The sequence below is a fragment of the Oncorhynchus nerka genome, linkage group LG24, assembly GCF_034236695.1.
Source record: "Oncorhynchus nerka isolate Pitt River linkage group LG24, Oner_Uvic_2.0, whole genome shotgun sequence".
Lineage (NCBI taxonomy): Eukaryota > Metazoa > Chordata > Actinopteri > Salmoniformes > Salmonidae > Oncorhynchus > Oncorhynchus nerka.
In genome coordinates this window covers 90,336,754-90,458,649 of record NC_088419.1, presented here as the reverse complement: position 1 = coordinate 90,458,649, position 121,896 = coordinate 90,336,754, and the positions used below count along the sequence as shown (strand labels likewise).

The 121,896-nt window shown below is 43.3% G+C and overlaps 5 protein-coding genes across 10 annotated transcripts in view; 2 read left to right on the top strand and 3 right to left on the bottom strand.

Annotated features, from left to right (window-relative positions):
• Positions 1-558: 558 nt before the first annotated feature.
• On the top strand, positions 559-6,053 carry LOC135564357 (transmembrane 4 L6 family member 1-like). Its single transcript, XM_065009312.1, has 2 exons — positions 559-723; positions 4,684-6,053. Exons 1-2 carry the CDS (start codon positions 560-562, stop codon positions 4,880-4,882), a joined length of 363 nt encoding a protein of 120 aa, XP_064865384.1. The 5' UTR covers position 559; the 3' UTR covers positions 4,883-6,053.
• Positions 6,054-8,406: 2,353 nt separating this feature from the next.
• On the top strand, positions 8,407-38,162 carry cp (ceruloplasmin). Its single transcript, XM_065009311.1, has 20 exons — positions 8,407-8,593; positions 9,096-9,340; positions 10,846-11,058; positions 11,522-11,938; positions 12,063-12,317; positions 12,881-13,046; positions 13,230-13,369; positions 23,707-23,847; positions 24,012-24,056; positions 27,970-28,184; positions 28,333-28,483; positions 28,884-29,096; positions 29,753-29,960; positions 30,242-30,381; positions 31,465-31,593; positions 32,038-32,144; positions 36,328-36,547; positions 36,890-37,029; positions 37,574-37,736; positions 37,893-38,162. Exons 1-20 carry the CDS (start codon positions 8,436-8,438, stop codon positions 37,913-37,915), a joined length of 3,489 nt encoding a protein of 1,162 aa, XP_064865383.1. The 5' UTR covers positions 8,407-8,435; the 3' UTR covers positions 37,916-38,162.
• A 728-nt stretch (positions 38,163-38,890) lies between these two features.
• LOC115138049 (BLOC-2 complex member HPS3-like) lies at positions 38,891-68,545 on the bottom strand. Of its 6 annotated transcripts, none has more exons than XM_065009285.1 (19): positions 67,988-68,536; positions 63,077-63,444; positions 59,518-59,692; positions 59,220-59,397; positions 58,768-58,850; positions 55,628-55,817; positions 54,917-54,998; positions 53,916-54,070; positions 52,507-52,608; positions 50,951-51,059; positions 50,193-50,446; positions 49,467-49,644; positions 49,121-49,354; positions 48,655-48,840; positions 48,349-48,543; positions 43,123-43,221; positions 42,515-42,721; positions 42,024-42,114; positions 38,891-39,781 (listed from the first exon to the last, which is right to left on the bottom strand). In XM_065009285.1, exons 1-19 carry the CDS (start codon positions 68,202-68,204, stop codon positions 39,654-39,656), a joined length of 3,231 nt encoding a protein of 1,076 aa, XP_064865357.1. In that variant the 5' UTR covers positions 68,205-68,536; the 3' UTR covers positions 38,891-39,653. The 6 variants fall into 6 exon arrangements, with proteins under 6 accessions (XP_064865357.1, XP_064865358.1, XP_064865359.1 ...); XM_065009286.1 differs by having other exon boundaries at positions 63,089-63,444; positions 67,988-68,535; XM_065009287.1 differs by lacking the exon at positions 52,507-52,608 and having other exon boundaries at positions 67,988-68,534.
• Positions 68,546-91,772: 23,227 nt separating this feature from the next.
• fetub (fetuin B) lies at positions 91,773-96,627 on the bottom strand. The gene is made up of 7 exons (XM_029674438.2): positions 96,347-96,627; positions 95,790-95,903; positions 95,125-95,212; positions 94,527-94,693; positions 94,179-94,292; positions 93,828-93,914; positions 91,773-93,073 (listed from the first exon to the last, which is right to left on the bottom strand). The coding sequence occupies exons 1-7, from the start codon at positions 96,548-96,550 to the stop codon at positions 92,336-92,338; spliced, it is 1,512 nt and encodes a 503-aa protein (XP_029530298.1). The 5' UTR covers positions 96,551-96,627; the 3' UTR covers positions 91,773-92,335.
• A 23,642-nt stretch (positions 96,628-120,269) lies between these two features.
• Positions 120,270-121,896, bottom strand: part of ahsg1 (alpha-2-HS-glycoprotein 1) — a 17,857-nt gene continuing 16,230 nt past the window's right edge. The window contains 3 exon segments of the mRNA XM_065009284.1: positions 120,270-120,633; positions 120,636-120,912; positions 121,033-121,107. Of these exon segments, the coding sequence (XP_064865356.1) occupies positions 120,476-120,633; positions 120,636-120,912; positions 121,033-121,107 (510 nt within the window). The 3' untranslated portion in view covers positions 120,270-120,475.

The window sequence follows — 121,896 nt, the reverse complement described above, 5'->3', positions numbered from 1 at the left end:
CATGTGTATATGTGTATTATATGTGTATATTATGATCAGTATTTTATGTTTGTTTTACAAGAATATGTGTAATAACACATGTGCATTATAGATGTATATAATACACGTATATAATACACATGTATTATATACGTGTATATTATATGTGTGTATTATGTGTATATTATGATGTGTATTATAGATGTATATTGTATATTATATATGTGTATTTGTGTATTATATATGTGTATTATATATGTGCATTATATATATAAATATGAGTGTGTGTATTGTAGATTTGTATTATATATGTGTATTACAGATGTGTGTTATTATAGATGTGTGTGTGTGTGTGTGTGTGTGTGTGTGTGTGTGTATTATAGATGTGTGTGTGTGTGTGTATTATAGATGTGTGTGTGTGTGTGTGTGTGTGTATTCTAGATGTGTGTGTGTATTATAGATGTGTGTGTGTGTGTATTATAGATGTGTGTGTGTGTATTATAGATGTGTGTGTGTGTGTGTGTGTGTATTATAGTGTGTGTATGTGTGTGTGTATTATAGATGTGTGTGTGTATTATAGATGTGTGTGTGTTTATTCCAGATGTGTGGATCAGTCACGGCAGCGTTAGTTGGGTTGGCCGGGTCGGGGTACTGTTTTGTCATCTCTGCCATGGCCATGTTGGAGGGACCTCAGTGTGACACCGGTCTGGGATGGTCCTATCCCTTCGCCAACGAGGGAGGAAGGTTAGTGCTAATATATAATAATATATAACAATATATAATCATTTATAATAATATATAATAGTGTGTGGATCGAATCCCAGAGCTGACAAGGTAAAAATCTGTTCTTCTGCCCCTGAGCAAGGTAGTTAACCCACAGTTCCCCGGGTGTCGAAGACGTGGATGTTGATTAAGGCAGCCCCCCTCTGATTCAGAGGGGTTGGGTTAAATGCGGAAGACGCATTTCAGTTGAATAAATTCAGTTGGAATTTAGGTACTAGGTATCACCTTTCCCTCAATGAGGGTGGGTCCAGGGTGTCTACGAGTAACAATAACTTGACTACAGTGCATTTGGAAAGTATTCAGACCCCTTGACTTTTTCCACATTTTGTTAGGTCACAGCCATATTATAAAATGGATGAAATGAATATTAAAAATCCTCATCAATCTACACACAATCTTATTTCTCACTCCAAGTGGGCTGTCGTGTGCCTTTTACTGAGGAGTGGCTTGCGTCTGGCCACTCTACCATAAAGGCCTGATTGGTGGAGTGCTGCAGAGATGGTTGTTCTTCTGGAAGGTTCTTCCATCTCCACAGAAGAACTCTGGAGCTCTGTCAGAGTGACCAAGGCCCTTCTCCCCCGATTGTTCAGTTTGGCCGGGCAGCCAACTCTAGGAAGAGTCTTGGTGGTTCCAAACTTCTTCCATTTAAGTATGATGGAGGCCACTGTGTCCTTGGGGACCTTCAACGCTCCAGAAATTGGAGCACTACAGACAATTCCTTCGACCTCATGGCTTGGTTTTTGCTCTCACATGCACTGTCAACTGTGGGACCTTATATAGACTGGTGTGTGCCTTTCCAAATCATGTCCAATCAATTGAATTCACCACAGGTGGACTCCAATCAAGTTTCAGAAACATCTCAAGGATGATCAATGGAAACAGAATGCACCTGACCTCAATTTTGAGTCTCGTAGCAAATGGCTTACTAATGTAAATTGGGTATTTCTGTTTTTTTATTTTTATTTTAAACGTATACATTTGCAAAAATGCCTAAAAACCTGTTTTTGCTTTGTCTTCATGTGGTATTTTGTGTAGATCGATGAGGAACAAAAGGTCAATGGGTCTGAATACTTTCCGAATGCACTGTGTAGTGTATTTTACCATCTGTATGGCACAGCTGTCCATTTTTTATCCTTAAATGAAAGTGGTATACTTTTTTATTTATCACAATTTAACCAATTTTGGTCTTTAATGCAGGGTCAACAGACAAGTTCCTAATTTTCTCCCCATACCACTTGTCTCTTCCATTTTTGCGGTAATGCTGCAATTAGTTGGTTGTAATTTCGGATAGAGCAGATATTTCCATATACAGGTGTCCTGGCTAAATTCCCAATCTGGCCCTCAAACCATCACGGTCACCTAATAACCCCCAGTTTACAATTGGCTCATTCATCCCCCTCCTCTCCCCTGTAACTATTCCCCAGGTCGTTGCTGCAAATGAGAACGTGTTCTCAGTCAATTTACCTGGTAAAATAAATAAATGACCAACAAATACAGTGGGGAGAACAAGTATTTGATACACTGCCGATTTTGCAGGTTTTCCTACTTACAAAGCATGTAGAGGTCAGTAATTTTCTTTAGGTACACTTCAACTGTGAGAGACGGAATCTAAAACAAAAATCCAGAAAATCACATTGTATGCTGTTTACTTGTCAGCTCAGGGATTCGATCCAGCAACCTTTCGGTTACTGGCCCAACGCTCTAACCACTAGGCTACCTGCCACCCCACAATCAATTAGTATATTAATCAATCAATTAGTATATTAATCAATCAATTAGTATATTAATCAATCAATTAGTATATTCATCAATCAATTAGTATAGTAATCAATCAATTAGTATATTCACCAATCAATTAGTATATTAATCAATCAATTAGTATATTCATCAATCAATTAGTATATTCATCAATCAATTAGTATATTCATCAATCAATTAGTATATTCGAGTTTAACCATAATATTTGTTGTAATATTTGTTCGGTCTTTTCTGGTGGATTAAAATGCAATTGCAACCAACTTTCTATGGCTTGTTTTTAAAAATAGTGACATTTTGGAGATGATTTCATTTTCAAATAACTGAAAGTGAAAGATTGTAATCTGAATAAATGGGAAAATGCCATTCTTGAACATGAGTGAGCCATTCTTCCTAATCTGTTAGAGAACCAGTTCGGATTTAAGCGTATATATTTTGTATGACCTGAAGCCTTTAGTGAGCGGTCTAATGATATTAATATTAAATCATTTCTGCCCTCCAAATTCATATTCATTTTATAAATAGGCATGTTTAATTTTGTCTGGCTTGCCATTCCAAATAAAATGGAATAAAAACATCACTTTAGTAAATACTATCCACACAAAAAAAGCACTCTAGTAAATACTACAGTATTATCCACAAAAAAAGCGGTATTTGATTTACATATACCCTGTCTATTCACCTCCCACATATCGTAATTTGTGGCAACCATAAGTGAAAAACCTACATACCACGTATAGACCATATATTGTGTTCCCTGCAGGATGTAGAAAAGAACAGGATCTCTGAACTTCCTGTTCAGATCCCAGTCCTAACTCCCTACAGGTGGTAGAAAATAACAGGATCTCTGAACTACCTGTTCAGATCCCAGTCCTAACTCCCTGCAGGATGTAGAAAAGAACAGGATCTCTGAACTTCCTGTTCAGATCCCAGTCCTAACTCCCTGCAGGTGGTAGAAAATAACAGGATCTCTGAACTTCCTGTTCAGATCCCAGTCCTAACTCCCTGCAGGTGGTAGAAAATAACAGGATCTCTGAACTACCTGTTCAGATCCCAGTCCTAACTCCCTGCAGGTGGTAGAAAATAACAGGATCTCTGAACTTCCTGTTCAGATCCCAGTCCTAACTCCCTGCAGGTGGTAGAAAATAACAGGATCTCTGAACTTCCTGTTCAGATCCCAGTCCTAACTCCCTGCAGGTGGTAGAAAATGTGTTATTTTAGTATTTCTCCAGTATGTTTCCTGAAGGACAAAGACTTCTATTTCAAATATAATAAAACACAAACACGTTAGTAAATACTACAGTAATGTCTGTAAAAACACTACAGCAAATACAACAGTATACTACAATCCACAATTTTTTTATTTTTAAATTACTATAGTTTATACTACAGTTCTCTTTTTACTACGGTATTTATACTATAGTTAACTTTAAATACTACAGTATACTACAGTAACTACTACAGTATTCACTGTAGTGTCTCTACAGACTTTAGTCCACAAAAACACAACAGGAAATACTACAGTAAAGTCTGCAAAAACACTACAGGAAATAGTATAGTATTTCTACCATATTATACTATAGTATTTTTCATGTGGGTATTGTCTTTTCTTTTTGCAAACAAAAAGTAGTGTGTAGTGCCAATAGTTAGTGACAATGCTACATGGCAGAGAAGTATTTAACTACTGAAAACACTACGTAGGTTTAAATGTAGTTTAACTACCAGCAAGCTACTGCAAAATGGTGTTAAATGTTCAACTACATGTAGTTTACTACTCCAACACTGGTTGAAGTAGTATGAAATAACAGCCTGTTCTTAACACCTCGCAACTTCTAAACTTAATATCAACAATACTACCCAAATCAAATCAAATTTTATTTGTCACATACACATGGTTAGCAGATGTTAGTGCGAGTGTAGCGAAATGCTTGTGCTTCTAGTTCCGACAATGCAGTAATAACCAACAAGTAATCTAGCTAACAATTCCAAAACTACTACCTTATAGACACAAGTGTAAGGGGTAAAAGAATATGTACATAAAGATATATGAATGAGTGATACCCAATGCTACCCAATAGTATAGAATATATACACAACACTACAATTTACACAATACTACAGAATATATACACAAAATTACAAGTCTCCCCCTGTGTTTGTCTACAGGTACCTGTTTGAACAGGAGACGTGGTCTAACTGTTCATATCCCGTCAGCATTGTGGAGTGGAACGTGACTCTGCTGTCCATCCTGCTGGGTCTCAGTGGGTTGGAGTTTATCATCTGTTTCCTACAGGTCATCAACGGACTGGTGACAGCCGTCTGCAGACCCTGCTGCTACAAACAGGACTATACCCTCAACGCCTGAACACACACACACACACAAATGTGACACACACACACACAAATGTGCCACACACACACACACAAATGTGCCACACACACACACACAAATGTGCCACACACACACACACACACAAATGTGCCACACACACACACAAATGTGCCACACACACACACACAAATGTGCCACACACAACACACACACACACACACACACACACACACACACACACAGACACACACGTGTACATATAACATAAGATCCAGTGGCATACCCATGAAATGACACATAAAACAGGAGAGTGTAAATTACCAGCCGGGGGAACATTGCTCTCCTAGACACTCGTTGTTATCTCCTTATTGGTTTCTAATCAGGAAGTGTGATTCAGGAAGTGTGATTTTTTTCAAGCGAATGCTGCCTCATCTCTGTATGAGGGAGAGATACCTGTTTGAATGTTCAGTTAATTGATGGTATTCATTACAAAACACTGTATTATAAAAACACCAGATGAAGGTTTGTAGACTGCAACAATAGCCTTTTTTATGTCTGTATTTTTAATATTATGTTTAACACACTGGGCACAGATGTCAGTTCAACGTCTAGTTTTGATTTACATTTGGTTGAGTTGTCAACTAAGGTGAATTTGACATGAAATCAACAAAAAGTCATAATGGGTCATAATTAATAAACACTATTTAAAGAAGTGTTTCCCTGTCAAACAGTTTTGTTATATTTTAGTCTTCTGTGATATATCTAAAGTGTAGTATTGGGATGCAAACTCAAAATGTAATACATTTAAACTCTATATCTGACATGGTACAGGTGTCGTCTTAAACCCATAACCATGTGTTTGAGGTGTATACTTTTGTTTCAAAGTAGATTTGTTTAAGACTACCCAGAAACACCAACCTTGTGACCTTGATTTAGCCCACTGCAGTAAAATGTTCTAAGTTTGGTGGATAAAAATATTTTTTTGCAAATCCAAATCAGTTTTTCACGTAGATTTTTTGTTGTTGAAATGATGTCAATGTAGGAGAGTTTTGTCTTTTGTATTAATGTTTTCATTTGAAGTGTATTGTAAATGATTGTCTCACAGATTCTAGATGTTAAGATAAATCAATTTGATATATTTAGTGCATTTGTAATATTTTTATAACGTTTGTGCTGCCTTAAATAAAAGTATTTTTCATTTCAATTGTTCTGATTATTCCTGTTTTATAGTAAACATGCTATATTTGTCAAAGTTGTATACTTTGATATCTATTTGAGTATTTACCAAGGACAGCTATTAAAGTCATAGGCGTAATCCCAAATCAACCCCTAAATCCTTCACTCAACTTCTATTCAATATGTTGAAACTTCCACCTAGCCTATCAGAAGGAAAGGTGGAGCTGTTACAATATGCTAACCTTGTCAAATCCTCTCATATCTCCACAAGGTCATAGGGCATAGGGTTTAGGGGTCGATTTGGTATAGGACCATACTGTCACATCATTCCATAGGCTTCCATAGTTCTGATGTTATACTCCCACTATCTGGCTCAAATGTAGAACTACAATATTTTAACACCACTTGGAATACGCTGGGCTACAACCATTGGTCAAGAGCAAAAAGTAGATTTGGTTATTGTCATTGACTAGTTAGATTGCGCCGGACCCATTTTAGACTGGGGAAGTGGTTAGTCATTGACTAATTGGGATTTTTTGTTTGTTGCATGACCTTAGATTACTGAGAGGGGGGCATTGTTGTCCCCTCACGTCACTGGTTGACCCTCAGTAGCCCATGGTGAGGACATGTTGGATTTCCCATAGAGGAGATAAGTTGAGCCAAAAGGGTAAGTTGAGCCACCATTGTTCTAGGAAACACAAAATGAATCACGTGACCAAATATTTAGGAAGAGGTCATCATTTCATGGCGTCTGTGAAGGAAGAAGCCACATGGGGAAAAAGTAGTAAGCAAGTTAGGTCCAGAAAACACATTTTCACCAAGTCAAATTAATTTATTGTGTAAGAGGTTTCATGATGCTTGTATCCAAACCAAAGTAGATCATTTTAAGATTGTTCTATACATCAGTTGAGGTCTCTATAACCTTCAATATGAGGTCCTAAACCTAGCATGAAAGTGCATCCTTGTTTCCTGTGTTGGCAAATATAGTCAAATTGTTTGCCTTGGGGTAAGCTGAGCCAATGGCCTTGGGGTAAGCTGAGCCAATGGCCTTGGGGTAAGCTGAGCCAATGGCCTTGGGGTAAGCTGAGCCAATGGCCTTGGAGTAAGCTGAGCCAATGGCAAGTTAAGCAAATTGAAGTGTTTTCTTCCCAGGCAAAACACATTATTGCTGTGAAATGAGGTAACCCCAGGGCCTGTATTAAAAGTGTTTAAAAAGTACATAGTGTTTGTTAGGTGTTAAGCCTGTGTTAAAAGATGCTTCAAATTATTAAAAGACAAAAACAGCGATTGTGATTGTGTTGAACTGTGTTTGGGAAATAAAAGATAGACATGTTTTAAAAAGGAAGTGGTCAAATTAAATTTAGTACAGAAATTTGTAGGCGGCTTAACTCACCCTGTCCTCTAGCGTAACTCACCTCATACCCTATGTTAAAAAATATATATTTCCAGGGTTACTCAACATCCTAAAATATTTGTAGATATCTTTGTTAGAACGAATATTACATTTCCCTTGACTATTCCTGTAAACCACGTTGATTCTCCGAGTTAGGAAACCCCTTCGTCATGCTCTGTGCTCTTTGGGGTCTTATGTAAATAGTGTCTGTTTACCAGTGATTGACTGAAGCAACTCATTGTCCTACGATGTGATTGGCCATTGTTGTCAGAAATAAAGCTCTCTTTGTGGATTTGGTAGACAAAGTAACAATGGGTAGAATCATGTACACAGTGGCCAGTGTTTGTTGTCTAACTTTACTATCCTTTAAAGTTCCAAAAGTCCTCACAAGGATAGTAAAACAAGAAAAAACAAATAAATTAGGACATTTTGCCTGTCACCAAAAGGAAAAAATTATATTTTAGGCTCAGGGGTTCAGTTTAGGGTTAGTATTAGGGGTTCAGTTTTGGGTTAGGTTTAGGGTTAGTATTAGGGGTTCAGTTTAGGGTTAGGGGTTAGGTTTAGGGTTAGTATTAGGGGTTCAGTTTAGGGTTAGGGGTTTGGGGTTAAGGTTCAGTTAGGGAAAATAGGATTTTGAATGAGAATACGTTTATTTGGTTAGGTTTAGGGTTAGTATTAGGGGTTCAGTTTAGGGTTAGGGGTTTGGGGTTAAGGTTCGGTTAGGGAAAATAGGATTTTGAATGAGAATATGTTTATTTGGTCCCCACTTGGAGAGTAAAACCAATGTTTGTGTGTGTACGTGTTTGTAGCAGTCAGATATACATAAGGTACTACATACCATTTGGGGAAAATAAGCAATGGTCTTCTCCAGGTCAAAGGTCTGGAAAGTCTGCATCTGTGTGTGTTTGTGTGAGGTCACATTGCCTGTTTGTGATTGGCTGTGTGGACCCATCACCCCAGTATCTATAAAAGGCTGTGAATTCTGTAACAAAAGTCATCTGACTGTCTGGAGCCAAAATGGGGAGTTCTACAGCGAGCCTGTTCCTTCTACTGGGCTGCTTCGTCCCTGTGTTCTGTATCACACGGGAATATTTTATCGGGATTCGGGAGATTCAGTGGGATTACGCTCCCGCTGGGAAAAATATCATCCTCAACAAACTGCTGAAGGAAGATGAGTGAGTAATTCAGTACAACTGTCATGAAGAAGTAATAAAATATAATAGAATATATTTAGGGCCGACTGTATATATATACACACACACACACAGACTGTATATGTGGAAGTTTTGGGAAGTTATGATAGGAGGGTTTTAGGAATTAGTTGAACACAGTATTTCCTGTATAATATACTACAGTGAAATATACATTATACTGAGTCTTCAGTAAGTATTCACACCTCTTGACTAGTTCAACATTTTGTTGTGTGACAAAGTGAGATTAAAACTGATTTAATTGTAAAAAAAAAAATTGTCATCGATCTACACAAAATCCTGTCAACAGTGGAAGAATATTTAGATCATTATTTATACATATATATATTTTTAAGTAATATAGATTGTATACTATGTAGACTTTTTTGTTGTTGTGATGAATCCATTCAATAGTCCCTTGCGTGTGTATAAATGTTAATTATGTCTCTTCTCCTAACCCCCCCCCCCTCTCTCCACTCCACGACAGACACGCTGCTATGTTCCTGGAGCGCGGGCCCCAGAGAATCGGCAGTGTGTACAAGAAAGCAGTTTACCTGCAGTACACGGACGCCACCTACACAAAGGAGATAACCAAGCCCAAGTGGCTGGGCTTCCTGGGCCCTGTGATGTCGGCTGAGGAAGGGGACGTGATCATGGTCCACCTGAAGAACATGGCCACTAGGGCCTACTCCATCCACTCCCATGGAGTCATGTACAACAAGACCAGTGAGGGTGAGTGGATGTGGATAGGTGTCTAGAATAGTAGAATAGAGGAAAGACTATCCTATTTAAATATCAACGCAAAACCTCCAAGACAAAATGGACATTTGCCATTACTGCAGGCAACAGAGATTATGGATTGTGTTGCCCTATTCATTATGGAGTGGGGAATCGTCTGTAGATTATGGATTGTGTTGCCCTATTCATTATGGAGTGGGGAGCCGTCTGTAGATGATGGAATGTGAATCTTATGAATGCAGTGAGTGAAGTGACACCCTCTAATGTGAATCCTGTAGTGAGTGGGGGTGACACCCTCTAATGTGAATCCTGTAGTGAGTGTGAGTGACACCCTCTAATGTGAATCCTGTAGTGAGTGGGAGTGACACCCTCTAATGTGAATCCTGTAGTGAGTGGGGGTGACACCCTCTAATGTGAATCCTGCAGTGAGTGGGAGTGACACCCTCTAATGTGAATCCTGTAGTGAGTGGGGGTGACACCCTCTAATGTGAATCGTGCAGTGAGTGGGGGTGACACCCTCTAATGTGAATCCTGTAGTGAGTGTGAGTGACACCCTCTAATGTGAATCCTGTAGTGAGTGTGACTGACACCCTCTAATGTGAATCGTGCAGTGAGTGGGGGTGACACCCTCTAATGTGAATCCTGTAGTGAGTGGGAGTGACACCCTCTAATGTGAATCCTGTAGTGAGTGGGACTGACACCCTCTAATGTGAATCCTGTAGTGAGTGGGACTGACACCCTCTAATGTGAATCCTGTAGTGAGTGGGGGTGACACCCTCTAATGTGAATCCTGTAGTGAGTGTGACTGACACCCTCTAATGTGAATCCTGTAGTGAGTGGGAGTGACACCCTCTAATGTGAATCCTGTAGTGAGTGGGAGTGACACCCTCTAATGTGAATCCTGTAGTGAGTGTGAGTGACACCCTCTAATGTGAATCCTGTAGTGAGTGGGAGTGACACCCTCTAATGTGAATCCTGTAGTGAGTGGGGTGGGGTGGGTAATACTTCTGGCACAAGTCACATGATGGGGACCGGGATTCAATCCCTGCGTCCACTTTTCCCACCTGCCTGTATCCCCATCATATTTACATACTATCTCAATAAAGTGTGAAAATATATTGAAGTCAGTCACTGATCCAGATAACTCCCATATTGAAGTCAGTCACTGATCCAGATAACTCCCATATTGAAGTCAGTCACTGATCCAGATAACTCCCATAATGAAGTCAGTCACTGATCCAGATAACTCCCATATTGAAGTCAGTCACTGATCCAGATAACTCCCATATTGAAGTCAGTCACTGATCCAGATAACTCCCATAATGAAGTCAGTCACTGATCCAGATAACTCCCATATTGAAGTCAGTCACTGATCCAGATAACTCCCATAATGAAGTCAGTCACTGATCCAGATAACTCCCATATTGAAGTCAGTCACTGATCCAGATAACTCCCATAATGAAGTCAGTCACTGATCCAGATAACTCCCATATTGCCAGGTGCTCTGTACCCGGACGAGACGACGGATGCGGAGAAACATGACGACCGGGTGGATCCTGGGAAGAGCTACACTTACGTGTGGGTCCTGAGCGACACCCACGCCCCCACCAAGGATGACACCAACTGCCTGGCACGCACCTATCACTCCCACCTCCACGCACCTCAAGACATCGCCTCAGGACTTGTAGGACCCCTCATCATCTGTAAAAAAGGTACAGGCTTCTTATCGGGCACCTAAACGCTGGTTATGTACAGTAGGTCTGATCTGGTTTTGAACAACAACATGTTGCACCACTGGAGCCCCCGAGTGGCACAGCGATCTATGGCACTGTATCTCAGTGCTTGAGGCGTCACTACAGACACCCTGGTTAGATTCCAGGCTGTATCACAACCGGACGGGATTGGAAGTCCCATAGGCCCAGCGTCGTCCAGGTTTGGCCGGCGTAGGCCGTCATTGTAAATAAGAATTTGTTCTTAACTGACTTGCCTAGTTAAATAAAGGTTAAATAAATAAATAAAAATGTTTTAAAAAGAGTTTTATGTATAGTGTTATTAGCCCATTGTGGCGACAGTGATCCTGAGATTTACAGAAGAGAGAACACACACCATCTCCCTGTGTCATAAAGGCCATAGTATGTCATCATGTACATGGATGTTTATTTCTGAGATGCGCAGGTACCCTGGATGTCTATGGTGACAAGGCAGCAGACTACTCCTACGTCCTGATGTTCACTGTGTCGGACGAGAACATGAGCTGGTACCTGGACGACAACATCAAGACCTACTGCACTCAGCCATCAACAGCAGCCAACAGCCCACAACAGCCATCAACAGCAGCCAACAGCCCACAACAGCCATCAACAGCAGCCAACAGCCCACAACAGCCATCAACAGCAGTCAATAGCCCACAACAGCCATCAACAGCAGCCAATAGCCCACAACAGCCATCAACAGCAGCCAACAGCCCACAACAGCCATCAACAGCAGTCAATAGCCCACAACAGCCATCAACAGCAGCCAATAGCCCACAACAACCCACAACTAAAGTAGACAAAGATGATGAAGCCTTCCAGGAGAGCAACCTGATGCACTGTGAGATTATTAACGTAAATAACACTTACACACACACACACACACACACACACACACACGCTAAACAACGCACAAAGCCTATGAGATCATAGGCCACTAACACAGTGTGTCCACTGTTTTGCAGCGATCAATGGCTTTGTGTACGGCAACCTGCCTGACCTGAGCATGTGTGTCGGAAACAAGATCCACTGGCACCTGATCGGCATGGGCAATGAGGTGGACATCCATTCAGTGTTCTTTCATGGCCAGATCCTGACCAACCTTGGTCACCACACTGACGCGGTCAGCTTGTTCCCAGCCACATTCACCAATGTGGAGATGACTGCTGACAACCCTGGTCACTGGCTGCTGAGCTGCCAGGTCAACGACCACCTAATGGGTATGTATGTATTTCACAAGCCAGGGACTGTATCCAATAAGCATCTCAGAGAATAGGCTGCTGATCCATTGTAGGACCAGGTGTTCCCTTGCCATGTGCTATTAATAATAAAGATCTAGAAGGTTAAAATGAATCACCTACTCCGAGATTCTTAGGGCCCAGATAGACAGCCAATCAGAGGGTAGTAAACAACTCCCCAACAAGTTACAAGACATGCCACAGAGTGGACATTTTATTTGCCAGAGTCCGAGTTAATGTAACATCCCGCTGGACACAAACCGGTTGAATCAACGCCGTTTCCACATGACTTCAAACAAACAATTCAATGTGATGACGTTGAATCAACGAGGAAAACTGATTGGATTTGCAAAAAGTTCCTCAGTGTAAAGGAATATCCTTTCTTCGCCCAACTTTGAACCTAAATTCAATGACATGGTGACATTTTTGGTTGAATTCACATTAGTTGACAATTCAATCAAATGTAAATCAAAACTAGACGTTAAACTGACGTCTGTGTCCAATAGGATAAAGTGATTGTCTTCCTCTGATTTCCTCCACCTCAGCGGGCATGCAGGCCCTCTTCGAGGTCAAGAAGTGTTTCCCTGCCGTCCACAAGCCGCGGCCCAATGGGGAGGTGAGGGAGTACTTCATCGCTGCCGAGGAGGTGCTGTGGGACTATGCCCCCTCACAGGTCAACCACGGCACAGGGAAACCTCTGAACACAGACGGGTCAGTAACATCACTTGTTTTAAGTTGAAAAGGGATTTTTGAGTGCGTAACTATTGCCCATTACCAATTTAAACCTGGTCCAAAAAAATATATAGAAATGGACTGAAGGGGGTTGTTTTCTGGTCTTGTATTGGTGCTGATCTGACTAGTACCGTGTTCTTTGTCCCTCCTGAATGTCCTCAGTGATTCAGAGACGTTTTTCCAGAGAGGTAACGATCGTATTGGCGGGAAATATAAGAAGGTCCAGTACAAGGAGTACACAGACAACACCTTCACCGTGCAAAAGGAGAGAACACCTGAGGAGTTGCACCTAGGGATTCTGGGTAATGTACTACACACACCTTGCACTGTCTTCACATTATGCTGCCTTGAAATTAAATCTAAAAAGGGATTACATTTTAAAAAATTCCTATCGATCTACACAACCTACTCCACATTGACAAAGTGAAAGAAAAATTATATAAAACTGTCCAAATGAATAAAAAAATCAAAATAGGATGTATTGATTGATTAATCATTCAAATCGACGGGCTGAAGTTGAGCGGGTCGAGAGCTTCAGATTCCTCAGTGTTGAAATCACTAAGGATCTATCATGGTCGACACACACCGACACAGTCGTGAAGAAGGCACGGCAATGCCTCTTTCCCCTCAGGACGCTGGAAAGATTGAGAATGGGCCCTCAGATCCTCAAAGTTCTACAGCTGCACCATTGAGAGCATCTTGACTAGCTGCATCACCGCTTGGTATGGTGACTGCTTGGCAAGGCGCTACAGAGGGTAGTGCATACGGCCCAGTACATCACTGGGGCAGAGCTCCCTGCAATCCAGGATCTATATACCAGGCGGTGTCAGAGGAAGGCCCTAAAATGGTCAAATACTCCTGTCACCCAAGTCATAGAGTGTTCTCTCTGCAACCGCACGGCAAGTGGTACCAATGCAGGACCAACAGGATCCTGAACAGCTTCAAACCCCAAGCCATAAGCCTGCTAAATAGTTAGTTAAATAGTTAACCAAATAGCTAACCAGACATCTGCATTGACCGTTTTTGCACAAACTTTTTTTAAACTCATCACATCTGCTGCTGCTTATCATCTGTCATTTTACTCCTAGTTATATGTACATACAGTATTACTCCTAGTACATACAGTATTACTCCTAGTTATATGTACATACAGTATTACTCCTAGTACATACAGTATTACTCCTAGTACATACAGTATTACTCCTAGTTATATGTACATACAGTATTACTCCTAGTACATACAGTATTACTCCTAGTTATATGTACATACAGTATTACTCCTAGTACATACAGTATTACTCCTAGTTATATGTACATACAGTATTACTCCTAGTACATACAGTATTACTCCTAGTTATATGTACATACAGTATTACTCCTAGTACATACAGTATTACTCCTAGTTATATGTACATACAGTATTACTCCTAGTACATACAGTATTACTCCTAGTTATATGTACATACAGTATTACTCCTAGTTATATGTACATACAGTATTACTCCTAGTTATATGTACATACAGTATTACTCCTAGTACATACAGTATTACTCCTAGTTATATGTACATACAGTATTACTCCTAGTTATATGTACATACAGTATTACTCCTAGTTATATGTACATACAGTATTACTCCTAGTACATACAGTATTACTCCTAGTACATACAGTATTACTCCTAGTTATATGTACATACAGTATTACTCCTAGTTATATGTACATACAGTATTACTCCTAGTACATACAGTATTACTCCTAGTACATACAGTATTACTCCTAGTTATATGTACATACAGTATTACTCCTAGTACATACAGTATTACTCCTAGTACATACAGTATTACTCCTAGTTATATGTACATACAGTATTACTCCTAGTACATACAGTATTACTCCTAGTACATACAGTATTACTCCTAGTTATATGTACATACAGTATTACTCCTAGTACATACAGTATTACTCCTAGTTATATGTACATACAGTATTACTCCTAGTACATACAGTATTACTCCTAGTTATATGTACATACAGTATTACTCCTAGTTATATGTACATACAGTATTACTCCTAGTTATATGTACATACAGTATTACTCCTAGTTATGTGTACATACAGTATTACTCCTAGTTATATGTACATACAGTATTACTCCTAGTTATATGTACATACAGTATTACTCCTAGTTATATGTACATACAGTATTACTCCTAGTACATACAGTATTACTCCTAGTTATATGTACATACAGTATTACTCCTAGTACATACAGTATTACTCCTAGTTATATGTACATACAGTATTACTCCTAGTTATATGTACATACAGTATTACTCCTAGTACATACAGTATTACTCCTAGTACATACAGTATTACTCCTAGTTATATGTACATACAGTATTACTCCTAGTTATATGTACATACAGTATTACTCCTAGTACATACAGTATTACTCCTAGTACATACAGTATTACTCCTAGTTATATGTACATACAGTATTACTCCTAGTACATAGTATTACAGTATTACATACAGTATTACTAGTTATATGTACATACAGTATTACTCCTAGTTATATGTACATACAGTATTACTCCTAGTTATATGTACATACAGTATTACTCCTAGTTATATGTACATACAGTATTACTCCTAGTTATATGTACATACAGTATTACTCCTAGTTATATGTACATACAGTATTACTCCTAGTTATATGTACATACAGTATTACTCCTAGTACATACAGTATTACTCCTAGTACATACAGTATTACTCCTAGTACATACAGTATTACTCCTAGTTATATGTACATACAGTATTACTCCTAGTACATACAGTATTACTCCTAGTACATACAGTATTACTCCTAGTTATATGTACATACAGTATTACTCCTAGTTATATGTACATACAGTATTACTCCTAGTTATATGTACATACAGTATTACTCCTAGTTATATGTACATACAGTATTACTCCTAGTTATATGTACATACAGTATTACTCCTAGTACATACAGTATTACTCCTAGTTATATGTACATACAGTATTACTCCTAGTACATACAGTATTACTCCTAGTACATACAGTATTACTCCTAGTACATACAGTATTAATCCTAGTACATACAGTATTACTCCTAGTTATATGTACATACAGTATTACTCCTAGTACATACAGTATTACTCCTAGTTATATGTACATACAGTATTACTCCTAGTACATACAGTATTACTCCTAGTTATATGTACATACAGTATTACTCCTAGTACATACAGTATTACTCCTAGTTATATGTACATACAGTATTACTCCTAGTTATATGTACATACAGTATTACTCCTAGTTATATGTACATACAGTATTACTCCTAGTACATACAGTATTACTCCTAGTTATATGTACATACAGTATTACTCCTAGTACATACAGTATTACTCCTAGTTATATGTACATACAGTATTACTCCTAGTTATATGTACATACAGTATTACTCCTAGTACATACAGTATTACTCCTAGTACATACAGTATTACTCCTAGTTATATGTACATACAGTATTACTCCTAGTACATACAGTATTACTCCTAGTACATACAGTATTACTCCTAGTTATATGTACATACAGTATTACTCCTAGTTATATGTGCATACAGTATTACTCCTAGTACATACAGTATTACTCCTAGTTATATGTACATACAGTATTACTCCTAGTTATGTGTACAGTATTACTCCTAGTACATACAGTATTACTCTAGTACATACAGTATTACTCCTAGTTATATGTACATACAGTATTACTCCTAGTTATATGTACATACAGTATTACTCCTAGTACATACAGTATTACTCCTAGTACATACAGTATTACTCCTAGTACATACAGTATTACTCCTAGTTATATGTACATACAGTATTACTCCTAGTTATATGTACATACAGTATTACTCCTAGTTATATGTACATACAGTATTACTCCTAGTTATATGTACATACAGTATTACTCCTAGTACATACAGTATTACTCCTAGTTATATGTACATACAGTATTACTCCTAGTACATACAGTATTACTCCTAGTTATGTGTACATACAGTATTACTCCTAGTTACATACAGTATTACTCCTAGTTACATACAGTATTACTCCTAGTACATACAGTATTACTCCTAGTTATATGTACATACAGTATTACTCCTAGTTATATGTACATACAGTATTACTCCTAGTACATACAGTATTACTCCTAGTTATATGTACATACAGTATTACTCCTAGTTATATGTACATACAGTATTACTCCTAGTACATACAGTATTACTCCTAGTTATATGTACATACAGTATTACTCCTAGTACATACAGTATTACTCCTAGTTATATGTACATACAGTATTACTCCTAGTACATACAGTATTACTCCTAGTTATATGTACATACAGTATTACTCCTAGTTATATGTACATACAGTATTACTCCTAGTTATATGTACATACAGTATTACTCCTAGTTATATGTACATACAGTATTACTCCTAGTACATACAGTATTACTCCTAGTTATGTGTACATTCAGTATTACTCCTAGTTATGTGTACATACAGTATTACTCCTAGTTATGTGTACATACAGTATTACTCCTAGTTATGTGTACATACAGTATTACTCCTAGTTATGTGTACATACAGTATTACTCCTAGTTATGTGTACATACAGTATTACTCCTAGTTATATGTACATACAGTATTACTCCTAGTTATATGTACATACAGTATTACTCCTAGTTATATGTACATACAGTATTACTCCTAGTTATATGTACATACAGTATTACTCCTAGTTATGTGTACATACAGTATTACTCCTAGTTATGTGTACATACAGTATTACTCCTAGTTATATGTACATACAGTATTACTCCTAGTTATATGTACATACAGTATTACTCCTAGTTATATGTACATACAGTATTACTCCTAGTTATGTGTACATACAGTATTACTCCTAGTTATGTGTACATACAGTATTACTCCTAGTTATATGTACATACAGTATTACTCCTAGTTATGTGTACATACAGTATTACTCCTAGTTATATGTACATACAGTATTACTCCTAGTTATATGTACATACAGTATTACTCCTAGTACATACAGTATTACTCCTAGTTATATGTACATACAGTATTACTCCTAGTACATACAGTATTACTCCTAGTTATATGTACATACAGTATTACTCCTAGTACATACAGTATTACTCCTAGTACATACAGTATTACTCCTAGTACATACAGTATTACTCCTAGTACATACAGTATTACTCCTAGTACATACAGTATTACTCCTAGTTATATGTACATACAGTATTACTCCTAGTTATATGTACATACAGTATTACTCCTAGTACATACAGTATTACTCCTAGTTATATGTACATACAGTATTACTCCTAGTTATATGTACATACAGTATTACTCCTAGTTATATGTATTACAGTATTACTCTAGTTATATGTACATACAGTATTACTCCTTATATGTACATACAGTATTACTCCTAGTTATATGTACATACAGTATTACTCCTAGTACATACAGTATTACTCCTAGTTATATGTACATACAGTATTACTCCTAGTTATGTGTACATACAGTATTACTCCTAGTTATGTGTACATACAGTATTACTCCTAGTTATATGTACATACAGTATTACTCCTAGTTATGTGTACATACAGTATTACTCCTAGTTATATGTACATACAGTATTACTCCTAGTTATATGTACATACAGTATTACTCCTAGTACATACAGTATTACTCCTAGTTATATGTACATACAGTATTACTCCTAGTACATACAGTATTACTCCTAGTTATATGTACATACAGTATTACTCCTTATGTACATACAGTATTACTCCTAGTTACATACAGTATTACTTATATGTACATACAGTATTACTCCTAGTTATATGTACATACAGTATTACTCCTAGTACATACAGTATTACTCCTAGTTATATGTACATACAGTATTACTCCTAGTTATATGTACATACAGTATTACTCCTAGTTATATGTACATACAGTATTACTCCTAGTACATACAGTATTACTCCTAGTTATATGTACAGTATTACTCCTAGTACATACAGTATTACTCCTAGTATGTGTACATACAGTATTACTCCTAGTTATATGTACATACAGTATTACTCCTAGTTATATGTACATACAGTATTACTCCTAGTTATATGTACATACAGTATTACTCCTAGTTATATGTACATACAGTATTACTCCTAGTTATATGTACATACAGTATTACTCCTAGTTATGTACAGTATTACTCCTAGTTATATGTACATACAGTATTACTCCTAGTACATACAGTATTACTCCTAGTTATATGTACATACAGTATTACTCCTAGTACATACAGTATTACTCCTAGTTATATGTACATACAGTATTACTCCTAGTTATGTGTACATACAGTATTACTCCTAGTTATGTGTACATACAGTATTACTCCTAGTTATATGTACATACAGTATTACTCCTAGTTATATGTACATACAGATTTACTCTTAGTACATACAGTATTACTCCTAGTTATATGTACATACAGTATTACTCCTAGTTATGTGTACATACAGTATTACTCCTAGTTATATGTACATACAGTATTACTCCTAGTTATGTGTACATACAGTATTACTCCTAGTTATGTGTACATACAGTATTACTCCTAGTTATATGTACATACAGTATTACTCCTAGTTATATGTACATACAGTATTACTCCTAGTTATATGTACATACAGTATTACTCCTAGTTATATGTACATACAGTATTACTCCTAGTTATATGTACATACAGATTTACTCTTAGTACATACAGTATTACTCCTAGTTATATGTACATACAGTATTACTCCTAGTTATGTGTACATACAGTATTACTCCTAGTTATATGTACATACAGATTTACTCTTAGTACATACAGTATTACTCCTAGTTATATGTACATACAGTATTACTCCTAGTTATGTGTACATACAGTATTACTCCTAGTTATATGTACATACAGATTTACTCTTAGTACATACAGTATTACTCCTAGTTATATGTACATACAGTATTACTCCTAGTTATGTGTACATACAGTATTACTCCTAGTTATATGTACATACAGTATTACTCCTAGTTATGTGTACATAAAGTATTACTCCTAGTTATATGTACATACAGTACTACAGTATTACTCCTAGTTATATGTACATACAGATTTACTCTTAGTACATACAGTATTATTCCTAGTTATATGTACATACAGTATTACTCCTAGTTATATGTACATACAGTACTACAGTATTACTCCTAGTTATATGTACATACAGATTTACTCTTAGTACATACAGTATTACTCCTAGTTATATGTACATACAGTATTACTCCTAGTTATATGTACATACAGTATTACTCCTAGTTATATGTACATACAGTACTACAGTATTACTCCTAGTTATATGTACATACAGTATTACTCCTAGTTATATGTACATACAGTACTACAGTATTACTCCTAGTTATATGTACATACGGTGTCTACCTCAATCACCTCGTACCCCTGCACTTCGACTTTGTACTGGTACCCCATGTAATAGAGCCAAGTTATACTCATTGTGTATTTATTATTACGAGGTATTACTTTTCTTTTTCTATTTTCTTTCTCTCTGTATTGTTGGGAAAAGGCATGTAAGTCAACATTTCACTGTTAGTCTACACCTGTTGTTTACCAAACATGTGACAAATAACATTTTATTTGATGTCTCCACACCCCTGAGTTAATACTTGGGGGATGCACTGTTGACAGCCATTACGGCTGTGAATCATTGTGAATAATGTTAGAAAACCTCTTAGGGAAACATAAATTCATTGATTCTTTTCTAAATCAAAAGACTGAGGCGGGTGACAACAAAAAGACAACAGTCACACAGTGGCAGAATCAATTCAACTACACATACGTTTGTTTCATCACAAAACCGGAGAGCAACATCTGTGGTGAAGTCCACAAAGCAAATATTGCATGTAACAAACAGTTATATGACCTGCAGCGTGGTCACGCCAGTTAATATTTTCAACAGTTTACTGAACAACTACTGATTTACAACCTCAGAGTTACCCACAAGTCAGCACAAAGACAACAGGAGCCCTGACTCCACTATTTCGGCACCATTTCAACTTAAACATCATCAAATCAACAAAGTTTAGTTTAATACACTGAAAACAAACTTAAAGATACCAAAAACAATTTAGTCCAATCAATTATTATGCTCTTGTCAATTCTTATGCTCTTGTCAATTATTATGCTCTTGTTTAAGTCAGTCCTGACTTAAATCTGCTTGAAAATTTTAATATTTCTGTCCATCAATAATTCCCAACCAAATGTATTATTATTTTTAGCCCAATTTCATGGTATCCAATTGTTAGTAGTTACTATCTAGTGACTGGAACGAGCTGCAACAAAACACTCAACTGGACAGTTTTGTCTCAATCTCTTCATTCAAAGACTCAATCATGGACAATCTTACAGACAGTTGTGGCTGCTTTGTGTGATGTATTGTTGTCTCTACCTTCTTGCTCTTTGTGCTGTTGACTGTGCCCAACAATGTTTGTACCCTGTTTTGTGCTGCTACCATGTTGTGTTGCTACCATGTTGTTGTCATGTTGTGTTGCTACCATGTTGTGTTGCTACCATGTTGTTGTCATGTTGTGTTGCTACCATGCTGTGTTGTGATGTGTTGCTGCCTTGCTATGTTGTTGTCTTTAGGTCTCTCTTTAGGTAATGTTGTCTCTCTTGTTGTCATGTGTTGCTGCCTTGCTATTTTGTTGTCTTTAGTAGGTCTCTCTTTAGGTAATGTTGTCTCTCTTGTTGTGATGTGTTGCTGCCTTGCTATTTTGTTGTCTTTAGGTCTCTCTTTAGGTAATGTTGTCTCTCTTGTTGTAATGTGTTGCTGCCTTGCTATTTTGTTGTCTTTAGTAGGTCTCTCTTTAGGTAATGTTGTCTCTCTTGTTGTGATGTGTTGCTGCCTTGCTATTTTGTTGTCTTTAGGTCTCTCTTTAGGTAATGTTGTCTCTCTTGTTGTCATGTGTTGCTGCCTTGCTATTTTGTTGTCTTTAGTAGGTCTCTCTTTAGGTAATGTTGTCTCTCTTGTTGTGATGTGTTGCTGCCTTGCTATGTTGTTGTCTTTAGGTCTCTCTTTAGGTAATGTTGTCTCTCTTGTTGTCATGTGTTGCTGCCTTGCTATTTTGTTGTCTTTAGTAGGTCTCTCTTTAGGTAATGTTGTCTCTCTTGTTGTGATGTGTTGCTGCCTTGCTATTTTGTTGTCTTTAGGTCTCTCTTTAGGTAATGTTGTCTCTCTTGTTGTCATGTGTTGCTGCCTTGCTATTTTGTTGTCTTTAGGTCTCTCTTTAGGTAATGTTGTCTCTCTTGTTGTCATGTGTTGCTGCCTTGCTATTTTGTTGTCTTTAGTAGGTCTGTCTTTAGGTAATGTTGTCTCTCTTGTTGTGATGTGTGTTTTGTCCTATATTTATATTGTACTTTTTAAATATTTTTTAAATCCCAGGCCCCTGTCCCCATAGGAGGCCTTTTGCCTTTTGGTAGGCCATCATTGCAAATAAGCATTTGTTCTTAACTGACTTTATTTAACTAAGCGAGGTTCAATCCAAAAAAATAAAAAATAAAAATAGAAATTATTGGGTAATAATGAATTGTGTCATTTTGGAGTCACTTTTTATTGTAAATAAGAACAGAATATGTTTCTGAACGCTTTCACATTAATGTGGATGCCTCCCTGACTACAGATAATCACAAATTAATAATGAATAATGATGAGAGAGAAAGTTACAGAGGCACAAAGATCATGCCCCGAAAACATGCTAACCTCTGACCAATAACCAATGGGTGGTTAGCATTTTTGGTGATATTTATGCCTCTAACTCTGTAAATCCAATTGAATCTCTTTTTAGAGGTAATTTATAAAATGTGAAGACTATACAATGGATGTGTAGACTTCCACTAGTCACTGTAGTTCATTCATACTGCAGGTTGATTCTGTTGCTCCGGGACTAGGAGAACTATCCCCTTAGTCTTGTAGTGGGTCCTCTGTAGATTTAAGCAATGGCACCCCGGAGGTTTGTGGTATATGGCAAATATACCAGAGCTGTGGGCTGTTCTCAGCACGACGCAACGCGGAGTGCCTGGATACAGCCCTTAGCTGTGGTATATTGGCCATATACCACAAACCTCTGAGGTGCCTTACTGCTATTATAAAACTGGTTACCAATGTAATTAGAACAGTAAAAAAATATATGTTTTGTCATACCCGTGGTGTACAGTCTGATATACTATGGCTGTCAGCTAATCAGCATTCAGGGCTTGAACCACCCAGTTTATAATACATGGTAGATCATGGCAACACTTGGATAGTGGGTTCGATACCCGGGACCACCCAATTTCTTTTAATGCATGCATACTTTTTGTTACTTTGGATAAAAGCGACTGCTAAATTGCATCTTTCCACAAATGTATTAATGACTGAATGGCTGCCGTGTGTGTTGCAGGTCCTGTAATCAGGGCTGAGGAGGAAGACACCATCAAGGTGGTGTTTAAGAACAAGGCCAGCCGTCCTTTCTCCATGCAGCCACATGGAGTGCAGTACAGAGTCGAGCAGTCAGGGACTCTCTACTATAACGAACTGGAAGGTTAGAGGTTGTAATTAATAATCAGCTGAGCTCCCAGAGTGTACGACTCCCATTTTCTTTTTCAAGACAACACCGTTTAACATTATTTTTTTGTTGTAAAAAAAGTTTCCTTTCAGTGACAAACGTCTCATTACCATCAATTAACGCTCGTAATGCTTTCACAGAATCCCACACTGCCAAAAAACTCAGAGAAATCAAGAAGGAGACGAGTAAGTACGCTCATTTATGCCTTTTAAATGTTTTTTTTTATAGAACTACAGTATCCAGCAAGGGTCAATTTCATTTCAATGCCAGTCAATTGGAGTACCAACTTTATTTAATGCTTTTCAACAGGCCCGATTCAATCCGTAGCACTAATGATCGGCGCTACAGCGTGATATAAATTTAAAGGCAGTGTGCCATCGTTCGCGGAGACTGCATTTGAAATTTAAAGGTGATGTTACTGCTTTATAGTAGAGAATGCATTCATTGCAAACGCTGCATATGTCAGCTCAATCGAAAATTACCTTTAAATGGAAATTATGCTACAGCACAGATCTTCAGCACTACGGATTGAATCGAGCCCTTACTTTCTGAATTGACTGGAATTTAAATAGAATTGACCCCAAACCCTGGTATCCAGTTCCTGCAGGTGTTCAGCCACACTGAGGAAGAGGTGGGGACCCGGCCAGCTGGCCAGGGATGTTTTATGTTTGGTCACCAGGATCTTTCTCTCACCAAACTCGGTCCAAATAAAACTAAACAATGTCACTTCATTTGCTCTTGCTAGGTAGTGATGCTAGACATCCACAGTGTAAAGTCTAAGACAGTGGAACCTAGGACATTAGCTGCAGTAGTGGCTGGTTAGTTACTGAGTCCTGCTGGCAGTGTACACACATTTACACCTGCCCAGAATAAGCACAGAACATATTATGACCGTAGGCCCAATTTTACATTTACATGTTAGTCATTTAGCAGACACACTTATCCAGAGTGACTTACAGTAAGTGAAGTTAAGATACTGTAGCTGGGTTGGACAACCACATATCACAGTCATAGTAAGGACATTTTTCCTCAAAAAAGTAGATATCACCAAAGAGCTAGTAAGCCGAAAAACTAAAAAAGTAAAGCGTTAGTTCACGAAAGGTATTCCTCACCATGTGAAGATATGATAGGGCCCAGTTACTTGGTGTATAGAGGCAATAGGAGAGGGCCTAGAACCCGAGCCTTGGGACACGTGAGAGTACGTGGTGCAGACACAGATCCTCTCCACGTCATCTGCTAGGAGAGGTCTGCCAAGTAGGATGCAATCCAGGAGTGTGCAGAGCCTGAGACGTTCAGCCCTGAGAGGGTGGAGAGGAGGATCTGATGGTTCACGGTGTCAAAGGCAGCAGATAGATCTAGGAGGATGAGAACAGAGGAGAGAGAGTCAGCTTTGGCAGAGAGCCTCCCTGACACAGAAAAGGGCAGTCTTGACACACAGAAGGGCAGCCTCAGAGAAAGATACCCAGAAAACATGACCCCATTGGCCCCGTGTGGCTTTTTGGTGGGCAAGACGGGCACGGGCTAGCCCACACCAGCCCAACATTGGGCTAGCCCACAACAAGCTCAACACAGGCTAGCTTACACCAATCCCACATCAGCCCAACACGGGATCGCCTACACCAACCTTTCACACAGACTAGCCCACACCACCTCAACATGGGCCAGCCCAGCACATGCTAGCCCACACCAAGCCCAGCCCAGGCTAGCCCACACCAAGCCCAGCCCAGGCTAGCCCACACCAAACCCAGCCCAGGCTAGCCCCACCAAGCCCAGCCCAGCCTAGCCCAGCCCACACCAAGCCTAGCCCAGCCCACACCAAGCCCACACCAACCCAATAGGGGCTAGCCCACACCAACCCAATAGGGGCTAGCCCACACCAACCCAATAGGGGCTAGCCCACACCAACCCAATAGGGGCTAGCCCACACCAACCCAATAGGGGCTAGCCCACAACAGCCCAATAGGGGCTAGCCCACAACAGCCCAACACTGGGCTAGCCCACAACAGCCCAACACTGGGCTAGCCCACAACAAGCTCAACACTGGGCTAGCCCACAACAAGCTCAACACAGGGCTAGCCCACAACAAGCTCAACACAGGGCTAGCCCACAACAAGCTCAACACAGGCCTAGCCCACAACAAGCTCAACACAGGGCTAGCCCACAACAAGCTCAACACAGGCCTAGCCCACAACAAGCTCAACACAGGCCTAGCCCACAACAAGCTCAACACAGGGCTAGCCCACAACAAGCTCAACACAGGCTAGCCCACAACAAGCTCAACACAGGCTAGCCCACAACAAGCTCAACACAGGCTAGCCCACAACAAGCTCAACACAGGCTAGCCCACAACAAGCTCAACACAGGCTAGCCCACAACAAGCTCAACACAGGCTAGCCCACAACAAGCTCAACACAGGCTAGCCCACAACAAGCTCAACACAGGCTATCTTACACCAATCCCACATCAGCCCAACACGGGATCGCCTACACCAACCTTTCACACAGACTAGCCCACACCACCTCAACATGGGCCAGCCCAGCACAGGCTAGCCCACACCAAGCCCAGCACATGCTAGCCCACACCAAGCCCAGCCCAGGCTAGCCCCACCAAGCCCAGCCCAGGCTAGCCCCACCAAGCCCAGCCCACACCAAGCCCAGCCCATGCTAGCCCACACCAAGCTCAGCCCAGACTAGCCCACACCAAGCCCAGCCCAGACTAGCCCACACCAAGCCCAGCCCAGACTAGCCCACACCAAGCCCAGCCCAGACTAGCCCACACCAACCCAATAGGAGCTAGCCCACACCAAGTCCAGCTAAAGGCGGGGGCTCATTTTAATATTTTGGGGTGTGGTTTGCACACAATTCTCACACTCTTTATTTTACTGAGTGTCTGTGTTCTGTTGTGTGATGGCCAATGTTTTTCGATCTTGTACACTGTCAATGATGCAGTCTTTAAAAAGTTCCTAAAGGGGCAATCTGTAGTTACTACCTCAATGTTTGGACTTATAAATGAACGCTACTGTAGGTTCTCATTGATTCTTCAAGAACATAACTTATAAATGCCTCATGAGCTTAGTTCAACTTTCGTACCCCATCAGAACCCAAAATACAAGACTGACCAGGTGAATCCAGGTGAAAGCCATGATCCCTTATTGATGTCACTTGTTTAATCCACTTCAATCAGTGTATCTGAAGGGGAGGAGACAGGTTAAATCAATATTTTTAAGCCTTGAGACAATTGAGGCATGGATTGTGTATGTGTGCCATTCATTGGGTGAATGGGAGAGACAAAATATTGAAGTACCTTTGAACGGGGTATGGTAGTACAGTAGGTGCCAGGCACACACGGTTTGAGTCTGTCAAGAACTGCAACGCTGTGGGGTTTCAAAAGCTCAACAGATTCCCATTAGAAATAAATTCCTATTAAAATAGCAAAGCGCATCGGCCCAATGTAGACAGCCTAGATGGGGCCAATATTTTAGCCCGCATTGGGCCCACGTGGTGCCAATATTTTAGCCCGCATTGGGCCCACGTGGTGCCAATAGTTTAGCCCGCATTGGGCCCACGTGGTGCCAATGTTTTAGCCCGCATTGGGCCCACGTGGTGCCAATAGTTTAGCCCGCATTGGGCCCACGTGGTGCCAATGTTTTAGCCCGCATTGGGCCCACGTGGTGCCAATAGTTTAGCCCGCATTGGGCCCACGTGGTGCCAATGTTTTAGCCCGCAATGTTTTTTAGCCCGCATTGGGCCCACGTGGTGCCAATGTTTTAGCCCGCATTGGGCCCACGTGGTGCCAATGTTTTAGCCCGCATTGGGCCCACGTGGTGCCAATGTTTTAGCCCGCATTGGGCCCACGTGGTGCCAATGTTTTAGCCCGCATTGGGCCCAGGTGGTGCCAATGTTTTAGCCCGCATTGGGCCCACGTGGTGCTAATGTTTTAGCCCGCATTGGGCCCACGTGGTGCCAATGTTTTGGGCATGTTTTCTGGGACAGCTCTAATCCTGGTCCTTCTGTTTTTGCCGTAACACAGACCGTTTATTCAACTAATCTCCAAGCCATGGAATCTTTATCTTATTAACCTTTAACCCCTACCCTCCAGGAACTGTAACCCCTCCCCCGGCAGCGCTGGTCAAACCAGGCACCACCCACACCTATGAGTGGGTGGTCCCTAAGGGTGGCGGGCCGGTGGCGGACGATGCAGACTGCATTACATACTTATACTACTCAGCCGTGGACGCTGTGAAAGACACCAGCTCCGGCCTTGTTGGACCCCTCCTGGTCTGCAAAAAAAAGACCCTCAAAAAAGGGAAACAGGTAAAGAAATGGAATTGAATACCTTTATTGTCAGTGTGTTGAAATATTGAATCTGTAATGTGTTCATCAGCTGACTTGGCATTAGAAAAAGGTCAAATACAGACAAAGCACTCATATCAAATATTTTCACGTTTATTTCCCATTTCAGAAAAACGTCAACAAGGAGTTCCACATGCTGGCTACAGTGTTTGATGAGAACCTGAGCTGGTTCCTGGATGACAACATTAACCAGTTTACCAAGGCTCCCAAAACTGTCAACAAGGAGGACGAGGACTTCCAGGAATCTAACAAAATGCACTGTGAGTCTTTTAGGCTTTGTTTACACACGCAGCCCAGTTCTGGTCTTTTACTCAACTATTTGTTAAATAGCTGATCTGATTGGTCAAAAGACCAAATTAGTGGAAATAGATCAGAATTGGGCTGCTTGTGTAAACACAGCCTTAGAACACTGATCTATCATGGAAACTTGTTAAACTGTGATGCTAATTCAGCTACAAAACATATACATCTTTGGTAAAGTTGTAATTAAACTCCTTCCTTCTCAGTTACTTTCAAAAAGCCTATATTGTAATGGGATTTCCCTATGCATAAAAAAAAAGTAAACACCAAAACACAGAGCAGTTACCAACAACCTAACACGTTTCAACCTCTCACTGGTCTTCATTAGGGCACTAACTTTTCCATTTCCTGTTCCCACAGCGATCAATGGCTACATGTATGGGAACCTTCCAGGGCTGACCATGTGTAAGGGAGACAAGGTGTCTTGGCACCTGTCTGGCCTGGGCTCGGAGGCTGATATCCACGGCCTTTACTTTGAAGGGAATAGGTTCATCTACAGAGAGACACGCAGAGACGTCATGAACGTGTTCCCTCACATCTCCCACACTGTCATGATGGAGCCAGACAGCATGGGTAAGACACATTATGGATGGAGGGATGAGTGGATGGATGAATGGAAGGAAGGATGGATGGATGAGTGGATGGATGAATAGAGGGATGGGTGGATGGACTAATGGAGAGATGGATGGAAGGAGGGGCAGATGGACTAATGGAGAGATGGATGGAAGGAGGGGCAGATGGACTAATGGAGAGATGGATGGATGCATGGAGGAATGAATGGAAGGAAGGATGGATGGATGAGTGGGTGAGTGAGTGGATGGATGAATAGAGGGATGGGTGGATGGACTAATGGAGAGATGGATGGAGGGGCAGATGGACTAATGGAGAGATGGATGGATGCATGGAGGAATGAATGGAAGGAAGGATGGATGGATGAGTGGGTGAGTGAGTGGATGGATGAATAGAGGGATGGATGGAGGGGCAGAAGGACTAATGGAGAGATGGATGGATAGAGGGGCAGATGGACTAATGGAGAGATGGATGGATGGAGGGGCAGATGGACTAATGGAGAGATGGATGGATGGAGGGGCAGATGGACTAATGGAGAGATGGATGGATGGAGGGGCAGACAGAAAGACAGAATCGTAAATGTTTACTTCTGTTCTAATTGCAAATCAATTAAAACGAATTATAATGACAGACAATGCATTTGTTTCCCCCCCATCCAGGTCAGTTTGAGGTGGTGTGCAAGACGACGGACCATTACCAGGGAGGTATGAGGGCCAACTACACTGTGCAGAAGTGTAGTATGTTCAACAGGCAGTCAGAGATCATGCTCCACTCGAAGACCTACTACATTGCTGCCATGGAGATAGACTGGGACTACTCCCCCAACCGGACCTGGGAACAGGAGATGTACCATGGCCTCACACAGAGGTAATCTAACCGTAGCTTCATGTCCACAACCCCGGCTCAACCCTAACCCCGGCTCAACCCTAACCCCGGCTCAACCCTAACCCCAGCCATAACCCTAACCATAACCCTAACCCCAGCCATAACCCTAACCCCAGCTCAACCCTAACCCCAGCTCAACCCTAACCCCAGCTCAACCCTAACCCCAGCTCAACCCTAACCCCAGCTCAACCCTAACCGCAGCCATAACCCTAGAAACATGGATCTACAATACATCAGTATCAGTATGTTTTCTTTGTCTCCAGTCCAGGAAATGCTTTCATTGATAAACAGGGTAAGTTCATCGGCTCCATGTACAAGAAGGTTGTGTACAGGGAGTTCACCAACAATAAATTCACCAAACAGAAGGAGAGATCAGCAGACATGCAACACCTGGGGATCCTGGGTAAGTTGTAGTATAAAGGGTTTGGTTCTGGGTAAGTTGTAGAATAAAGGGTTTGGTTCTGGGTAAGTTGTAGAATAAAGGGTTTGGTTCTGGGTAAGTTGTAGAATAAAGGGTTTGGTTCTGGGTAAGTTGTAGAATAAAGGGTTTGGTTCTGGGTAAGTTGTAGAATAAAGGGTTTGGTTCTGGGTAAGTTGTAGAATAAAGGGTTTGGTTCTGGGTAAGTTGTAGAATAAAGGGGTTGGTTCTGGGTAAGTTGTAGAATAAAGGGGTTGGTTCTGGGTAAGTTGTAGAATAAGGGGTTTGGTTCTGGGTAAGTTGTAGTATAAAGGGTTTGGTTCTGGGTAAGTTGTAGAATAAAGGGTTTGGTTCTGGGGAAGTTGTAGAATAAAGGGTTTGGTTCTGGGTAAGTTGTAGAATAAAGGGTTTGGTTCTGGGTAAGTTGTAGAATAAAGGGTTTGGTTCTGGGTAAGTTGTAGTATAAATAAAGGGTTTGGTTCTGGGTAAGTTGTTTGGTTCTGGTATAAAGGGTTTGGTTCTGGGTAAGTTGTAGAATAAAGGGTTTGGTTCTGGGTAAGTTGTAGAATAAAGGGTTTGGTTCTGGGTAAGTTGTAGTATAAAGGGTTTGGTTCTGGGTAAGTTGTAGTATAAAGGGGTTTGGTTCTGGGTAAGTTGTAGTATAAAGGGTTTGGTTCTGGGTAAGTTGTGGTATAAAGGGTTTGGTTCTGGGTAAGTTGTAGAATAAAGGGTTTGGTTCTGGGTAAGTTGTAGAATAAAGGGTTTGGTTCTGGGTAATGTAGTATAAAGGGGTTGGTTCTGGGTAAGTTGTAGAATAAAGGGTTTGGTTCTGGGTAAGTTGTAGAATAAAGGGTTTGGTTCTGGGTAAGTTGTAGAATAAAGGGTTTGGTTCTGGGTAAGTTGTAGTATAAAGCGTTTGGCGGTACAGTAGGCTTATATGTACATAACATATGGAATTTAATTGCCATACTTTACTTCCCAGGGACCAAGCGATGACTTGACATTATTTTCATTATTAAACTGACCTGTTATGAATCCTGATTGATGACGCCTCGTTTCGTTCCCCAGGCCCTATGATCCACGCAGACATTGGTGACAAAGTCAATATAGTCTTCAAGAACATGGCCACAAGAACTTACTCTATTCACGCACACGGGGTGAAGACAGACGTTCCACAAGTCAAAGAAACTAAGCCAGGTAAAATAAACAGCACCCATAATCCATTGCATTTGACCAGCTAGTTTTATAGACATTGGATTTGACCAGCTAGTGATGTAGACATTGGATTTGACCAGCTAGTGTTATAGACATTGGATTTGACCAGTTAGTGATAAACATTGGATTTGACCAGCTAGTGTTTTAGACATTGGATTTGACCAGCTAGTGTTTTAGACATTGGATTTGACCAGCTAGTTTTATAGACATTGGATTTGATCAGCTAGTTTTATTGAGATTGGATTTGTGATAGTGATATGTAGTAGTTTCAATAGCAGAAAGTACTTTTGATCGCAACAAAAACCTATGTGTCATTGATCTTTTATTACTATGGTTACTCATATATATTTCATGACCCTGTTCTACATAATAACAACTTTGTAGTGAGTGAGAGTTAGTTTCTTAAAGAAGAGTTGTCCCATACAGGTGACACCCAGACATACACATGGTATGTCCCCAAGACAGCTGGGCCTACAGACAAACAGGAGACATGCAGTGTGGGAGCTTATTACTCCACAGTCGACGTCAACAAGGTAAATGAGAGAACACAAACGGAGCCACAAACTCAATCTCTAGATCAGGGTCTTGTTTGCCAAAGCCTTTAGTAGCGTTGAGATCATTGTTAGATCGTAAGAAGGTTCTGTCTTTAGTAGCCAAGGTGTTTCTCAGACTTACACACATAAAAACATCTACGAGTGATCCAGACCACACGTACAGTGGCTAAAGTTTTTTTTTTACCCATTCCGAGTCACTTTAGTCACAGAAGATCTCCGCTAAACATAGAATCAAGATGTCTGACTCGGCCCCCAGTGTCCGGTCTGGAGCGTGAAGTCATGAGCTCCGATGGTCGGCTACGGCAGAGCAACATAGCGTTGCCAAAAACCCTGGTCTGCCCTGGAAAGCCTATGTAAATTACGATTAGCAGAACTGTCAAACAAAAAACTTTCTAGTCACGGTCACCATGATCTTTAACTATTTCTTGGTGCCATTAAGCCCAAGGGGCCAGGGTCCCAGTCTAAAAACACAGTTTTGACCTGGTATTGCAGTTTAACTGATGCCCAGCCCAGAAAGACAATTTCAATAATTCCTAATAAGACAATTTAAGACAATTTAGTCATCACCTTTATGCACAAAACATCCAAATTATTGTCGCTGGGCCGATCTTTTTTCAAATCACTTACAGAGGAAGATATTAACATTTTATATTCATCAAATGTCATGTGTTTGGATGACATGACGACGTTGTCGCTGCTCGCGCTGCACATACTGCTAGCGCGCATGTGATGTTGGTTGCATAAATCGCATACAACCTGGATAGAGAATCGTGTATGTGAAAGTGAATAGATTACTTTGAAAACAACGGTCGTACATCTTGGATCCAGTTATTATCATCAGTAGTGGTTCATGGGTAAAGTCACTGGAGAAGCCAAAACATGGCAAAACAAAAAGCCAGACCCCTTCCCTTTTTCCACATTTCATTACGTTACAGCCATATTTTTTAAATTTAACCTTAATTTAACTAGGCAAGTCAGTTAAGAACAAATTCTTATTTACAATGACGGCCTACACCGGCCAAACCCGGACGACGCTGGGCCAATTGTGCGCTGCCCTATGGGACTCCCAATCCCGGCCGGAGGTGATACAGCCTGGATTTGAACCAGGGACTGTAGTAACGCCTCTTGCACTGAGATGAAGTGCCTTACACTGCTGTGCTACTCAGGAGCCTTATTATAAAATTGATTAAATTAATGTTTATCCTCATCAATCTACATACAATACCCCATAATGACATCACAATACCCCATAATGACATCACAATACCCCATAATGACATCACAATACCCCATAATGACAAAGCGAAAACAGGTTTTTAGATATGTTTGTAAATGTATTAAAAATAAAAGCAAAAAAAAACTACATATTAAAATAAGTATCAGCCCCTTTTCTATGAGACTCGAAATTGAGCTCCGGTGCATCCTGTTTCCATTGATCATCCTTGAAATGTTTCTACAACTTGGAGTCTACCTGTGGTAAATTCAATTGATTGGACATGATTTGGAAAGGCACACCTGTCTATATAAGGTCCCACAGTTGACAGTGAATGTCAAAAACCAAGCCATGAGGTCAAAGGAATTGTCCGTAGAGCTCCGAGACAGGTTTGTGTCAAGACATAGATCTGGGGAAGGGTTCGCATTGAAGGTCCCCAAGAACACAGTGGCCTCCATCATTCTTAAATGGAAGGAGCCACTCCTCAGTAAAAGGCACATGACAGCCTGCTTGGCGTTTTCCAAAAGGCACCTAAAGACTCTCAGACCATGAGACACAAGATTCTCTGTTCTGATGAAACCAAGATTGAACTCTTTGGCTTGAATACCAAGCGTCACATCTGGAGGAAACCTGGCACCATCCCTACAGTGAAGCATGGTGGTGGCAGCATCATGCTGTGGGGATGTTTTTCAGCGGCAGGGACTGGGAGACTAGTCACGATTGAGGGAAAGATTAACGGAGCAAAGTACAGAGACATCCTCGATGAAAACCTGCTCCAGAGTATTCAGAACCTCAGACTGGGGTGAAGGTTCACCTTCCAACAGGACAACGACCCTTAGCACACAGCCCAGAGAATGCAGGAGTGGCTTTGGGACATGTCTCCGAATGCCCTTGAATAGCCCAGCCAGAACCCGGACACTGATCTAACATCTCTGGAGAGACCTGAAAATAGCTGTGCAGCGATGCTCCCCATCGAACCTGACAGAGCTTGACAGGATATGCAGAGAAGAATGGGAGAAACTCCCCAAATACAGGTGTTCCAAGCTTGCAGCGTCATACCCAAGAAGACTTGAGTCTGTAATCGCTGCTAAAGAATCTTCAACAAAGTACTGAGTAAAGGGTCTGAATACTTATGTAAATGTTACATTTCAGATTTTTTCATTTAATACATTTGTAAAAGTGTTAATAAAAACAGTTTTTGCTTGTGGGTATTGTGCTGTCATTATGGGGTATTGTGCTGTCATTATTGGGTATTGTGATGTCATTATGGGGTATTGTGATGTCATCATGGGGTATTGTGATGTCATTATGGAGTATTGTGATGTCATCATGGGGTATTGTGATGTCATCATGGAGTATTGTGTGTAGATTGATTAAGGGAAAAACGAATCAATCCATTTCAGAATAAGGCTGTAACGTAACAAAATGTGTAAAAATGCAAGGGGTCTGAATACTTTCCCAATGCACTGTATGTGTTGTGATAAATTGCGTTTGCTCTATAACCTGTTAGTTCAGAATAAATTCAACCACACCTTTGTTTCATCACAAATCTGGACCTTAACCTCTGTTCAGTGAAGTTCACAAAGCATAATGCATGTAACAAACAGCTACATGACCTACAGCATGGTCAGGCAAGGTAATGTTTCTGACCTTTCCTAAAACTATTGATTTAGAACCACGAAGAGTTACCGCAGGTCTCAAAGAAAACAGGAGCTGCCTCCACTATTCCAGAACCATTTACACTTCAACATTATCAAATCACCTAGGAGTTGTCTCATACAGTGACAACTAAAAGATACCAAAAACAATTTAGTCCAATCAACGTAAGCTAAATATGATAGTATAGTTTTCAATAGTTCTGATTTCTCTCCCTCTCTCTCTGTGTGTCTGTGTCACAGGAGTTTGGTGGCACCTTAGTTGGTGAGGACAGGCTCGTGGTAAAGGCTGGATTGGAATCAGTGGAACGGTATCAAACACATGGTTTCTATGTGTCGCATGGTTTCTATGTGTCGCATGGTTTCTATGGTTTCCATGGTTTCTATGGTTTCCATGGTTTCTATGTGTCACATGGTTTCTACGTGTCACATGGTTTCTACGTGTCACATGGTTTCTACGTGTCACATGGTTTCTATGTGTCACATGGTTTCTATGTGTTTGGATGCCATTCCATTGGCTCTGTTCCATTATTATGAGCCTTTCTCCCCTCAGCAGCCTCCACTGGTGTGTGTGTGGATAGAAAATACATTTACTCACCCTACTTCTAGAGAAATGTCAATGCCATCCTCCTCTCTTTCATGTTCATGGTCTATGACTGTCATACAGTACATGCGTTTAGTGCTTGTTGTCCTAAGCTACCTGGCTAAAAAGCTTGCTCGCTAGCCTAACTGCCTTTCATGGGCAACGATGAGCCAGCTAGTTAACATTAGCCTACTATATCTAGCTACATATTGAACATCCATCTTCTCAGGCCAGGGAAACAATGTATTAATTTATGGTTGGATCAGAATCACCGTTATAATCATTGACCAGTACGGACAATTAAGTAAAACCCCAAGTTCAAATCCCTATCTCCATCCATGATTAACTTAGGAAGGGGCCAATTTTAGCTAGCTAGCCACCGGAAGACATCGACAACTAAATGCAACAATTCAAGTTATATTCTGTCAATAACGTTTTGCTTTTGACGTGAAGCCAAACCCAAACTGATTTCTCTTGACATGGCGTGGCATCCTATGACGGTGCCACGTTGAAAGTCACTGAGCTCATCAATAAGGCCATTCAACTGCCAATATTTGTCTATGGAGATTGCATGGCTGCATGCTCGATTTTATACACCGGGTAGCCGAATCCACTAATTTGAAGGGGTGTCCACATACTTTTGAATATATAGTGTACATATAAATACGTTAAAACACATATTTACATACATCATTGGTCTCTACCCCCCAGGACCTGTACAGCGGTCTAATTGGTCCCTTAGTGATATGTAGGCGGAGCTATGCGAGATCACTTGGACTGAAGAAGGAAGTGGAAGAGTTTGCTCTCCTTTTCATGGTGTTTGATGAGAACGAGTCCTGGTACCTGGACGACAACATCAAAAGAAACATCAAGACCCCCACCAGGAACATCAAAGAGGACGAGGACTTCATCGAGAGCAATAAAATGCATGGTGAGGCTGGGGAAAGAAAGGGTGTGTGTTCTTTATCCAGCGTTCATAGGAAAGCCTTTGCTTAATGATTTCTGAACCATTTATAAAATAAAGGCCTTATAAAAAGGGGATTTAGTAAGACTTCATTACTAGGCCTTATTAAAAAGCTATTGTTTGTTTAATGTGGGACCAGGGCCTATTCACAAAGCATGAAAAAAATATATTAAAAAAATAGGAGTGATCTAGGATCAGTTTTTGCCTTTTATAGATCAGCTCCTAGATCAGCACTCCTACTCTGAGACACTTGATAAATACTGCCCCGGGTAAATTGATGTTTTTGTCACTGACATGTCTCTGCTGTAGGCATCAACGGGCAGCTGTATGGAAACCTGCTGGGACTGAACATGAAAGTGGGGGACAAGGTGTACTGGTACCTGATGGGGATGGGCAACGAGATAGACATCCACACTGCCCACTTCCACGGGCACAGCTTTGACTATAAGGTAAGATCCCATTTGACCATGTTAAAAAAGTTTAAAAAACATTAGGTGTACATTTCCTCAAAACCTTTCCTGGAAACTTTCAAAGCAGCATAACTTTCCTCCAATTTAAGTGTATGAAGCTCTAAATCATTAGAACTTTTATTAAAAAACAAAAACAGAACAGAGAGGTCACATTGAAGACCACATTGAATTTTGGACCATAAGCCCAGATGTAGGCGGTCAGTCAAGTATGCACACACTTTATCTAAAATATTCTTCAAGGTTGTCTTGGGAACACACAGGATGTGGCTGCATTCAATCTGCGCTGCAGCCTTATAGAAATGTAAAGGCAAATGTTCTCGCATTAGCCGGAGACTGCATTCACAGTAAATGCTGCATAGGATGGCTCAAATCAGAAATGATCTTTAAATTCAAAATCACACTATTAAAAAAAAATAATAATAAAAAAAAACTCTTGAATCGAGCCCTTGATCTTCTAGCCTAGAACTAATACATCTGAATCAACTAAATGGTTACATACATTCTCTGGTCCTGTGTTCCACAGCTGAGTGGAGGGTCCCACCGTGCAGATGTGTTTGGCCTGTTCCCAGGCACCTTCCAGACGGTGAAGATGAGCCCGAAGTACCCTGGCTCCTGGCTGCTGCACTGCCACGTCGCAGACCACATCAAGGCCGGCATGGTAACAGTCTACAAAGTCACTGAGAAGGGTAAGGAGTGTGTAGGTTTGGTTCACTGTGTGTGAAGTGTGGGTTACCGTGTGTGTGTGTGTGTTGTGTGTGTGTGTTACACTCTATAATTTATCTGTTACTCCCCACTTGTGAATGTTTATACAACTAACCTCTCTTGTGTTTTTGTGTCTTCAGAAAAGAAGGGCTTTTTTGGATGAACGCGGAGCATTAACACAAACAGCGAATAAAAGCTACGTACATCTCTTCAGTAATTACACATTGACCTCGTATTCCACATAAGGAGCACAGTGACCACTGACAATGCATGAACTAACTAAACGGCTTTAATACAGGGTTTAAGCCTACCTGGTTAAAAAAGGTGAAATAAAAAAAGCAATGAGCAATGTCTAAATGTCTAATGTCAATGCTCTAAAATACATTTTGAATAAAGAAAATATAAAATCCTTCCTGATGTTGTTTCTGATGTTGTCCACCATTGGCATGAAAGACAGTGTCTTTAGAAGGTTTACAGAGAACGGCGCGACAAACTAAAAAAACATCCCGTCAGCGGCAGTCCTGTGGACGAGAGGTCGAAGGAGAATGGAAAGAATTGCGAAGGCGAACTGGCGGGCCAAGTGAACTGGCGGGCCAAGCGAACTGGCGGGCCAAACAGACAAAATAACGGCGCAGTACGACAGTAGTATGGAGAGCAGCATCTCGGTCCTTCTCACGGATGGGCTATTGCAGCAGACGACCACACTGGGTTCCACTCCTATTAGCTAAGAACAAGAAGAAGCGGCTCCAGTGAGCAACGCGATCACCAACACTGGACAACTGAGGAGTGGAAAAACATTGCCTTGTCCGACAAATCTCTGATGGCAGAGTCAGGATTTAACATAAGCAGCATGAGTCCATGGACCCGTCCTGCCTGGTGTCAACGGTACAGGCTGGAGGCGGTGGTGTACCTCCGTCCAATCTGCAGCAACTGCGTGATTCCATGGTGTCAGCATGGACCAACATCCCTGTGGAACATTTCCGACTTGTAGAATCAATTCCACAAATAATTCAGGCTGTTCCGGAAGCAAAGGGGAATCCGACCCGGTACTAGATGGGTTTAAATAATAAACTGGCCCGGTGGGTGTACACTTCAATATATTGCTAATGTGTTTGTGAAAGGAGCAGAACCAACATAATGTTTTTAGAGAGCGTTTATTAAACACAGCGAACCAAAAAAAAACAAAACGGATAAAAGCAAACATTGGGAATAGATTATATACGGGGTTTCATAGTGAGCTTATACCTCTCAGAGAAGCTTCCTTCCATGTTATTTAACCACCTTTTCTTATCTCTTCTTCCAATGAACACCAGAAAGACTAGTCCAGTGTATAACTCAACATCCAGTTCCTAATATTCAGTAATAAAAGGTCTCAGGGGTATCCACAAGTCCACACAGAAGAGGTACTGTACCACTGCAGGGCATGACTAGCGACATGACAATACTAAACAGTCAAAAAAATAAAAAATAAAAATCTGAAAATAGTCATATCTCTGCACAGTAAAATTCTCTGTTCATATTAATTTGACTAATAGGACTACAAACGGTGGTTTTGTATGGGTACCATTTCCATAAGGCTCTACAGTAGTAGCGTTTTGAGAGGCTCACTCCACACTAAGTGGTTGATTGTCCAGTGCCTTCTAGGTTTAGGATCCTCCATAGAAATAGAATCAGTAGAAGGGACATTTCCATTCAAACCAGCAGTCCGTTGCATCAGTTGCTGTACTGGGCGTACCACTTGGAATGTATGCTTAAAATGGACACTAACTAACCTGTTCTACTTAGGCAGAAATGTCAAATTCAACTAATCTGCCATATTGGATGGACCATGAAATAAAACAATGGCTTTCAGAGCTACTGTATGTCTGTTCTACTATTTGTAATTCTACGGCTCCTCCTCCTCACATCATGAGGTTTCTCTGGCTGCACTCCAGCAGGTGAGGCAGGAAGAAGTGGACCGTCCCGTCGTCAGGCAACAGGTCCAGGAACTCCAGGGGGTTCAGCTCCATGGCAACCACCACCAGCGTTTCTGTTGTCAGGGAAAATGCAGATGTTATGGCCCAACTCTGAATATGAAAAGGGGCAATCTGCAATTCATACATTTTTTTAACTTTTAAATGAATTATATTCATCCAATGATTCTTGAAGAATCTACACTGAACAAAAAACACAACATGTAACAATTTCAACGATTTTAGTGAGTTACAGTTTATATAAAGAAATCACTCAATTGAAATAAATTCATTAGGACCTAATATATGAGTTTCACATGACTGGGCAGGGACGCAGCTCTGGGTGGGTATATGCCCACCCCCCGGGAAGCCAGGCACAGCCAATCAGAATGAGTTTCTCCCCACAAAAGGACAGAAATACTCCTCAGTTTCATCAGCTGTTCGGTGTGACTGGTCTCAAACGATCCTACCGGTGAAGAAGCTAGATGTGAAGGTCCTGAGCTGGCGTGGTTACATGTGGTCTGCTGTTGTAAGGCCAGTTGGACAGACTGACAAATGAACATTAAAATTATCTGGCAACAACTCTGGTGGACATTCCTGCAGTCAGCATGCCAATTGCACACTCCCTCAAAACATGAGACATCTGTGGCATTGTGTTGTTTGACAAAACTTCACATTTTAGAGTGGCCTTTTATTGTCCCCAGCACAAGATGCACCTGTGTAATGATCATGCTGTTTAATCAGCTTCTTGATATGCCACACCTGTCAGGTAGGTGGATTATCTTGAGAATGCACACTAACAGGGATGTAAACAAATTTGTGTACAACATTTTAGAGATAGGCTTTTTGTGTGTATGTCACATTTCTGGGATCTTTCATTTCAGCTCATGAAATACATGTTGCAATTATATTTTTTGTTCGGTGTAAAACATCTATACGCCACATGATCTTACGTCAACTGTCGTAACCCATCAGAAACCAAAATAGAAGCACTCCACTGTTTGTAAACAATGTAATTGTTAACACACACACACACACACACACACACACACACACACACACACACTGTATACCCTCAAAACATGTTTAAAACTATACATTTTGATAGCATGGGTGGTCAGTCCTTGCATCCATAACTCCATAATCACTTGAGACTAAGTATAACCATCCAGCCCCATCCCTAAGCTGTTACCCAAAACATTGGTGGGGTGCCCTTTGTTATTGTTTAAACTGCAAATTGCCCCTTTAACCACAAAAAAGGTGGTGACATTCTGGAGTTAAACCCTATGCTTGAAAACACAGGCTAGTCTAAATGGTGAAACTATACTGACACCGTGACGAGAGTGCACCGTCATATCTCCCTCAACAGGGTTTTCATGGTGCTGCTCTGGGAGCGTGACGAGATGCGTGGCTACAAAATTAACTTCTTGTGATATGCAGATAGAATGGAAGCGCACCGCCTGCACGTCGGCCACGCTTCACAACGGGAGGATATTAGAGCACCGCCTGCACGTCGACCACGCTTCACAACGGGAGGATATTAGAGCACCGCCTGCACGTCGACCACGCTTCACAACGGGAGGATATTAGAGCACCGCCTGCACGTCGACCACGCTTCACAACGGGAGGATATTAGAGCACCGCCTGCACGTCGGCCACGCTTCACAACGGGAGGATATTAGAGCACCGCCTGCACGTCGGCCACGCTTCACAACGGGAGGATATTAGAGCACCGCCTGCACGTCGGCCACGCTTCACAACGGGAGGATATTAGAGCACCGCCTGCACGTTGGCCACGCTTCACAACGGGAGGATATTAGAGCACCGCCTGCACGTCGGCCACCCTTCACAACGGGAGGATATTAGAGCACCGCCTACACGTCGCCACGCTTCACAACGGGAAGATATTAGAGCACCGCCTGCACGTCGGTCACGCTTCACAACAGGAGGATATTCTTGCTACTTCAGCAACAAATGTGCATGTTTATTGTAATTAAAATGATTTGAAGTAGTTTAGATTTTTCAACATTTAACCTAAAATGCAATACCAAACCTTTCAATGTATGCAGGGTGATTTTTGCTATTTTCCGACTTAGTTTTAGGATTATTGAGATTATTTGTGAATTTATATATCTGATATTATGTGTTTATTTCTGTGCAGCTGCATCTTTGCAACGCTGCCGAGGAAAATAAACTGGAAGCGTAAACACTACACTGCTTCAAGAGAGACTCGCGTCGCAGACGACGTACTGCTTTCCCCGATACAGCACGTTTTACAGAGACGTGGCGATGACGGTGAAGTTAAGGCTGTGAGTGTACCTTTGAGTGCAGCCAGCAGGATAGTGTTCTCTCCCTGTGTTGCTCTGGTTCTCTCACACAGCTCGGGGAACAGCTTCTGCCACCACAGAGCCTGAACAAAAAAAACACACGAATCCATTAGAAAGATATGCACTATAGAACCATTGAAATATATACATATATATATAAAAAAAGGCAATGTTCCCGTGTTCACAGAGACCGAATTCACTATAAAAAGCGGAAATGACCTTAATTTGCGCTATTATGTGGGCCTTCTGCGCTACTGATTGAATCTAGCCCTCTCAGACCATAGGACTGAGGTTATGAGGATCTAAGGTTGTGTAAGTACACATAGGGTAAGATCCACAGTAGGGTGAAAGGAGTTGGGGCAACAGTTCCACAGTAGGGTGAAAGGAGTTGGGGTAACAGATCCACAGTAGGGTGAAAGGAGTTGGGGCAACAGATCCACAGTAGGGTCAAAGGAGTTGGGGCAACAGATCCACAGTACCCACCATGCTGTTGTTCTGTAGCTCATGATTAGCATAAGGGATGATGGCCTGAGGACAGCGGTCTAGCAACCTCTCGATGGAGCTCTCGTAGTGACCCAGCTTGGTGGCACAGAGCACGTGCACACTGAGCCCGGCGTTGTCCTCGTCAGGCAGCTGCTCCAACAGGGGCAGGATGGATGACACGTCCAGGGTGGGACCGCACAGCAGGGACTGGATGATTCATTGTTTGTACACCATAGTGGTACATTTACAGGGGGGCAAAAAAAAGTATTTAGTCAGCCACCAATTGTGCAAGTGCAAATACTTATTTTCCACCATAATTTGCAAATAAATTCATTCAAAATCCTACAATGTGATTTTCTGGATTTTTTCTCTCTCATTTTGTCTGTCATAGGTGAATTGTACCTATGATGAAAATTACAGCCCTCTCTCATATTTTTAAGTGGGAGAACTTGCACAATTGGTGGCTGACTAAATACTTTTTTGCCCCACTGTACATGTAAGGGTTAAAAAAACAAAACTTAATTTTACAAGTTGATTGGTTGGTTGATTGATTCCATGTCTGACTGATAAATTGATAAATAGCACAGACATGATGCAGAGAGACTGACCTGTAGTTTGTGGAGGTCCTCTGGAATGATGTTGACGTGAGCTGGAGTCAGGATGCTGACCCAGGGGTACAACACGCCATAGTGAGAACACCAGTTAATCTGTAACACAAAAACAGTCACCCAGGGATACAACACGCCATAGAGAGAACACCAGTTAATCTGTAACACAGAAACAGTCACCCAGGGATACAACACGCCATAGTGAGAACACCAGTTAATCTGTAACACAGAAACAGTCACCCAGGGTTACAACGTTAATCTGTAACACAGAAACAGTCACCCAGGGGTACAACACGCCATAGTGAGAACACCAGTTAATCTGTAACACAGAAACAGTCACCCAGGGATACAACACGCCATAGTGAGAACACCAGTTAATCTGTAACACAGAAACAGTCACCCAGGGATACAACACGCCATAGTGAGAACACCAGTTAATCTGTAACACAGAAACAGTCACCCAGGGATACAACACGCCGTAGTGAGAACACCAGTTAATCTGTAACACAGAAACAGTCACCCAGGGATACAACACGCCATAGTGAGAACACCAGTTAATCTGTAACACAGAAACAGTCACCCAGGGTTACAACACGCTGTAGTGAGAACACCAGTTAATCTGTAACACAGAAACAGTCACCCAGGGTTACAACACGCTGTAGTGAGAACACCAGTTAATCTGTAACACAGAAACAGTCACCCAGGGTTACAACACGCTGTAGTGAGAACACCAGTTAATCTGAAACACAGAAACAGTCACCCAGGGGTACAACGTTAATCTGTAACACAGAAACAGTCACCCAGGGATACAACACGCCATAGTGAGAACACCAGTTAATCTGAAACACAGAAACAGTCACCCAGGGATACAACACGCCATAGTGAGAACACCAGTTGTTAATCTGTAACACAGAAACAGTCACCCAGGGTTACACCACGCTGTAGTGAGAACACCAGTTAATCTGTAACACAGAAACAGTCACCCAGGGATACAACACGCCGTAGTGAGAACACCAGTTAATCTGTAACACAGAAACAGTCACCCAGGGATACAACACGCCATAGTGAGAACACCAGTTAATCTGTAACACAGAAACAGTCACCCAGGGTTACAACACGCTGTAGTGAGAACACCAGTTAATCTGTAACACAGAAACAGTCACCCAGGGTTACAACACGCTGTAGTGAGAACACCAGTTAATCTGTAACACAGAAACAGTCACCCAGGGTTACAACACGCTGTAGTGAGAACACCAGTTAATCTGAAACACAGAAACAGTCACCCAGGGGTACAACGTTAATCTGTAACACAGAAACAGTCACCCAGGGTTACAACACGCTGTAGTGAGAACACCAGTTAATCTGTAACACAGAAACAGTCACCCAGGGTTATAACACGCCATAGTGAGAACACCATTTAATCTGAAACACAGAAACAGTCACCCAGGGATACAACACGCCATAGTGAGAACACCAGTTAATCTGTAACACAGAAACAGTCACCCAGGGATACAACACGCCATAGTGAGAACACCATTTAATCTGAAACACAGAAACCGTCACCCAGGGTTACAACACGCTGTAGTGAGAACACCAGTTAATCTGAAACACAGAAACAGTCACCCAGGGATACAACACGCTGTAGTGAGAACACCAGTTAATCTGTAACACAGAAACAGTCACCCAGGGGTACAACACGCTGTAGTGAGAACACCAGTTAATCTGTAACACAGAAACAGTCACCCAGGGATACAACACGCCGTAGTGAGAACACCAGTTAATCTGTAACACAGAAACAGTCACCCAGGGATACAACACGCCATAGTGAGAACACCAGTTAATCTGTAACACAGAAACAGTCACCCAGGGTTACAACACGCTGTAGTGAGAACACCAGTTAATCTGTAACACAGAAACAGTCACCCAGGGTTACAACACGCTGTAGTGAGAACACCAGTTAATCTGTAACACAGAAACAGTCACCTAGGGTTACAACACGCTGTAGTGAGAACACCAGTTAATCTGAAACACAGAAACAGTCACCCAGGGGTACAACGTTAATCTGTAACACAGAAACAGTCACCCAGGGTTACAACACGCTGTAGTGAGAACACCAGTTAATCTGTAACACAGAAACAGTCACCCAGGGTTATAACACGCCATAGTGAGAACACCATTTAATCTGAAACACAGAAACAGTCACCCAGGGATACAACACGCCATAGTGAGAACACCAGTTAATCTGTAACACAGAAACAGTCACCCAGGGATACAACACGCCATAGTGAGAACACCATTTAATCTGAAACACAGAAACCGTCACCCAGGGTTACAACACGCTGTAGTGAGAACACCAGTTAATCTGAAACACAGAAACAGTCACCCAGGGATACAACACGCTGTAGTGAGAACACCAGTTAATCTGTAACACAGAAACAGTCACCCAGGGGTACAACACGCTGTAGTGAGAACACCAGTTAATCTGAAACACAGAAACAGTCACCCAGGGATACAACACGCCATAGTGAGAACACCAGTTGTTAATCTGTAACACAGAAACAGTCACCCAGGGTTACACCACGCTGTAGTGAGAACACCAGTTAATCTGTAACACAGAAACAGTCACCCAGGGATACAACACGCCGTAGTGAGAACACCAGTTAATCTGTAACACAGAAACAGTCACCCAGGGATACAACACGCCATAGTGAGAACACCAGTTAATCTGTAACACAGAAACAGTCACCCAGGGTTACAACACGCTGTAGTGAGAACACCAGTTAATCTGTAACACAGAAACAGTCACCCAGGGTTACAACACGCTGTAGTGAGAACACCAGTTAATCTGAAACACAGAAACAGTCACCCAGGGGTACAACGTTAATCTGTAACACAGAAACAGTCACCCAGGGTTACAACGTTAATCTGTAACACAGAAACAGTCACCCAGGGTTACAACACGCTGTAGTGAGAACACCAGTTAATCTGTAACACAGAAACAGTCACCCAGGGTTATAACACGCCATAGTGAGAACACCATTTAATCTGAAACACAGAAACAGTCACCCAGGGATACAACACGCCATAGTGAGAACACCAGTTAATCTGTAACACAGAAACAGTCACCCAGGGATACAACACGCTGTAGTGAGAACACCAGTTAATCTGAAACACAGAAACAGTCACCCAGGGATACAACACGCTGTAGTGAGAACACCAGTTAATCTGTAACACAGAAACAGTCACCCAGGGGTACAACACGCTGTAGTGAGAACACCAGTTGTTAATCTGTAACACAGAAACAGTCACCCAGGGTTACACCACGCTGTAGTGAGAACACCAGTTAATCTGTAACACAGAAACAGTCACCCAGGGGTACAACACGCTGTAATGAGAACACCAGTTAATCTGAAACACAGAAACAGTCACCCAGGGATACAACACGCCGTAGTGAGAACACCAGTTAATCTGTAACACAGAAACAGTCACCCAGGGATACAACACGCCATAGTGAGAACACCAGTTAATCTGTAACACAGAAACAGTCACCCAGGGTTACAACACGCTGTAGTGAGAACACCAGTTAATCTGTAACACAGAAACAGTCACCCAGGGTTACAACACGCTGTAGTGAGAACACCAGTTAATCTGTAACACAGAAACAGTCACCTAGGGTTACAACACGCTGTAGTGAGAACACCAGTTAATCTGAAACACAGAAACAGTCACCCAGGGGTACAACGTTAATCTGTAACACAGAAACAGTCACCCAGGGTTACAACACGCTGTAGTGAGAACACCAGTTAATCTGTAACACAGAAACAGTCACCCAGGGTTATAACACGCCATAGTGAGAACACCATTTAATCTGAAACACAGAAACAGTCACCCAGGGATACAACACGCCATAGTGAGAACACCAGTTAATCTGTAACACAGAAACAGTCACCCAGGGATACAACACGCCATAGTGAGAACACCATTTAATCTGAAACACAGAAACCGTCACCCAGGGTTACAACACGCTGTAGTGAGAACACCAGTTAATCTGAAACACAGAAACAGTCACCCAGGGATACAACACGCTGTAGTGAGAACACCAGTTAATCTGTAACACAGAAACAGTCACCCAGGGGTACAACACGCTGTAGTGAGAACACCAGTTAATCTGAAACACAGAAACAGTCACCCAGGGATACAACACGCCATAGTGAGAACACCAGTTGTTAATCTGTAACACAGAAACAGTCACCCAGGGTTACACCACGCTGTAGTGAGAACACCAGTTAATCTGTAACACAGAAACAGTCACCCAGGGATACAACACGCCGTAGTGAGAACACCAGTTAATCTGTAACACAGAAACAGTCACCCAGGGATACAACACGCCATAGTGAGAACACCAGTTAATCTGTAACACAGAAACAGTCACCCAGGGTTACAACACGCTGTAGTGAGAACACCAGTTAATCTGTAACACAGAAACAGTCACCCAGGGTTACAACACGCTGTAGTGAGAACACCAGTTAATCTGAAACACAGAAACAGTCACCCAGGGGTACAACGTTAATCTGTAACACAGAAACAGTCACCCAGGGTTACAACACGCTGTAGTGAGAACACCAGTTAATCTGTAACACAGAAACAGTCACCCAGGGTTATAACACGCCATAGTGAGAACACCATTTAATCTGAAACACAGAAACAGTCACCCAGGGATACAACACGCCATAGTGAGAACACCAGTTAATCTGTAACACAGAAACAGTCACCCAGGGATACAACACGCTGTAGTGAGAACACCAGTTAATCTGAAACACAGAAACAGTCACCCAGGGATACAACACGCTGTAGTGAGAACACCAGTTAATCTGTAACACAGAAACAGTCACCCAGGGGTACAACACGCTGTAGTGAGAACACCAGTTGTTAATCTGTAACACAGAAACAGTCACCCAGGGTTACACCACGCTGTAGTGAGAACACCAGTTAATCTGTAACACAGAAACAGTCACCCAGGGGTACAACACGCTGTAATGAGAACACCAGTTAATCTGAAACACAGAAACAGTCACCCAGGGATACAACACGCTGTAGTGAGAACACCAGTTAATCTGTAGCACAGAAACAGTCACCCAGGGATCTCCACTTCCTCCTAGACTCCAGCCTTGGGGGACATCACACCTTAGTGCGAAGAACACGCTACAGACACACAGAAAAACACACCAGGTCGTCTGCGCTCTTGAGCGGTTTGAATCCGCGGCCGTCTCGGCGTGTGACGCGATCGATGTAGACAGTGGTGAGGCGGAACAGCAGCTCCTGGATGACAGCTTCCTGTGACGAGGCCATCAGCAAGGCTTCCCAGAAGTCAACCAGCAGCTGAGGGCCTCCCTGGGGCCCTGACACATCCCCACACAGCTCCTACAGGAAACACACACACACACACACACAATGAAACGCATTACATATGGTCACATTTTGGAATCGAATACTTGAGGAATGACACACACACAAACACACAGTAACCCTGACCTGGAAGAAGAGGTCAGCCTCGTCCAGTTTGACCTTGTCGTTCTCGTGCAGCGCCACCATGGCTGCCACCAGCAGGCCGTCCTGGTTGTCCCTGAGGTGACGAGCCAGGAGAGTAGGTACCACCGTATCCCCTCTGCCGTGCAGCAGCAGCTTGGCTTCCTCAATGAACCCATACACCTGCAGCATCTGGGACGGGGCATAGAGCAGATACACTGTTCACACACACACTGTACACACACACTACACACAGTACACACACACTGTACACACACACAGTACACACACACACAGTACACACACACACTGTTCACACACTGTACACACACTGTACACACACACTGTACACACACACTGTACACACACACTGTACAGACACTGTACACACACACACACACACTGTACACACACACACACACACACACACACACTCCTCTTCCCCCACCACCATACACTAACATGATCTGACCTCTGTGTGTCGGTCCATGTGTTGCCTGTAGAGCTGCAGGTCTGCCATGCGCAGGGCCAGGGCAGCCTTGGACAGGGTGAGGGGTACGGAGGGGGCTCCGATGGACTCCAGCCGCTCTAGGTGGGCCAGGCCACAGTCAGGGCTGGCTCTGGCCATGGAAGGGCTGGCTATAACATGGGGAAGCTGGGACGGCTCGGCCACACCGAAGATATCCAGCACCTCGTTGGCCGTCTCCTACAACACATACACAGACAACCAACCACTGAATCTCAACAGTGTGACTATTGAATCAGAAGAGCTTCTATTGGAATGGCTGGAGAGGTGTCCAGGGACTGGTGAAAGTTACCTCAGTGAGCAGCTCCAGGGTCTCCTCATAGAGGGAGTGTTTGAGGAAGAAGAGGAAGCCCTTCCCGTAGCCACAGAGGCTGTTAGACAGACCCCTGTTCCTGGAGATCACCTCTGTCAGAGACAGGCCTGACATCTTATAGTAGGGCAGGGCCAGGTGGCAGTCCCGCTTATCAAACCTACACGTCGGTGGAAGGGATGGTCGCACTTTACATTCAGTAAACCAACCAACACACCAACCAGTCCACCAACACACACATCAACCAACCAGTCCACCAACACACCAACCAGTCCACCAACACACCAACCAGTCCACCAACACACCAACCATTCCACCAACACACCAACCAGTCCACCAACACACCAACCAGTCCACCAACACACCAACCAGTCCACCAACACACCAACCAGTCCACCAACACACACATCAACCAACCAGTCCACCAACACACACATCAACCAACCAGTCCACCAACACACACATCAACCAACCAGTCCACCAACACACACGTCCACCAACACACACGTCCACCAACACACACGTCCACCAACACACACGTCCACCAACACACACGTCCACCAACACACACGTCCACCAACACATCAACCAACCAGTCCACCAACACATCAACCAACCAGTCCACCAACACATCAACCAACCAGTCCACCAACACATCAACCAACCAACATATCAACCTTGATGTTAATGTGATCCGACCCCACTGACCTGCTGAAGCAGTCTCCTAACTGGGCGCAGCTCTCCTGGAAGGCCTGCTGCAGCTCCTGTCTGTCTGCGGTGTGGGTTGTATTATATCCCAGGGCCTGGGCTAGGTTCTGACCAGTGGTCTGAGGCCGTTCTACAGGGTTTCCAACCCGGGGGTCCAGGAGCGTGGCTCTCAGGAGGAGGTGGGCTTCACTGAGCAGGTGCAGACGGCTGTGAGACAGAGGGTTGGTCTCCTCATACGTCTTACTGTACTCCACCTAGCCCAGAGAAACGGTTGATTGTTGAACGCCAAGGTTAAACCGTATAAATGATTGTTGAACGCCATGGTTAAACAGTATAAATGATTGTTGAACGCCATGGTTAAACAGTATAAATGATTGTTGAACGCCAAGGTTAAACAGTATAAATGATTGTTGAACGCCAAGGTTAAACAGCATAAATGATTGTTGAACGCCAAGGTTAAACAGTATAAATGATTGTTGAACGCCATGGTTAAACAGCATAAAAGGTTAAACAGTATAAAAGGTTAAACAGTATAAATGATTGTTGAACGCCAAGGTTAAACAGTATAAATGATTGTTGAACGCCATGGTTAAACAGTATAAATGATTGTTGAACGCCATGGTTAAACAGTATAAATGATTGTTGAACGCCAAGGTTCAGCACAACCAACAAAGGTCAAAGAAAAAAATGAATGGTAAAATGGAGGTAAGGTGTCATAACATTAAGGCTATTGTTGACATGTTCTCATGGTGCGTTACCATCTCGTTGTAGAGCTGGAGCGGGGGGACGGTGTTGACCACGTACAGGTTCCAGCCGTGACCCATCTCACTGGGATTCTGGGGCTTGGTGAAGGGTGACTTCCTGTTCCTGGGTCAGAGAAGCAGGAAGTACAAGTCAGCTCATCTCTATAATAAAAAAATAAAAAATGGCCACAGATGGCTGACATTACAGCTTCTAACTAGGTGGTCAGAAACTACCGCTCAGCTGCCATAACATCAAGCACATGAAGGAAACAATAGCCCCTGGGCTGGACCAGAATGCGAAAGCGGGTAGCTAAATTGGGAGTTCGCACGAATGACATAAACCTATGAGCTAAAAAAGATCCAGTTTACATGTTAGTCATTTAGCAGACGCTCTTATCCAGAGGGACTTACAGTTAAGTGAAGAGAGCGAGGTGAGACAACCACATAACATAGTCAGCAAAAACAATTCCTAAACAAAGCAGCTATTAGCAAAGTGAGTAGTAGCACTTCTCCCTAGAGATTAGTCTGACTACCTACCAATGCAAACCAATCAACAGAGGATGTTATTGAGGGCAAGGGGTTTTGGGCATTAATGTGAATCAGACACATTGCATGCTTCACTCCACATGTTAACACACAAGGCCTACTGACCCGTGTGCTGAACACTGTGTGTGTGTGTGTGTTCTATCGGCTTGCCTGTCCAGTACAGCCTGTAGCAGCGACAGCTAACAGACCTGATGCTCTTAGCCAGTGAAACACGCGGCAGTGTCAAGCAGTCTCATGTGATAACAAAGCCCCTGTGTGTGAGATTTGGATTTTAAAAAAAGGTCAGCTTGGTGGAGGAATGGTATTTTCTGCATGTTTCCCTACTTCTCGTCTGTGAATGCATGGTCTCACTTCCTGATTCTACACGCGGCAGTCTCCACGCGGGCGGTCTCCACTCCACTCCACTGGCCACGCGGCGATCGCTACTGGCCACGCGGCGGTCGCTACTGGTCATGTGGCCTTCCAACCTCTGGATCCATCATGCTTTAGTCTAATCAGGCGTACTGGGTTTTCAGACGTTAATGCTCACAGTACATCATATATGCCATTTAGCCAACTCTTTTATCCAAACGCGACTTAAGAGTCATCCTTTCATACATTTTACATACTGGTGGTCCCGGGAATCGAACCGCCACGCTCTAAGAACTGAGCTACATACAGACCACTACACGAATGACATGATATTATGTCCAGTAGGTGATATCATCACACTGATACGATATCATGTTTAGTCCATCAGTGACGAGACACACAGGGGGATGTTGTTTTAGTAGGGTTGGTGGGGTGGGGGGGTTTATTCCAGGTGGACTACAGAGGGACACACCATCAACGAGGTCAAGAGACTTACAGGAATGACATGATATTATGTCCAGTAGGTGATATCATCACACTGATACGATGTCATGTTTAGTCCATCAGTGACGAGACACACAGGGGGATGTTGTTTTAGTAGGGTTGGTGGGGTGGGGGGTTTATTCCAGGTGGACTACAGAGGGACACACCATCAACGAGGTCAAGAGACTTACAGGAAGGAGTGGGCCAGAAAACGCTTCAGAGCCGGCGTGGTGGAAGGCTCTATACCTACTGCTAGGAAAATCCCCCTAAGGGTTTGGTGATCTTTGTATTCTCTACAATAAGAGTTTACAGGTACAATTGAAGGACAAAGAGAAGGGAGATTTCAGATATTTAAAATCCTATAAATTAACAAATGAAATATTTTAAACACAAATGTGAAGTAATAAAAGTGTATTTTCAGTGCTTAATAAATGATGAGTGTGTCTATTGTCTGAATGCTGCTTTACTTGTGCTCCACAGTAAGATGCTCTGATCATGGGTATGGGATTAGAGAAGGGCTGGGTGATTTTCTACATTTGATGGTATGCCTGCATTTTATGCTTCGGGAATAACACAAGTTCTTAATATGTTTTTCTGTGTAACCCACGACCCTAGGATGGCAACAAATTAATTATATGTGGTTTTAAATGGGCTTTCCCCCATTCTGATTGTTTTATACTAATCCAAAACTGACAGTAAAGTAATCTAATTTGTAGAACTTTTCATTTGTTTATCACTGTATCAAAAATTTAAATGATAGAATATAGATGGTATCAAAATATAATTATAGAGAAAAATCCTTTGCCATATGTGGTTCAACACAGGCATACCTTCAAATACAATATCATCACCCAGGCCTAGATCAGAGGCATACCTTAAAATACAATATCATCACCCAGGCCTAGATCACAGGCATACCTTAAAATACAATATCATCACCCAGGCCTAGATCACAGGCATACCTTAAAATACAATATCATCACCCAGGCCTAGATCACAGGCATACCTTAAAATACAATATCATCACCCAGGCCTAGATCACAGGCATGCCTTAAAATACAATATCATCACCCAGGCCTAGATCACAGGCATACCTTAAAATACAATATCATCACCCAGGCCTAGATCACAGGCATACCTTAAAATGCAATATCATTACACAGGCCTAGATCAGAGGCATACCTTAAAATACAATATCATCACCCAGGCCTAGATCACAGGCATACCTTAAAATACAATATCATCACCCAGGCCTAGATCACAGGCATGCCTTAAAATACAATATCATCACCCAGGCCTAGATCACAGGCATACCTTAAAATACAATATCATCACCCAGGCCTAGATCACAGGCATACCTTAAAATGCAATATCATTACACAGGCCTAGATCACAGGCATACCTTAAAATACAATATCATCACCCAGGCCTAGATCAGATGCCTTAACATAAATCTATAGCATTGCCTACATTTGAATTGGTCCAATTTTGAAGTAGTATTTACTTTGCTGTGAGACAATTGCTAAATGTATATTTCCTTTCTAAATCATGTGTGGCTGTAGCTATGACTACAGTGTCTAAGTGTGTGCGTGTGACCTACATGACTCTGCGTGCGGTCCTCTCTATGTCCTCCCTGGTCTCCACATCTGCAGTGGTCAGCAGGACGATGTGGTGTCGGTAGTGACACAAAGCCTTCAGACCAATGAACAGCTGAATACGCAGAGCACACAACTCCATGGTGATGGGAGGACAGGCCTGCATGCACACACACACACACAATGTTTTAATTATCTGGTGGTTATTAAGTTGGTGGAATTGTAATTACATTATTATTAACTCACAATTACACTTTTGTATCTTTGGGATGTATTAAAATAATCATATTGCTGCTACATGTCAAGTAGATATTCATTGACAACTGTTTCTTGCCGATATCATGGTCTTACTCTGGGAACCTGACGGGAGGAATATGGGCCCTAGGGGCGGTAAGTAGCCACTCACAATGAAGATTCCACTTTAAATCAAAATTGGGCTTCCCAGCATGTGCAGACCAATCACATTTAGGCTCTCAATTACCATTCCTGAGAGACACTGCAGCCCTGCCTAACACGGTGCTAGTCAGATTCCACGGTGTCACTGTTGGACACGCACGCATGCAGACACACACTGCACAAAACAACGACACTCTTGTCACCAGATGAATCTGTGTAAGTGGTGGTTGCCATTATGAGCCCTTTCCAGCTCCACCATCTTTGTGAACGTAACGCAGTGATCTGAGCCAAGCAGACAGCTACCTGTATTTCTGGAGAAGCTGTGATCCAATCTAATGACTTCCTGTCTTATTGTGTAGCAGGGCCAATCAGAGCACAACCAACCGAGGCACAACCAATCACACACAAGAGGGGAAGCCTCAGGTCAAAGCATCCTTAAGACCAATAATGAAGATGTCCAAGGCATGGGGGTAGATATGGTGAATATTCCACCAAACCTGACCGATAACTAAAAGCTTTTCCGGTCCTCAGATCTATAAAGAGCTCCCTAGGGGTCCGGCCGTGGGTCGCTCTGTCTACCATTAGCTAAGGAAAATAGGGTGATCCTCACCTTCATAGTGGTATCGATGTAAGGGTCCTCAGCTCTGGCTGCCACTGCTGCACACCTCACTGAGAAGCACTGGAGAGCATTCCTGAGAAACACAGGTATAAATTAGGGCCCTGGGTTTTGTGAGATCATGTGACATGCCTAGATTTGAACCTTTTTATTTTATTTACATTTTCTTATGTCACATGGTCCAGCAACCATCCCCCAGACAATTGCTTTCAATTTTTGGTGGAATTCTAATTCCTGGACAAAGCTTCGAATACAGGACCAAATCTTGCCATTTCTTTTTTTATTTTACTAGGCAAGTCAGTTAAAAACAAATTCTTATTTTCAATGACGGCCTAGGAACAGTGGGTTAACTGCCTGTTCAGGGGCAGAACGACAGAGTTGTACCTTGTCAGCTCGGGGATTTGAACTTGCAACCTTTCGGTTACTAGTCCAACGCTCTAACCACTAGGCTACCCTGCCGCTATGTCACATGATTGCGCCAACACTGTAGGGTCGTGCAGTATCCAGATGTTTCTGTACCATACCAGGGTATACAGTATTACCAACCCCCCAAAAAGTATATATTTTTTACTGTATTGAAAATCACACCGTCAGTTAAAATAAATAAATAATACTGTTTATACCATATACTGGGGTATCACCGAAGTCAGAGACTAGTCTCATGGACTTCCTTCACCATCTCGAGAGGCCCAGCCCAGTACTTACTTTGTGATGATGTGGAGGAAGAGGTCAGTGAGGACGGCCTGCTGGGCCTTCTCTGGATACTGATAGGCTGAGACCATCTGAACCCCGCCCCTCACGCTGTACAAATAGCCCGTCTTGGGCAGCGAGAAGAAACAGAACAAACACGTCGGCTCCACCCCTCTACCCCCCTCCACACATACTTCCTGGTTGCCTGGTTGTCAGGGAGAGGAGACCAATGGAAGAGAAAGGGATGAGATGTGAAACAGATGGCAATGTAGAAAATATAGGTGCTCCTACTTTAAGTGTCCCTCATACATATGCATTTACACTACATGTTAATTCCATAGGTAGGGAAAGAGCCAAGTACTTAGAGAGTTGGGACATTGAGGTTTCTACATTATGGATGCATTTAACAGGACACTACAACATTCTATGGCGGCCATGTTGGCTACATTGTCTCGCGTCAGATGGCGTCACTCCTCCGCGACACTCATCCCAAAACCGATCGTTCTTGTAGGACGTGAAACTTCAAATTTGAATAATGAGCATCCGCCATTCAAAAAATGAAAACACAGTCCCTAATTTTGTATATCACTGTGCTCTCATAGGACTCTCTATGAAATAGGCAGAAAAACTAGCTAGCTAAATTACTACACACATTGTGACAGTGATTTCATAGTTTGCCATTGTGAAAAAAATGTGTGGGAAAAACAGTGGTCTCCTGTACAAATTCTGTGCCAGGATGTTGGTCGCCAGTGTAGTGACTTGATCAGCTGTGTAACTGTTGTAGCTAGCTTACTGACACAGTTAGCTCGCTCTTCCTTCACTAACTAGCTAACATAAAAAGCTTGCTTAACCTGCAGCCCCACAATTAAGAAGTGACTTAAAAGAAAATCGGTCCATAGATCAGCATGTTTCTCCGCAATTGTATCGTTGAGGTCAGCTGAGCATAGCAGCTAACTCAGGAGGCTGGTGGAATGACTCGAACAACTGCTTAATGAAAACTCATAACAATGTGAGCATAATTAGCACTACTAGCTAACTACAGTAGCTTGCTAGCCTGCTTTTGTTGTAAGTTTTAACATTGTGTGTGCAGCACTAGGTAGGTAGATGATTTCAGCTAACGTTAGCAAGCTAATGCTAATGTTGGACAAATTTATGCTAGCTTTCGTGCCCATTGTCGAACTTTAGAAATACTGTTCATCGAAGCAAAATAATCTTCACCAACATAACGTTATTTACATACAGTGCATTTGGAAAATATTCAGTACCCTTGACTTTTTCCAATTTGTTACGTTAGAAACTTATTCTAAAATCGATTAAATTATTTTTATTCCTCAATATAAGCACAATATCCCATAATGGCAAAGCGAAAACAGGTTTTTAGAAATTTGAGCAAAAGTATGAAAAAAAACAGAAATAGCTTATTTACATAAGTAAATATAAGGCCCTTTGCTATGAGACTCAAAATTGATCTCAGGTGCATCCTGTTTCCATTGATCATCCTTGAGAAGTTTCTACAACTTGGAGTCCACCTGTGGTAAAGTCAATTGATTGGACATGATTTGGAAAGGCACACACCTGTCTGTAGAAGGTCTCACAGTTGACAGTGGATGTCAAAAACAGAGGCATGATGTCGAAGGAATTGTCCGTAGAGCTCCGATACAGGATTGCGTCATGGCACAGATCTTTGGAAAGGTACCAAAGAATGTCTGCAGCATTGAAGGTCTCCAAGAACACAGTGGCCTCCATCATTCTTAAATGGAAAAAGTTTGGAACCACCAAGACTATCCTAGAGCTGGCCGCCCAACTAAACTGAGCAATAGGGGGAGAGGGCCTTGGTCGGGGGAGGTGACCAAGAACCCAATGTTACTGACAGAGTTCCAGAGTTCCTCTGTGGAGATGGGAGAATCTTCCAGAAGGACAACCATCTCTGCAGCATTCCACCAATCAGGCCTTTATGGTAGAGTGGCCAGACAGAAGCCACTACTCAGTAAAACACACAACAGCCCACTTGGAGTTTACCAAAAGGCACCTAAAGATTCTCAGACCATGAAAAACAAGATTCTATGGTCTGATGAAACCAATATTGAACCGGTGGCCTGAATGCCAAGCGTCACGTCTGGAGGAAAACTTGCACCATCCCTACAGTGAAGCATGGTGGTGACAGAATCATGCTGTGGGTATGTTTTTCAGTGGCAGGGACTGGGAGACTAGTCAGGATCGAGGGTAAGATGAAAGGAGCAAAGTACAGAGAGATCCTTGATGAAAACCTGCCCCAGAGCACTCAGGACTTCAGACTGGACAACGACCCTAAGCACAACAGCCAAGACAACACAAGAGTGGCTTCGGGACAAGTCTGAATGTCCGAGTGGCCCAGCCAGAGCCCGTACTTGAACCCGATCAAACATCACTGGAGAGACCTGAAAACACCTGTGTAGCAACGCTCCCCATCCAACCTGACAGAGCTTCAGAGAATCTGCAGAGAAGAATGGGGAGAAACTCCCCAAATACAGGTGTGCCAAGCTTGTAGTGTCATACCCAAGAAGACTCGAGGCTGTAATCGCTGACAAAGGCGCTTCAACAAAGTACTGAGTAAAAAGTCTGAATACTTAAACATATGTAATTTTAGTTTTATTTGATACCTTTGGTGAAATTTCTTTTAAAAAACATGTTTTTGCTTTGTCATTATTGTTTGTAGATTGAAGGGGGGAAAGAAAGTAATGAAATTTAGAATAAGGCCTTGTTCACTAGACTAGTCTCCCAGTCCCTGACAGTCCCTGCCACTGAAAAACCAAAAAAAGAGTGAATACTTTCCGAATGCATTGTATTTATTGTTTTAGATTCATTCAGACAGTTTTGACGCAAAAATGGGGTTCAGCAATGTCAATGTCACCTAGGTAACACTGTTAAAAATGTTAGACAGCACAAGCTACTTTTGAGCTCTCCCATTACGCGATAGGAGACTGATCGGTGCAGGTGGAACCGGTGTGCTATCTTAAGTAAGACAATGTGTTAGCTCCCCATTAACATTACACAGGGAATATTTCAACAGCGCTATTTAAAACTGCATGTCTAGAATGAGAACAATTCAATTCTAAAACTTGGCCCAACTCTATACGGTTCTTGGGATGGGACAGTGTAATGAGGTTCTGACTCACTGGTGAACACTGGGTGAAACTGCAGGGAGTGGAGGTGGGTCTCCTCAACACTACAGTCCTGGAAGAAGTCTGGAGCAAAACGCCTGGACAGGGGAGACTCAATATGATGAGACCACACACACACACAGAGAGACACACACACACACACACACAGACACACACACACACACACACAGAGACACACACACACACACACACACACAGAGAGACACACAGAGAGAGACACACAGAGAGAGACACACACAGAGACACACACAGAGACACACACAGAGAGACACACACAGACACACACAGAGACACACACACAGAGAGACACACACAGAGAGACACACACAGAGAGACACACACAGAGAGACACACACACACACACACACACACACAGAGACACACACACACACACACACACACACACAGAGAGACACACACAGAGAGACACACACAGAGACACAGACCTGTATAAGATATAGGTGATGATGAGGTTGCCCCTGGCCTCACTCTCCATGCCTGTCCACTCCAGAGAGATCTTGACCCCACAGTCCTTAGCCCTGTCCCCCAGGAGCTCTTGGTGCTTGGGGAAAATGAAGAAGTCATCATGGTCACGGTGACCAGCCAGACCCTCTCTTCTCCCCTCTGGCGAATACAACACAGTGTAAACACAACCTAGTCAGACAGAACATGCAAATCACACCATGTTCTGTGAAGTATAGTATGTGGTATCTGAAGCATCGGTTTTCATGTGTAGAGTGTTACCAGTCTCGTTGTCTTGTTCTGCTCCAGTGATCATATCTTGGGGGACCAGACTGTGGTCCTGGGGCTTCTTGTCAGCTGACTTCTGGGTGAAAGCAGCACCAGGAAGTCTCTCTAGTTTGACCACCAGCACCTCCAGCTCTGTCTGCAGGGCAATGTACCCTGCACAGATCGCCACCTGCAGGCAGGGAGGGCATACATATTCTATGAAAAGGTTGCATGACGGAACAACCTTCTCTAAGTTAGGAGCGGCAGGTAACCTAGCGGTTGGAGAGGTGAGCCAGCAACCGGAGGGCTGCAAGTTCGAATCCCAGGTCCGACAGGAAAAAACTGGCGGGAAGTGAGCTGGCAACAGGAGGGTCTCAAATCCTAGATGCCATTACCTGCCTTTGTGCACGAACCCCCCATACCTCTCTAAAAGCTGTATTTGGTACTTGGTATTTTATTAGGATCCCCATTAGCGGTTGTGAAAACCGTAGCTACTCTTCCTGGGGTCCAACACAAAACAGAACACGAATAGACAAGAACTACATACATTTAAAGAGGGCACACATAGCCAACGTACACAAACGATCTAGGCTCTATATAATACTTTAGGTTTTCTTGAATTTGATCTGGATTTTGGGAATGTGAAAAGACCCCTGGTGACATATCTGGTGGGGTAAGTGTGTGTGTCAGTATGTTGACTATGCAAACCATTTGGAATTTAACACATTAATGTTTCTATATAAAAACAAGAAGTACAGTCAGCCAGTCTCTCCTCAGCTCTTAACCAGGAGAGACTGGCAGCATAGTATTTATATCAGCCCTCTGATTACAATGAAGAGCAAGACGTGCCGCTCTGTTCTGGACCAGCTGCAGCTTAACTAGGTCTTTCTTTGCAGCACTTGATTATTGTCCAGGCATGTGGTCAACATAAGATCAAATTAGAGACTGCAGGACTTACTTTGTGGAGTGTGGTGTCAAAAAAGAAGAACATCTATTACGGACAAAGCTCTCCCCATCTTTACAACCATTGCATCTTAACTCAGCAAAAAAAGAAAACATCCCTTTTTCGTGACCTTGTCTTTCAAAGAGAATTCGTAAAAATCCAAATAACTTCACAGATCTTCAATGTAAAGGGTTTAAACACTGTTTCCCATGCTTGTTCAATAAACCATAAACAATTAATGAACATGCACCTGTGGAACAGTCATTAAAGACACTAACAGTGTACAGACGGCAGGCAATTAAGGTCACAGTTATGAAAACTCAGGACACTAAAAGAAGCCTTTCTACTGACTCTGAAAAACACCAAAAGAAAGATGCCCAGGGTCCCTGTTCATCTGCGTGAACGTGCCTTAGACATGCTGCAAGGAGGCATGAGGACTGCAGATGTGGCCAGGGAAATAAATTGCAATGTCCATACTGTGAGACGTCTAAGACAGGGCTACAGGGAGACAGGATGGACAGCTGATCGTCCTCGCAGTGGCAGGCTACGTGTAACAACACCTGCACAGGATCGGTACATCCCAACATCACACCTGCAGGACAGGTACATGATGGCAAGAACTGCCTGTCTGATCGCTGGATCAGACAGGACTGGCAAAAAGTGCTCTTCACTAACGAATTGCAGTTTTGTCTCACCAGGGGCGATGGACGGATCCATGTTTATCGTCGAATGGAATGAGCGTTACACCGAGGCCTGTACTCTGGAGCGGGATCGATTTGTAGGTGGAGGGTCCGTCATAGTCTGGGGCAGTGGGTCTGCATCATCAAACTGAGCTTGTTGTCATTGCAGGCAATCTTAACGCTGTGCGTTACAGGGAAGACATCCTCCTCCCTCATGTGGTACTCTTCCTGCAGGCTCATCCTGACATGACCCTCCAGCATGACAATGCCACCAGCCATACTGCTCATGAGCGCGTCTGGGACCTGTTGGATCAGAGAGTGAGGGCTAGGGCCATTCCCCCCAGGAATGTCCAGGAACTTGCAGGTGCCTTGGAGGAAGAGTGGAGTAACATCTCACAGCAAGAACTGAGCAAATCTGGTGCAGTCCATGAGGAGGAGATGTACTGCAGTACTTAATGCAGCTGGTGACCACACCAGATACTGACTGTTACTTTTTTGACCCCCCCTTTGTTCAGGGACACATTATTCCATTTCTGTTAGTCGCATGTCTGTGGATCTTGTTCAGTTTAGGTCTCAGTTGTTGAATCTTATTATGTTCATACAAATATTTAAACATGTTAAGTTTGCTGAAAATAAACGCAGTTGACAGTGAGAGGACTATGACAGTTTACAATCCAAGGCAACACCAAGTAATTTAGTCTCCTCAACTTGTTCAACAGCCACACCATTCATTACCAGATTCAGCTGAGGTCTAGAACTTAAGGAATGATTTGTACCAAATACAATGCTCTTAGTTTAGAGATGTTCAGGACCAGTTTATTACTGGCCACCCATTCCAAAACTGACTGCAACTCTTTGTTAAGGGTTTCAGTGACTTCATTAGGTTGCTGACAAGTACGGTGCACTCGTAAAGTATTCAGACCCCTTGACTTTTCCCACATTTGTTACGTTACAGCCTTATTCTAAAATGGATTAAACAGTCCCCCCCCCTCATCAATCTACACACCCCATAACCCATAATTACAAAGCAAATACCGTTTAGAGATTTTTGCAAATGTATATAAAATAAAAAACTGAAATATCATATAAGTATTCAGACCCTTTACTCAGTACTTTGTTGAAGCACCTTTGGCAGCGATTACAGCCTCGAGTCTTCTTGGGTATGACGATACAAGCTTTGCACACCTGTATTTGTGGAGTTTCTCTCTCATTCCGCTCTGCAGATCCTCTCAAGCCTTATCAGGTTGGATGGGGAGCGTCGATGCACAGCTATTTTCAGGTCTCTCCAGAGTCGTTCGATCGGGTTCTAGTCCGGGCTCTGGCTGGGCCACTCAAGGACATTCAGAGACTTGTCCCGAAGTGTGTTCTTGGGGTCCTTCAATGCTGCAGACATTTTTTGGTCCCCTTCCCCAGATCGGTGCCTCGACACAATCCTGTCTCAGAGCTCTACGGACAATTCCTTGGACCTCATGGTTTGGTTTCTGCTCCTACATGCACTGTCAACTGTGGGACCTTATATAGACAGGTTTGATGTCATGTCCAATCAATTGAATTGACCACAGGTGGACCCTAATCAATATGTCAAGGATGATCAATGGAAACAGGATGCACCCAAGCTTCAATTTCGCATAGCAAAGGGTCTGAATACCTATGTAAATAAGGTACCTGTTTTTTAATATTTTTTAATATTTAATACTTTTTAAAATTGTTTTAAGTTCTCGCTTTTTTATTATCAGGTATTGTGTGTATATTGATGAGGCAAAAAATGTATTTAATCAATTTCAGAATATGGCTGTTAACTTGACAAAATGTTGAAAAAGTCAAGGGGTCTGAATACTTTCTGAATGCACTGTATGTATTTCAGTGTCCACGCAGGGAATAAAAAAAAGAGTTTTACTTTCAATATCTGGGTGGTAAAAAGAGACTACGGAAATCCCAACCCCTAACTTACATCCATCCCTACCTGTTGGGGCGACAGTCCCGGGAGATGGATGATCAGACAGCGCTCAAAGTCCAGGATGGAGAGCTTGTCGTTGAGGGCCTGTCTCTTTAGACTGAACAGCACCAGGCTCTTAGGACACCCCACCAGCAGGTCTCCGGTCACCCCACAGCAGGCCACACACAGCGGACGCTCAAACAGTGGAATCTCAATGATCTCCATCTGCTCCTTGGGAGCCCCGCGCATGGACGAGCCGCGCAGGAAATGACCGAGCAGACGCACGCCAACGCGGGTCTTCTCAGCCGCCTGGTAGCGCCAGTTGGTGTAGGCACGTAGGTAGGGGGCGTTGTTCTTCTCCTCGATGGTCACCAGGTAGTCCCCTGTGGAGGGAGGGGCGGACAAGGGGAGGAGGGTCAGAAACTATTTTATTTGTCACATGCTTCGTAAACAAACAACAGGTGTAGACTAACAGTGAAATGCTTACTTATGAGGACAATGAGGAGAATGTCATGAGTTAGAGGTAGTTTTCCAAGCCAATACTAACTTCCTTCATACTGGACACAGAGACATAAAAATGGTATCCACTAGATCATCTGACTCTGGGGGATGTAGACAAAGAGTCTCGTTGTTCATTGAGGTCAGGGCTTTGTGATGGCCACTCCAATACCTTGACTTTGTGGTCCTTAAGCTATTTTGCCACAACTTTGGAAGTATGCTTGGGGTCATTGTCCATTTGGAAGACCCATTTGTGACCAAGCTTTAACTTCCTGACTGATGTCTTCAGATGTTGCTTCAATATATCCACATAATTTTCCATCCTCATGATGCCATCTATTTTGTGAAGTGCACCAGTCCCTTCTGCAGCAAAGCACCCCCACAACTCGATGCTGCAACCCCCGAGCTTCACGGTTGGGATGATGTTCTTCGGCTTGCAAGCTTCCCCCTTTTTCCTCCAAACATAACGATGCTCATTATGGCCAAACAGTTCTATTTTTGTTTCATTAGACCAGAGGACATTTCTCCAAAAAGCACGATCTTTGTCCCCATGTGTAGTTGCAAACCGTAGTCTGGCTTTTTTATGGCTGTTTTGGAGCAGTGGCTTCTTCCTTGCTGAGCGGCCTTTCAGGTTATGTTGATATAGGACTCGTTTTACTGTGAAAATAGATACTTTTGTACCCGTTTCCTTCAGTATCTTCACAAGGACCTTTGCGGTTGTTCTGGGATTGATTTGCACTTTTCGCACCAAAGTACATTATTCTCTAGGAGACAGAACGAGTCTCCTTCCTGAGCGGTATGACGGCTGCGTGGTCCCATGGTGTTTATACTTGCGTACTATTGTTTGTACAGATGAACGTGGTACCTTCAGGCGTTTGGAAATTGCTCCCAAGGATAAACCAGACTTGTGGAGGTCTACAATTTATTTTCTGAGGTCTTGGCTGATTTCTTTTGATTTTCCCATGATATCAAGCAAAGAGGCACTGAGTTTGAAGGTAGGCCTTGAAATACATCCACATGTACACCTCCAATTGACTCAAATTATGTCAATTAGCCCAACAGAAGCTTCTGAAGCCATCACATAATTTTCTATAATTTTCCAAGCTGTTTAAAGGCACAGTCAACTTAGTGTTTGAACTTCTGACCCACTGGAACTGTGATACAGAAAGATTATTTCACTTATAATTCACTCTAAACAATTGTTGGAAAAATGACTTGTGTCATGCACAAAGTAGATGTCCTAACCGACTTGCCAAAACTATAGTTTGTTAACAAGACATTTGTGGAGTGGTTAAAAAAACGAGTTTTAATGACTCCAACCTAAGTGTATGTAAACTTCTGACTTCAACTGCAGCTATATAGACCAAATAAAAATGTTTCCAGGTGTTTTCAAGTAAATTGACTATTTTAATTGGCTGATACTCCTTTTGTACCGGAGAACCTGTTTATTAAATGTAAATGGTTACTTATGTTCACAAGTATGTGTAACAGTATAATTTTAGACCGTCCCCTCGCCCATACCCGGGCGCGAACCAGGGACCCTCTGCACACATCAACAACAGTCACCCACGAAGCATCGTTACCCATCGCTCCACAAAAGCCAGTAAAAGGCAGGAGAATGCATATCCTATCCCTGCATTGAGGTACGTTTACCGACCCATAACTTGCGCCCGCGCCACTGCCTTAATATAATCATGATTGTGTTCCCACCCCAGTGCAGCTTAGTTTAAACAAGCGTAACGGTGGCATCGGAAACTTCTGGCAAAATAATTAATTTGAAGAATTTATCGGCACTGCTAGCTAGCTAGCCAGCCAGCCAGTTTTATAGGAATGATCTCATACATTTTCCAAAATTCACTGCCAATATGCCAACATGCACTCCCAGGAATCCCAGTTCCACAATAAATGTTTGTTTTGTTCAATAATGTCCATAATTTATGTCCAAATAGATACTTTTGTTAGTGCGTTTTGTAAACAAATCCAAACTCACGAAGCGCGTTCACTAGGAGCAGACGAAATGTCAAAATGTTCTGTTACAGTCCGTAGAAACATGTTAAGCGATGTATAGAATCAATCTTTAGGATGTTTTTAACATAAATATTCAATAATGTTCCAACCGGAGAATTCCTTTGTCTGTAGAATTGCGATGGAACAGAGCTCGCTCTCACGTGAACGAGCGTCACGAGCTCAAGGCATTCTGGCAGACCTCTGACTCATTCCCCTCTCATTCAGCCCCACCCCACAGTAGAAGCATCAAACAAGGTTCTAAAGACTGTTGACATCTAGTGGAAGCCTTAGGAAGTGCAACATGACCAATATCCCACTGTATCTTCAATAGGGAATGAGTTGAAAAACAACCAACCTCAGATTTCCCACTTCCTGGTTGGATTTTTTCTCAAGTTTTTTCCTGCCATATGAGTTATGTTATACTCACAGACATCATTCAAACAGTTTTAGACACTTCAGAGTGTTTTCTATCCAAATATACTCATATATTAGCAACTGGAACTGAGTAGTAGGCAGTTTACTCTGGGCACCTCTGGGCATCTTATTCATCCAAGCTACTCAATACTGCCCCCAGCCATAAGAAGTTAACAACTTCCTTCACAATAGCTCTCCTCTGCTCCGCACATGAAGTATGAAAGCCCTGATGTCTGCAGAGGCTGCGTCGCAGTAAATACTGTACAGCCACTTCAGAAGTTAGATTGACCATGCAGAGCCTTTAAATATACCATGGCATTGTTGAATACTCATTTCTGATTGGCTTGAAGGGCGTTCTAGAGTGCATTATTTCCCTATGACACGCAGTATATTTGCACGGCATTATTCAATGGCTATGATTCGTTCTTATATGTTCGAGTTGCTTTTGAAATCAAAAGTTGAATTGAAAACATTACTGGCATTGTTGAATTCAATTTTCATAATAGCAAGCTAAGACTAAAGGCGTCGGCATGCTTCAGTTCGGCTGGCAGCTAGCCACAGTCGGCTAGGCGAACCAAACCAGTGTGCTCGTATACTTCCTCAAAAGACCTTAGCTTGAAAAACAAGGGGGAAAAAAGTGGCAATAGTACTGTTTGTCCATTTTGAGATGCCGTAGACACTCAAAATAGTCAGAATTAATCTAATCGAAATCTGTCACTCATTTTGAAAAGGTGCATGAAAACTATTCGTCTCACGTCAAATGACAGACTTTATTCTGAATAATTTAGGCTGGGAAGCAGCCAGACGCCTTAATGGCTTAGTTAGCTAACCCAGTAAATCTGTTTGTTTGGTTACCAAGGCAACTACTATAGCTATCTAATAAACTTGCTAGCTACACTACATGACCAAAAGTATGTGGACACCTGCTTGTCGAACATCTCATTCCAAAATCATGGGTATTAATACGGAGCTGGTCCCACCCTTTACTGCTGTAACAGCCTCCACTCTTCTGGGAAGGCTTTCCACTAGATGTTGGAACATTGCTGAGGGCACTTGTTTCCATTCAGCCACGAGCATTACGGAGGCCGGGCATTGATGTTGGGTGATTAGGCCTGGCTCGCAGTCGGCATTCCAATTCATCCCAAAGGTGTTCGATGGGGTTGAGGTCAGGGCTCTGAACAGGCCAGTGAAGTTCTTCCACACCGATCTCGACAAATCATTTCTGTATGGGTGTCGCTTTGTGCATGGGGTCATGCTGATGTTGCTTCCATAGGCATTGGAAGTCGGTAGCGAGTGTCGCAACCAAGGCTAGGCGATTTTTACGTTCTACATGGCTCAGCGATACCATTCTGTGAGGTTGTGTGGCCTACCGCTTCGGCTGAACCGTTGTTGCTCATAGACATCTCCACTTCACTATAACAGCACATACAGTTGAACGGGCAGCTCTAGCAGGGCAGACATTTTACAAACTGACTTGCTGGAAAGGTGGCATCCTAGGACTGTGCCACGTTGAAAGTCACTAAGCTCTTCAGTAAGGTCATTCTACTGCCAATGTTTATCTATATCTATCTATTGCTCGATTTTCTGTGGCTGTATCCAGGCACTCAGGAGACGACACCAGCGAGGGTAAAAACAACACCCTGTTTTAAAAAAAATGGTATATTGACTTTCAATTGAAACAGCAGAATCCACTCATTTGAAGGGGTGTCCACCTACTTTTGGCCATGTGGTGTACTTCAGTGGATGTTGAAAACATTTTTAGCCATGGTATAAATGGGATAATCAACTCCTGGCTCTATCCGTTCTCTGGAAAATAATGCAACTCAACATTTCAATTCGACTTGCTTGGACTTCTCCCTGACCAATATGGTTGCCATTTTCACACCATTCTGGAACTTTGAGGGTTCATGACAAATCCCTTCTAGTAATTGGATGTACCTCAATCACTCAGCAGTAAACAACTCAGCCAATAGGGAAAGAATAAGTGAGAGAAAGAAAATGACACACCTATCTCACTGTGTAGGATGCTCTGCACAGTCCCCATAGTGGCGAAGCGGCAGATGAGAGGACACCCCTCTTCTCCCAGTTGAAAAGCCTCGATCTTGCATCCTCCAGCGGACACCACGAATAGGGCACCCCCGCCACAGCACACCAACCCCGGTTCCTGCTCGGTTGGCACGATTTGCTGGGACTCGAAGGGGTGGCAGTTGTATACGTGAACCATCTTTGCTTGTTTTCGTAAATTACGTCGAGGCAAAACAAAGTATACACCAAGCTAACTACATTGTCCCTTTGCGGGGCTTGTGTTACCAAATATAATGTGGTCTCTATCGCGGTTAGTGAGCTCCAGCCCGAGGCTAGTTTACTTAATCTATATCACATGCCCCACCGTCTTGTGATGAGCAGGCTGAATCCGTTGAACTCGAAAAGTATTTTTTTCTACCCAGTCTATGGTAAATTTACTTCACTTCCTCTGCCATTCGAAGTCCCCTTTCTGAACAGAAATCATAAAGTAATGTGAAACAGAAAGTCTGAAGAGTTACGCTGTGAAAGTGACACCTAGAAATAACAACCCCACCTCCAGCGTTGATTGGCTGAGTTCCCTGTCAATAGCGTTTGAAAGTCCCGCCTGTCTTGCCTGCCTCTCCGCTTTAGTCGGTGGCATTATTTCAACATAAATTGGATAAAAACTGCTGTTAAAACTCCAAAGAAGAAGAAGAAGAAGGCACCTTCCCCTTCTTCCTCTTATGTTTCTTCTTCTTTGGTGAGTTTTAACAGCAGTTTTTATCCAATTTATGTTGAAATAATGCCACCGACTAGACTGGGATATAAATCCATTATACTTTGATCCACAAAATTGATAATATATATATATTTTTAAATCAATACAAATAAAACCCTACATTCATTCATCCTTAAGAGACTATGAGTGCGTCAATCTAAGTAACACAATAAAAAAATCCCCATCAAAATCCGTCAGTTTAAGATTTTTGGGGGCATTGGCTGTGTCTCAAACAGAAAGCATCCGCCTATGTCGGCCTTACGTATCTGTGGTGGAGTAATAATATCTGTGGTGGAGTAATAATATCTGTGGTGGAGTAATAATATCTGTGGTGGAGTGTGGCTACCCTGGTGTTTGTCACACCATGAGACATCCCGAAAATCGGTCTTCGCAGAAAAACATATGTAGCGTCCGAACGGTTTGGCCTTCAAATTAATGTGACCACTCTAGGAAAGAGGAGACTCCCACAAGTGTCACAGGACTTGTCTGAAAATAACCCATACAAATGAATAGAACTATGGAGATTGTTTTGTGCCCCAAAAAATATAATGGGTTAAATCCTGCACTTTCTTATATCTCCTAGATATAGGACAGACTCTTCAAAACCTTATTCCCTGTGATTTATTTTTTGACTGTCTTTTTTTGCCATTTATGAATTTGTCATTTAATGTGTTTCTATGGGCTATAGTAGTAAAGACCCAATTCAATATTTTATCAAATTATTTTGTAATACTTTTTAAATATTCACCTAAAGGGGTCCTAAAATGTCAAATGAAATAGGACACCACCACTCAACACGACCTGTAACTCTTTTAAAGTCAAATCTCATACCCCCAAATACTTCTCTTTTTCTGAGACTTTACGTTCCATCTCTGCTGTACACCCTGGCTATGAACACTAAGAATCCAACCTTACTAAAAAAGCATATATCCCTCACTCACCTAACCCTCTGTGCTGGTACAGATCTACTACTCACGGGTGAATTTACTTACCAAATGGCAGTGTTCAATTGATTTGACAGGCCAAGAAGAGGCACGAAGCCGAAAAAAAGTTATAACCGTTTTCATTAGAACGACAAACACGAACTACAACTCCAACCAGCTGTATATGTCGTACATTCGACAGCTTGGCGGTCTGCGTTTAAAAAAAATGTACTGGCTGGCAACATTGAGTAAAAAAAGCCCCACCGTAATCTAATATAAAACACATCAAGCCATTAGACTGCTGAACACTTGAACTGGACTGAACACCTGCTCTAATTCTCCACACCTTCGCACACGTCACAACTGCGACTATCAGATTCTTATTATACGGCTCAATTTATACACTTGCCCCCCATCCCCCTCTTCCCCATTACACATGTAAATATTGTACTATAAATTGTGCCTTCCTGTATTATACTGACGCTAAAATATTCATTCTATTCTACTGCCATTTACTTTAATTTCGTATTCTTATTTTGTATTATTTCTTATTGTTGTTTCATTATCGAGAAGGAACCTGCACGTAAGCATTTCTTTGGATGGTGAATACAATGCGCATCCCGTACATATGACTAATAAAACTAGAAACATCAAACGAACTGTAACTAACAGGTTTTTACCATCCTGTGAGTCCTCAACTCGAGCAGGCTAACAAGGCTCCAGGAGTTGTAGTTCAAATGCATTCTTATTGTCAATCACAACATTCTTATTGGCAGACTCGACAGCCTTGGTTTCTCAAATGATTGCCCCGCCTGGTTTACCAACTACTTCTCTGATAGAGTTCAGTGTGTCAAATCGGAGGGCCTGTTGTCCGGACCTCTGACAGTCTCTATGGGTGTGCCACAGGGTTCAATTCTTGGGCCAACTCTCTTTTCTGTATACATCAATGATGTTGCTCTTGCTGCTGGTGATTCTCTGATCCACCTCTATGCAGACGACACCATTCTGTATACTTCTGGCCCCTCCTTGGACACTGTGTTAACTAACCTCCAGACGAGCTTCAATGTCATACAACTCTCCTTCCGTGGCCTCCAACTGCTCTTAAACGCAAGTAAAACCAAATGCATGCTATTCAATCGATCACTGTCCGCACCTGCTCGCCCGTCCAGCATCTCTACTCTGGACTGCTCTGACTTAGAATACATGGACAACTACAAATACCTGGGTGTCTGCTTAGACTGTAAACTCACCAGACTCACATTAAGCATCTCCAATCCAAAATTAAATCTAGAATCGGCTTCCTATATCACAACAAAGCATCCTTCACTCATGCTGCCAAACATACCCTCGTAAAACTGACCATCCTACCGATCCTCGACTTTGGTGATGTCATCTATAAAATAGCCTCAAACACTCTACTCAACAAACTGGATGCAGTCTATCACAGTGCCATCCGTTTTGTCACCAAAGCCCCATACACTACCCACCATTGCGACCTGTACGCTCTCGTTGGTTGGCCCTCGATTCATACTCGTCGCCAAACCCACTGGCTAAAGGTTATCTACAAGTCTCTGCTAGGTAAAGCCCCGCCTTATCTCAGCACACTGGTCACCAGCTTTAAGCACCAGGTGTCAGAGCAGCTTACAGATCACTGCACCTGTACATAGCCCATCTGTAAACAGCCCATCTATCTACCTATCTCATCCCCATACTGGTATTTATTTATTTTGCTCCTTTGCACCCCAGTATCTCTACCTGCACATTCATCTTCTGCCGATCTACCATTCCAGTGTTTAATTGCTATATTGTAATTACTTCACCACCACGGCCTATTTACAGGTATTGGAGTGGCCATCACAAAGCCCTGACCTCAATCCTATATAAAATTTGTGGGCAGAACTGAAAAAGCGTGTGCGAGCAAGAAGGCCTACAAACCTGACTCGGTTACACCAGTTCTGTCAAGAGGAATGGGCCAAAATTCACCCAACTTATTGTGGGAAGCTTGTGGAAGGCTACCCGAAACATTTGACCCAAGTTAAACAATTTAAAGGCAATTCTACCAAATACTAATTGAGTGCATGTAAACTTCTGACCCACTGGAAATGTGATGAAAGAAATAAAAGCTGAAATAAATAATTCTCTCTACTATTATATATACATTATATATTTATATATATATATTTTCATGAATTTGATGATATAAGCTTGAAGCCCATAAAAAACCACATGGTACAGGAACCAGGAACTTGCAAGGACTTTCATAGGGAATTACAAGTTGGAGAGGCGTTCAAGTTCCTTTTTCCCCAGTCGATTGTGGTAAATACCACCTTCCCACTTGGTTATGAAGTCCCATTTAGTTTTTAATGAACTTCAAGCTTATATCATCACATTCCTGAAAACGTGGCAATTTAAGAAATATGTGTAATTGTATTTGCAGATGAATTTACCTTTTTCCAATGCCTTTAAGGTTTTTGATTAAAAAAAGAACACAATTTAAAATATTCATGAAAGGTATCAGGTAGAAGTACATGAATCCAAAAATATGAATATAGTTTTACACATATCTTAAATGACCACGTTTTCAGGATTTTGATGATATAAGCTTGAAGCTCATTTAAAAACAGTACGGGACTTGAACCAGGAAGTAGGCAGGACGTTCATAGCATATTGGTAAATGTTGACGCATAGCTACCTTCACCACAACATCCCATCTGCTGTACTACACTGGCAGATTCTGAAATATTTTTTGAGTGTAATTGTAACGGTATTCCTTAGGTGAAGTAGAAGCGGACCAAAATGCAGCGTGGTTTCTTTGATTCATGTTTAATAACAAAAGATAAGCACGAACACTACAAAAACAATAAACGTGGAAAACCAAAAACAGCCCTATCTGGTGCAAAACACAGAGACAGGAACAATCACCCACAAACACACAGTGAAACCCCGGCTACCTAAATATGGTTCCCAATCAGAGACAATGACTAACACCTGCCTCTGATTGAGAACCATATCAGGCCAGACATAGAAATAGACAAACAAGACATCCAACATAGAATGCCCACTCAGATCACACCCTGACCAACCAAAACATAGAAACATACAAAGCAAACTATGGTCAGGGTGTGACAGTAATTTGGTGAACATCATGCTTTTGAAACACACACAGTTGCTCTTCACATCAGATGAAAACATTTTTAATGGTAAATGGAATTGGCTACAATCACACAATACATTATTATAACCACTGAAAATATACTGGAAACATTGTAGGCTAAACTATACATTTATTGCTCTGATAAATGTACAATCTATCATAGTTATTATCATACAGTACAATGTTGTGGAATTCTTTCCGAATGTGATCTGAGATAGCAGCAACAGCAACAACAAAAATGTGAACATTGTCCAGCTAGGGTAAAATAGGGGAAGTGTTTTGAGTCATAGTTCTTTCAGTTTTCCTTTGTTACCAAAGTAGCTTTGTATCTCAGGAAAGTGTTAATAAGCTGTTATTGCAGTAACGGAAGATGTTTATCAATCAAATTGGAAACCTATCCAGTCCCAGGTTAGTTTTCCTCTTGGCTGGACAGTGGCTTGCTGCTGGACAGTGGCTTGCTGCTGCTGAGGCTCTTGGAGGCGGTGGCACATGAGGGGTAGGTAGAACCACCACTATACCCAACGAGCCCTTCAGTCTGGGGGAAGCCTGATTGGAGTTGGGGGGGTGGTGGTGGTGCTCATAGGGATGCAGGTGTGTGTGCGCGTGTTTTATGGTCCTCATCTTCACTCTGATGCCCACTGTCTCCTCTGACATGGTTCACCTCCTCTGCCTTGGCAGCCTGAGAGATGGACATAATAATGATAACTTTATTTGTAAAATCCAATTGAAATGGTATGCCCAGTCCCAGATCAACCCCTTTTCCCCAGACCTAGACATAGTCTTGGGCTTGAATTTAGACCACAATTTAGTCAGATCTGGATGGAACAAAAGCCTGCATTGCAGAGGTCTCCTCTGCTCAGTTACTGAGGTTACTATGACTACTATGCTGGTCTCTCAGTTACTGAGGTTACTATGACTATTATGCTGGTCTCTCAGTTACTGAGGTTACTATGACTACTATGCTGGTCTCTCAGTTACTGAGGTTACTATGACTACTTTGTTGGTCTCTCAGTTACTGAGGTTACTATGACTACTATGCTGGTCTCTCAGTTACTGAGGTTACTATGACTACTATGCTGGTCTCTCAGTTACTGAGGTTACTATGACTACTATGTTGGTCTCTCAGTTACTGAGGGTACTATGACTACTATGCTGGTCTCTCAGTTACTATGACTACTATGTTGGTCTCTCAGTTACTGAGGTTACTATGACTACTATGCTGGTCTCTCAGTTACTGAGGTTTCTATGTGGCATGGCAGTGATGGTACTGTTGTGGAAGATTTCTACCTCTGATTCAAAGATTTCACACTTCACCTCGATGGGGAGTTTGGTCTGAAACGTGCCATCATTCAGAGTGGTGTGAGAGCCTGTGCAGAAGTCCTTGTTCTAGGCGACAGAAAACGGAATTGGATTGCTCAAATAGAGAAACACGATATGATGCTAGTGATCTCACTGAGACTGATGTGGTTCTACAGTAGTCTGCTTTCTTCCACTGAATAGCTGTCAGCTTGCCACATACAAATCATGATTTTTGTTCCCTTTTCCCTATTTCAAAACATGTGATAGACAGTGTGTAGATGTAGTGTGGTACTGTACTCACTGCAAATTCACAGTCCATCATTTTACACTGGGTCAAATCGACGTCAGGAGTGTCCTTAGCACAGACCGTCTCTCTGATGGTGAATTCTACAAAGTAGGCCGGACCCACCACTCACTGTGAAGATGAAGCAGTATACTTTGAACTTGAAATCTACTGAAGAAAAATATAAACGCAACAGATAAAGTGTTGGTCCCATATTTCATGAGCTGAAATAAAACATCCCAGAAATATTCCATATGCACAAAATGCCTATTTAGCTCAAATTTTGTACACAAATTTGTTTACATCCTTGTCAGGTAAGATTTCTCCTTTGCCAAGATAATCCATCTACCTGACAGGTGTGGCATATCAAGAAGCTGATTAAGCGGCATGATCATTACACAGGTGCACCTTGTGCTGGGGACAATAAACAACAATGTGTGGCAAATAAATCCAGTAACAGAAGCAATCATGAATGTTACCTCGTTAGTCAGAGACCTCCAGACACTCATTACTCTGTCTTCTGAAGCTTTAGAATGGGTAGCTGAAGATATAACTTGCAAAATCTCTTCACAGGCAATCAGAGAGAGTGGAGTGGAGTGGCAGTTTTATCACACAACACAATGCCACAGATGTCTCAAATTGGCATACTGGCTGCAGGAATGTCCACCAGGACTGTTGCCAGAGAATATAATGCTCATTTCTCTACCATAAGCCGTCTCCAATATCGTTTTTGAGAATTTGGCAGTACGTTCAACCGGCCTCACAACCGCAGGCCACGTGTAACCACGCCAGCCAAGGACCTCCACATCCGGCTTCTTCACCTGTAGGATCGTCTGAGACCAGCCACCCAGACAGATGACTGAACTGTTGGTTTGCACATCCAAATAATTTTTGCACAAACTGCCAAAAACCGTCTCAGGGAAGCTCATCTGCATGCTCATCGTCCTCACTAGCGTCACCATCACTTCATGTTTCAGCATGATAATGCACGGCCCCATGTCACAAGGATCTGTACACAAATCCTGGAAGTTAAATGTCCCAGTTCTTCCCTGGCCTGCAAAGTCACCATACATGTCACCCATTGAGCACGCTTGAGATGCTCTGGATCGACGTGTACGACAGTGTGTTCCAATTCCTGCTAATATCCAGCAACTTCGCACAGCCATTGAAGAGGAGTGGAACAACATTCCACAGGCCACAATCAACAGCCTGATCAACTCTATGTGAAGGAGATGTGTCACGCTGCATGAGGTAAATGATGGTCACACCAGATACTGACGTGTTCTCTGATCCAAGCCCCTACCTTTTTTCTAAGGTTTCTGTGACCAACAGATTCCCAGTCATGTGAAATCCATAGATTAGGGCCTAATGCATTGATTTCAATTGACTGATTTCCTTTATATGAACTGTAACTCAGTAAAATCTTAGAAATTTTTTCATGTTGCGTTTTATATTTTTGTTCTGTGTAGTTTTATACAACATCAAGTTTTTAATTGTGAACGACACATCTATTCCCTTCAAATGACTCTTCTGATTTTTTTTCTCCGTCTCATGATGGTGGATTACATTCTACTCCTCTCCAATAGCAAAACATTTCATATCTGACATACAGTTGAAGTCGGAAGTTTACATACACTTAAGTTGGAGTCATTAAAACTCGTTTTTCAACCACTCCTCAAATTTCTTGTTAACAAACTATAGTTTTGGCAAGTCGGTTAGGACATCTAATTTGTGCATGACACAAGTCATTTTTCCAACAATTGTTTACAGACAGATTATTTCACTTATCATTCACTGTATCACAATTCCAGTAGGTCAGAAATGTACATACACTAAGTTGACTGTGCCTTTAAACAGCTTGAAAAATTCCAGAAAATTATGTCATGGCTTTAGAAGCTTCTGATAGGCTAATTGACATCAATCATTTGAGTCAATTGGAGGTGTACCTGTGGATGTATTTCAAGGCCTACCTTCAAACTCAGTGCCTCTTTGCTTGGCATCATGGGAAAATCAAAAGAAATCAGCCAAGACCTTTTGTAGACCGCCACAAGTCTGGTTCATCCTTGGGAGCAATTTCCAAACGCATGAAGGTACCACGTTCATCTGTACAAACAATAGTACGCAAGTATAAACACCATGCGACCACACAGCCGTCACACTGCTCAGGAAGGAGATGTGTTCTGTCTCCTAGAGATGAACGTACTTTGGTGCGAAAAGTGCAAATCAATCCCAGAACAGCAAAGGACCTTGTGAAGATGCTGGAAGGAAACAGGTACAAAAGTATCTATATCCACAGTAAAACGAGTCCTATGTCAACATAACCTGAAAGGCCGCTCAGCAAGGAGAAGCCACTGCTCCAAACCACCATAAAAAAGCCAGACTACGGTTTGCAACTGCGCATGGGGACAAAGATCGTACTTTTTTGAGAAATGACCATAATGACCATTGTTATGTTTGGAGGAAAAAGGGGGATGCTTGCAAGCTGAAGAATACCATCCCAACCGTGAAGCTCGGGGGTGGTAGCATCATGTTGTGGGGGTGCTTTGATGCAGGAGGGACTTCACAAAATAGATGGAATCATGAGGACGGAAAATTATGTGGATGTATTGAAGCAACATCTGAAGAGAACAGTCAGGAAGTTAAAGCTTGGTCGCAAATGGGTCTTCCAAATGGACAATGACCCCAAGCGTACTCCCAAAGTTGTGTCAAAATGGCTTAAGGATAACAAAGTCGAAGTATTGGAGTGGCCATCACAAAGCCCTGACCTCAATCCTATAGAAAATATGCGGGCAGAACTGAAAAAGCATGTGTGAGCAAAGAGGCCTATAAACCTGACTCAGTTACACCAGCTCTTGTCAGGAGGAATGGGACAAAATTCACCCAACTTATTGTGAGAAGCTTGTGGAAGGCTACCTGAAATGTTTGACCCAAGTTAAACAATTTAAAGGCAACGCTACCAAATACTAATTGAGTGTATGTAAACTTCTGACCCACTGGGAATGTGATGAAAGAAATACAAGCTGAAATTAATATTTCTCTCTACCATTATTCTGACATTTCACATTCTTAAAATAATGTGGTGATCCTAACTGACCTAAGACAGATCATTTTTACCAGGACCATCAGGAATAGTGAAAAACTGAGTTTAAATGTATTTGGCTGTGTATGTAAACTTCCGACTTCAACTGTAGGTCTACAACAGGACGGTCTCACAGACCTGCATTCTAGCTCCTGTTGCATTGAGGAGGGTGAAGTAGTTTGGCAGGCGATTCATTCTATTGTATTTATGGAGGATCAGATTGGTCGTCTCCGCTAGGATGGGGTCATTCAGGCACTCTACTGTTGGACAGTCTGGACACGTGTCGACGATGACCATGGCAGGCACTGAACACAAGGTCAAAGGTTAGGGGTTACAGTTCACTACAGGTCATCGCTACACGTTGGTCAAACCAAAGGTTCAATGCACCAGTAAGTCATTGAACTGAAAGGTTTTTGTGGTTACAGTAGCTACTGTATATTGTTCCTGACCTCATGACCTGACCAGTGAGCCCTACTGAGTCTATATAAACAGACTCTACCTTGTTGGATGGCACATTTATAGCTGCACAGTTCCACACTCTTCCCAACAGAGATAGATGCTATACAATGCCCATACACCTGTGGAGTGGTAAGAGTTGTTTAATCCACAGATCCCACTCTCCACTAGGCTGGTGCCAGATGGTGCCTACTCCGTTGTCAAGTTTAGCATGACAACTTCATTACATTTACATTTACATTTAAGTCATTTAGCAGACGCTCTTATCCAGAGCGACTTACAAATTGGTGCATTCACCTTATGACATCCAGTGGAACAGCCACTTTACAATAGTGCATCTAAATATTTTAAGGGGGGTGAGTAGGATTACTTTATCCTATCCTAGGTATTCCTTAAAGAGGTGGGGTTTCAGGTGTCTCCGGAAGGTGGTGATTGACTCCGCTGTCCTGGCGTCGTGAGGGAGTTTGTTCCACCATTGGGGGGCCAGAGCAGCGAACAGTTTTGACTGGGCTGAGCGGGAACTGTACTTCCTCAGTGGTAGGGAGGCGAGCAGGCCAGAGGTGGATGAACGCAGTGCCCTTGTTTGGGTCTAGGGCCTGATCAGAGCCTGGAGGTACTGAGGTGCCGTTCCCCTCACAGCTCCGTAGGCAAGCACCATGGTCTTGTAGCGGATGCGAGCTTCAACTGGAAGCCAGTGGAGAGAGCGGAGGAGCGGGGTGACGTGAGAGAACTTGGGAAGGTTGAACACCAGACGGGCTGCGGCGTTCTGGATGAGTTGTAGGGGTATAATGGCACAGGCAGGGAGCCCAGCCAACAGCGAGTTGCAGTAATCCAGACGGGAGATGACAAGTGCCTGGATTAGGACCTGCGCCGCTTCCTGTGTGAGGCAGGGTCGTACTCTGCGGATGTTGTAGAGCATGAACCTACAGGAACGGGCCACCGCCTTGATGTTATTTGAGAACGACAGGGTGTTGTCCAGGATCACGCCAAGGTTCTTAGCGCTCTGGGAGGAGGACACAATGGAGTTGTCAACCGTGATGGCGAGATCATGGAACGGGCAGTCCTTCCCCGGGAGGAAGAGCAGCTCCGTCTTGCCGAGGTTCAGCTTGAGGTGGTGATCCGTCATCCACACTGATATGTCTGCCAGACATGCAGAGATGCGATTCGCCACCTGGTCATCAGAAGGGGAAAGGAGAAGATTAATTGTGTGTCGTCTGCATAGCAATGATAGGAGAGACCATGTGAGGTTATGACAGAGCCAAGTGACTTGGTGTATAGCGAGAATAGGAGAGGGCTTAGAACAGAGCCCTGGGGGACACCAGTGGTGAGAGCACGTGGTGAGGAGACAGATTCTCGCCACGCCACCTGGTAGGAGCGACCTGTCAGGTAGGACGCAATCCAAGCGTGGGCCGCGCCGGAGATGCCCAACTCGGAGAGGGTGGAGAGGAGGATCTGATGGTTCACAGTATCGAAGGCAGCCGATAGGTCTAGAAGGATGAGAGCAGAGGAGAGAGAGTTAGCTTTAGCAGTGCGGAGCGCCTCCGTGATACAGAGAAGAGCAGTCTCAGTTGAATGACTAGTCTTGAAACCTGACTGATTTGGATCAAGAAGGTCATTCTGAGAGAGATAGCGGGAGAGCTGGCCAAGGACGGCACGTTCAAGAGTTTTGGAGAGAAAAGAAAGAAGGGATACGGGTCTGTAGTTGTTTACATCGGAGGGATCGAGTGTAGGTTTTTTCAGAAGGGGTGTAACTCTCGCACTCTTGAAGACGGAAGGGACGTAGCCAGCGGTCAGGGATGAGTTGATGAGCGAGGTGAGGTAAGGGAGAAGGTCTCCGGAAATGGTCTGGAGAAGAGAGGAGGGGATAGGGTCAAGCGGGCAGGTTGTTGGGCGGCCGGCCGTCACAAGACGCGAGATTTCATCTGGAGAGAGAGGGGAGAAAGAGGTCAGAGCACAGGGTAGGGCAGTGTGAGCAGAACCAGCGGTGTCGTTTGACTTAGCAAACGAGGATCGGATGTCGTCGACCTTCTTTTCAAAATGGTTGACGAAGTCATCTGCAGAGAGGGAGGAGGGGGAGGGGGAGGAGGATTCAGGAGGGAGGAGAAGGTGGCAAAGAGCTTCCTAGGGTTAGAGGCAGATGCTTGGAATTTAGAGTGGTAGAAAGTGGCTTTAGCAGCAGAGACAGAAGAGGAAAATGTAGAGAGGAGGGAGTGAATGGATGCCAGGTCCGCAGGGAGGCGAGTTTTCCTCCATTTCCGCTCGGCTGCCCGGAGCCCTGTTCTGTGAGCTCGCAATGAGTCGTCGAGCCACGGAGCGGGAGGGGAGGACCGAGCCGGCCTGGAGGATAGGGGACATAGAGAGTCAAAGGATACAGAAAGGGAGGAGAGGAGGGTTGAGGAGGCAGAATCAGGAGATAGGTTGGAGAAGGTTTGAGCAGAGGGAAGAGATGATAGGATGGAAGAGGAGAGAGTAGCGGGGGAGAGAGAGCGAAGGTTGGGACGGCGCGATACCATCCGAGTAGGGGCAGTGTGGGAAGTGTTGGATGAGAGCGAGAGGGAAAAGGATACAAGGTAGTGGTCGGAGACTTGGAGGGAGTTGCAATGAGGTTAGTGGAAGAACAGCATCTAGTAAAGATGAGGTCGAGCGTATTGCCTGCCTTGTGAGTAGGGGGAAGGTGAGAGGGTGAGGTCAAAAGAGGAGAGGAGTGGAAAGAAGGAGGCAGAGAGGAATGAGTCAAAGGTAGACGTGGGGAGGTTAAAGTCGCCCAGAACTGTGAGAGGTGAGCCGTCCTCAGGAAAGGAGCTTATCAAGGCATCAAGCTCATTGATGAACTCTCCGAGGGAACCTGGAGGGCGATAAATGATAAGGATGTTAAGCTTGAAAGGGCTGGTAACTGTGACAGCATGGAATTCAAAGGAGGCGATAGACAGATGGGTAAGGGGAGAAAGAGAGAATGACCACTTGGGAGAGATGAGGATCCCGGTGCCACCACCCCGCTGACCAGAAGCTCTCGGGGTGTGCGAGAACACGTGGGCGGACGAAGAGAGAGCAGTAGGAGTAGCAGTGTTATCTGTGGTGATCCATGTTTCCGTCAGTGCCAAGAAGTCGAGGGACTGGAGGGAGGCATAGGCTGAGATGAACTCTGCCTTGTTGGCCGCAGATCGGCAGTTCCAGAGGCTACCGGAGACCTGGAACTCCACGTGGGTCGTGCGCTGGGACCACCAGATTAGGGTGGCCGCGGCCACGCGGTGTGGAGCGTTTGTATGGTCTGTGCAGAGAGGAGAGAACAGGGATAGACAGACACATAGTTGACAGGCTACAGAAGAGGCTACGCTAATGCAAAGGAGATTGGAGTGACAAGTGGACTACACGTCTCGAATGTTCAGAAAGTTAAGCTTACGTAGCAAGAATCTTATTGACTAAAATGATTAAAATGATACAGTACTGCTGAAGTAGGCTAGCTGGCAGTGGCTGCGTTGTTGACTTTGTAGGCTAGCTGGCAGTGGCTGCGTTGTTGACACTACACTAATCAAGTCGTTCCGTTGAGTGTAATAGTTTCTACAGTGCTGCTATTCGGGGGCTAGCTGGCTAGCTAGCAGTGTTGATTACGTTACGTTGCGTTAAAAGAACGACAATAGCTGGCTAGCTAACCTAGAAAATCGCTCTAGACTACACAATTATCTTTGATACAAATCAAATCAAACCGTTGTACTGTAATGAAATGAAATGAAAATGTGATACTACCTGTGGAGCGAAGCGGAATGCGACCGGGTTGTTGAGTGCGGAAGTTCTATTCGGTAGACGTTGGCTAGCTGTTGGCTAGCTAACAGTGTCTCCTACGTTAACGACGCCTAATAGCTGGCTAGCTGACCTCGGTAAATTAAGATAATCACTCTAAAACTACACACTCTAAACTACACAATTATCTTGGATACGAAGACAGCAAGACAACTATGTAGCTAGCTAACACTACACTAATCAAGTCGTTCAGTTGAGTGTAATAGTTTCTACAGTGCTGCTATTCGGTAGACGGTGGACGTTTGCTAGCTGGCTAGCTGCTGGGCAGATAGCAGTGTAGACTACGTTAGGACGACGAAATACGATAATTACGCAATTATCTTTGATACAATGACGGCTATGTAGCTAGCTAAGAAGAAATTGCTAAGATTAGACAAATCAAACCGTTGTACTATAATGAAATGTAATGAAAAGTTATACTACCTGCGGACCGAAGTGCGGATGCGACCGCTCGCTCCAACCCGGAACAGTCTTCATGACTGGCATTGTCTAACTCCCCACTCCCTATTAGCCTAACTCCCCACTCCCTATAAGCCTAACTCCCCACTCCCTGTAAGCCTAACTCCCCACTCCCTATAAGCCTAACTCCCCACTCCCTATAAGCCTAACTCCCCACTCCCTATAAGCCTAACTCCCCACTCCCTGTAAGCCTAACTCCCCACTCCCTATAAGCCTAACTCCCCACTCCCTATAAGCCTAACTCCCCACTCCCTATAAGCCTAACTCCCCACTCCCTATAAGCCTAACTCCCCACTCCCTATAAGCCTAACTCCCCACTCCCTCCTAACTCCCCACTCCCTAAACTCCCCACTCCCTATAAGCCTAACTCCCCACTCCCTATAAGCCTAACTCCCCACTCCCTATAAGCCTAACTCCCCACTCCCTATAAGCCTAACTCCCCACTCCCTATAAGCCTAACTCCCCACTCCCTATAAGCCTAACTCCCCACTCCCTATAAGCCTAACTCCCCACTCCCTATAAGCCTAACTCCCCACTCCCTATAAGCCCTAACTCCCCACTCCCTATAAGCCTAACTCCCCACTCCCTATAAGCCTAACTCCCCACTCCCTATAAGCCTAACTCCCCACTCCCTATAAGCCTAACTCCCCACTCCCTATAAGCCTAACTCCCCACTCCCTATAAGCCTAACTCCCCACTCCCCCCACTCCCTATAAGCCCCTAACTCCCCACTCCCTATAAGCCTAACTCCCCCACTCCCTATAAGCCTAACTCCCCACTCCCTGTAAGCCTAACTCCCCACTCCCCCACTCCCTGTAAGCCTAACTAAGCCTAACTCCCCACTCCCTATAAGCCTAACTCCCCACTCCCTATAAGCCTAACTCCCCACTCCCTATAAGCCTAACTCCCCACTCCCTATAAGCCTAACTCCCCACTCCCTATAAGCCTAACTCCCCACTCCCTATAAGCCCTAACTCCCCACTCCCTATAAGCCTAACTCCCCACTCCCTATAAGCCTAACTCCCCACTCCCTATAAGCCTAACTCCCCACTCCCTATAAGCCTAACTCCCCACTCCCTATAAGCCTAACTCCCCACTCCCTATAAGCCTAACTCCCCACTCCCTATAAGCCTAACTCCCCACTCCCTATAAGCCTAACTCCCCACTCCCTATAAGCCTAACTCCCCACTCCCTATAAGCCTAACTCCCCACTCCCTATAAGCCTAACTCCCCACTCCCTATAAGCCTAACTCCCCACTCCCTATAAGCCTAACTCCCCCCCTGTAAGCCTAACTCCCTCCCTAAGCCTAACTCCCCACTCCCTATAAGCCTAACTCCCCACTCCCTATAAGCCTAACTCCCCACTCCCTATAAGCCCCACTAACTCCCCACTCCCTATAAGCCTAACTCCCCACTCCCTAACTCCCCACTCCCTATAAGCCTAACTCCCCACTCCCTGTAAGCCTAACTCCCCCACTCCCTATAAGCCTAACTCCCCACTCCCTATAAGCCTAACTCCCCACTCCCTATAAGCCTAACTCCCCACTCCCTATAAGCCTAACTCCCCACTCCCTATAAGCCTAACTCCCCACTCCCTATAAGCCTAACTCCCCACTCCCTATAAGCCTAACTCCCCACTCCCTATAAGCCTAACTCCCCACTCCCTATAAGCCTAACTCCCCACTCCCTATAAGCCTAACTCCCCACTCCCTATAAGCCTAACTCCCCACTCCCTATAAGCCTAACTCCCCACTCCCTATAAGCCTAACTCCCCACTCCCTATAAGCCTAACTCCCCACTCCCTATAAGCCTAACTCCCACTCCCTGTAAGCCCTAACTCCCCACTCCCTATAAGCCTAACTCCCCACTCCCTATAAGCCTAAAGCTCTCCCACTCCCTATAAGCCTAACTCCCCCTCCCTATAAGCCTTCCCTATAAGCCTAACTCCCCACTCCCTATAAGCCTAACTCCCCACTCCCTATAAGCCTAACTCCCCACTCCCTATAAGCCTAACTCCCCACTCCCTATAAGCCTAACTCCCCACCCACTCCCTGTAAGCCTAACTCCCCACTCCCTATAAGCCTAACTCCCCACTCCCTATAAGCCTAACTCCCCACTCCCTATAAGCCTAACTCCCCACTCCCTATAAGCCTAACTCCCCACTCCCTATAAGCCTAACTCCCCACTCCCTATAAGCCTCCCCAACTCTCCCACTCCCTATAAGCCTAACTCCCCATTCCCTATAATCCTAACTCCCCACTCCCTATAAGCCTAACTCCCCACTCCCCTAACTCCCCACTCCCTATAAGCCTAACTCCCCACTCCCCTATAAGCCTAACTCCCCACTCCCTATAAGCCTAACTCCCCCCTGTAAGCTCCCTATAAGCCTAACTCCCCACTCCCTATAAGCCTAACTCCCCACTCCCTATAAGCCTAACTCCCCACTCCCTATAAGCCTAACTCCCACTCCCTATAAGCCTAACTCCCCACTCCCTATAAGCCTAACTCCCCACTCCCTATAAGCCTAACTCCCCACTCCCTATAAGCCTAACTCCCCACTCCCTGTAAGCCCTAACTCCCCACTCCCTATAAGCCTAACTCCCCACTCCTATAAGCCTAACTCCCCACTCCCTATAAGCCTAACTCCCCACTCCCTATAAGCCTAACTCCCCACTCCCTATAAGCCTAACTCCCCACTCCCTATAAGCCTAACTCCCCACTCCCTATAAGCCTAACTCCCCACTCCCTATAAGCCTAACTCCCCACTCCCTATAAGCCTAACTCCCCACTCCCTATAAGCCTAACTCCCCACTCCCTATAAGCCTAACTCCCCACTCCCTATAAGCCTAACTCCCCACTCCCTATAAGCCTAACTCCCCACTCCCTATAAGCCTAACTCCCCACTCCCTATAAGCCTAACTCCCCACTCCCTGTAAGCCTAACTCCCCACTCCCTATAAGCCTAACTCCCCACTCCCTATAAGCCTAACTCTCCCACTCCCTATAAGCCTAACTCCCCATTCCCTATAAGCCTAACTCCCCACTCCCTATAAGCCTAACTCCCCACTCCCTATAAGCCTAACTCCCCACTCCCTATAAGCCTAACTCCCCACTCCCTATAAGCCTAACTCCCCACTCCCTATAAACTCATACATCCATATATGGTAGACTGCTTACTGGTATGTTAGCTACATCCTTTACTTCACATTTCTTCCACGGCTTCTTGCTGATCACATGACACTTTGTCTCCAGCACGTCTATGGTCAGGTTGAACAGCACGCCTGCTCCTTCCTGGGGAGAGAGGTGGAGGTAGGGAGGCAGTTACTCCACTAAAGGAGTGGAAAGCTCTACAATGCCTGCAGTAGCAATTTAACAGCTCAAATATTCTCATTTGTCAAATACTCTCATTACTGACCAATTTACATGTATTTACTTTAGGGGGTAGTAGAGGATTTCGCAAACACTTTAGCACTTACCTCTCTTGGACACTAGAGGGCAGTATCAATTACTAATAGAGAACCATACAAGCTGTTGTGATTTGTAAAAACAGAAATTATACAACTATACACAGCATCTTTACTCACCTTTATCTTTTCTGTCAAATTTGTGCTCAAAAGACAGGAAAATAAAAAAAACTCTTGCATTGTTTCATTAACTACAAAAACCCTTTTATTAGACAGGAAGAGTAGTACAGTTCAATACAGTAGCTAGTTGACTAGCCCCAGTCTACTGGCTGACATCATAGACTCTGTTGAGGCTGAGGATGAATCCTTCGGTGAGGTCAGAATTGATCTGGTCCAGGCCTTCCTCTGGACCTCCGGGCCCTGGCAGGGGTCACCGGGGAGGGGCTACCCCCATGTCAACACACACACACAGGGCCACCAGCCACACACAGACCCACATCCTTACTGTACACAGCACCCCGTGTTAGCCTGGTCGCTAATGCTAATGAGGAAACGAGGCTAAAGAAGCTTGGGCTGCGTCCCAGGGGGGGCGTAGGAGGAGAGGTAGTCCAAGGCCCCTACTGGGACTCAGCTAGTCAACTCTGCCCTCTTCCCCAGAGCACATGCAAATACAGCTTTATCTGCAGTTGACCAATTACTTTTCGTACATTTAAACATTGAGTGAGGGGTTTGGGCTCGGTGTGGAAATAGACAAATATTTGCCCTCACTCAATGGGGGGGGCTGCCTGTTGGGAAATCTGCAGGAATACTACCTACCGCCATTGTGACCTTAAGCAAAGAAACCTATGTACTCAACAGCCCCATGCTCTGCCACGGTCCCATAGTCTGCCAAAGTCACCCTGCTCTGCCACAGTCCCCATGCTCTGCCACAGCCCCCTGCTCTGCCACAGTCCCCTGCTCTGCCACAGTCCCCTGCTCTGCCACAATCCCCTGCTCTGCCACAGTCCCCTGCTCTGCCACATCCCCTGCTCTGCCACAATCCCCTGCTCTGCCACAGTCCCCTGCTCTGCCACAGTCCCCTGCTCTGCCACAGTCCCCCTGCTCTGCCACAGTCCCCCTGCTCTGCCACAGTCCCATGCTCTGCCACAGTCCCCTGCTCTGCCACAGTCCCCATGCTCTGCCACAGTCCCCTGCTCTGCCACAGTCCCCTGCTCTGCCACAGTCCCCCTGCTCTGCCACAGCCCCCTGCTCTGCCACAGTCCCCTGCTCTGCCACAGTCCCCTGCTCTGCCACAGTCCCCTGCTCTGCCACAGTCCCCATGCTCTGCCACAGCCCCTGCTCTGCCACAGTCCCCTGCTCTGCCACAGTCCCCTGCTCTTCCACAGTCCCCTGCTCTGCCACAGCCCCCTGCTCTGCCACAGTCCCCTGCTCTGCCACAGTCCCCTGCTCTGCCACAGCCCCCTGCTCTGCCACAGTCCCCTGCTCTGCCACATCCCCTGCTCTGCCACAGTCCCCTGCTCTGCCACAGTCCCCTGCTCTGCCACAGCCCCCTGCTCTGCCACAGCCCCCTGCTCTGCCACAGTCCCCTGCTCTGCCACAGTCCCCTGCTCTGCCACAGCCCCCTGCTCTGCCACAGTCCCCTGCTCTTCCACAGTCCCCTGCTCTGCCACAGAACCCCTGCTCTGCCACAGTCCCCTGCTCTGCCACAGCCCCCTGCTCTGCCACAGTCCCCTGCTCTGCCACAGTCCCCTGCTCTGCCACAGTCCCTGCTCTGCCACAGTCCCCTGCTCTGCCACAGTCCCCTGCTCTGCCACAGTCCCCTGCTCTGCCACAGTCCCTGCTCTGCCACAGTCCCCTGCTCTTCCACAGTCCCCTGCTCTGCCACAGTCCCTGCTCTGCCACAGTCCCCTGCTCTTCCACAGTCCCCTGCTCTGCCACTGTCCCCTGCTCTGCCACTGTCCCCTGCTCTGCCACAGTCCCCTGCTCTGCCACAGTCCCATGCTCTTCCACAGTCCCCTGTTCTGCCACAGTCCCATGCTCTGCCACAGTCTGTTATGCGGCAGGTTGAGTACTATAAATGTTTAAAAAATAAGTATTTCCATGCAAAGGGATCAATAATTATTGTATACAAGTATTGTATTGTGTCTTTATGGATCAGAGACTCTGGGTGGAACTTTTTCTGTACAGTGCATCTCAGTTAACGTGTTTGTTTTCCAGCATGGAATGTAAAACGTGTTTGCAAATAATGAAACATGTAGCCTGGGTGCCAGTCTTTTAATGAAACATGTAGCCTGGGTGCCAGTCTTTTAATGAAACATGTAGCCTGGGTGCCAGTCTTTTAATGAAACATGTAGCCTGGGTGCCAGTCTTTTAATGAAACATGTAGCCTGGGTGCCAGTCTTTTAATGAAACATGTAGCCTGGGTGCCAGTCTTTTAATGAAATATGTAGCCTGGGTGCCAGTCTTTTAATGAAACATGTAGCCTGGGTTCCAGTCTTTTAATGAAACATGTAGCCTGGGTGCCAGTCTTTTAATGAAACATGTAGCCTGGGTGCCAGTCTTTTAATTAAACATGTAGCCTGGGTGCCAGCCTTTTAATGAAACATGTAGCCTGGGTGCCAGTCTTTTAATGAAACATGTATCCTGGGTGCCAGTCTTTTAATGAAACATGTAGCCTGGGTGCCAGTCTTTTTCTGTTTAAGTAGTGAACGTGTCATTCTGATTGACCAACAATGCCATGCAGTGATTTATCTTTTGTATACTGGTTGTTAAATGCAGAAAAGGCTTAATGGCAGAGGAGGCCCATTAGGGATGTTGCCTGAACAGCACAGTGGAATTGCTCTGCTCTGGTGCAGTTTCAGCAAGGCTGTCTGAATAACAATGTTGCCTCCTGTCCATATCAAAGGTTTATGAAGTGGATTAGGCATGTCCATCACATGTACTATCTTCATCACTCCTATGCTCATCTTCATACAAAACCAATCAAACCCACCTCGATGTCACTGTCTCAAACCCACCCCAACAACACTGTCTCAAACCCACCTCAACATCACTGTCTCAAACCCACCTCAACATCACTGTCTCAAACCCACCTCAACGTCACTGTCTCAAACCCACCTCAACATCACTGTCTCAAACCCACCTCAACATCACTGTCTCAAACCCACCTTAACATCACTGTCTCAAACCCACCTCAACACTGTATCAAACCCACCTCAACATCACTGTCCCAAACCCACCTCTACATCACTGTCTCAAACCCACCTCAACATCACTGTCTCAAACCCACCTCAACATCACTGTCTCAAACCCACCTCAACATCACTGTCTCAAACCCACCTCAACATCACTGTCTCAAACCCACCTCAACAACACTGTCTCAAACCCACCTCAACATCACTGTCTCAAACCCACCTCTACATCACTGTCTCAAACCCACCTCAACATCACTGTCTCAAACCCACCTCAACATCACTGTCTCAAATCCACCTCAACATCACTGTCTCAAACCCTGAATGGGCCTTTATACCTCCACCATCGTCGGCTGTCACTCACAGACATATCTCCCCTTTCGGGTGTATTGGTACAGCTGTGATGTAATCAGGGTGGTTGTTATGGTGATGGCTCTAGATTTGTCTCCAATCCTCCTATTGCTCTTGTCTGACGTGCCATGGTGAAGATAACAGGGCTTATCTATACAGATACACATGCAGTAGCTTGGACCAGGTACTGTTTTCTTTTCACAGTCACATCTGACGCAATGTTTTCCTGGCATTGTGAGAACAATAATGTGTATGTTCAGGTCAGAGTTTCACAACCTTTTAAAAAGAAAAGTTTAACCTGCACCCACTTATACCACCCCAACCCACTTCTAGGTACGTTAACCAGGGGTATGCGTTTTGCCTTATTCTAGGCAATAAAAGCATTACTATCCTTATATAGGTATTGTATAGCTTACTGTACATCTTGTTGAATGAGATAGGCGATGCTCTGCTGCCAACATAGTCAGAACTATTTATGTACATAGGCTCTGATTACTGTAGCACCATTATACGTTACTTCAGTATCCTTTTCTCCCTGGGCACTGTCACTATGTTACTGTCACTATGTTACTGTCACTATGCTACTGTCACTATGTTACTCTCACTATGTTACTGTCACTATGTTACTGTCACTATGTTACTGTCACTATGTTACTCTCACTATGTTACTGTCACTATGTTACTGTCACTATGTTATTGTCACTATGTTACTGTCACTATGTTACTGTCACTATGTTACTGTCACTATGCTACTGTCACTGCTACTGTCACTATGTTACTGTCACTATGTTACTGTCACTATGTTACTGTCACTATGTTACTGTCACTATGTTACTGTCACTATGTTACTGTCACTATGTTACTGTCACTATGCTACTGTCACTATGCTACTGTCACTATGTTACTGTCACTATGTTACTATGTTACTCTCACTATGTTACTGTCACTATGTTACTGTCACTATGTTACTCTCACTATGTCACTATGTTACTGTCACTATGTTACTGTCACTATGTTACTGTCACTATGTTACTGTCACTATGTTACTCTCACTATGTTAATGTCACTATGTTACTGTCACTATGTTACTGTCACTATGTTACTGTCACTATGCTACTGTCACTATGTTACTGTCACTATGTTACTGTCACTATGTTACTGTCACTATGTTACTCTCACTATGTTACTGTCACTATGTTACTGTCACTATGCTACTGTCACTATGTTACTCTCACTATGTTACTGTCACTATGTTACTGTCACTATGTTACTGTCACTATGTTACTCTCACTATGTTACTGTCACTATGTTACTGTCACTATGTTATTGTCACTATGTTACTGTCACTATGCTACTGTCACTATGTTACTCTCACTATGTTACTGTCACTATGTTACTGTCACTATGCTACTGTCACTATGCTACTGTCACTATGTTACTGTCACTATGTTACTGTCACTATGTTACTCTCACTATGTTACTCTTACTGTCACTATGTTACTGTCACTATGTTACTGTCACTATGTTACTGTCACTATGTTACTCTCACTATGTTACTCTCACTATGTTACTGTCACTATGTTACTCACTATGTTAATGTCACTATGTACTGTCACTGTCTGTCACTATGTTACTTACTGTCACTATGTTACTCTCACTATGTTACTGTCACTATGTTACTGTCACTATGTTACTGTCACTATGTTACTGTCACTATGTTACTGTCACTATGTTACTGTCACTATGTTACTGTCACTATGTTACTGTCACTATGTTACTGTCACTATGTTACTGTCACTATGTTACTCACTATGTTACTATGTTACTGTCACTATGTTACTGTCACTATGTTACTGTCACTATGTTACTCTCACTATGTTACTGTCACTATGTTACTGTCACTATGTTATTGTCACTATGTTACTGTCACTATGCTACTGTCACTATGTTACTCTCACTATGTTACTGTCACTATGTTACTGTCACTATGCTACTGTCACTATGCTACTGTCACTATGTTACTGTCACTATGTTACTGTCACTATGTTACTCTCACTATGTTACTGTCACTATGTTACTGTCACTATGTTACTGTCACTATGTTACTGTCACTATGTTACTGTCACTATGTTACTGTCACTATGTTACTGTCACTATGTTACTCTCACTATGTTACTGTCACTATGTTACTGTCACTATGTTATTGTCACTATGTTACTGTCACTATGCTACTGTCACTATGTTACTCTCACTATGTTACTGTCACTATGTTACTGTCACTATGTTACTCTCACTATGTTACTGTCACTATGTTACTGTCACTATGTTACTCTCACTATGTTACTGTCACTATGTTACTGTCACTATGTTACTCTCACTATGTTACCGTCACTATGTTACCGTCACTATGTTACCGTCACTATGTTACCGTCACTATGTTACCGTCACTATGTTACTGTCACTATGTTTTTATGAGTGTGGGGTTTCATGTAGAGGTCAGGTTTATAGAAACATTTATCCTCAATACTGTTGCGTCTGGATGTGGATTCGTATTGTTAGGTATAAAGCTTGTTTTCTTTTAATCTTGTATTCTTTGACGAAAAATAGGAGTCTATTGATGCATTAGTGATGTTTATTTTATTTGTTTGAGGCTAAGAACAACACCCACCTCAAAAACTATCTTCCGTCATGGCAAAGATAGAGTATCAGAAACATACAAAACAATGCTGTCAATCCCTTTCTTTCTGAGGAACACACAGTCAGGTCTCAAACATAATGCTTACAGACAGACAGAGAGAGAGAGAGGCAAAGAGAGGCAGACAGACAGAGAAAGAGAGAGAGGCAGACAGACAGAGAAAGAGAGAGAGGCAGACAGACAGACAGACAGACAGACAGACAGACAGACAGACAGACAGACAGACAGACAGACAGACAGACAGACAGACAGACAGACAGACAGACAGACAGACAGACAGAGAGGCAGACAGGTGAATGTGAAAATGGTTTAGAGGTAGCTAAATATCTGACATGCAGAAACCTGTCCCTGTGAATTCCAAAGAACAACATCATAACTAGCTTTGTGCTCTTGTTTGTTCTTCTTGCCAGTGTCAGTGGGTCATTAGTAGGTATTGAGAATAATCAGTTCTGTGTTTCAGCTCCATGGAGACAAGGGACTGGTTACGCAGCTGCTTTGAAGAGGGGGTCCTCAGCAAAGAGCTCCTTCACAAAGTTGTCCTCATCCTTGACCTCAGCAGGGCACTGAGCAGACACAGTGGTGGGGAAGGGCAGGATGGTGGGCTGGCTCATCCCAGGGATCTTTGGGTCTTGGACCATGGGCAGAGTGGCGCCCTTCTCACCCACAGGCTGTTCAGGGAAGGAGGGCAGGGTCATGGGCAGGCCCAGGGCGGGGAGGACGGTCACGGTTCCCTGGAGAGAGTGGCAGGACTCGGTCCCGTGTGGGTGCTCGTGGTGATGGTGGTGGTGCTCGTGCTCGTGCAGGTGAGCATGCTTGTGGTCGTGATCCAAGGATAGCTCATGGTCATGCTCGTGAGTGTGGCCCTCGCCGTCGTGCTTGTAGTTGTGATGCTGGTGCGGTCCGGTGTCAGTGCTGTGGTTATGGGCCTTGGCGTGGTGGGCGTGAGCGTGGTCGTGACCGTGACCGTGGTCATGAGCGTGGTCGTGACCGCCAGCAGCTCCATCGCCATGAGAGTGACCATGGGCACCATCTTTATGATCATGGGCGTGGGCACCGTCGTGTTTGTGGTCTTTGGTGTGGTCGTGAGCGTGGTCGTGAGCGTGGTCGTGAGCGCCGGAGGCATTATGGGTGTGGTCTTTGCCGTGTTTTCCAGACTGAAGGGTGTGGCTGTGGTCTGTCTCTCCTCCCAACAGGTGAGCTGCCTTCTCCTTCTTTGAGTTCTGCAGGACAACAACCAACCAGGGGATTAGACACAGCATCATCAACCAATCAATCAATCAATCAATACACATGATCAGTAACCTCATTAGTAATTTAACACCGAAAGATATAAACCCAGATGAAGACCTAATAACTGAAATGGTGGTTTGAACCATTAAACACACTGTGGAGCATACAAGAACACTGTGGAGCATACAAGAACACTGTGGAGCATTCAAGAACACTGTGGAGCATACAAGAACACTGTGGAGCATACAAGAACACTGTGGAGCATACAAGAACACTGTGGAGCATACAAGAACACTGTGGAGCATACAAGAAGGCCAGCTACTAGAGTTTTCCTCTATGCACCTGAAACTACGTTTCAACCCTTGTTTCAAATGGAGAGTGGAGAGTGGAGAGTGGAGAGTGGAGAGAGGAGAGTGGAGAGTGGAGAGTGTAGAGTGGAGAGTTGAGAATGGAGAGAGGAGAGTGGAGAGTGGAGAGTGGAGAGAGGAGAGTGGAGAGTGGAGAGTGGAGAGAGGAGAGTGGAGAGTGGAGAGTGGAGGGTGGAGAGAGGAGAGTGGAGAGAGGACAGTGGAGAGTGGAGAGAGGAGAGAGGAGAGTGGATAGTGGAGAATGGAGAGTGGAGAATGGAGAGTGGAGAGTGGAGAGTGGGGGGTGGAGAATGGAGAGAGGAGAGTGGAGAGTGGAGAATGGAGAGTGGAGAGTGGAGAGTGGAGAGTGGAGAGAGGAGAGTGGAGAGTGCCTGACCTCATTCTCAAAGACCTCACAGTTGACCGTGACAAACTCCTGGCCTCCCATGTCGTGAGAGTGGGAGCCCTTGCAGTGTCCTTTGTGCTGTAGAGAAGAGACAGGGAGAAATTAAAATGCAGGTTCTTACATAGTTATTACATAGTTATTACATAGTTATTACATAGTTATTACATAGTTATTACATAGTTATTACATAGTTATTACATAGTTATTACATAGTTATTACACAGTTATTACAGTTTTTACAATGTTAAACACTATCTAAGCTATAATTCAGATGTAATAATGCTGCTACTACATAGTTTATGCTGTTTGACAAAAATATCAATGGTACTGTCATTCACTTACTGCAAACTCGCAGGCCATCAGAGGACATTTGGAGGCTGCGGAAGGGTCGGTGGTGTTGGCACAAGTCGTCTCCTGGATGGTGAACTCTGCAAAGTAGAAGGTTGCCATGCCCATCTGGAATACCAAGCAACAGAGGTCAGTGAGTAACGACAACAAGATTATTACACCACAATATGAAACCAGTTCATTTGCTGCTGTGAGGTGGATTCATCTTTTTGTTGAATTGTTATGTTGTGGTGTTGGTTTTGTATTATGCTGTAGTGGAATTGTGTTGCGTAGTGTTGTGTTGTGGTGTTGGTTTTGTATTATGCTGTAGTGGAATTGTGTTGCGTAGTGTTGTGTTCTGACCGATGTCCGCGCACGGGTGATGTTGAGGATGGCGAAGTGATTGGCCAAGCCGCTGTCCTTGTTGAACTTCTCCATGGACAGGGTGGCCGTCTTCAGGATCTCCGGGTGGTCCTTCTGCGTGGCCGAGGGACAGTCCGGGCACTGCTTAGCCACTTTCGCCGCAGCCGCTGGGACAGGACATACAAATAGGTTTACAAAGACACTTTCATTGGTCAAACATGTAGCATGGTTCAAACCCCCGAGCTGACAAGGTACAAATCTGTCGTTCTGTCCCTGAACAGGCAGTTAACGCACTGTTCCTAGGCCGTCATTGTAAATAAGAATTTGTTCTTAACTGACTTGCCCAGTTAAATAAAGGTAAAAAAATATATAAAAAATTAGCAGACGCTTTAAAACGCAGGAATTTACATTTAACATGTATTCAGTATATGTAAAACTCCGATGTATCAACGCTCCCACAGAGTCATCAGAACCACATGACAAACCACGTGACAGTGCATCACCCAACTACTACACGGTGGATGGATGCAATGTGCTGCGGTTTAGTGGGAAGCACTGTAATGAATGTTTTGGAGAGGACCCAGCCGTGGACTGTTACCTGGTCTGACCACACAGTTGTAGTTGTACAGACGAACCACTCTATGGACTCTGTTCATGTAGATAACAGCCTTGCATTGACCGTAGACCTGTGAGTAAATACGTACAAGACAACAACAAAAAACTGATTAAACAACGAGGGACGATTTTGATCCAAGGCCCTGGCTAAAGTCAATATTCAGACATACAGTAATCCTACAGACATTATGTTTGTCTGTGTGTCTGTGTGTGTGTGTTTGGTGTGTGTGTGTGTTTGGTGTGTGTGTGTGAGTGTTTGGTGTGTGTGTGTGTGTGTGTTTGGTGTGTGTGTGTGAGTGTTTGTGTGTGTGTGTGAGTGTGTGTTTGGTGTGTGTGTGTGTGTGTTTGTGTGTGTGTGTTTGGTGTGTATTTGGTGTGTGTGTGAGTATGTGTGTTTGGTGTGTGTGTGAGTGTGTGTGTGTGTTTGGTGTGTGTGTGGGTGTGTGTTTGGTGTGTTTGGTGTGTGTTGGTGTGTTTGGTGTGTGTGTGTGTGTGTGTGTGTGTGTGTGTGTGTGTGTGCATGTGTGTGTGTGTGCATGTGTGTGTGTGTGTTTGGTGTGTGTTTGGTGTGTGTATGTGTGTGTGTTTGGTGTGTGTGTGTGTGTTTGGTGTGTGTGTGTGTTTTGTATATGTGTGTCGGGTTCTTACCGGTGTGTTTTCAGCCTTGGGGACCTCACAGTCCTTTGCGTTTTTCTTGCTGATCACGTGGCAGTCAGTCTCCAGCACATCCACGGTCAGGTAGAACACAACCCCTGTTTCCCCCTGAAACAGAGACAGAAATACAGACCAATCAGCACACTGGAGTCAACATTCATTCCCATGTGGCTGGTACATCTACAATCGTCTTTGAAGTAACTTCAAATTCTAGTCAAATCCCCCTGCTCTTAGAAAAGGCCTTGCTGACAATGTATGAATCTGTCTCATCTGTCTTAACGGTAATATCACTTTTTCACTACCTATAAAACAGAGAATTATCTCAGACGACATTGTATTTTATGATACTTTTTAGACCTCAATTTCTCCATTTAAACACGGCGTGAAAATCTGATAAACGGACAACGTATTGAAGGACATTGATTTCACAAACAGAGTATGTTTAGAGGACTCTTCTTTAGGACAGTAAATCATTTCCCCCTCTTTTTAACTTAGCGTAGTACCACGCATTGTAGAGTTACAGTGAAACAAATAGAAGCAACAGAACTCACATGCTCCATCTGGTTGACGTTACTGAGGCGGTGGAGACCGAACACGTAGCCCTCTGTGCGGTCCTTGTTGATCTTATCGAGGGCCTGTCCTGCAGCTCCCAGGGCCACGGCGTCCTGGCACGACCCGGGCTTCATGCTGGCTTCCAGGGGGGCGGCATGAGCATACACACACGCCAGCAACAACAAGGCACACTGCTTCATCATGATGGAGGACCGATGGGCCGCTGGCTGTCTCACACACGCTGAACGGGCTGGTGAGGTGAGGTGAGGAGAGATGGTTCAGTAGGGCTGCTATATATACAGCTCCATGTACCCCCTCCACCCCCACACACACCCTCCCTCTTCACAACACTGTTCTGGGTCCCACCCCCGATCCAGGTAAACATGACCCCTAACCCCCCCCCACGATGCCCTCTGTGATCCTATCAAGGAATGTGGTCCCTATCAGTCCCATAGGGCCCCTATCAGTCCCATTGTAATCTACCCAGAAACTCGCAGCCCTGTCAGAAGCTATAGGTAACAGTGACCAGGAATGTCTTATCATGCTCTTTTAAGTGTTAAGTATCAAAAAACGTGAACAGATTTTTGGTTTCACCAGCAGGAATGTCCTTGGAATTGTCCCTTTTCAGGGTGTTACTCAGTTTTGGGGAAGCTACTCTGACCAAGCTACCAATTACAGTACTTCATACTTGGAAGAAGATAAGCTCCACTATAGCTACCCTATAGCTAAAAAATATTATTTACTTAACTAAAGTTACTTTGAAAAAGTAGTTCACTACATCCTTCCCTTTCCCAAACTACTTAGTGAAAAATGATCCCCGTAGAAATCTTGTCATGATGTGTGTTTTGTCCTATATTTTCATTTAATTTATTTGTATTTTTAATCCCAGCCCCTATCCCCGCAGGAGGCCTTTTGGTAGGCCACCATTGTAAATAAGAATTTGTTCTTAACTGACTTAGTTAAATAAAGGTTAAATTAATTTAAACATTTTTTTTAAAGCTACGACCTTTGTCTTTCACTGGGAATAGTTTATTTATGTAGGAGTAAAAAACACTTTCCAACCCATATGATCTATTACATAATATAGTATAATAAACAATATACAAATATGACGTTGTCACAGTGAATGCATGACATGTGAATGAATAAGCCTATATATATATATATATATAAAGTCTATATATGGTTACATTCAGCTTTAGGAGCATCTTCCCACACAGACCTTATGTAGGGCTACATTAAACCAGCTAAACCAGCATTAAACCAGCATTAAACCAGCATTAAACCAGCTAAACCAGCATTAAACCAGCGAAACCAGCATTAAACCAGCATTAAACCAGCTAAACCAGCTAAACCAGCTAAACCAGCTAAACCAGCATTAAACCAGCTAAACCAGCATTAAACCAGCTAAACCAGCATTAAACCAGCTAAACCAGCTAAACCAGCATTAAACCAGCGAAACCAGCATTAAACCAGCATTAAACCAGCATTAAACCAGCATTAAACCAGCTAAACCAGCTAAACCAGCTAAACCAGCTAAACCAGCATTAAACCAGCATTAAACCAGCATTAAACCAGCATTAAACCAGCATTAAACCAGCATTAAACCAGCATTAAACCAGCTAAACCAGCTAAACCAGCTAAACCAGCATTAAACCAGCTAAACCAGCATTAAACCAGCTAAACCAGCATTAAACCAGCATAAACCAGCATTAAACCAGCATTAAACCAGCATTAAACCAGGTAAACCAGCATTAAACCAGCTAAACCAGCATTAAACCAGCATTAAACCAGCTAAACCAGCTAAACCAGCTAAACCAGCTAAACCAGCATTAAACCAGCTAAACCAGCATTAAACCAGCTAAACCAGCATTAAACCAGCATTAAACCAGCTAAACCAGCTAAACCAGCTAAACCAGCTAAACCAGCATTAAACCAGCATTAAACCAGCTAAACCAGCATTAAACCAGCATTAAACCAGCTAAACCAGCATTAAACCAGCATTAAACCAGCATTAAACCAGCATTAAACCAGCTAAACCAGCATTAAACCAGCATTAAACCAGCATTAAACCAGCATTAAACCAGCCAAACCAGCATTAAACCAGCATTAAACCAGCTAAACCAGCTAAACCAGCATTAAACCAGCTAAACCAGCATTAAACCAGCTAAACCAGCATTAAACCAGCTAAACCAGCATTAAACCAGCATTAAACCAGCATTAAACCAGCATTAAACCAGCTAAACCAATATTAAACCAGCTAAACCAGCTAAACCAGCTAAACCAGCATTAAACCAGCATTAAACCAGCTAAACCAGCATTAAACCAGCATTAAACCAGCTAAACCAGCATTAAACCAGCATTAAACCAGCATTAAACCAGCTAAACCAGCTAAACCAATATTAAACCAGCTAAACCAGCTAAACCAGCTAAACCAGCATTAAACCAGCATTAAACCAGCATTAAACCAGCTAAACCAGCTAAACCAGCTAAACCAGCTAAACCAGCATTAAACCAGCATTAAACCAGCATTAAACCAGCATTAAACCAGCTAAACCAGGATTAAACCAGCTAAACCAGCTAAACCAGCTAAACCAGCATTAAACCAGCATTAAACCAGCATTAAACCAGCTAAACCAGGATTAAACCAGCTAAACCAGCATTAAACCAGCTAAACCAGCATTAAACCAGCTAAACCAGCATTAAACCAGCTAAACCAGGATTAAACCAGCTAAACCAGCATTAAACCAGCTAAACCAGCATTAAACCAGCTAAACCAGCTAAACCAGCTAAACCAGCATTAAACCAGCATTAAACCAGCATTAAACCAGCTAAACCAGCTAAACCAGCTAAACCAGCTAAACCAGCTAAACCAGCATTAAACCAGCATTAAACCAGCATTAAACCAGCATTAAACCAGCTAAACCAGGATTAAACCAGCTAAACCAGCTAAACCAGCTAAACCAGCATTAAACCAGCATTAAACCAGCATTAAACCAGCTAAACCAGGATTAAACCAGCTAAACCAGCATTAAACCAGCTAAACCAGCTAAACCAGCATTAAACCAGATTAAACCAGCTAAACCAGCATTAAACCAGCTAAACCAGGATTAAACCAGCTAAACCAGCATTAAACCAGCTAAACCAGCATTAAACCAGCTAAACCAGCTAAACCAGCTAAACCAGCATTAAACCAGCATTAAACCAGCAAACCAGCATTAAACCAGCTAAACCAGCTTAAACCAGCTAAACCAGCTAAACCAGCATTAAACCAGCATTAAACCAGCATTAAACCAGCATTAAACCAGCTAAACCAGCATTAAACCAGCTTAAACCAGCTAAACCAGCTAAACCAGCTAAACCAGCTAAACCAGCATTAAACCAGCATTAAACCAGCATTAAACCAGCTAAACCAGGATTAAACCAGCTAAACCAGCATTAAACCAGCTAAACCAGGATTAAACCAGCTAAACCAGCATTAAACCAGCTAAACCAGCATTAAACCAGCTAAACCAGCATTAAACCAGCTAAACCAGCATTAAACCAGCTAAACCAGCATTAAACCAGCTAAACCAGCATTAAACCAGCTAAACCAGCTAAACCAGCATTAAACCAGCTTTAGTACCCAAATTACATTCAGATACTCTACTATTAAATGCTGTACTTAAACATAAGAGAAGATAAACTAAAGAGTCTGTGTTGTGGTCCTCCCATTTCACTTTCACTGTTGGGCCACATACCCAATGCCATACTCGATGCAGAGATATGAACACAACTCAAACCCTGTGCGGATTTCATGTGGCTGGCAAAATTCTGGCGCATATTCACAAAAGAAATAGACCGGATCACTCTTGTCAAGAAGTAGATCAACGTTGGTCACCGCCTTTCAAAGTGTGTTGCAACGACAACATGTTGACTGCATGACCTTTACAAAAATCACGTGATTAATGGTCATGAAATTTCGACTGCAGTCGGACTGGACATTTCTGCTGTTGCTCCTCGCCAACTGAAAAGTCGGAACCAAAGCATTGTGGGAGACAACCTTCTTCAGTTTGTTTTGGAAGCAAAAGGCACTACACATGCTCATAAATGGTTGATGTCACCACCTATAATTGGTTATTAACTTATTAACAATGCATGTTTACCGTTTTGGGTGGATGATTATTCAGAGCTGAAAATACATCTGTATCCTTATAATCTAATTACATGTGATCCAAATGTATAACATAAATAAATAAAATATCCTACTTGCGACAATATAGCTAATGTATTTATGTAGATGTTATAGCCTGTAATGTATATACTCTGTAGTATTGTTGTCACCAAACACATTCTAATGGGTCGATTTGTTTATTAAGTGTGAATCAAATGTAACATATTGTACGCTAGTTACTGTAGGGATTTATACACTGGCAATTTTAGAGGCTTTATCTGTGTCTGGGAAACCGGCCCTTAATGAGCAAGTACCCCAGACGGTGGGGCTGCAGGTAGCCTAGTGGTTACAGTGTTGGGGCTAGTAACCGTAAGGTTGCTGGATCAAACTCCCGAGCTGACAAGGTAAAAATCTGTCGCTCTACCCCTGAACAAGGCAGTTAACCCACTGTTCCCCGGTAGGCCGACATTGTAAATAAGTCAGTTAACTTGCCTAGCTACTTATAAAAATCAAATACACCAGTTGTGGGGATCAATAGCAAGTGCATATTACTGCTTGGCATAATGTTTACCCAGTAACAGATGTAGTCTAATCCTGTTCATATTGTTTACCCAGTAACTGATGTAGTATAATCCTGTTCATATTGTTTACCCAGTAACTGATGTCGTCTAATCCTGTTCATATTGTTTACCCAGTAACTGATGTAGTCTAATCCTGTTCATATTGTTTACCCAGTAACTGATGTAGTCTAATCCTGTTCATATTGTTTACCCAGTAACTGATGTCGTCTAATCCTGTTCATATTGTTTACCCAGTAACTGATGTAGTCTAATCCTGTTCATATTGTTTACCCAGTAACTGATGTAGTCTAATCCTGTTCATATTGTTTACCCAGTAACTGATGTAGTCTAATCCTGTTCATATTGTTTACCCAGTAACTGATGTAGTCTAATCCTGTTCATATTGTTTACCCAGTAACTGATGTAGTCTAATCCTGTTCATATTGTTTACCCAGTAACTGATGTAGTCTAATCCTGTTCATATTGTTTACCCAGTAACTGATGTAGTCTAATCCTGTTCATATTGTTTACCCAGTAACTGATGTAGTCTAATCCTGTTCATATTGTTTACCCAGTAACTGATGTAGTCTAATCCTGTTCATATTGTTTACCCAGTAACAGATGTAGTCTAATCCTGTTCATATTGTTTACCCAGTAACAGATGTAGTCTAATCCTGTTCATATTGTTTACCCAGTAACAGATGTAGTCTAATCCTGTTCATATTGTTTAATCCCAGTTTACTGATGTAGTCTAATCCTGTTCATATTGTTTAATCCCAGTAACAGATGTTCAGTTTACTAATGATGTAGTCTAATCTGTTCATATTGTTTACCCAGTAACTGATGTAGTCTAATCCTGTTCATATTGTTTACCCAGTAACTGATGTAGTCTAATCCTGTTCATATTGTTTACCCAGTAACTGATGTAGTCTAATCCTGTTCATATTGTTTACCCAGTAACTGATGTAGTCTAATCCTGTTCATATTGTTTACCCAGTAACTGATGTAGTCTAATCCTGTTCATATTGTTTACCCAGTAACTGATGTAGTCTAATCCTGTTCATATTGTTTACCCAGTAACTGATGTAGTCTAATCCTGTTCATATTGTTTACCCAGTAACAGATGTAGTCTAATCCTGTTCATATTGTTTACCCAGTAACTGATGTAGTCTAATCCTGTTCATATTGTTTACCCAGTAACTGATGTAGTCTAATCCTGTTCATATTGTTTACCCAGTAACAGATGTAGTCTAATCCTGTTCATATTGTTTACCCAGTAACTGATGTAGTCTAATCCTGTTCATATTGTTTACTAATCCAGTAACTGATGTAGTCTAATCCTGTTCATAATGTTTCTAATCCTGTTCAGTAACTGATGTAGTCTAATCCTGTTCATAATGTTTACCCAGTAACTGATGTAGTCTAATCCTGTTCATATTGTTTACCCAGTAACTGATGTAGTCTAATCCTGTTCATAATGTTTACCCAGTAACTGATGTAGTCTAATCCTGTTCACTTTTATCCTGTCCACTGTTATCTGATAACTCTCTGCCTGGGACCTCAATCATATCTCTTTAACCGTCATCACTATGGTGGTTTTATACTTTAATATTAGTACATCATTTTGCTTTATTTTTTTAACCATAGCTGGCTATCAGGTGGCTGGACCAGTTTTCCCAAAAATCAACGATACATAACTTCAAGATTTGCTTGCGAGCCAACCAACAACGTTAATGAATGCTGCCATCAAGCCAATCTACTACATTTAGGCTACATAATGGAGTGTATTAAACAGATCACGGCTAGATTTAATCTAATTTCACTGAGATTGGTTTAGTCTACGTGCAACAATAGCTGTATACTGTCAATCACTGAAATCTGTTATTTGTTTTTTAGATGAACAAAATCAGATGAATTGAGCCGTTCCCCCTCCTTTTTCAGTGACTGATCATGTGAACTGCTGATTGTATTATAAATGTTTGACAGTCAGCTAGGATATTTCATGTTTACTGTTGTTCTAAGCAATCTAAAAGTTGATGAAACGCTTCTAGAACATTTATTTGGTATCAGCGTTGCTGGCTTCATTAAAAAAAAAACTGTTAATCTGGTGGATTTTGTAGGTCCTTGGTCTTATTTATTTGTTCGGGGGCCTATCCATGAGGCCAACTTTACCATATTATCCTGGAGGTCCATTTACACACCCAGTCTCATTGTACAGTCCCTTACTTTGCAGAATGATATCTCTTAACTCAACCTGGTCTCAGAGCAATCTGTATCACTCTGTCTGTAAATCCGGGACACTCCATTGTGGCTCTCTATCACCCATTTCATATGATATGTCACAAATTACAATTTGTATCATATGTTACAAATGTCCAAAACGTACAATATGTTACGTACAATATGTTACGTATAATATGTTACTAATTTGCTAAATGTTTGATATGTACGAATTCTAGCTAGGTTGCTAACAATAGCTAGATCTCTAACGTTGGCTAGGCTAGGGGTTAGGTTTATAGTTAGGGTTAAGTTTAACAGTTAGGTTAAATGGTTAAGGTTAGGGGAAGGGTTAGCTAAAGGGTTAAGGTTAGAGGAAGGGTTAGCTAACATGATAAGTAGTTGAAAAGTTGTTAAGTAGCTAAAAATGTTAACGTTGTCGTTGATGATATTCGACCTTGCTAGACGTTCGCGTTATCAGCCCACCCATCCGTCCTCCTTTCGTTTTGGCCTTAAGTAACCCTCATTCTTACGTAACCATACCAAATATAACTTATAACTAAATTGAGATTCTCGTACAGAAACATATGGAATGCTCAGAGACCATGTTGCTCAACTTTAAACGATGTGAAATTCAAATACAAAATCATTTGTTTAGCTTCTTTCTATTCTGTGTCTGCATGAAATAGTAAACAACGTGAATTCAGTGATGACATTTGTTTACTTCAAATCACATGTTATTTGTCACATACACACGGTTAGCAGATGTTAATGCGAGTGTAGCGAAATGCTTGTGCTTCTAGTTCCGACCGTGCAGTAATATGTAACAAGTAATCTAACAATTTCACAACAACTACTTTGTACACACAAGTGTAAAGGAATGAATAAGAATATGTACATAAAGATATATGAGCGATGGCCAAACGGCATAAGCAAGGCAAGATGCAGTAGATGGTAGAGAGTACAGTATCTACATATGAGATGAGTAATGTGGGGTATGTATTACATAAAGATGCAGTAGATGGTATAGAGTACAGTATCTACATATGAGATGAGTAATGTGGGGTATGTATTACATAAAGATGCAGTAGATGGTATAGAGTACAGTATATACATATGAGATGAGTAATGTGGGGTATGTATTACATAAAGATGCAGTAGATGGTATAGAGTACAGTATATACATATGAGATGAGTAATGTGGGGTATGTATTACATAAAGATGCAGTAGATGGTATAGAGTACAGTATATACATATGAGATGAGTAATGTGGGGTATGTATTACATACAGATGCAGTAGATGGTATAGAGTACAGTATATACATATGAGATGAGTAATGTATGTAAACATTATATAAAGTGGCATTGTTTAAAGTGGCTAGTGATACATTTATTACATCCCATTTTGAATGATTAAAGTGGCTAGAGATGAGTCCGTAGGTTGGCTCAGCCACTCAATGTTAGTGATGGCTGTTTAACAGTCTGATGGCCTCATCTTTGTGGCTCCCTGATGAAACAGTAATCCATTACAAGACAACAACCAAAAACTACAAGAAAGACGGTCAATTAAATGTGAGAAGCTCCAAGATGATAGGATTTTTGAAGTCCTGCAGTGTCATAGAAATACTGTAGATACCGTGAACAACAGACCATAGAGATAGATAGAGGACTCATCTTTGTATCTGTGCTATTATATTGTCTGTGACAGCATGGGCAGTGGCATTGAGGCTATCTCCATTTTGAAGTAGTCCATTCTCTTCTTCACAATTGGCTGATCCCTACTGATGACCTGTTTGGACATGACTCCAACGGGGTCACCGGGAGGGATCAGACAATGAAGTTGGAAGATCCACCCAGTTGAGTACATTAAAATTGTGGAAGCCTTCAATGGTGCAGCCCATGCTAAGACTGCCCCATTGGCCACTAGAGGGCTCTATCATTCTCTATGTGTAGTGCACATGTGGCATTAGCCAACCTGTAAAGTGTATTGAATAGAATTCACGATCTGGATTGAAGCGGGTGCTTGGCTCGTTCTCGACGCCGTGTGCAACCGAATGCGCGCTGAAATCTACACACGCTGTGGTTTATATCACCGCCCACTGGGCGAAATGGCATGAAAAGAGTGTGGGTGTGTTCGAGAGCTGACTGTATCAAATCAAATTGTTTTAGTTACATGCGCCGAATACAACAGGTGAAATGCTTACTTACAACAATGCAGTTTTAAGAAAATACTAAAAAAGTAAGAGATAAGAAAAACAAATAATTATAGAGCAGCAGTAAATAACAAAAGCGAGGAATATATACAGGGGGTACCGTGTCAATGTGCGGGGGCACCGGTGTCGAGGTAATTGAGGTAATTATGTACATGCAGGTAGAGTTATTAAAGTGGCTATGCATAGATGATAACAGAGGGTAGCAGCAGTGTAAAAGAGGGGGGGGGGGGCAGCAATGTAAATAGGCCGGGTAGCCATTTGTTCAGGAGTCTTATGGCTTGGGGGTAGAAGCTATAGGAGATTGTGAACCGAAATCTGGTTAAAAAAACATGGCCCACCTTGTCTGACGCGGATTCAATCTCCTCGCTGCCCGGATATACTCCAGATTACGATGGTCAGTCCAGATGAGGAAAGGGTGCTTGGCCCCCTCAAGCCAATGTCTCCATTGGGGGGAATCACTCAATATTGATGATGTGCATAATGTACATTACCTAGGCTTACTGGAACTGTTGTCAAATTATGATCCGCTATTACGTGAGCACTTACAGAAAGTCCGGGACAAAAAGAAAGGAGCACGACTGACTCATTACCTCAGATCTGAGAGCCAAAACGACTTCATAGGAATATGTGGTCAAAGGGAAAACAATACTTCATGAAAGAATGTGATTCAACTCCAGACATATGTGATTCATATGTGATTATATGTGATTCAACTCCAAACATATGTGATTCATATGTGATTATATGTGATTCAACTCCAGACATATGTGATTCATATGTGATTATATGTGATTCAACTCCAGACATATGTGATTCATATGTGATTATATGTGATTCAACTCCAGACATATGTGATTCATATGTGATTATATGTGATTCAACTCCAGACATATGTGATTCATATGTGATTATATGTGATTCAACTCCAGACATTTCCCGTACTGAGCAAAATGTATTATTGGTGAGATATGTACACAAAGATAAAGTTCAGGGACCAGGTGAATGGGAAATAATTGAACATTTTCTTGAATTTAAAAAGACAGGCAGTGAAATTTCTGCACTGATTTTGAGTGCATTGGAAGGGTAATGACATAGCAGATTGCCCTGGTCAAGGCTAAGTTAATGGTCAAATATGTCAGGGAAAGTGAAGGGAGTTCAAACACACATACTGTAAAAGAATCCACTGGCCACATACTCACCTTGTGCCTCCCATACTCACCTTGTGCCTCCCATACTCACCTTGTGCCTCCCATACTCACCTTGTGCCTCCCATACTCACCTTGTGCCTCCCATACTCACCTTGTGCCTCCCATACTCACCTTGTGCCTCCCATACTCACCTTGTGTCTCCCATACTCACCTTGTGCCTCTCATACTCACCTTGTGCCTCCCATACTCACCTTGTGCCTCCCATACTCACCTTGTGCCTCACATACTCACCTTGTGCCTCCATAACTCTTAATCTTGTGGGTGTACATGCAGCTCAGTCGTCCCCAGAAGTGTCAACCTTTTATCGCAGTGTGAATCATCTGTACAATCTGTTCAGTGCCAGCCCAGGGCGATGGACCATTCTCAAGGAAAAGACTGGCTGCTGTCTTAACCGCCTTTCAGACATGCGATGGAGTGTGTCGTATTGCTGCGGTCAGACCAGTGGCAACTCGTTTACCGTCTATCATCGAGGCTCTAGACATGCTTCCTGCTACCCTGTAGCCTGACAAACGCAGCCACATCAGAGACAAAAGCTACTTTATGTCTTTCCTGCTCACATTTCTGGGTAAAATTTTTGCAGCGTATTGAGAATAGAAGCCTAACTCTTCAGTCAGGAAACATTTCTCTGGACATGGAAGCAGCTCACATTAAGACACAACAGGAAGAAATACAGGCTCTGCGTCATTTTAATTTTTTTTTTACCTTTATTTAACCAGGCAAGTCAGTTAAAGAACACATTCTTATTTTCAATGACAGCCTAGTGGGTTAACTGCCTTGTTCAGGGGCAGAACGACAGATTTTCACCTTGTCAGGGGTTTGAACTCGCAACCTTCCGGTTACTAGTCCAACGCTCTAACCACTAGGCTACCCTGCCGCCCCAGGGTAGCCTAGTGGGACGCTGTTCTGGCAGAAGCCTCCACGGTGGCAAATGAAATGGGTGTAACTACTCAGTGTCTCAGTGAACAGAGGAACCGCCAGACAGAAAAGAAAACGTTTCCCTGACGAGACTGAAGATGACATAGCAGATGAACAAGAAGTCAGACACTGGATTTCACAACACAGTGTTTTATGTGGCTCTAGAAAGTATAGTCAGTCAGTCGGACATGCGGTTCCACACGATTGCAGATATATGCAAGGAGTTTTCACCAATACTTACATTTAGGAAAATGTCTGAAAACCAAATGAGTTTATCTTGCCAGAAATGGAGAAACAAGTACTCCAAAGATCTCACAGATGGATTTGAAAATGGAATGTGACACATAACGACGATATATGGAGCCACTTATTCAGATGGTCTTTCTCCTGCAGAGATCCTAAATGCCATCCACAAGATGCAGCTACAGAGCTTTTTTGGGAGAAGTGGGCATTGCACTGCGACTCTTCTGTACAATGCCTGTTAACAGTTGATGGAGGTGAACGTGCCTTCAGTATGCTGAAACTTATAAAGAACTATCTAAGATCTACGATGTGCCAAGACAGGTTGAACAGCCTTGCCATCCTTTCAATTGAAAACCAGTTAGCTAGAAAATTAAACTGATAAAGACATTATAAATGAGTTTGCTCACAAGAAGGTTCGACGCTGGGTTCTTGGTGCTGTGTAACCTCTGAGTTTTGTTTATAGGGAACAAACACAAGGACAAATGCCTTAACCTGTTCTACCCAAGCCTGCCTGGGGATGGGCAGAATACTGTCAGAGTATCTTCTGCTATGGTTTATCTCCTGTTGAATTTACTCAGGAATGCCCACATGATGTCTTGACACTACAGTTGCAGTTTCACAGATGCGTGGTCTGTGTAGGTACCACATTTATGCCTGCACGCACATAGTTCAGGATTCTTTTTTATTTTGGATATGTGATTTAGGCATATATTTAGGAATTATGCATAGGGCAGAACAGGGTTAGCCTTGTTTATAAGAATTGGTAATAAATGATTTAATCTGAAACATTGATCATTAGTAATTTATTCATTAAAACTAACTACACAATATGTGAAAGACAAATCTTATGACACAGACAGCTTCTGTTAACATTAGGAACCACAAGATTTTGCAATACTGTTAGTGTAGGCAAAGGATGAAGGTGGAAACTAGAATCTGCACAATTGTAGTATAGAGCAGCAGAAGCTAATAGTTAGCACATTTAATAACACATATTGATCAGTATGTTATTTTAATCTGAAACATTCTGATTTCTATGTTAGGGGACCGGTAGTTTTTTTTTCATAGGGCCCCAAAATTCTGGCAACGCCCCTTCCAGACAGTGATGCAACCCGTCAGGATGCTCTCGATGGTGCAGCTGTAAAACCTTTTGAGGATCTGAGGACCCATGACAAATCTTTTCAGTCTCCTGAGGGGGAATAGGTGTTGTCGTGCCCTCTTCACGACTGTCTTGGTGTGCTTGGACCATGTTAGTTTGTTGGTGATGTGGACGCCAAGGAACTTGAAGCTCTCAACCTGCTCCACTACAGCCCCGTCGATGAGAATTTGGGGGCGTCCTCGGTCCTCCTTTTCCTGTAGTCTACAATCATCTCCTTTCTCTTGATCATGTTGAGGGAGAGGTTGTTGCTCTTGCACCACACTGTGAGGTCTCTGACCTCTTCCCTATAGGCTGTCTCCTCGTTGTCGGTGATCAGGCCTACCACTGTTACGTCATCAGCGAAATTAATGATGGTGCTGGAGTCGTGCCTGGCCGTGCAGTCATGAGGGCCCTGTACAGGGCCTTTTGGGGGCCCTAAACAAGATTTGGTTCGGGGCACCCCCCCACCTCATGGGAAAAACATTTTAGTGCCTCCCCCCTCATGACAACGGAGAGAAACATTTACATTTTCAAGTGAATTTCCTACAATTCCACACATTTTGCCACAGGGCAGAGAGACATTTTTTTTTAATGTCATGAAAAATGTCATGCAATTTTCAGTTTTAAAGCAAATTTTCTGCAATTCTACACATTCTGCCATGACTTATGCCATGTTAATGGTATCTGAGTGAGAGTGTGTAGTCTACTATTCTAACTCTCAACAGGTGATTGACCCCGACTGAGCAAGGGTCAGATCAACATGGCAGTGTCAACATAGCTGCTATTGTTTCTAATCATTTTTCTGTATAAGGGGCTACATAAACTTTTCTATACCCCCATATCACACACTGACAAACTGAAAACATAACGTGTGTACAATTCATGGGTTAGAGAGAGGTTTCAAATATCACTTTCATTTGGAAAAACTTGTCAATAATCAACTGACTGGCTTTCTTGATGTCTATAGTATTCTCTCTGGTATGCAATCTGGTTTCCCCTCAGGTTACGGATGTGTCACTGCAACCTTAAAGGTCCTCAATGATGTCACCACTGCCCTTGACTCTAAGCAATGTTGTGCTGATGTTTTTATTGGCTTGGCCAAAGCTTTTGATACGGTAGACCATTTCATTCTTGTGGTCTGGCTAAGGACTATTGGTGTCTCTGAGGGGTCTTTGGCCTGGTTTGCTAACTACCCCTTTCAAAGAGTGCAGTGTATAAAGTCAGAAAATCTGCTGTCTCGGCCACTTCCTGTCACCAAGGGAGTACCCAATGGCTCAATCCTAGGCCCCAATATCTTCTCAATTTACATCAACAACATAGCTCAGGCAGTAGGAAGCTCTCTTATCCATTTATATGCAGATGATACAGTCTTATACTCAGCTGGCCCCTCCCCGGATTTTGTGTTAAATGCTCTACAACAAAGCTTTCTTAGTGTCCAACAAGCTTTCTCTGCCCTTAACTAAACACCTCCAAAACAAAAGGTCATGTGGTCTGGTAAGAAGAATGCCCCTCCTTCCACAGATGTTATTACTACCTCTGAGGGTTTAGAGCTTGAGGTAGTCACCTCATACAAGTACTTGGGAGTATGGCTAGAAGGTAGGTACCCTGTCCTTCTCTCAGCACATATCAAAGCTGCAGGCTAAAGTTAAACCTAGACTTGGCTTCCTCTATCTTATAATCGCTCCTCTTTCACCCCAGCTGGCAAACTAACCCTGATTCAGATGACCATCCTACCAATGCTAGATTACAGAGACATAATTTATAGATCGGCAGGTAAGGGTGCTCTCGAGCAGGTAGATGTTCTTTACCATTCGGCCATCAGATTTGCCACCAATGCTCCTTATAGGACACATCACTGCACTCTATACTCCTCTGTAAACTGGTCATCTCTGTGTACCCGTCACAAGACCCACTGGTTGATGCTTATTTATAAAACCCTCTTAGGCCTCACTCCCCCCTATCTGAGATATCTACTGCAGCCCTCATCCTCCACATACAACACCCGTTCTGCCAGTCACCTTCTGTTAAAGGTCCCCAAAGCACACACATCCCTGAGTCGCTCGTCTTTTCAGTTCGCTGGAGCTACCGACTGGAACGAGCTGCAACAAACACTCAAACTGGCCAGTTTTATCTCAATCTCTTCATTCAAAGATTCAATCATGGACACTTACTGACAGCTGTGGCTGCTTTGTGTGATGTAATGTTGTCTCTACCTTCTTGCCCTTTGTGCTGTTGACTGTGCCCAATAATGTTTGTACCATGTTTTGTGCTGCTACCATGTTGTTGTCATGTTGTGTTGCTGCCTTGCTATTTTGTTGTCTTAGATCTCTCTTTATGTAGTGTTGTGTTGTCTCTCTTGTTGTGATGTGTGTTTTGTCCTATATTTATACATAAAAAATAAAAATAAAAGTTTAATCCCAGGCCCCTGTCCCAGCAGGTGGTCTTTTGGTAGGCTGTCATTGTAAATAAGAATTTGTTATTAACTGACTTGCCTAGTTAAATAAAGGTTCAATAAAATAAAAATAACATTTGTATCCCCTGTAGCTTTAGAATCACAGCAAAGTTGGTTCCTGTTTCAGTCAGGTCTTTGGCCACGTTTGCGTGATTCAAACAAAAACCTCCTAATGATTGGTTGACAAATAGTACCTCCCATAATGCAGGTGATTGCTGAATGGTGCTGTTGATGAGATGCAACTGCAGCGATTTGAAGGTGACATCAAAAACTGCGTGACCTTCGATCACATGATTTATGTAAAGTTCATGCAGTCGACATGTAGTCGCAAAGTCTGTAATTGTTTTGTTTTTTACCATAATGCAACACACTTTGAAAGGCGGTGACAATCAACAAAAGTGATCCTCTCGAACGCGCCCTGTGTCCTCTACCAGCAGGGGACACACTGCATGTGTTCGAGCGGTGGTGTAAAGTACTACCTAAGTTGTTTTGGGGGTATTTACTTTACTATTTATATTTCTGACAACTTTTACTTCACTACATTCCTAAAGAAAATAATGTACTTTTTACTCCATACATTTTCCCTGACATCCAAAAGTACTCGTTACATTTTGAATGCTCAAAAATGGTCCAAATGGTCCAATTGACACTTATCAAGAGAACATCCCTGGTCCCTACTGCCTCTGATCTGGAGGACTCACTAAACAGAGAACATCCCTGGTCGTCCCTACTGCCTCTGATCTGGAGGACTCACTAAACAGAGAACATCCCTGGTCATCCCTACTGCCTCTGATCTGGTGGACTCACTAAACAGAGAACATCCCTGGTCGTCCCTACTGCCTCTGATCTGGTGGACTCACTAAACAGAGAACATCCCTGGTCGTCCCTACTGTCTCTGATCTGGAGGACTCACTAAACAGAGAACATCCCTGGTCGTCCCTACTGCCTCTGATCTGGAGGACTCACTAAACAGAGAACATCCCTGGTCATCCCTACTGCCTCTGATCTGGTGGACTCACTAAACAGAGAACATCCCTGGTCGTCCCTACTGCCTCTGATCTGGTGGACTCACTAAACAGAGAACATCCCTGGTCATCCCTACTGCCTCTGATCTGGTGGACTCACTAAACAGAGAACATCCCTGGTCGTCCCTACTGCCTCTGATCTGGAGGACTCACTAAACAGAGAACATCCCTGGTCATCCCTACTGCCTCTGATCTGGTGGACTCACTAAACAGAGAACATCCCTGGTCATCCCTACTGCCTCTGATCTGGTGGACTCACTAAACAGAGAACATCCCTGGTCGTCCCTACTGCCTCTGATCTGGAGGACTGACTAAACAGAGAACATCCCTGGTCGTCCCTACTGCCTCTGATCTGGAGGACTCACTAAACAGAGAACATCCCTGGTCGTCCCTACTGCCTCTGATCTGGAGGACTCACTAAACAGAGAACATCCCTGGTCGTCCCTACTGCCTCTGATCTGGTGGACTCACTAAACAGAGAACATCCCTGGTCGTCCCTACTGTCTCTGATCTGGTGGACTCACTAAACAGAGAACATCCCTGGTCGTCCCTACTGCCTCTGATCTGGTGGACTCATTAAACAGAGAACATCCCTGGTCGTCCCTACTGCCAATGATCTGGAGGACTCACTAAACAGAGAACATCCCTGGTCCTCCCTACTGCCTCTGATCTGGAGGACTCACTAAACAGAGAACATCCCTGGTCATCCCTACTGCCTCTGATCTGGTGGACTCACTAAACAGAGAACATCCCTGGTCGTCCCTACTGCCTCTGATCTGGTGGACTCACTAAACAGAGAACATCCCTGGTCGTCCCTACTGTCTCTGATCTGGAGGACTCACTAAACAGAGAACATCCCTGGTCGTCCCTACTGCCTCTGATCTGGAGGACTCACTAAACAGAGAACATCCCTGGTCATCCCTACTGCCTCTGATCTGGTGGACTCACTAAACAGAGAACATCCCTGGTCGTCCCTACTGCCTCTGATCTGGTGGACTCACTAAAAGAGAACATCCCTGGTCGTCCCTACTGTCTCTGATCTGGAGGACTCACTAAAACAGAGAACATCCCTGGTCGTCCCTACTGCCTCTGATCTGGAGGACTCACTAAACAGAGAACATCCCTGGTCATCCCTACTCCTCTGATCTGGAGGACTCACTAAACAGAGAACATCCCTGGTCATCCCTACTGCCTCTGATCTGGTGGACTCACTAAACAGAGAACATCCTGGTCATCCCTACTGCCTCTGATCTGGAGGACTCACTAAACAGAGAACATCCCTGGTCGTCCCTACTGCCTCTGATCTGGAGGACTCACTAAACAGAGAACATCCCTGGTCGTCCCTACTGCCTCTGATCTGGTGGACTCACTAAACAGAGAACATCCCTGGTCGTCCCTACTGCCAATGATCTGGAGGACTCACTAAACAGAGAACATCCCTGGTCCTCCCTACTGCCTCTGATCTGGAGGACTCACTAAACAGAGAACATCCCTGGTCATCCCTACTGCCTCTGATCTGGTGGACTCACTAAACAGAGAACATCCCTGGTCGTCCCTACTGCCTCTGATCTGGTGGACTCACTAAACAGAGAACATCCCTGGTCGTCCCTACTGTCTCTGATCTGGAGGACTCACTAAACAGAGAACATCCCTGGTCGTCCCTACTGCCTCTGATCTGGAGGACTCACTAAACAGAGAACATCCCTGGTCATCCCTACTGCCTCTGATCTGGTGGACTCACTAAACAGAGAACATCCCTGGTCGTCCCTACTGCCTCTGATCTGGTGGACTCACTAAACAGAGAACATCCCTGGTCGTCCCTACTGCCTCTGATCTGGTGGACTCACTAAAAAGAGAACATCCCTGGGCGTCCCTACTGTCTCTGATCTGGAGGACTCACTAAACAGAGAACATCCCTGGTCGTCCCTACTGCCTCTGATCTGGAGGACTCACTAAACAGAGAACATCCCTGGTCATCCCTACTGCCTCTGATCTGGTGGACTCACTAAACAGAGAACATCCCTGGTCGTCCCTACTGCCTCTGATCTGGAGGACTGACTAAACAGAGAACATCCCTGGTCGTCCCTACTGCCTCTGATCTGGAGGACTCACTAAACAGAGAACATCCCTGGTCCTCCCTACTGCCTCTGATCTGGAGGACTCACTAAACAGAGAACATCCATGGTCATCCCTACTGCCTCTGATCTGGAGGACTCACTAAACAGAGAACATCCCTGGTCGTCCCTACTGCCTCTGATCTGGTGGACTCACTAAAAAGAGAACATCCCTGGTCGTCCCTACTGTCTCTGATCTGGAGGACTCACTAAACAGAGAACATCCCTGGTCGTCCCTACTGCCTCTGATCTGGAGGACTCACTAAACAGAGAACATCCCTGGTCATCCCTACTGCCTCTGATCTGGTGGACTCACTAAACAGAGAACATCCCTGGTCATCCCTACTGCTTCTGATCTGGTGGACTCACTAAACAGAGAACATCCCTGGTCGTCCCTACTGCCTCTGATCTGGAGGACTGACTAAACAGAGAACATCCCTGGTCGTCCCTACTGCCTCTGATCTGGAGGACTCACTAAACAGAGAACATCCCTGGTCGTCCCTACTGCCTCTGATCTGGAGGACTCACTAAACAGAGAACATCCCTGGTCGTCCCTACTGCCTCTGATCTGGTGGACTCACTAAACAGAGAACATCCCTGGTCGTCCCTACTGCCAATGATCTGGAGGACTCACTAAACAGAGAACATCCCTGGTCCTCCCTACTGCCTCTGATCTGGAGGACTCACTAAACAGAGAACATCCCTGGTCCTCCCTACTGCCTCTGATCTGGAGGACTCACTAAACAGAGAACATCCCTGGTCATCCCTACTGCCTCTGATCTGGAGGACTCACTAAACCGAGAACATCCCTGGTCATCCCTACTGTCTCTGATCTGGTGGACTCACTAAACAGAGAACATCCCTGGTCGTCCCTACTGCCTCTGATCTGGTGGACTCACTAAACAGAGAACATCCCTGGTCGTCCCTACTGCCTCTGATCTGGAGGACTCACTAAACAGAGAACATTCCTGGTCCCTACTGCCTCTGATCTGGAGGACTCACTAAACAGAGAACATCCCTGGTTATCCCTACTGTCTCTGATCTGGAGGACTCACTAAACAGAGAACATCCCTGGTCGTCCCTACTGTCTCTGATCTGGAGGACTCACTAAACAGAGAACATCCCTGGTCGTCCCTACTGCCTCTGATCTGGAGGACTCACTAAACAGAGAACATCCCTGGTCCTCCCTACTGCCTCTGATCTGGAGGACTCACTAAACAGAGAACATCCCTGGTCGTCCCTACTGCCTCTGATCTGGTGGACTCACTAAAAAGAGAACATCCCTGGGCGTCCCTACTGCCTCTGATCTGGTGGACTCACTAAACAGAGAACATCCCTGGTCGTCCCTACTGCCAATGATCTGGAGGACTCACTAAACAGAGAACATCCCTGGTCCTCCCTACTGCCTCTGATCTGGAGGACTCACTAAACAGAGAACATCCCTGGTCATCCCTACTGCCTCTGATCTGGTGGACTCACTAAACAGAGAACATCCCTGGTCGTCCCTACTGCCTCTGATCTGGTGGACTCACTAAACAGAGAACATCCCTGGTCGTCCCTACTGTCTCTGATCTGGAGGACTCACTAAACAGAGAACATCCCTGGTCGTCCCTACTGCCTCTGATCTGGAGGACTCACTAAACAGAGAACATCCCTGGTCATCCCTACTGCCTCTGATCTGGTGGACTCACTAAACAGAGAACATCCCTGGTCGTCCCTACTGCCTCTGATCTGGTGGACTCACTAAACAGAGAACATCCCTGGTCGTCCCTACTGCCTCTGATCTGGTGGACTCACTAAAAAGAGAACATCCCTGGGCGTCCCTACTGTCTCTGATCTGGAGGACTCACTAAACAGAGAACATCCCTGGTCGTCCCTACTGCCTCTGATCTGGAGGACTCACTAAACAGAGAACATCCCTGGTCATCCCTACTGCCTCTGATCTGGTGGACTCACTAAACAGAGAACATCCCTGGTCATCCCTACTGCCTCTGATCTGGTGGACTCACTAAACAGAGAACACCCCTGGTCATCCATACTGCCTCTGATCTGGTGGACTCACTAAACAGAGAACATCCCTGGTCATCCCTACTGCCTCTGATCTGGAGGACTCACTAAACAGAGAACATCCCTGGTCATCTCTACTGCCTCTGATCTGGTGGACTCACTAAACAGAGAACATCCCTGGTCATCCCTACAGCCTCTGATCTGGTGGACTCACTAAACAGAGAACATCCCTGGTCATCCCTACAGCCTCTGATCTGGTGGACTCACTAAACAGAGAACATCCCTGGTTATCCCTACTGCCTCTGATCTGGTGGACTCACTAAACAGAGAACATCCCTGGTCGTCCCTACTGCCTCTGATCTGGTGGACTCACTAAACAGAGAACATCCCTGGTTATCCCTACTGCCTCTGATCTGGTGGACTCACTAAACAGAGAACATCCCTGGTCATCCCTACTGCCTCTGATCTGGTGGACTCACTAAACAGAGAACATCCCTGGTCATCCCTACAGCCTCTGATCTGGTGGACTCACTAAACACACATGTTTAGTTTGTCAATTATGTCGGAGTGTTGGAGTGTGTCCATGGCTATCTGTAAATAAAAAAGAAAATGTTACCATCTGGTTTGCTTAATATAAGGAATTTGAAATGATTTATACTTTTACTTTTTATACTTAAGTATATTTTAGCAATTACATTTACTATCGATACTTAACTATATTTAAAACCAAATACTTTTAGACTTTTACTCAAGTAGTATTTTACTGGGTGATTTTCACTTTTACTCAAGTAGTATTTTACTGGGTGACTTTTACTCAAGTAGTATTTTACTGGGTGACTTTTACTCAAGTAGTATTTTACTGGGTGACTTTTACTCAAGTAGTATTTTACTGGGTGATTTTCACTTTTACTCAAGTAGTATTTTACTGGGTGATTTTTACTCAAGTAGTATTTTACTGGGTGATTTTTACTCAAGTAGTATTTTACTGGTTGACTTTTACTCAAGTAGTATTTTACTGGGTGATTTTCACTTTTACTCAAGTAGTATTTTACTGGGTGACTTTTACTCAAGTAGTATTTTACTGGGTGATTTTTACTCAAGTAGTATTTTACTGGGTGATTTTTACTCAAGTAGTATTTTACTGGGTGACTTTTACTCAAGTAGTATTTTACTGGGTGATTTTTACTCAAGTAGTATTTTACTGGGTGATTTTTACTCAAGTAGTATTTTACTGGGTGATTTTTACTCAAGTAGTATTTTACTGGGTGACTTTTACTCAAGTAGTATTTTACTGGGTGTTTTTTACTCAAGTAGTATTTTACTGGGTGATTTTTACTCAAGTAGTATTTTACTGGGTGATTTTTACTCAAGTAGTATTTTACTGGGTGATTTTCATTCAAGTAGTATTTTACTGGGTGACTTTTACTCAAGTAGTATTTTACTGGGTGATTTTTACTCAAGTAGTATTTTACTGGGTGACTTTTACTCAAGTAGTATTTTACTGGGTGATTTTTACTCAAGTAGTATTTTACTGGGTGACTTTTACTCAAGTAGTATTTTACTGGGTGATTTTTACTCAAGTAGTATTTTACTGCGTGACTTTTACTCAAGTAGTATTTTACTGGGTGACTTTTACTCAAGTAGTATTTTACTGGGTGACTTTTACTCAAGTAGTATTTTACTGGGTGACTTTTACTCAAGTAGTATTTTACTGGGTGACTTTTACTCAAGTAGTATTTTACTGGGTGATTTTTACTCAAGTAGTATTTTACTGGGTGATTTTTACTCAAGTAGTATTTTACTGGGTGATTTTTACTCAAGTAGTATTTTACTGGGTGATTTTTACTCAAGTAGTATTTACTGGGTGATTTTTACTCAAGTAGTATTTTACTGGGTGACTTTTACTCAAGTAGTATTTTACTGGGTGATTTTCACTTTTACTCAAGTAGTATTTTACTGGGTGATTTTTACTCAAGTAGTATTTTACTGGGTGATTTTTACTCAAGTAGTATTTTACTGGGTGATTTTTACTCAAGTAGTATTTTACTGGGTGACTTTTACTCAAGTAGTATTTTACTGGGTGACTTTTACTCAAGTAGTATTTTACTGGGTGATTTTCATTTAAGGTATCTTTACTTTTACTACAGTATGGCAATCGGGTACTTTTCCCACCATTGCATATACGAGAGGGTCAAAACCGCAATGTATCATGGGTAAATTGTGACTGATTGACTGATCTACAAATAATGAGTTGTTACTTATGATGCAAGGTGATTCGTAGATCACTCAGTCGTTTTTGATGCTCGCCAACATGCCCAGTTTTTATTCACGGCACTTTGATACAAAGTGATTTTCGTAGTAGATTAGAAGAGCTAACCCTAACCCTTTTCATAACCTTAACCTCAGTTCTAAACTGCTACGTTAATTCTCCTAACCTGCTAGGAAAAATTCACTTTGGTATCGAAGTGCCGTGAAGACTGTATCCCCTACCAACGGGAAAATAAGTGACTAAATGGATTGTAATGATGCAACCGACCGCGTGGTGGAGCCAGAGACACGTTTAACAGAGAAGCCTCTGTTCTAGAACTGCCTAGTTTGTTGTGGTCTGACAAAATGGTGAGAAATTAATCAAATAAGGAATGCAAACATATTATCAGGCACTGTAAGCGTAATTAGTTTAAACACCAAAACAATGTTTCAAGTGAGAATTTGGCAGGTCTGAAATCCCTAAATAAATTCACCCATATTTTATTTTTGCAAAAAAAAGTAGTGTGTAGTTCCAGTAGTTAGCTACACAGCTGCATGGCAACAAAAAGTAACTAACTACTGACAAAAAAATGACCAAGGTTTAAATTTAGTTCAACTACCACCAAGCTACTGCAGAGTCATGTACAACTACATGTAGTTCACTACTCCTCAACACTGAAATGTCTTTCAGTTGTTAAATAAAAACATTTTTTTTCAGAGGTTCTTTATCTTGCTATGCTGAAAGTGGATCCATCCATCGAAAACAAGAGGATTAACTGATATGTAACTATCTGGATAATTGCTTTGCATGCATCAACTCGATTGATTATAGAGATACGGGAGTGGCTTACCTTCTCCATGTATTGTTAGCATAGTGCTTACCCCCCCGAACAAGGCCGTGTGCCGTGTGTCATTGTACTGAGCCGTTACATTGACCCACAGTGGTTAAGCTAACTATGACCTTAATGGACTTAGTATAACAGCTTCTTAGTGTGTGTGTGTGTGTGTGTGTGTGTGTGTGTGTGTGTGTGTGTGTGTGTGTGTGTGTGTGTGTGTGTGTGTGCCTGTGTGTGTGTGTGTGTGCCTGGGTGTGTTTGTGTGTGTGTGTGCCTGTGTGTGTGTGTGTGTGTTTGTGTGTGTTTGCCTGTCCTCTAGTTTGTCATGAGTATCTCAGTACATTAGTATCATCAAGTACAGTACATTAGTATCATTAAGTACAGTACATTAGTATCATTAAGTACAGTACATTAGTATAATTAAGTACAGTACATTAGTATCATTAAGTACAGTACATTAGTATCATTAAGTACAGTACATTAGTATCATTAAGTACAGTACATTAGTATCATTAAGTACAGTACATTAGTATCATTAAGTACAGTACATTAGTATCATTAAGTAGTTTATTCATTTAAAAAAAAAAATGTAATCCAAGAATGTCACATCTGATTTTAACAGAGAGAATCTGTAGAGGAAGTAGAAGCCAGAAAAGACAACAGATCATTTCATTTGCAGTACACAGTTACTGTACTTATTATTGACATTATTTCAACCATGATGGCAAAACTACTTCTGAATATGTGGCAACATGATTTCAGCCATCCACCATTTAGAAGTGTGATCGGAATGCTGAGATTATGCCTTGACATGTTGGGGAGGAGCCTCGCCCAGAACGTGTGTCGGGTGGGGTGGTAGAGAGTGCCCTGGGGGTGGCCCGTGGCCATGGGGACGAGGGTGTGGGTGGGGGTGATGAGGGGGTGGGAAGGGGCAAAGAGGGTGGATAGAGGGGGGATTTTCACAAAGCCGTGACAGTGGGGGAAGGGGAACTCTCCATGGGGACCAGAGGGTGGGTTATGGGGACCAGGGGGTGGGTTATGGGGACCAGGGGGTGGACCTTGGTCGCCTGGAGGTGGGCCACCAGGGCGTCCTGGGAAGCCTGGTAGTGGGCCTGGTTTGCCTGGCTTTTGTACCCAGGGAGGAAGGTGATGTTTGATGCCAGGATGGATGTGGTGTCCGGAACGGTGTGGTGGGTGTCCACACTCCCTTCCAGGGGTACGGGGAGAACTAGCGTTCTGCCATGGAAACAACAAAAAGAACCATGTTTGAATTGACAGACTTTCGAGGAGGGCTGGCACCATATTTTGTAATTATATATTTTCGGGATGTATTTATGTGTGTTAAAAGTGGCTTACAAGAGCTTCATAGATCTCACAGTTGACATCCACCTGGCCATTCCCCAGCAGTGTGGATTTACAGAGCCCATGGCGCTAGAGAGAGAGACAGCAGACACAGACCAAGGTCAGAGACAGAGACCAAAGTCAGAGACAGAGAACTGAGACCGGAGACAGAGACCCGAGACAGAGACCAAAGTCAGAGACAGAGACCCGAGACCGGAGACAGAGACCCGAGACAGAGACCAAAGTCAGAGACAGAGGCCAAGGTCAGAGACAGAAGCCAAGGTCAGAGACAGAGGCCAGAGACCCGAGTCCGGCGACCGAGACCAAAGTCAGAGACAGAGACCAAAGTCAGAGACCGGAGATAGAGACCAAAGTCAGAGACAGAGACCGGAGACGGAGACCGGAGACGGGAGACAAAGACCAAAGTCAGAGACAGAGACCAAAGTCAGAGACAGAGACCGGAGACCGAGACAGACAGAGACAGAGACAGGAGACAGGAGACAGGAGACAGAGACCGGAGACCGAGACAGACAGAGACAGAGACAGGAGACAGGAGACCGAGACAGACAGAGACAGAGACCAGAGACAGGAGACAGAGACCGGAGACCAGAGACAGAGACCGGAGACCGGAGACAGACAGAGACAGAGACCGGAGACCAGAGACAGACAGAGACAGAGACCGGAGACCAGAGACAGAGACCGGAGACCGGAGACAGACAGAGACAGAGACCGGAGACCAGAGACAGACAGAGACAGAGACCGGAGACCAGAGACAGACAGAGACAGGAGACAGGAGACAGAGACCGGAGACCAGAGACAGACAGAGACAGAGACCGGAGACCAGAGACAGACAGAGACAGAGACCGGAGACCAGAGACA

Coding starts and splice junctions, on each gene's coding strand:
- LOC135564357 (XM_065009312.1), top strand. CDS start 560: ATGTGTGTGTGTTTATTCCAGATGTGTGGATCAGTCACGGCAGCGTTA. Junction 724..4,683: donor TTCGCCAACGAGGGAGGAAG/GTTAGTGCTAAT, acceptor GTTTGTCTACAG/GTACCTGTTTGAACAGGAGA.
- cp (XM_065009311.1), top strand. CDS start 8,436: ATGGGGAGTTCTACAGCGAGCCTGTTCCTTCTACTGGGCTGCTTCGTC. Junction 23,848..24,011: donor CTACTATAACGAACTGGAAG/GTTAGAGGTTGT, acceptor ATGCTTTCACAG/AATCCCACACTGCCAAAAAA. Junction 28,185..28,332: donor CCCTCAAAAAAGGGAAACAG/GTAAAGAAATGG, acceptor TTCCCATTTCAG/AAAAACGTCAACAAGGAGTT.
- LOC115138049 (XM_065009285.1), bottom strand. CDS start 68,204: ATGGTTCACGTATACAACTGCCACCCCTTCGAGTCCCAGCAAATCGTG. Junction 58,851..59,219: donor ATCACCTATATCTTATACAG/GTCTGTGTCTCT, acceptor TCCCCTGTCCAG/GCGTTTTGCTCCAGACTTCT. Junction 39,782..42,023: donor CCTGCTGGCTGCACTCAAAG/GTACACTCACAG, acceptor CCCTGACAACAG/AAACGCTGGTGGTGGTTGCC.
- fetub (XM_029674438.2), bottom strand. CDS start 96,550: ATGATGAAGCAGTGTGCCTTGTTGTTGCTGGCGTGTGTGTATGCTCAT. Junction 95,904..96,346: donor ACGTCAACCAGATGGAGCAT/GTGAGTTCTGTT, acceptor TCTCTGTTTCAG/GGGGAAACAGGGGTTGTGTT. Junction 94,694..95,124: donor CAACTGTGTGGTCAGACCAG/GTAACAGTCCAC, acceptor GTCCTGTCCCAG/CGGCTGCGGCGAAAGTGGCT.